The sequence below is a fragment of the Mesoplodon densirostris genome, chromosome 16 (genome assembly GCF_025265405.1).
Source record: "Mesoplodon densirostris isolate mMesDen1 chromosome 16, mMesDen1 primary haplotype, whole genome shotgun sequence".
Classification (NCBI taxonomy): Eukaryota; Metazoa; Chordata; class Mammalia; order Artiodactyla; family Ziphiidae; genus Mesoplodon; species Mesoplodon densirostris.
This window is the reverse complement of record NC_082676.1, coordinates 64869640-64979105: the sequence shown is the minus strand read 5'-3', so window position 1 is coordinate 64979105 and position 109466 is coordinate 64869640. Positions and strand designations below refer to the sequence as shown.

Here is a 109466-nt window from a genome sequence, read left to right as displayed (position 1 = left end):
GAGAGAAAGGATAAAAATAATATATAATGATAAATAAAAAGTACATATAGAACTGGGAAAATCTTTTTTCATTACATTTGCCACTTATTCCAGTTCAATAAGATGTTTGTAAGGGGAAAAAAACAACTTAAGACAGAAAACTAGTTACACTGTTGCAGTTCAGAACTGCTTGAAAACAGAAGAATGAATACCAATCAACTTCCCTGATTTAAACCTAATTGTTTTAAGACATATTTTGTAACCTGAACATCTATGTTATGCCTTGAAAATTCAAAGCAAAAAGTAAATCATATGGAAAGCCAAAAACCAATACATCTAGACAGACGTTTGCTTGTAGTTTTTGGTATCCAAATTTTTTTCCCCACACAGTGCAGATGCCCTTTTTGTACGCACAGCACTGGCAATAATGAGAACCCAGTTGGTGCACAGAACTTTTACAAATTCTGCAAGTGGAGGACCTATTCTTTCCATGTGGATCAAGTCTTGCTTTTTTTTTTAGGTCAAAGCTTTATTTTTGTCCAGCTCTCTTCCACCACTTCCTGTGATGTTCCTTGCACCGTCCTTCCATGTATCTAGAGTGATAACAGTACCAAATTTCTTTTTACATTTTTCACACACCATCCTTCCATGACAGAAGGAGTGGTAGCTAGTTCTTTTTTAAATGTTTGGTAGAATTCACCCATGAAGGCTTCTGGTCTTGGGTTTTTCTTTGTTGGTAGGTCTTTGGTTACTGCTTCAATTACCTTACTTGCAATTGGTCCATTCAGATTTTCTATTTCTTTATGATTCAGTCTTGATAGGTTGCATGTTTCTAGGAATTGATCCACTTCTTATAGGTTATATACAATTTGTTGGCGTATAGTTGTTCATAGCAGTCTCTTATGATGTTTTGTATTTCTATAGTATCAGTTGTAATGTCTCCTCCCTTTTTTTCTTTGTTAGTCTAGCTAAAGGTTGTCAGTTTTATCTTTTTAAAAAAACCCAACTATTAGTTTTGTTGATCTTTTTAATTGTCTTTCTAGTGTCTTTGAAATTTATCTCTAATCTTTATTTCCTTACATCTGCTAAATTTGGACTTATTTTTCCTTCTTTTTTCTAATTCCCTGAGGTGTAAAGTTAGATTGTTTATTTGAGATCTTTCTTTTTTCTTAATGTAGGTGTTTACCACTCTCAACTTTCCTCTTAGGATTGTTTTTGATGAATCCCATAAGTTTTGGTATGTTGTGTTTCCATTTTGGTTTGTCTCAAGATAGTTTTTTATTTCCCTCTTGATTTCTTCTTTGACCCATTGGTTGGTTGTACAGGTGTATATCGTTTAATTTCCACATATTTATAAATTTTTCTCCTATTTTTGATTTCTAGTTTCATACCATTGTGGTTAGGAAAGATACTTGATATGACTTCAATCTTATTAAATTTGTTAAGACTTGTTTTGTGACCTAATGTATAATCTCTCCTGAAGAATGTTCCATGTGCCTTGAAAAGAATGTGTCTTCTTCTGGTTTTGGCTGGAATGTTCTGTATATGTCTGCTACGTCCATTGGTCTATAGTGTTATTCAAGTCCACTATCTCCTTATTGTTTTTCTGTCTGAATGATCTATCAGTTGTTGAAAGTAGGATATTGAAGTCCTCTACTATAACTGTATCACTGTCTATTTCTCCTTTTAGTTCTGCTAATATTTATTTTATATATCTAAGTGCTCCAATATTGGGTGCATATATATTTATAATTGTTATATCTTCTTGATATATATATATATAGGGAACTATGTTCCCCAGAATTCCCTTCTATGTTGGTATGGCTTGAAAAGAAATCCGTGTGTGATTGGGAAGGTTTAAATAAAGCAGCAGCAATGAAGCTCTGAGGTCAGTGCAGGGATGAGTCCTCACTAGCTCATGCACATGGTCACTGATCTGCTGAGCCCCTTTGGTCAGCAGCAGGTCCATGGCTCCTGCAGCTTTCACCAGGTCTCTTCCACTAGCTTCTCAGTGTCCTGAGCCAGGCACATTTGCAGATTCAAGGTGAAGGGCACCAGCTCCTTCTGCAAGTCATTATGTTATCAAGGGTAGAGGCAGAGAGAGACAGATGTGGTTCCAGTTTGTCCTCGCTCTCCCTTGCTTCCCCCTTAACTCTTTTTCTGATTTTCTGATTTCTCTGACTTTAGCAGTTGTAGATGAAGAGGCAGCCAGCCTTCCATAGACTTTCCCCCTTACTCCCACAATCATGTAAAACGTGATCTCTACAATTAACTCCTTATTTTATATTGCTCATGGAGGTTCTGCTTCCCTGGTCAAAACTTAACAGATATGTGAATGAATTTTACCCTAACACATATACATAAATGTATCTTATGTCTATGTCACTTCAAATCAGTGGGGAATGAAAAGGTTATTCAGTCAGCATCCTTGAAAAACATTAGCTAATATATTTGGAAAATAGTATATCTGCATTTCATATCATTCATAAAAATGTGATGATATGTTTATAGAAACATATTGGAAGAAAATATAGAATATATTTATAGCCCCAGAACACAGAAACAAAATGCAAACATTGAAAAAATTGAAAATTTTAATGTATCAAACATAAAGCTGTTCAAAGGCAGTTTTATTTTTTGAGTTTGTCCAAAAATTAAAAAAAAAAAGAATCTCAGGGGACTGACTTTGAATCAAGTCAGCCAGCTAGATGATAAAAGTTGTATAAAATTTCCAAAATGAAGTGTGTGTGTGTGTGAGTGAGAGACAGAGAGACAGAGAGATAGATAGATGGAGAGAATATGTGTGTTTGAAGAGAACTTTGGTCATAAGAGCAGCGTGGGCCAGGTATGGAGTCAGGAGCCTTCAGCCATACTGGGAATCAGTATTCCTTCCTGGCTGGATCACAGAAGGAAGATAGGAGATGTGGCTGAAACATCGTGTTGCTGCAGACATGGAGCTCACAACAGGAGAATACACAGAGCATCCCCCATCCCATTCTGTCAGGACTTGCTCTTTGCCTCGACACTAACCATTCCTGCTCAGCCTCAGCAGTGAGAACACCAGTGCTTTTCCAGGTCCATCTCCCATCATCCTCCTCTTAGCCCTCCTGTTCCAGCCAAATCTCCAAGGCCCTCTACAAACCCAGGCCTTTGCCTGGGCAGTTCTCTCAGCCTGGGACCCACCCCTCTTCCTTCTTTTGGAAACTTCCCTCTGCCTACAAGCCCTACTTGTCAGGGCTGGGTCACAGCTTCTTTGCCTCCTCCAGAAAGAATGTCACCCTTTGGCACTTTGAACTGCCTTTTTCAATGCACTTATCACACTCATAGTAATTGTCAGTTTACTATCTCTTGCACCATAAGGTTGAACTCCCTTGGATTGTGATTTACATTCCTCTCCACAGCCTTGCCCCTACACAGGTCCTGAGTGCTGAGCCAAGTCTTGAATGAACAGTCTGGTCTCCTGGTTTCTGTTCCTTCCTCTCTTCAACCTGTCCTGCACACAGGCCTGATTCTCATCCTAAAGCAAAATTTGAATTATATCATCCCCAACTCAAAATCCTTCCTTGGCTGACCTTCACCAGGGAAACTATTTCAATTGTTGGTATTCAAGGCCTTGCACACCATGCAGTGAGGACTGTTAGGTCAACTGGGAAAAGGTCAGGTAAGACGCACAATCAAGGTTAGGTAAGCTGATCTTAAGAAAATTTACAGAGAGCACAGTTTAGCACATAATTTTCTCCCTCCCTCCCTTCCTCATTCATTGAGCACCATGGTCAGGACCTGTGCTGGGCCTTGATAAAGAGAAAACTGATTATGTTCCTGTGCTGCCCCCCCAAAAGACATGGGCCTTGTTCTCTGTGCACCCCACCATTGTCTGACTCAAGTGGTGTGCTGGTGAATGTTTGACCCTGGTGGGAGTTGGGGGTTGGGGGGGTGGGGACTGATTTCTAGAGTTTGCCAATTTCTGTGGTGTAAATACTCCCATTATGGATGATGTCAAGTTACCAGCAGGGTCACTGAATGTGGACTCAGAAATAAATGTACAGTAGCATATCATTGTATGGTATTTCCACCATACGGATATAATAGACACAAAAACCTCAAGAACATAGATAATCGTAAAATAAATAGAAAGCGATGAATTTTGATTATTTGCTACATTTTTAATATAATTTAGTTGTAGGTTTATATAATACAACTTCTAACGATGACTTTTTAAAATATATATATTTATTTATTTGGCTGCACTGGGTCTTAGTTACAGCATGCGGGATCTTTAGTTGTGGCATGCAGGATCTAGTTCCCTGACCAGGGATCGAACCCTGGCCCCCTGCATTGGAGCACGGGGTCTTGACCACCAGGGAAGTCCCCAACAATGACTTTTAAAAGATAAAGAATGTATTGAACATCCAGCTTGCAAAACTCCTGAACACACTGTCTTGCAAAACTCCTGAACACACTGTCTCCTCATTTAAAAAAACTATTTTATTTTATTTATTTATTATTTTTGGCCGCATTGGGTCTTCATTGCTGCGTATGGGCTTTCTCCAGTTGTGGCGAGCGGGGGCTACACTTCGTTGCGGTGTGCGGGCTTCTCATTGCAGTGGCTTGTGGCTAGCGGGCTTCAGTAGTTGTGACTTGCCGGCTCTAGAGCGCAGGCTGTTTGCTCTGCAGAATGTGGGTTCTTCCCGGACCAGGGCTCAAACCCGTCTCCCCTACAATGAGGCGGATTCTTAACCACTGAGCCACGAGGGAAGCCTTGCTCCTCTCTTTTTTTTTTTTTTCTTTTCAGTACGCGGGCCTCTCATTGTCGTGGCCTCTGCCGTTGCGGAGCACAGGCTCCGGACGCGCAGGCTCAGCGGCCATGGCTCACAGGCCCAGCCGCTTTGCGGCATGTGGGATCTTCCCGGACCGGGGCACGAACCCGCGTCCCCTGCATCGGCAGGTGGATTCTCAACCACTGCGCCACCAGGGAAGCCCCTCCTCTCATTTTTGATGGTTCGTATTTTACTTCTTCCAAGGCGCTGGGAAACAAAGGCAGGAGGAGGAATGGGGCTCAGGTGGGGAGCAGCAAGCTCCGGCTCGAGTCCCCGACACGGCCACTGGGGGGCGACAGACACAGTCTGATAGGCAGCCGGGGTTGGAGTCGAAGACCCCTGCGGTCCGCGGCACCTGCTAGGCTCCTGGACCATGAAGACGCTTTACCTTCTATTTCGGGCGCGTCCAGCCCCGGGGGACGCTGGCAGGGGTCTTGGGGCGCGGAAGGGCCGCCCCCAACGCGGCCGCCCTCGGCCCAAAGCCCACACCCGGCAGCCTCTGAGGCCGGAAGTCTGCCCAGCCGCCGCCTTCCCGGCATCCCCCTTGCAGTGATCGTGCTTCCGCCTGCTGAGGTTCCAGAGCGGTTTTAGGTCATTAATTAATCAGTGGACAGTTAGCTTATACTTTCCTGGACTAGTGCGGATTAGTGTGGAGGGACGAGGAACAGGAGCTTCCTCCTGGGTCACCCTGAGGAAGCAGCGCCCGGGAGATCAGGGAAGGAGGCTCCCCAGGCTTCCAGTGTGGGTGCGGATGAGGGCAATGACCTGCTGGCCAGAAGGCCTACGTTTTCCTCCCAGCTCTTATGCCAACAGTCTGCGTGGCCTTGGGCAAGGCATTTAACCCGACTGGCCATGGGTTACTGCAGTAGACACCGTTGTTTGGCTCCCAGACATGTGTTCCCTTTCTTTCTCTTTGGCAGGTAGTGCCCACCCCTCCAGGGAGATTTACTCCAGCGCTGCGTCTGGCCCAGTTGGGCTTGGCCCACCGTGTTGGTCCTGTTTCCCTCGTCAAATGATGGCTCCTTGAAAGTACTATCCAAGCAGCCTGTTGCAAAGACAGAACTGAGTTTGTTGCTTCCCTTGTTCAGGGAGAGTAGCATCTTGAAAGAGTCCTTAGTGGAGAGGAGGTGGGAAGGGCAAAGTTGAGATAGTGAGGTTTTGGGGTCTGGTTTAAGGTGGACCTTAATGAGGATTGGGTAGGAATCATGTTATATAGTTTAAGGTTGTTGGTCACAGTAGTTTAGGATTTGTCGTCTCAGCGAGGTGAGCGTTTCAGAGTCTTGGAGCTTCAACAGTTGTTTGATGTTACCTGTTAAAAAGTGGTGCCATTTTTGATGGATTTTTCTGAAGTCAAGGAGTAAAGTTATTTGCACCTTTTGTCCTCCCGGGCAGGTGTTTCCGGGAATAGTAGACTCACAGTAATAGTCATGTTATTTTGCCTCAGCCAGTGTGAGTCACAGTCCTCTGCTATTTGCACCCAGAGGAATCCTGTATGTGGTTTTCTTGTGCGTGAAATGGGGATTATGCTGGTGGGGGGGCGCGGGGGGCACGGGGGGAGCTGGGCATGCGTGAGAAGACCAAGGTTTCAGCCTGTTGGAGCCTTTCAGTATTACAGCATGGTGGGGCTTACAAAACTGTCTGCATCTTGAAAAATAATTCTTACTCTCAAATCCGAAAAGGGAGCTGCCAAATCGAAATGAATAGATGTTTATTAAATGCCTCCAACATATCACTATGTTCACTTGCCAACTGTGACTGAACGCATATAGTAACAGGGTCATTGCATTTACTCGGTAAAGGGAGGTGCACGTTCACATGTTTGATGCCATGTGGTGGAGGCTTCAAGGTTACAAATGTTCCAGGCTTATCAAGGTCTTAAAATGGCCCTGGGGTGTTTGACTCCTGGCCTTCCTACTTCCCAGTCATGTGAATTGGGGTGAGCTCCTCCCCTCTCTGAGCTCATTTCCTCCTAGGTATGGTGGGGAAGACAATGCTTTGGGCAGGATAAGGAGGCTGAAGTGAGTTCATGTGTTGAGTGCCAGAAGTTGCAACTGAGGTGCAGATGATTTTGGAGCAGCGTCAGCCCTTAGCAGTGTGGGCTGCCCTGTGAACTGTGGGTCTAGGACAGCTGTGAGAGAGAGACTGGTCCCATGGGAAGCAAAGTTGGGAAGGACTCAGAGGATTAATCAGGTTAGGAGAGAAATCAGGAGAAATGAAGATGACAGTAACCACTATCCCAGCTCAGGGAGTCTGGGGCTTGTTCAGGTCAGTTCCTGCACTGCTCCCACTGACCCCCTCCCCATCCCCAGGACAGGTGCAGGGGCAACATAAAAAATATTGAACAACCAGTTCTTTACAGGCAGGAAACAATCAGAAAAGGCTGGCTGGAGACCCTTGGAGGTCCCCTGTCTCAACAGGCATTAACCCCCTCTTTTTTTTTTTCATTTTTTGGCCATGCTGAGTGGCATGTGGGATCTTAGTTCCCCAACCAGGGATCAAACCCATACCCAGTGCATTGGAAGCACAGAGTCTTAACCACTGGACCGCTGGGGAAGTCCCTAGCCTGAACCCTTTAATTACTCCCTTTGGGGGTCTAGGGGAGGGCTGGAGCAACGGCATTAAGGGGCAGTCGGCGGCTTGAGGAAGCAGCTATTTACAGCCTGTAGGTGACATTCATTTGGGCCCCCTCAGAGCGTCCTGGCTGGATATCTGCTTTGCTAGGGAAGCGTGGAGGTGGCAGGTGTGGCACACGTGGAGGTTGGCAGTGCAGCCCAGTGCAGAGCAGCCATGGGTGAGGAGTAAATTCCGATCAGGTGGGTCCTCTCTGGGTACTCCCAGGCCCTGGCACCTGATGGCTGGGGTCTCCCAGTGAAGCCTGAGCTCCTTGGGGCTCCTGAGCCTTTGAGCTGCGCCCTCACACGGAACTTTGCTGGTCTTCCCTTCATTTAGACTGGGGGAATTCCTTCCCCCTTTCTGTTCCTCAGTGAAGCATTTCCTGTCTCCTCTTGTCTTTCCCATCAGACCTGAGGGCAAGGTAAGTCTTGAGACCAAGTCATTAGCACCTGGAAAACTAGTTCTCTTTTCCTCCAGGGCAAGAAAGACGGGATCTTGAAACTCTGCCAGGATATGAGAGAAAAATATTTGCATTTCATCTTTCTATGGTAAAGAAAGGAAAGGATAATAAATCACTATACAATTTCAGAATAGAGAGTAGTTTGATAATACGTGCTAAAAGCTGTATATAAGTTGATAACCTTTGACCTAGCAATATCTCTATTAGGAATATAACTTGTGGAAATAATCAGAGTTGTTTTTCAAAGATTTCTGAATAAGATTGTTTAATGAAGCATTCTGTACAGTAGTAAAAAGAATGAATGTCCAGTGTTAATTTTCATGTTATGAAAATAGTTTACTGGCATGGGAAGATACCAAAATATATTACATTTAGAAAACAGATTAAAATAATGTAGTAGCATGATTCCAATAATATAAAAGGGTAAAAATAGAATCCATAGCCTGTTTTATCAATTAGGAAAAAAGTTTCATACTGTTTCATTTAATTAAATAATCAGTTGACTCAGCAAAAGTGGGAGCTGCTATGTGCCAAGCACTGTGGGTATAACAGTGAGCTGTTAAAAGTGTAATTTTCAAAAAAGGTAAATGCATGACTTTCAAATAAATATAAAAGTGGCATGTATCAAAGATTTTAACTCATTAATGAAGGAGGAAACCATCAAGATGTTAAAACTGGTTTAAAACAGAATCTGAAGAAGAGACATATACATGGGAAATCAGGAATGCTGAAATCAATTTGCTAATAATGGATGCAAGACTGCTCAGTAGCCTAAAGCAAGGAATGTAACGTTTGGAATCATCTCTTCCACAGGATGATGAGAATGCCAACCAGCAATGCTGTCCATCCTCACAGGGTAATCAGTAGCATTGGTGGGATATGACTTGCTTTCTAGGAGCAGGAATTATTGGCATTACTGTCAGTTTTCTGCCAATTAACGTCTGTCTCCACAGAGCTGTCAAATAGCCTCATCAGAGACAAACAAAGGTGCACTCCCCTATGGGATCAGATGATCCCTGGAGGCTCCAGCTTGCCTTGGAAGGCTATCCAGGCATCTCATTTGCCCATTTCAAGTCTTCCACACTTTTCCCAACAGGGATGTGTAAAAGAATAACAGAGGGACTTCCTTGGTGGTCCAGTGGCTAAGACTACGTGTTCCCAATGCAGGGGGCCTGGGTTCTATCCCTGGTCTGGGAACTAGATCCCACACGCCGCAACTAAGAGTTCCCATGCCACAACTAAAGGTCCCGCATATGGCAACGAAGATCTCGCGTGCCACAACTAAGACCCGGCGCAGCCAAGTTTATTAATTAGTTAATTTTTTAAAAAAAGAATAACAGGGTGTCACTTAAACTAAGGCCAAAGAGAAGGTGCCTGCTCTGAAGGTGCAGTCAAGACCTTCCGGTTAGGTGGAGCAGCACGTGCAAAGGGCGAAGAAGAAATAGAGGCCCAGTGGGGCTGGGCGTGAGCCAGGAGTGAGGACAGGAAGGGGGAGAGGTCAGCACGGGTGGACGCTGCAGCACCTGCCGGGAGGAGACGCGAGGATTTGAGATCTCCTAAGTGCAGTGAGCACCGCTAGGGTTTTTAACGGGGAGATGCCATGATCTAGTTGGTGTTTTGTTAAACATCTCTGGTTGCTGCGGGAGAAGATCCTGGAGGGGACCCAGGACCCACCAGGAGGGGGGCTGGCGGGCCTGTGCTGGGGTTGTGGGGTGGGGGAGAAGGCCTGGGCTCTCCCGCTCGCTTGTTCTGGGCTGGAGACACCAGGACGTACCGATGGATTGGTGGGAAGTAAGAAGTATTGCTGTGTTGGGCTCAGCCTATCAGTAGTAGTGCTGCTGGCGAGGGGTGCCTGAGCCCCTCTCCCAGCCCCACGACACTGCAAGGCCTTCACAGACGTGTTGTGGCTGGACTGGCCCTTGTGGCTCTTATTATGATTGCAAGACACACCTTAGAAACAACCCTCAGGAAACTTCGGAAAGAAACCAGATTTATTACTCACAGGTCCTGGAGGGCACACCGCATACCCTAGGGCCACACAGTGAGGTCGAGGGTGCGGGGGGGATGGGGGACGCGGACAGGGGGCTCTGCCTTTATTAGGGTCCAAGGGTGAGGAGGCTGGGGTTTCCCGGCTTCACTCTTTGTCGAATTTAAATTCTAATTCATGGCCGAATTTAAAAGCTGAGAGTTGGGGGAGTTTCTGGTGGTCTGGTGGTTAGGATTCAGCACTTTCACTACCGTGGCCCAGGTTCAATCCCTGGTCGGGAAACTGAGATCCTGCAAGCCTCTCGGGAAGGCCAATAAATAAATAAATAAAACCTAAGAGTGGGAATTTGGGCTCAGGAAAGGAAAAGTGGGGACACTCCAGTGGTCAGTTATCTAGGTCACCCAGGGCTTTCTAAACCTTTCTAATCCTTCATGTGCGGGGCCGCCTGGCTCCTTATCTAGTTGTCAGCTAGTAACTGTGTCGCACAGCTGGCAATGTGTTCATTTGAGATGGATGCCTTGAAATGGATGCCCCAGCAACCAAAAGCTTAATGTCAGACACTTACACTGCAAATATATATATATAGGTATCTGCCCCCCTCACCCCCGTTCCTGAAGCCCTTGGAATTCCTGGGTGATTGGAGCATCTTTTGTTCTAATGAGATAATTCTTGGTGGCCTCTTTGGCTGCTGGATTGGGACTGGTCACCAGAAAGACCAAGCCATGATTAGAAGCTTGAAACTTTAAGCCCCATCTCCCATCTTCTGGGGAGCAGGGAGGGGCTGGAGATTGAGTTAATAATGGATTGTGCCCACGTGATGAGCCTCCATAAAAATCCCTAAAGTACAGGGTTTGGAAGGCGTCCAGGTTGGGGAACACATCCACATGCAAGGCAGGTGGCACACCCCAGATCCATGGGGACAGAAGCTCCTGCAGTTGTGACCCTTCAGGACTTTGCCCCATGCGCCTCTTCACCTGGTTGTCCATCTGTGTCCTTTATTGTATAATAAACTGGTAAATGTAAGTAAGTGTTTCCCTGAGTTCTGTTGAGTTGTTATAGTAAATTATCAAACCTGAGGAGGGTGCTCCTGGGAACTCCCAATTTGTAGCCATGTCAGACAAGTGCAGGTGACCTGAGGACCCACCACTTGTGATTGGCCTCTGAGGTGGGGGGAGTCTTGTGGGACTGAGCCTTTAACCTGTGGGGTCTGCACAGACTCAGTTAGTGTCAGGATTGAGTTAAATCGTAGGACACACAGTTGGTGTCCACAGAGAATTAGAGAATTGCTTGTGGTGGAAAAACCCACACACCTGGTGTCAAAAGTATTCTATGTGTACAGGAAAGGAGTTTTTCCTTTACAATTGGTTATGGGTGGGGAGGAAAAGGCTAAATCAAGGATGACTCGCAGGCATGTGGCTTGAGCAACTGGTTGCACGGTGGTGCCGTTTTCTGAAACATGGTGTCTGGGGAGTGTCTGAATTTGAGGGAACCTCCAGATTCCTAGTTAAAGATGCCTGGTGGGAATCCAGATCCCCAGTACCCATCCTGTGTCTTGGAGGCACAGCTATGGACTGCAAGTGGTGGGTGTCTCTCTGCCTGGGCCCCTAGAACAGGGGTATCCCAATCCCAGCTGCCACCTGACTCCCCCAGAGCTGTCTGTCCTCCTGACAAGAGAAACGTCCACACTCTGACTTACCCAGAAGCCATTCATTAGCAGTAATTAGCACAGTCACTTATTTCCCTGGAGGGTTGATGGGGGAGGAGGAACGCGGCTGGAGGCAGGTGGTTCTCCACCCTGCAGGGGAGGCTGGAGCTGGTTTCTCCACACCTCCTCTCTGGCCAGCATCACGTGGCTGTCCAGCTCATGGCTCAGTAGGTACCCCACAGGCAGACCTGCAGACTCCAGCTCTGTGTCCAGCTTACCTATGGAACTGGGGGCCTCTCATTCTCCACCTACCCCTAGCCGAAGTTAATTCTGTACAGTCACTTCCTCTCCATGAGCCCTTGGCCATGACCTCTGACCTCACAACTCCTAGGTCTGCGAGTCTTTGATGAGTCACCAAGAGTGCTAGAAGTGGCCCAGGCCGGCGATGGGTACCCAGCAAGGCAGTTTGCCCGACATGCCCACTCCCTCTGCCCTTCCCAGATCAACTCTTCCCATCAGGCTCTGTCCGGGCTCAGCCCTTCCCAGCATGGGGCTCCCCTCTCTGTTTCCTGGTGCAGAGGAATTGCAGTCCTTCCAGACTGATTTCTCAGTGTTGCAGTGAGAGTCATTCTAGTTGGTCCTGGGTAGGAGGAAGAGCAGTGTGCTTGACTGGCGAAGGACGATCTTAGTCATGGAGGAAAGGAGACCTTTCCAATGACATTTCTGTAGGATGACTGGCCACCTTCCTCCCTGGTGATTCCCAGCCAGGCTGGTGGGATATTTTTCCAGAACAACAGGAGTCAGTGGGGAAAACGTGCTCTAAGAATTCTGATGTACAGCCAACTCTTCCAAAGAAGGAATAGGTTATGAACAAAACCTAGGAGAATGTTCTAAGCCATGGAAGGAAAACTCTGGAGGAAGCTGACGTGGAGACCTGCCATCGAGAAAGAGATGGACCACTAAGGAATGGAGGAACAGGTATAAGTGCAGTTTTTTAAAAAGTGCTGAAAGTCTTAGTGGACCATGAGAATGAACAATGCTCTATATTCCAGGAAGACATTAACCAGAGTGAAGATACATGGAGTCACACCATTAACACCTGGACCCTGGATGTCCAGCATTCAAAGAGTCAGACAGTGGTGTGGGTCAGGGAGGGGCTCTGTGTTTAGAAAGTATGGGGTTGAGGAAGGGACTGGGGAGGAGGGACCCCTAAGACTACAGAAAAGAAGGCTGGGCAAGGAGGGGGATGCTCAACTTCCATTTTGAGGAAATGTCAAGCGGACAGGCAATGCTGTTACAAGATGGAGAAAATTTTATTTCGCAGAATTTGAGGTGGGGGTGCGGGTGGGGAGTGCCTGGACTACACAGCCCAGGGTCCGAGAACCTGAAGATGAGGAAAGGATTTGGTGTGCACCAATGAAGCTGGGTTTCTCGTGGAAGGGAGAAGAAACAGAACTCTGGGGCTGGGACTAGGGTAAGCAGAACCGAGAGGGCCTTGAGGAGCCTGGGCAGAGGTAGAGGAAATGCGAGGCCTGGGGCCATAGGAGCCATGGCGAGGCTCTGAGGGGGACCCGGGCTCTTGGGATGGGGAGACCTTTCCAAACGTCACTGGAAATGTCTCCTTTTCTCCATGACTAAGAGCGTTCTTCACCCCAGTCTCCAAGAGGCAGGGAGCCCCAAGTGACAGCCGAGTCCCCAGGACAGTTCAGGAGTGGTTAGATGGAAGGACGTCCCATCGGGAAGGTGATGAAATGCCAGCCGGTGAGCAGTGTCCCGGCGGAGACCAGCCAGGCGAGGTTCCTCAAAACCATTAGGGCCCTGGAAAAACTTGCCTGCAGACAGCACAGGCTGGCTGTCGCTCAGCCGCCGCTCAGCCTGGCGCGGCCACCAGCCCTTTGCCTGAGAAGTCATGACAGACATAGCGGGGCTGACAGGCCTCTGCACAGATGCATAAACTGAGGCCAGGTTGGAAGAAGCCGCTGCTATGTCCCTGGCTCCTTCGGAGTCCTCTGCTTGCTCTGGGGACTTACTTGAGTCACCTGGCAGGGATGGAGCATCTGTTCTGTCCCAAGCCCTGCCCTCCGAGCGCAGGAGGTACCCAAAGACACGGTGCCCTGGCTGGCCCAAACCGCAGAGTGCAGGTGGGTGAGTGGGGCTGGACTGGAATCAGGCCTCCCAGCCCAGCGGGGCCCAGTATTGCCACAGCTTCTGAGGTTCATGAAACGGTGGATATTCAGATTTCTTTTTCCGTTTTTTAATTGTAGTGAAATATACATAAGATTTATCATTTTAGCCATTTTTAAGTGTACAGTCCGATGGCATTACATATATTCACAGTGTTGTGCAACCATCACCACCATCCGTCTCCAGAACTTTCATCTTGAGCAAACTCCTTTCCCATTAAACACTAACTCCGATCCCCCCTCCCCCAGTCTCTGGCACCCACCCTCTACTTTCTGTTGCTATGAATTTAACTGCTCTAGGGACCTCATATAGGTGGAATCATACAGTATTTGTCCTTTTGTGTCTGGCTTATTTCACTCAGCATAATGTCCTCAAGGTCCATCCATGTTGTAGCGTGTGTCAGTGCTTCATTCCTTTTCATGCTGAACAGTACATAATGGTCCACCTTTTGTTTATCCATTCATCCATCCATGGACACTGGGTTGTTTCACCTTTGTGTCTGCTGAGAATAATGCTGCTGTGAACATGGGTGTGCAAACATCTGTTTTAGCAGGGACTCAGAAAAACATTTGTACACTTGTGTTCACAACAGCATTAGTCAAAATTCAGATTTTTTTTTTTTTTTTTTTTTTTTGGCCGCGCTGTCTGGCTTGTGGGATCTTCGTTCCCCAACCAGGGATCAGACCCGTGCCCCCTGCATTGGAAGCATGGAGTCTTAACCACTGGACCGACAGGGAAGCCCCCAGATTTTTTCTTTTAATGTGGATTTGCCCAATTTAAAAAACACAGCAGTGCAGGTCCGACCAAACCCACTGGAGGGCTGGATTCCACACCTGGAATGCAGTACTGATCTCAGAGCCAAGTGGCTTGCCTGGAGTTCAGCGTGACCCCCACCCCACCCGGGCTCCCCTCTCCAACTCAGAGATCCAGCCTCTCCTTACAGAAAACAGCTCGCAAACTCCAAGCCAGGGCCAGAACTGCATGAAAACGAGCCTCAGAGGAGAGAGCAGTTCCCGTGGCCAACGCTCTCTGCTGGATTTCTGTCTGCAGGGCTCCTGCCCTAAAGCCAAGGCTCCCTTATATGGTTGGGCCCACAAGGACCCTGGTGGTCTGGTGACCTCTGCCCCGAGTACCCTGTCCCTGTGCCCTGAGCTGGTTGGCCCCTCACCCTGGATGGCTCTCCCTACCTCTTCTCCTAGTGTCCCCAACTCATCCTCTGGAGCCAGGCTCAGTGTCACCTACACAGGGAGGCCGGGTGGCCGGGCCAGGCCCCCTTAGCCCCTGTGCCTCTCTTTTGCCACTGGAATCCTCCATTCCACCCACCGAGCCTTTGAGTTTGCTCTTCCTGCGGCTGGAATGGTCTCTGACCACACCCGCCTCTGCCCCTCTCCTGCAAGTCTCAGCTGAAGGTTTGCACTTCTTCCCTGGGATCCTGATATAAGATTACAAACCCCCAAACCCCACACCCCACCTCCTGTTCCCCCTCCCATCCCCACCCCCACCCCAGAGTCCCTTCCGGCTTTGGTTTTCCCCATAAACTTTATCATCTATTAAACTAAATGATTTACTTATTTATGTTGTTTATTCTGTTTCCCCTGGTGTCCCTGCCGTGAGGGCAGGATTGTCTTTGGTTTGTTCACAGCCGTATCGCAGTAGGTGCTCAGTAGATTTGGTTGGATAATGAACAGATACCCCGATCAGATATCTGCCAGACTCCGGTGCCCATGTCTGAGATGCTGAGAGAAGGGGGGCAGTGAGTCACTTCTCTGGATTGAGCATTGCTGGCTCCAGCTGCTATGCCCTCTGAGGCCTCTGCAGCCCTATCTGTCACCCCCAGCTCCCTGCAAAATCATCAGTGGTCCTGAGACAGCCTGGCAGGGACACGGAGAGTGGGTGGGCAGCCCATCTCCTGCCCTGACGAAGAGATGCCCAGCCATGATGCCTGGCATAAGTCTGGCATACCGTGGGCACAATGAATATTCTGTTTGAATGAATGTTGAATCATGCCAACGTCTCCACTCCTTGGGAACTGGGGAGCCGGTCTGTGGGGCCCTTTTCCAGGACTTGTGACAGGAAGCCTTCACTGGCTTTTCTGGACTTCCCCTGGTACTTCCTGGGCCCTCCCCCTTGGGGCTATCTTCCTGGCCACCCCATCTCGAGGACAGCAACATTTTGGGGCACATGCCTGCCCCTTGGATCACCTGGGAAGTGATCCAGGTGGCATGAATGGCACGAAGAGCTGGAACAGAGAGGAACTGGAGAGGCAGGAGGCTGGAGCAGTCGGTCCCCAGTGGAATTCTCCAGACTCACTTCTTCCTCACTTGTTTATTCATTCAACAAACATCCATCGAGACCCAGTGTGCACCAGGTACCAACCTAGATCCCAAGGATCCATGGGGAACCTCCTCACCGTCCCTCCCCTCTGAGAGTCACAGCACACAGCACCCACCCTCAGGAGGCCCTCCAGGGTCCACGCCTACAGCCCCCTCCTTCCCCAACACTCCTACCCCAGTCCCAGGCCTCTGTGCCCATCCCCCCATGACCCCTTGCGGTCATTACTTGCTCACTGCCTCCCACCCCTGGGGAGATGTGTGCTGTCTAAGGATAGGACATGTGTCTTATTCATTATCGTGTCCCGGTGCCCAGCACAGGACCTGGCATACAGCAGGTGCCCAATAAGTGCTTGTGGGGTGAGCTGGGGAGGCCAACCGCCTTAGATTCAGGAAGGGAGTGGGTGGGAAGAGCATGAGGGGCAAGGTCAGCCACGGGGCACAGAGGTGGACCCAGGACAGAGAGCAGGTCGGGGAGGGCAGTGGCAGGGAGCCCCCTTCCCCCACCCTGCTGGCATTTCTGCTCGACTGCTGCTGGGGCCCCACTGGAGGTGCCCCTCACCTTAGCCACTCTGCTTCCCTGCAGTCTCCCCACCCCCAGTCCTGGGACAGAGGTGAACGTGTCAGCTAGGGGCTGTTCAGGCTCCTGCGCCCCGCCCTTGCCTTGTCTTTGGGTGGAGTGGGGCAGGGGCCTCCACGCAGCTGGGGGGCACCTCTGGCCTGCGGTTTAATCCTGAGTTGCCTCCTGCCCCTCCAGCCCAAGCAGGGGCCAGTAAAACACACCGATGATCCTTTTTGGTACCGACGATCTCCAGGTGAGTCTCACAGACTCTTGGAACCCCTAACAGCCTGAGGAGGTGGACAGCAGGAGGGGAGTCCACCCCTGGGCAGGCTCTGGGGGCAGAACGTGTGTTGGCTAAGCTGTGGGGTTTAGGAGAAGCTGTGGTAGGCGGTCTGCCCACAAAGGACAGGGGCTGTGGTGGCAGCCCCTCCCAACGCCCCAAGCCACCCACCGGGCCCTCACTCCCTCTCTCTGACCTCGGGCTTCCCCCGCAACTGGTCCCCATCCCCAGCCTCTGTAGGGTTAACTCCAGCGTTTACCTCAGCCTCCCTTTCAAGGTCCTCCTTTCTGGGCAGCCCTCACTGGCTGCCCCCACCCCCTGCCAGCATCAGGTGCCTCCCCTGGGCTCCCACCCACCCAGCACTTCTGACTCCGGGGGGCGGGTCACCATCCGTCTACTGAACTGGGCTCCCTCAGGGCTCCAAGAGTCCAGTTGCCCCTTCTCTAGAATTGGGGTTCACATCTGGGCTCCTCCCCTCACCAGCTGGGGGACCTTGGGTAAGCCACTAATCTCCCTAAGTGGCTTCAGTTTGCTCATCTGCAGAATAGGAATAATAAGAGCCTTTGCATACTGAATGAGGTGGTGCCTGGCTCACTAAGCACACCGTAACTGCTGTTATGTCCATGCCCCTCCCCAGGCATATCGAGGGTCATCACAAGGTTTGTTGATCAAATGACTGAAGGACAAAGATACACAGTCTCTCTCGGAAGAAGCCTGACTCCTCCTGCTCAGGGCGCGGGTGTCTGGAGTGTGGGGCACTGAGTCACGGAAGACCTGACTGCAGGGTGAGGGTTATAGGATCATGCGGGCAAGATTCCTTGGGGGGGCATTTCGCTTCTCACACCCCCACCTGGGCTCCCCGCTCAAGCATCACCCAGCAGCCGTTTGACCCCAAGGAGGAGTCCAGGGGGGTGGTCCTGGGAGCACAGGGGCTGGGGTGGGGTGTGGGGACTCAGCATCCCAGCCCTCTCCAGGCAGCCGCATCAGTCACAGCCACCTGGGCAACTGGCTGCCCCACCCGGGGTTCCTGGAAGTCCAGGTGAGAGATGAATCCTCAGGCTGCTGAGTGACAGGGTCCACAGGAAGGTTTCCCTGGGACAGGTGGCCACCGGGGGTCTGATTCACACCTTCTGGCAAGTGGGTTAACGGGATCCCCGAGCCCAGGGCTGGATCAGGTCTTCCGCTGAGTCACAGGAGCCGTTACGGAGCCTCTGGGCAGCCCCTTGCCCGCTGTCACCCACCCAAGGCCCCAGGGCCTCCCCAATGGCTCCTGCCATCGCAGACCCAGGCCCCAGGGTCTGAGTGCCTTCCTTCCCCACCTGGACCACCCCCGCTTCAAGCTTAAGGGCCTTTCTCTGCCCTGCCCCTCCAGTCAAGGTCAAGGCCCAGCCTAGACCTGAGGGCCCAGGTTCCCTCGCCTGCCCCTCCAGAGCCCAGATCCTGAGACCTGAGTCCGCGGATGCAGGCCTGAGGTAAAGGTCCCAGCTAGAGCCTTCCCACCCCACCCCCAGCCCCACCCCCGACTTTAACGGCTTATTTCCTCCCCGAAGCCCCACCCCCTCCTTGTGACTGACAGCCCGGGGTGGCGGGACTGAGCCACTCACTCGGGAGACTGGTCCAACAGCATTCTGTCTCACAGGATAAAACCTGGGGTGGCCTGCAGGGAACACAAGCTCTCCTGTCGGCAGTGACCATGGTGGTTCCCAAGACTCTCCCTGCCCTGGGGAGGCACTACGTCAGGATTGTAACCTCCCTGCTGCTTCTCGCTGCTCCAGGTGAGTCCTGAGGAACTGCTGCCCTCTGCACCCCTTCCCCATTGTCCACCCAGCCGCCCTCCCTCTTGGTCCTGCCTGAATCCCTCCTCTCCCTCTCTTCTGTTGCTTTGTTCCCCCAACTCCCTCTCTCCCTCTCTATCATAATTTGCCTGCTCTGAGCCTCAGGTTCCTCCACAGCTGTGAGGAGTACATGAAACACTGCACTACAGGGCCCAGGACAGGGCTTAGCGCAGTCAGTGCTCAGTGTGCTCAGCTCTGCTTGTTATTTACCCTCTTCACGTCCCGTTCCTGTCTCTTGGGTCTGCATGGTCCACTGCTGGGGCAGCGGCATCCAGACCTCCGGCCTGGGAGGGGGGTTCTTACTCTTACCCCAGTGAGACACCCCAGGAGCCGACCCCTCACCCCCAGGTAGGCTGCATGGAGCCTGGGCACAGGCTGGACAGGAAGTTGCAGGGAGGCCAAGGCCGCAGCTCACAGCGAGGGCCTGAGGTTTCTGTCCGTCCTGCCCAGGCTCTAGGAAATGCCCCGCCTGGGGTGGCCTGGAGGGCCCCAGGGACTGAGCCACCGGGAAGGATTGCTGGGCACCAGGGCTCCCCTCCACCGACCTGACCCTTTCTTTCTCTTGCCCTCAGCCACCCTAGCTGCTGCCAAGACAGCTGGTAAGTCAGAGCTGCCCTCAGGGAAGCGGGGAGGGAGGAAGCCTGAAGGGCAGGGTAGTGTCCGTGTGTCTGTTTGTGGGGGACAGGTCAGAAGCAGGCAGTGGGGCAAGAGGGGGTTTGAGCAGGAAAAGAGGTCCAGAGAGTCGGGATGTGGCCCAGAGAGTCGGGATGTGGAGGAGAGAGGCCCAGGACGGGGTGAGCGGCCCGAGAAGGTAAAAGGGCTAGAGGACCAAGTGCTGAGCCAGAGGGGAGGGCAGAGGGTGGAAGGGCCGCGGAAGAGGCAGCAAAGGACGGAGCCAGGGTGGGAGGAGACTGGAGCACAGGCCCAAGTGCTGAAGGCAGGGAAGGGGGGCTGGAAGGGATGAGGATTGTGCCTGAGGGTTTGACATACCGGCCCCTCCTCCGCCAGGCCACCCAGCCTGTGGAAAGCCCCAACACCTGAACCGAATCGTGGGTGGTGAGGACAGCACCGATGCTGAGTGGCCCTGGCTTGTGAGCATCCTGAAGAATGGCACCCACTTCTGTGCAGGCACCCTGCTCACCAACCACTGGGTGCTCACGGCCGCTCACTGCTTCAAAGGGTACATATGCTCAGCCGGTCCCCTCCACTCGATTCCCCAGACCCCAGGCTGCCCACACGGCCCCGGCTTCCAGGCCTCAGTCCAGTCTTGGGTCCCTCAGGAGAGTCCCTGCTTCTCCCCAGAAGCCTCTTTTGCTCACCAGGGGCCTTCATATGCCTGCCATTCCCCCAGAAACCCTTCCCAGATGCTTCCTGACCACCCAGTGGTTCCTGGCTGATGCCACCCCCTCCCTCTCCCTTCCAGCGATCTGAACAAACCAGCCCTGTTCTCTGTGCTGCTGGGGGCCTGGAAGCTGGGGAACCCCGGCCCGAGGTCCCAGGAGGTGGGTATTGCCTGGGTGAAGTCCCACCCTGTGTACTCCTGGAAGGAAGGCGCCCGTGCTGACATCGCCTTGGTGCGCCTGGAGCATGCCATCCAGTTCTCTGAACGCATCCTGCCCATCTGCCTGCCTGATTCCTCCGTCCAGCTCCTTCCGGACACCAACTGCTGGATTGCTGGCTGGGGGAGTATCCACGATGGAGGTGTGGCTTCTTTCCCACCCCGGGGGGTGGGGTGGGGACAGAGGGCGGTGGACACTGGGAGATACAGGTGCCATGGGCAGCAAAGGATAGAGGCCAGAGGCAGAGCATGACACAGATAGAAGAAAGGACAGGCTGTGACCCAGAGGTGTGATGACACAGAAGCCTAGGTGGATAGTTCTAGATCATTTCTAGTTAAAAGGTACCTTTTGCTGTGTGCTGAGGCAAAGATGCCAGATCAACCAACATATTAAGTGATATAGGAACAGCTGAGAGGAGGTGTCTATGGGACCAAGCTGAACCAGGTGAATACGAAAACAGCCCTAAGATTCCAAATCTGGAATAAACGCCCCCTGGTGGCATCATGACACAATTGCAGGCAAAATTCCCAGGAGAAAATGCAGTCTCCATAAATGGTAAAATATAATTGGCAAACCAAGTCTGGAGGTTTGGAAAACCTCATCTAGAAACACAAATTAGATTAGATAAAGTAAGAGGCAGAGAAGCAGTGACATATATATATGGAACTTTAACCAGATTCCAGAAGAATTAAGAGAAATGACACCAGTTTGGGCATCTGGGGACCCCACTGACTCTGAAGTTTCAGCCAGCCTCCCCACGGTCGTTCTTAGGGGCTCCTGTGAAAGGTGGATTTATGAACTGGGGAAGGTCTACAGACCAACCCTAGGGTCAATCCCCCTAGGGGATGGTGGGGGTGTCCCTCAAGTCCCAATAACATTCAACACTGAGTAGCCATTAGTCTGTAGCAGTACCAGTGCTGGATAAAGTAGTGCCTGAGGCGGGACAAGCCTGGACCATTGGTTTGAACCATCTCATTGGCATCAGAGATCTCTTTAAAGATTCAGAGTTTCAGGCTGCACATTAATTTGGGATTCAGTAGGTCCAGAGTGGAGTCCTGGAATTTGGGCTTTCTGCAGGCATTGTGGGAAAGCCTGACAGAGTTGATCCATTTAACCTTTGAGAAATGCTGCTGAGAGAATTGAGGAGGGAATTGAGGAGGCCACCAGGAGAGTCTCCCAAGCCTGACTCTCTCCTCCTTGCTCCCAGTGCCCCTGCCCCACCCTCAGACCCTCAAGAAGCTAAAGGTTCCCATCATCGACTCAGCAGTCTGCAGCCGCCTGTACTGGCGGGGAGCCGGGCAGGGCGCCATTACGGAGGACATGCTATGCGCTGGCTACCTGGAGGGGGAGCGGGATGCCTGTCTGGTGAGCACACCACCTCCTTCCCAACCCTGCCCCACTGAGCTCCATCACCCCTCTGCTCCTGGGCCTCCTCCCAGAATCGGCTGTGACCTGGTAGTCCCCCTAGATAGATGCCTACAGAACCCGGCCCCAGCCTGGCTCAGCCATTCATACATCAAACATTCTGAGCACCTCCGGTGTGCCTGACCCCATTCTCAGGGAGCTGGCACCCTCCTGGCCCCCAGAGCCAGCTCCAGCTCCACCACTGTGGTGGAGCACGGCGGGACGGTGCAATGGTCCACACCCGGGCTGGATCGGTTTTCTTCTTTCTGAGCCTCGGTTTCCTCAACTGTGAAGCAAGTCACAGTCCTCCCTGCCTCCAGGGCTGTGAGGGAGAAGGTCTAGCGCAAAGTGCTTCTTACCGGAAGTGAGCCTGGGAAGTGTGTCCTTCCCCGCCCTCCCGGTCCTGGTGGCGTTGGTTAGGGTGCCGCGGCCCCCAGGTCGGAGAAATGGTCCCCCGCGAAGGGAACTGCCACCCACTGCGGCACGGGTCCTGGGCTCTGCTCACCGCTTGCCCCACGCGGGTCCCTAACTTTCCCTCCTCTCCGCAGGGCGACTCCGGAGGCCCCCTGATGTGCCAGGTCGAGGGCACCTGGCTGCTGGCGGGCATCATCAGCTGGGGCGAGGGCTGTGCGGAGCGCAACCGGCCCGGCGTCTACATCAGCCTGGCCGCCCACCGCTCCTGGGTACAGAAGTTCGTGCAAGGGGTGCAGCTCCGCGGGCACTCGCAGGGTAGCGGGCCCACAGGGCGCCGGGGACGGGCTCTGGGGGCGCGGCGAGCTCGCAGGGCCGCCCGGAGCCGCGGGGTTTAGGGATCTGGGGAGACCACGTGCTGTTTCCTCCGTTGTAAATAAGCGGTCTACCTCGGTTAGTGCCCGAGTGCCGGCACCGTATCTCCTCCGCGGGGAGGCCCCGCCCCGGCCCTGGGCTCAGGCCCCACCCCCGAGGCCCAGAGCGCCTTTGTGTACATACATGTTAATGGTTTTTACAGTTATTTGTAACTCCGCCCACACGTTTTATTTATTCCTCCAATTTCAATAAATTATTTATTCACCAGTTCCTGGTTTTTCCCTCGGGTATGGGAACATTGGGAAGCAGGGTCCAGTCGGGGTTAAAACGGGGGCTGGCAGGTAGGAGTTTGGATGGCGGTCTGGCCAGGGACCCAGGTGTCCTGCCCACCTAGGATTCAACATCCTGACTTCTGACCTTTGCACTGTCCTTTTGTAACCCCTTGCCACCAGGGAGACCAAATGGAGAGGAGACAGGAGGCCCAGCAACCTGGGAGGCCCAGCTCTCCCACGTGAAAGGTGGGTGTTGGGGGCTGCAGGTCCAGGCAGGTCCCCAACCTGCCTGTTGAATTTCCGAAACAGGGCTGGCTAGGAGAACCCCCCAACACACACGAGAGTGGGGTGTCCCCCATCCTCCCTCATCTTAGAGCCGGGTGTCTCAGATTTGGGCTGAGGCAGCCAGGACTCCCCAGGAGCTGACTCAGCCAGTGACTCACTGCCGATTCTGTGACTCCTCCCCCCCGGAACGAAGGAGCAAAACAATGAGACAGCAGGTCTCTGGGGGGGCTTGAGTCACCTCACCTGCCCCCACGGAGTGGGGCTGAGAGCTGAGTCCTAGGCCGCCATGGGGTCTGCCTGGGACCGAGCTAATGCTCCCCTTTTCCAACGCCCACCTTCCTGCAGCCAGGCCTCTGGCCTCCTGGACCAGCCCTGCCCCTCCTCCCAGGGCCCAGGACGCTGTACCCCATCAGCCCCACCTGGGCTTCCCAGAAACAAGCGAACGTGCAGGCAGGGCTGTGTGGTTGGTTTGATGAGTATGTGCGAGAGAGATTTGTTTCTAACAGTCAGAAAGACAAGTAGGTCCAGCTAGGATAGAGCTGAGTGGCTGCCTCAGGGTCTCCAACTACTAACGATCAGTGCAGTGAGCTTGAGAAGGCAGCACAGGTGTGGTTTGGTTGGTTGGTACCCTTTACTGCGAGCACTGTTCTAAAACTTTTGTTCATATTATTTTGATTACCCCCATGTTAATAAGTGCTGTGGGGTTGGTCTTATTAACAAACAAACGTTAACCTGGCCTCCCGCTGGCCTAGGAACCAGCTGGGGGGTGAGCAGGTGGCTCAGGTGAGGCCCCTCCCCTTTGTGACCTGGTCCCGCTTTACCTGTCACTCTGCTTCCCTTGTCCACTTACCCTCCTCTCTGGACTGTCTCCCCCCCCCACCATACCCCTCCACCGGTGCCTCATTCGCTGCCCTCCTTGCTGCCTCCATTTCCCCCTCTGCCCTCTAGGCTCTCCCTCTGTTCCTCGCTCCCCAACGTCCTGTCCCTGTCCCCTCACTCCTTCTCTGTCTCCGTCTCTGGCCACTGGCCTCTGTGGCTCAGTGTCCCCCACGCCCTGTCTCTCACCACCCTCTACCTCTGCTTCCAATGGCCTCCTGACAGAAGCCCCTGAGAAGGCCACACCTAGAAACATCTGCTGGGGGGACTTCCCTGGTGGCGCAGTGGTTAAGAATCTGCCTGCCAATGCAGCAGACACAGGTTCGAGCCCTGGTCCAGGAAGATCCCACATGCCGTGGAGCAGCTAAGCCCGTGTGCCACAACTACTGAGCCTGTGTTCTAGAGCCCGTGAGCCACAACTACTGAGCCCACATGCCACAACTACTGAAGCCTGTGCACTTAGAGCCCATGCTCTGCAACAAGAGAAGCCATCACTATGAGAAGCCCACGCACCACAACAAAGAATAGCCCCCGCTCTCCGCAACTAGAGAAAGCCCACATGCAGCAACAAAGACCCAATGCGCCAAAAAAAATAAAATTAAATAAATAAATTAAATTAAAGAAAACAAAAGAAACATCTGCTGGGGCTGAGAAGTCACCCCGTAAATGTGGGACCCTCAGGTGAGGGTGGGTTTTCTCTGAGCTGGCCATCACCCTCCAGGGAGCCCCAGAGCCGGAGGCACCTTCCCACAGCCCCAAGAAGCCTGACGGGCTGGGCCATGGGGTGGGGAGCCCGCCTCGGCTCCAAAGTGTGACAAGATTTCCAGTGACTCCCTCCCCAGTCGGGTGGGGGGTCCAGGAGGTGGAAATGTGGTCAGTCCAGCCCTGGTGGGGTCCACACCAGCATCGCAGAGAGCTTGTTTGCCCCTTGGTTGGAACCAGGCCAGGAGCAAGCCCCAAATGGGCGGGGGTGGGGGCCATCACTGCTTCGGCTCCGCCGACACCTCCTGCCTCTGGGGGCTGCACACGGAGCCCCTTTGGCCTGTCGGGCTAAGGGGAAGTGCCAGTGGGAGGGGCCGGCACACCAACCTGGGCTCCCAGCAGGTGCCTCCACTCACCTTTAACCCCCCACATGGAGCAGCCCCAGGGAGAGTCCTCCTTACCTCCCCCAGGGCAGGGTGCCGCCATCTGGCCACAGTGACCCATGTCCTTACAATGGAAGTGCCTTAGTCATAGGCTGCAAGGTCTGGCTACTGCTTCTCCACATGCTCCTTCCTCAGATCTTTAATTCTTTAGAAGACTTTCACTCCCACGCCAGGGACCTGCCAATTCGTCTCTACTCTGCAACCAGAACAAGTGTGTAAATCACATCTAACCCCATGAGCTCCCTTGGTGGCCGACTCCTTTGGCTGGCTAAGCCAATAACCCCATTCCAATACCCCTCCCTTCCTTCTTCCACCTTAGAGACTGGAAAAACTAAATGTTCCTTTCCACAGTCTCCCACAAGGTCCCAGTGGAAACAGATGTCTGATGGGTAGTTTCTTGGGAAGACTTTGTTTTGTTCCTGATAACAGGAACATGTTCAGTTGGCATTATCCTTTCCCACCATCTGCCTTCTTCTAGTCTTGGATACAGATGTTATGCCTAATCCTTAGCAGCCATCTTATCACCATGAGGCTACGAGCTGAATAACACCTAAATTGACAGTGAACAAAGATTCAGAAGCTGCGGGTGTGAGGACATGGTTAAGAAGTTGCCTCCATCCTAGACAGCCACCTCCATCCTTCTTGTGTGCTTTCAAGCCACTGTTGGTCGGATCTTCTTTTACTGCAGCTAAATGCCTTTGTAACTGATATAACTGCTTCAGACCCTCTGTCAATCTAAAACTATTCTGAAAAATCGTTTTTTAATTAATTAATTAATTATATTTATTTATTTATTTTTGGCTGCATTGGGTCTTTGTTGCTGCGCTTGGGCTTTCTCTAGTTGCAGCGAGTGGGGGTTACTCTTCGTTGTAGTGTGTGGGCTTCTCAACGTGGTGGCTTCTCTTGTTGCGGAGCATGGGTTCTAGGTGTGTGAGCTTCAGTAATTGTGGCATGTGGGCTCAGTACTTGTGGCTCTCAGGCTCTAGAGCACAGGCTCAGTAGTTGTGGCACACAGGCTTAGTTGCTCCACGGCATGTGGGATCTTCCCGGACCAGGACTCGAAGCTGTGTCTGCTGCATTGGCAGGCGGATTCTTAACCACTGTGCCACCAGGGAAGCCCCCAGAATAGTTTTAGATTGACAGAAAACTTTTTTGCTTTTTTTTTTTTTTTTACAATAAACACTGTTTGTTATCATGGTAACAGTATGTCAGATTTCATCAGTACAATCAAATCACACTTAAATTATCTAAATTATGAAGGCTTTGAGCTCATACCTGTCCACAAGAGCTTTGGACCTTCAGAGGGTGTCCCAGTTAGTTTCATGTTTTCATATCATGCTTACTAAAGAGCAAGTATTTTCTTTCTCTCCCTTTCCTGCTTGAAGTCTCCCAGTCAGTGCTGCTGCCCTGGGAGGCACCTGAAGGAGTCTCACCATGACCCCATTGATGGTGCCCTAATGAGCTCACCAGTCTCCTCACCAAGGGCACAAGCTCCCCAAGCTCCCCAGACTTCCTGGGGAGTGTGGGATTCTACGTGAAGGTGGAGACAATGGATTTCCCAGCTCCAAGCCAAACTTTGCTACCTGTGCCCAGGTCGTTGTGCTCATAGTATCACAAAGTTGCTCATGGGAAAGATGACTGGCCTGTGAGTATGACCTTCAAGGTCTGCAACCTTAGACCTCACATGATGACACTAGGCAGACTGGCAGGCAGCTAGTGAGTAAGAGCATAACCAGGGCATGGGGGAAGGTGGTGTGTGTCAGACTGTGGGGGCTGTGTTCATCTGCATCACCACGTGACCTTGACCCAATGGGCCTGTGGGTCTGATTTCCTGTTGGCAGCTACTAAACAATCACACACAGGCAAACCAGGACAAATACCAGTTTTCAGGGACACAGTTGTCTCAATTCTTACTGAGGGGGGGAATAATCACTTTCACAGAACATAGTCTATTTTGCTGGTTCTTCCTCATTTCCCAAACCTCTATGTGATTGATGCCCCAACATCAGAGCTGGGGCTTCTCTCCTCCTTCACCTACTTGTATCCATGGGTGATAGCATCTGGTGTCATAGCTCTACACACCATCCATAGAGGTGACTCCAGAGTTCTCTCCCTGCATGTCCGCTCAACTAATCAACATCCCCTTGTAAATATCATATAGACATCTCATCCTTAAGGTGACCCCAAATGAATCTCAGTATTCCCTCTCAAACTTGCTCCACTGGCAGAATTTCCATCTCAGCACAAAGCAGCAGTCCTTCCTTCTAACTGCTCAGTTTGGGAAACTTGGAGTATTGACAACACCAAGTGTTGGAGAGGATGCAGAGCTCCTGGAATGCTCACGTGTTGCTGGTGGGAGTGCAAGCTGGTACTGCCCCTGTGGAAAACATGCTGACTGTTTCGTGTAATGTTGAACATCCATGCAGCAATCCTACTCCTAAGACTGATCCAAGAGAGAAGAGAACATATTCTTACAAAATCTGTATGCAGATATTTATAACAGCTTTATTCAGAATTGGCAAAAATTGGAAACAACCCAAATGTTTCTTCAGCTGCTGAATGGATAAGCAAACTGTGGTCAATACATTCAGTAGAATTCTACTCAGCAACAAAAATGAACAAACTATACACAACATGGTGAATCTTTTTTTAAAAAATCTTCATTTATAAATTTATTTGTTTATTTTTAATTAATTAATTTATTTATTTTGGGTTGGGTTGGGTCTTCGTTGCTGCGCATGGGCTTTATCTAGTTGTGGCGAGCGGGGGCTACTTCTCATTGCGGTGGCTTCTCTTGTTGCAGAGCATGGATTCTAGGTGCGCAGGCTTCAGTAGTTGTGGCATGCGGGCTCAGTAGTTGTGGCTCTCAGGCTCTAGAGCCAGGCTCAGTAGTTGTGGCACAAGGGCTTAGTTGCTCTGTGGCATTTGGGATCTTCCCGGACCAGGGATCCAACCCGTGTCCTCTGCATTGGCCGGCGGATTCTTAACCACTGCACCACCAGGGAAATCCCTCTTTTATTTTTGTCTGCGTTGGGTCTTTGTTGCTATGCATGGGCTTTCTCTAGTGGCGAGCAAGGGCTACTCTTCATTGCAGTGTGCGGGCTTCTCATTGCGGTGGCTTCTCTTGCTGCGATGCACGGGCTCTAGGTGAGCAGGCTTCAGTAGTTGTGGCACACAGGCTTAGTTGCTCCGCGGCATGTAGGATCTTCCCGGACCAGGGATCGAACCCGTGTCCCCTGCACTGGCAGGAAGATTCTTAACCACTGTGCCACCAGGGAAGCCCCGCAACATGGTGAACCTTAAGCACATGATGCCGAGGGGAGAAAGCTGAACTCTAAAGGCTCCACACCATGAATCCATTTATACGACACTGTTGAAAAGGCAAATCTATAGGGACAGAGAGCAGACGGGTGGTTGCTAGGGGCTGGGGTGGGGAAAGGATTGCCCCTAAAGGGGCATGGGGGATTTTTTAATAGTGATGGAACTGGCTTTATATCTTTTTTTTTTTTTTTTTTGGCGGTACGCGGGCCTCTCACTGTTGTGGCTCACTCCCATTGCGGAGCACAGGCTCCGAACGCGCAGGCTCAGCGGCCATGGCTCACCGGCCCAGCCGCTCCGCGGCATGTGGGATCTTCCCGGACCGGGGCACGAACCCGTGTCCCCTGCATCAGCAGGCGGACTCTCAACCACTGCGCCACCAGGGAAGCCCTGGCTTTATATCTTGATTGTGGTGATGGTTACATGACTGGATGCATTTATCAAAACTCATAGGGCTATAATTTATTAAAAATGGTGAAATTTACTCTGTGTAAACTATACCTCCATAAAACTGATTTAAAAAACCCCAACAACACAAAACTGTGGCATCTTCCTTACGCCTCTCTTCCTCTCATTCTCTAAATTCAAGCCATCAGCACATCCTGTGAGTTCTATCCTGTCTCCAAAATATGTCCAGATCTGGCCACTTCTTCCCACGCCATCCCAAGCGACTTTCCTCTTTATCCCAGATTTCTGTCATGGCCTCCTAACTGGTCCCACTGCTTTGGCTGTTGTTCCCACCAGGCTGTTCTCAGCCCAGCAGCCAGAGTGGTTCTCTTAAAACCTAAGTCAGATCCTGTCATTCTATTCCAAACCCTACTCAGAGTAAATGATGTCATCTTTCCAGCCTCCCTTCTCATCTCTCTCCTCCTTGTTTGTGGGGCTCCAGTCTCTCTGGCTTCCCAGCTGTGTTTGGGAACACAGCAGGCATGCTCCTGCCTCAGGGCCTTTGCACCTACCGTTTCCTCTTCCCCTGCAGGACTGCATGGCCACTCCCTCTCTTCCTACAAATCTCTACTCAGATGTCACTATGTCATCATCTTGTTTACAATGTTCCTTCCCTCCACTCTTGCTCCTTTCCTTGCTTTCTCTTTTTCCAGCACATTTATTACTATTTAATATATACAATTTATTCCATTTGTTCCTTGTTTATCATCCCCTCCCTAACACACATAACCAGAAGGTAAGCCTCTGTCCCTGCATTTGTCATGTTCTCTTATTACTGTCTGTTTACTTGGTTATCTTTCCCAGGAAATATTCTGAGCTTATGAAAGGTGAGACCTTTACCTTATCCACCATGTTACAGTCAGTGTCCAGAAAAGGGTCCTGGAAAAATAGCAGATGTTAGTAAATGTTTCTTGAGTTAATGGTAATGGTAATGAGTATGGTCTATGTCATCAGTTTGGTGGACAATGTGGACACATCTCTTTTGTTTTTCTAATTATTCACTCAAGCACTGAGTTCTCTCCTTAGCAGAAATCTATTCTCTCTTGAGGCCACCCCATTCTGCCCAGAAATTATCCAAGAATCCTACAGGTTGACTCGGTCCATAAGGAGGAGTCCTGTGAGAACTGGAAAGTCGTGTTATTCCTTCAATTCGGTTCCACTGCTTGGGTCAAGGTCAAGTGGGGACGCAGGTGAACACACCTCCTGCCTGCAGTCTGACTCACACTGCCCTCCCCCTCGCCCTGCTTACACTATACGCAAGCTCACTGCCAGCCCGCCCTGGTTTGCACGTGAGGTCTAAGTTTGCAGGTCTTACAGGTTGCACTCAGAGACCAGTCACCCTTCCCACGAGCAGAGCACCCAGGTGGCTACGTTCAAAGGAGCGTCTAGCCTCAGCCACCTGCTGAGCTCCAACCCTTAGATGCTGCCATTGACGCACATCACTCAGGAGATTTGCCTTTGGGGTCCTTGGGTTTAATTTCTGCTAACTGACCCAGTGGGGACCGTCCCTAATCATCAGAGAAATTCTAATAATGTCAAACTCACTAAATTCAACTTGCCTTGTCCTACTCCACAAATAAAAAGTGAAGGCTTTGTTGTGGACTAACCATGAACTCAGAGATTTCTACTCTCCGTGAGCTGCAGTTTCCTCTGGGAAGAAGGGAGTCAGGAGATGGCCGGTCCACAGGGAGACCTCGCGTGCCCTGGGTGGGACAGGGAGACCAGGTGGCCATCCCTTAGCAGTAAGTGGGGACCCCAGGTCTCCTGGACACAGGGGGTGATGGGCTGCCTGCAGGATGACGTGGCTTTCACGTCTCTGTCTGGGGAGGCCCGACCAGCTCCACCGACCCTGGATCCTAGGAGGGACTGGTCTCAGATGGGCCCTGTGGTCCCCAGCCTCCTCTCAGCTGTCTCCCTGGAAGGGGCAGGACAGGAGTCCGAGAGGACTGCCAGTGAGGAGCGGGCCAGGTCCTGCCCAGCCAGGGCTCCGGGTGACTGCCATCGGTGAGGGACCCACCAACCACCCCTTGGGTGCCATCCAAGGATGCTGACCCTCAAACAGTGTCTGCAGGTGGAGAGTCATGTGGCTGGCCAGGCCTCCGCCTGTTTCTGCGGCTGCATCTGCTGACCGCTGCCCTGCCCCCCACTGGCCCCTCTGCTCTCCTATGGGGTCTGGGTCTTTTGCCTCTGTCATCCTCCGGGGAGCTTTCTGGATGGCTGGGACAGGGCCAAGGGGCAGAGGCCTGGCCCTGGGGGGCCAGCGAGCCTGCTGGGGAGGTGGGAGGAGGAAGAATCAAGGAGGAGACCCAGAAGCTCCTTCCATCTGGGGTGGCCTCCCCCAGACCAGAAGAATTGGGATTCGCCCTGTTCTTGCACTCCTGGTCTAACAGAGGGGGGTGACTTTATGACCAGAATGGTGACCCTGCCTCCCTAGTCTGTCTTTCCTAGGGGCCCTCGGGGACATGCTGCCTCCAGGTTGGCCCAGCCCTGGATGTCCCAGCCAAGGGTCCAGGGCCAGTGGGGTGTGCGTAGGAGGTGCTGGAGTAGAAACTGAGAGGAGGGGACACATGTGATGGCGGAGGCTGGGCCCCGTCCCCACCTGCTGGTCTCTCCCGGGGTGGGGCCTCTCCAGGGATGCTGGGAAGATTGTGGGAGACCAAGGGACCCAGGAAGGACTGTGGCTGCAGCAGGTAAGCTGAGGATGGCCTCAAGGGGCACGTGGGTGGGGGCTCCCTCACCCACCTCAGCTGGGCGCCCTGGGCGTTACTGCTTCTTCGGGTGAGTGGGATGGGGGGAGGACGGCCACGGGCTCCTTAGCTGCAGAGGCAGCACCTGCATCTGTTCCCTGTAGGTCTTTATTGATTGATTGATCGTGTGCTTTGGAACAGCTGCGCTTTACTAAACAGGACGGCGTCTTCAGCGAGAGTGAAGAGGCATCTCTACACCCAGCTCTGGATGCGGGGCTCAGGGTCTGTGTGAGCAGGAAGCTAAACAGATGCCCTGACTCACGTGGTTGTGTGTTGTGTGTTGTGTGTTGTTGTTGTGTGTTGTGGTTGTGTGTTGCTTCTGCTGCTGCTTTTGCTGTGGTCACTGTGGGTGCTGTCACCACTGTCACTGGGTTGTGGTAGTGGTTGTGGCTGCCGTTGCAGACGAGTGAGGGCGGCCCCTCAGCCCTGCTGGGCGGCGGGCACACCCGGAGCTCGGGGCTCCATGGAGGGCATCCCCCACTGCTACTTCCCTGCTGGTCTTGCAGAGTCTCCTGGAGGGCAGGGGCGGCCGAGGCCCACCCGGGGGACACAGACCCTGGTGCCGACACTCACCAGCGCCATCATCCCTGGAAGCTGGCATGTGGGATCATCAGCGCCTCCTGGGTGTTCGGATCCCAGCTCTACTGTGTTGAGGCAGGTGGGTCGCTCCCTCCCTTTCCCATCCCAACTTGGCCTCCGTGTCTGTGAACAGTCTCCTTGTCCACCCTCGACCACGGGCAGGGGTGGCCCAGGGGACAGATTCCTGGTGCAGTTAGACTCCCTGAGCCTTCTCACCACAGGGACCCGCATAGGACTTGGGGGCCTTGGGCCGGTGTCCTGGATTCTGCCCGTGGCGGAGCCAATGCAGTTGAGGCTGAGAGGCTGGGAGATTAGTAGGGCCCTCAGTTCCCAGGCAGATGCCTGGGGCTTGAACTTACTGCCCCAGCCCCTGCCTCCTGGCTCTGGGAGGTGGGAGGAGCTGGGTGGGCAGAGGGGCAGGAGATCCAGTCCTAGCGCGGGTCCTCCCGGCGGTGGCTGGGCCCATCTGGGTTTGGGAGACGTACTAGCGGGTGAGCACCTAGGATAGCCCAGCCTCCCCAGGAAGGGCCTCATCCAGGATGACATGTTCTGTGCCTCTTTGTGATGGGAAAAAAGACTCCTGCCAGGTGACGGCGGCTTCCACCCACCCTCCAGGTTCTTCGTGTCCCCACTCGGTCCCCACCCCCACACCCCAGCGTCCACAGGAAGCAGCATCCTTGCCCAGCCCCTGTGGCCTCAGCAGAGGGTGCGCAGGCCCATGGGCCCTGGGAGGCCTCGTGCTCGGCTCCTGCCCTCCCTGTCCCTGGGGTGACTGGGGGGGCCACTGCTCTGTCCCATCTATGATGCTTGGATCCAGGTTGGGACCGTAAGCTGGGAATCAGGCTGCGCTGGGCCATACCAGCCTGGTGTCTACACCCATGTGCCAACCTATACAGACTGGATGGGGAACACTGGCAAAGTCTCCCTCAAGCACCTCTGGGTTCCACGCTGTGCCCCTGCTCGAGCCGGTGGCCTTACTCTTGCTTGGGGCCCTGTGAACCCTGAGTGATGCAGTCCAGACTCACCCTTCTGATGGGATTTGCAATTCAGGAGGCTTAAAGGTGACAGAAAAAATGGACCTCAAACTGGGGATTTGAAGGTGACAGCCCAGGCGCTTGAGGCCCCAGAGATCAAAGTGACTCTGGTGCATCGTGACTCCTGGAATAGCTGGTCCTTCACTTAAGCAAAACACCTCATGTGTATGTGCACATTTATGTTTCTGTGTGTGTATGTTTGTGTGTGTGTCTGTATTTGTGTATGTGTCTGTGTGTGTGTTTCTGTATATGTCTCTGTGCATCTATATGTTTGTGTACATGTATGTGTGAGTGTTTATGTGTCTGTGTACGTTCTGTACGTGTCTGTTTGGGTGTATCTGTGTGTGTGTCGTGTGTATGTGATCTGTCTGTGTGTGTGTGTTCCTCAGAGCACCCCACATTTGCTGGCAAAAGACAGCAGAAAGGGTTCAGTTCCCCCAGCCAGGGGTGCCTCCTCCCCCCACTCCACCTCCCACTTGTGCTGATGGTGAGTGAGGAGGAAGGAGCCTGAACCAAGAGCAAAACCCACGGAGATCTTGCAGCCTGACCTTGGTTGTGATATACACACCAGCCCCTTTGTCATCTGTTTCCCTGGCCACTTCCAGAGGGTGTTTGCAAAGGATCTGGAAGACTGACACTTGTGCTTATAAAACTCCACCCCAACCCTGGCTTGGTGCAACAGATAGAGAGGGTTCTCTTGGGGCCCCTTGGGGGTGGGGTGGAGTGGAGGGGCTGCCCCACCTCCAGCAGCTCCTCTCAGCATCTGGCTGCCCAACCACCCTGGCTGCACAGCTGAATGTCTCTCAAGGGCCCCCTGATGGCTGGCCGGTGGTCCCTGCACCCTGGTGGGCCTCTGGTGGGCCTGGGACTAGTGACACTGTCCAGGGACAGGTTAGGGGCTGGGAGTTCAGTGCTGTGGAGAGGAAACAATTCACAGCCCCCAAACAAATGACCCTCCATGGCTCAGCCAGGATGTGGATAAGGAAGGGGTTAGAATGTACGCAGATGTTCCAAAGGCTGACAGGCTGACTTCTGACCAAAGGCCAGATGAAGAGCAGGATCCAAGCCCAGGATAAACCGTCCCTCTGTCAGCCTGGACCCCAGGGCTCAGGTTTGACACATGCCTGGTTTCTTAACTTTTGTAGAACCACTGAGAAGGAGATCACACGGGCCAGGCCGACTCTGCCAAAGTCCCGGTAAGTTCTGGGCCCCGAGTTCCCAGAGCAGTGGAAGGAAACCTGCAGGGAGACTGCTTGCTGTGTGAGTTTTGAAGTGTGTGGGGACACTCAGGAAAGGCCATCTCTCCCCCCAGATGGCACCCAGATGGGCACTGGATGGACATCTGAACAGGGGAGCAGGGGGCAGAGAGAGAGATAGTGGGTTTAAATTCCACAACCACTGGGTAAATTACATCAATTCTCTCAGCCTGGGTTCCCTCATCTGTAAAGATAGGATGTTAACACCCACCTGAGAGGTGTTGTGAGGATTAAATGAGAGAACAATTGTGAAACCACCTGGCATTAGGCCCGGCCCCACATGGGTGCAGGATGGATGGTAGTGCTCCTTCAGTCCATCCTTCCATCCTTCCATCCATCCACCCCCGTTGCAGGAATAAATCAAATCACAGGAGAATTACTCACACACGTACACAAAACATTGCAACAGAAAGCAGTTTTCACAAGCAGCAACCAGTTCCTTTCTGTTGCGTAATTAATTCCTTGCCCCTGACTTGCTAAAAGGGAAATGTTTCCAGTACTGAGGAGACTCGACCCCTTTTCTGGGGCCCACCTTTCCTGGGGCTGGCAGCTGGGAGGGGGTCGCCTCCCAGTGCCTCCTGGTTGGCAACAATGAAGGTCAGAATGGGACAGTGTTGAGGGGAAGAGTGACAGCACCGATCCCCACAGCAGTCACTGCCTTAGACTGGGGAAGGTACGAGAAGAGGAGCATTTGGAGGAGAGCAGGAAGAGGAGCGGGTGGGGGGAGGGGAGGGAGGGGGCGGAGCAGGCGTGGCGCCAGCTCAGGGGCTGTTGTGGGGACTAATTGCGAAGCACCGTCCTGGGCACAGTTCATCCTTATTTGGGAGCCGGTTCTTGGGAATTCCTTCATCGTTCCCACTGCAAACACTGAGGTGTCCTCCGGGCCCCACGGAGTCACGCGTGGTGGAGACAGCGTCCTGAGACGCTGTTCTCAGGACCTCCGGTCATCAGGATATAAGGCCCTCGTAGTGCGCGGGGCCAGGGAGCTTGGGGGCGCCTGGAGCCAATCCCCTTGGGGGCAAGAATCGGGCGGGCTCACGTGTGTGCAGAACCTTTCTTCAACACGGGCATTCAGCATCACTCTGGCCTTGCCGATTGGTACCAGCCCGGGGTCACCTGGCCTCTGGTCCTGACCACCTGGCCGCGAGGAAGCAGCCCGAGACCGGCTCAGGACCGCACTGGGCCTCGCTGGGTCCTGCTTCCCCGCGCGGGTCGTCAGCTCTCTGGTCACCGCGGCGGGCCGACTAGGCGGACGGCTTCTCGGGGCCAAATCCCCACTTGAAGCCGATTCCCGAAAGGCAGTGGAGCAGGTGCTGGCCGTTGGCGGACGGGAGTGGCCGCCGGGAGGCGGGAGGGTGGGCGCTGAACCGCAGGCCCGCGCGGTACCCGATGGTGGCCTGGCGCCCCCTGCTGGTGACTCAGCGCAGGTGCCGGATGCAGGCCGCCCGGGTGACCCTCTAGCGCGTCTACCGCAGGGACTCTGGCCCACTACCGCTGGGGGCTCCTTACCGCGGGCTCCAGTGCGCCCTAAACCTCAGCCAGATGCTGGGAGGGAGGCGGACTTTCCGGCCACACAATCCCCGCTCCAGCCCCCCACCCCCACCCCACTCCAGGACTGATGTTTGCTCTGAAACACCCAAGAGGCACAGAGCCCTGCGTACGTGAGGAGGAAGAAATCAGGCAGGTTCTGCCCTAGGTGACCCCCAAGGGGTTGGAGACACAGAAGCAACTGCACGGAACAGAAGGCCGGCTGCAGAGAAAATGGGAGACAGGGCCCCACCCTCCCTCATTTAGGTAGAGTTGCTTGTGCTCTTCTAAGTAAATTAAAAGTCTAATCCCACTGCCCCGCCCAAGGATTTGTGGGATAACACTGCTGGTGGAGCATCACTCGGATCAGGCCTCCAGACTAGTGTCCTGATCCTGGTGACATCACATCACTGCTTTATTCCCACTGTGTCTGAAGAAGCAGCCTCGGAGAGGTTCCTCACCTTGCCTGAGTTCACTAGGGGAGATGGTGGCCAAGGCCTGACAGGACCCCAGTGACAAGTCCTGAGCCAGGCAATCATTGCCACACCCCATTGCCCCTGATCCACGGAGACCCCTGCTGAGCTCCAGGCACCCCTGGCTCCTCGGCCTCTTCCCAGCCAGCGTTCAGCCCTCTTCCCTGTCCCTGGTTCTTGCAAACGTCCCCCAGCTAATGGGCACATGCAGAGCTCAGCACAACCCAATCCCCCTCCCCAGGGGGCCACACAGGAGGACAGGCTGTCACCTATTGGACCCCTTGTGACAAGTGGGGAGCCCACCTGGGGAGGAGGGAATGTAGAAGAGCTGCCAGCCTGCTAAGCCCTCAGCAAAGACCATACTCAGCACAGCGCAGACAAAGAGCTGGAGATTCCCCTTAACCAAGCCTAAGACTGGAAAATCTCCATTGTGAGTTTTACTGCCCTTTCTGGTTCCTTCCTTCTGCCTTCCCCTGACACATTCTAGAAGAAAGGAACGTCCCGCAAAGCAGCTGCAGATACACCTGTTAACACGTGCCTTACAAGTGTCCTATGAACACCTGTGCTTTTATTATTGATTCAGGAAAAGGCAAATCTGAGGGTTCCCTGGTGGCCTAGTGGTTAGGTTTGGTGCTTTTACTGCGGAGGACAGGGTTCTATCCCTGGGGTCGGGGAACCATCCTGCATTGCAAATGGGGCGTGACCAAAATTTTTAAAAAAAGGAAAAAGCAAAACACAAACACCCATAATTTGGAAGCAGTGCTGAGTGTGAATTTCAAGCTATCTGGGACAACTGTGATTGATATGACGAGGGCACAGGCGCTGTTAAAGAGGGGTCCCAGGTCCCTTCTACCGATGGAAACATGAAGTTTCCAGTAGAAGACAATGAAAATATCAGTGATTTTTTCCTGATCCGAGTTCATGGATTCCTGAATTCCCAGACTCCAGGTTAAGAACCAGTAAGTGACTCTCAACCAGCATGTAAAATTAGAACTAGAGAAGAGGAACATGTCAGTGAGTATCACAAAGAGACATGAGGATCTGTTAGGAAACTTTTGCTGGGTCTGCGGTTCTGAGCCCAGACTTTGCAGCCAGACTTCCTCAACCTGAATCCCGACTCTGCCACTTAGTGCTATGTGACAGGCTGAGCCACTGTGCTCTCTGGGCCTCCGTTTCCTCCTTTTGCAAATGGGGACAATAGACGTCCTGTCCTTCTAGGGCTGCTGGGGCAGGGAGCTGAGGTGGGACAGGGCCTGGCGCTTTGCACCATGGCTGAGTGTTTGGCTGTTGCAGTTTGATGGATACATTTGATAGAATGTGAAAGGCCTGGGGTCTGCTTTAGTTTTCCTTTAAGCTATAACAAATGACCACTCTTCAAGGAGTGCTGTGCTTGACTACCCCTGGTTCTGGCCTTTGCCCATGTTGATCTCTTGGTCTGCAATGCCCACCCCCCCTTGTCCCCACCTGGCCAGTTCTCACTCAGCCTTTAGGACTTAGCTCAGATGTTGCCTCCTTCAGAAAGGCTTCCCTGAAGCCCTTTGCACACTCAGAGAAGCCTGGAATTGAGCCTGGGCAGCACAGGCCACCTGGATGAGCTTGCAGCAGGGAGTGGGGGATGGGGCATCCTTGGAGCCAGGAATCCTCATAGATTATGGGATCAGCCTGGGGTCTGCGTGGGCAGACCTAGCATCCTGGGCAAAATCACCGAGGCCTGGGGTGTCAGACCCACCTCCTGCCTTGTCCTGCAGCTCTGCTCAGTGAGCTCCGCCCTGGAGGCCTCATTCTCCACAAGCTCAGAAGGCTGTGTTCTATCCCAGACTCAAGGACCATGCCTGGATGCCCTGTTGCTTCAGAAGCTTGATTTATTGATGGATTCTGATTCAGGGTCTCAACTCAGACTCCCTTGTGCATGAAGCCCACCACAAGCCAGATGGCCTCAGCAGGGTAACCCAGGTCCCAGCCCTGGAGACCAGGAGCGCTCATTTCTTTTAGGTTGTGGTCTATTTGGTGGAACAGAGTTCAAGGCTACTAGAGGATAATCCCACTCAAAGCCGATACTGGAAATGCCCAGGAGCCCGTAATGCCCAAAGAGTCCAGTGAGCACCTCCTTACTGTTACCCGGGGAGTCAAAAAAGGTCCTGCCACCTTCCTCTCCAGATGTGGAGAGTGCTTCCTCTCCAGCACTCAAAGTTGGTGTATATGACCAGGTGCTGGAGGAAAAGCTTATAGGAGCCATAGATTCCTATAATGTGTTAACCTGGCAGCGGGAGGCATTCCTGGGGCTTCGCACCTGAGACTCCATATTTTTCACTCCAGGAGGATCCAAACCTCACCTGGATACTGGGAAGAAGGGGGAGCTTAGAAGGCCCGGGATCCAGGTGACTCACCACCCCCAGGTCCTCTATCTCCTGGTCACCAGCAAGAAGGACAGCCCTGTCACTGCAGCATAAGTCCCTGAGCACGTGACTTTGGGTGCCTGAAACAGCCTTCCTGATCTCAATCCCCTGCTTTGCCACTTTCAAGTTCTGTGATTTTGGGCTTGTTACCTAGCATCTCCAAGCCTCAGTGTGCTTATCTGCAAAATGGGAGTGATTGGGGGAGCAGTCGCTGAGACCTTCCATCAGGAGAGCTCCACAAGGTACCCAGTCACCATGACGCTCAGGAGGTGCCAGCTACTGTCATGACTCAGAGCAGGGAGCTGTCCCTGGACCCAGGTTTCGGAGCCCCAATCACTCCAACAAGTCCAGGTGGCAGGCCTGAGAAGTAGACGACTCTTATCTGTGACCTTCCCCGACCTTGGTGCCTGTCCCAGAGCCTCCCCTCCTCATCTGGCCCCACCCACATTCTGTCCCCTTTAGTGCCTGCAGCTCTGGCCCAGTCCCTCTCCCAGGTCCCTGGGACCCAGTAAATGCAGAGCAAAGATCCACCCCAGACCTTGAGCAATGCCCCCACCCCATCATTAGTGGAGGACCTTGGGCTTGCTGCCTCTATATACTTCTTGTATTCAATCAGTGGTCCACTCTGACCCTCACTTCATTTTCTCTTTGACCCTAAACTGGGCAGACCTTTCTCCTACTTTTCCCATCAGGTATTCTCAAACTGAGAGACCACTTATGGTTGAGTTGAGTTTGAGTTGAAAGGACAAAGTAGGGAGAAGCATCATCTACCCTTCCCTTTAGATCAACCCAGGAAGCAGAGGCCGGACTTGCAGGAAGAGAGAGAAGGGAGTAGAGCTGGTGTGCAGGAGAGGAAGCAGCGGAGGAAAAGGAACAAAAAAAAAAGGTGATGGCTGGTGGCTCCAGGACTCCAAGGACTCAGCTGAACTCATAGAGTCATCAGGAACCCAGTGAGGGTGTTGGGAGAAGGGGCCCTAAGCCCCACTACCCCTGTTCCCAAGACTGGGGCAGCAGTTGGGACACAGTGAGGGGCTCCATGGCCCTGCTCCTACTCACCTCTTAAATATGCCGAGAGCACCTATAAACACTCGAATCCCAGTGATTTCATTTTCATAGTCTTTAAAGGTACTGAAATGCCATCCTCCTCCGGGCCCGTATGTCTCTATTAGATGAAGAACCAGATGGGATAAAAGAAAAAAAACTACACAGGGACATGGTTATTTCTGCCCAGAAGAGGGTGTACCCCCTCCAGACAATGGGACACGCCTGAGACTAGAGTTAGTCTGTGAGAAGGGCTGGGCCCAGACCCCAGGTCCTGGATGGAGGGAGGTGAGGGTGGCCTCCAGGGGGATGGGCTGGAGGGGGGAGACCCAGCCAGACTTACTCCCTGCCCAGCAGGTGGAGCTCCACAGGAGGGTGAGGGTCAGCCACAGCAGCATGGCTTCTGGCTGGCGAGTCAAGGGCTCCTGGAGAGAAGAGAACAGGCTATCTGATTCTCAGAGAGGGGCCCCACCCGATCTCGTTGGCCCATCCATGGCAGGGGGCACCACCTTACCTGGCCTGGAGAGTCTTGTGGTCCAGTCCTGGCACTGGGGAGTCTTGTTGTGCCTGGGCGCCCTCCACCTGGCCCTTTATACCCTCCTGGGCCCTATGGGCCCCCCTCCAGAATGAAGAAACAAAGGGGCCACCAGGGGGACAGAAAGGAGCTGGGCAGTGGGGGCTCTTCCTGGAGGAATCCCCAGAGCCATCCAGGGGGAGGATCCCGGACGTGCTGTGTTTACTGTCTTGGCCCTGTGGCCTACACAAACAAAATGAAACAGTGACAAGCATTTTGCTGTCACCTATGGGTCTCTCTCCTGGGCACCTGCACTTGACCTTGACTTTGGAGGTGGGGGAGGTTTCCTGAGATCCCTTTCCAGCTTGACCAAACGGGGTTCAACCCCACAGGGGTGCTTCAGGGTAGCTGCCCCCCGTAGCTTCATGGGACCCAGGACTCCTACCTCGTGCAGAACCCGGTCCAGGGCCTTATTCATGCTTGGGCAGAGCCCTGGGTACCCTGGCCTTTCCCCTCTGGCCCTCAGAGAGCCAGAGTGGCTTTCCTTTGTGCTGGGTCTGGTGTAGCTGGGGATGAACTGGACTGAATGGGCTATGGGATGACCAGCAGCAATGACACAGGACAGGAGGCGTGGGGTGGGTGGGGACAGGGTGATTCTCCAGGCCAGTTCTCCCCAGAGCTCCTGGGCAAGGCTGAGGGGTCAGACTTGATCTGGGAGGGAATGGGGTGTTTCTTGAGGGCAGGGGATCTGGGGACCCTCTTGGTACAGCAAGCCCAGGCTTTCTGTGACTGGATGGAGCTCAGGCTGTCTGCACGGCCTCCCTGACCTTTGGGAAGAGCCATGGGGTCACAGTCCTCAACATAGGGGTACTGTGGGCGTGGGCTGGAGCCAGATCAGGTCTGAATCTCCACTTCCCTACTTCCTAGGCATGCCCTTTGGGGAGCTCATGTCACCCTCGTGTGCTTCAATTGTCCCCTCTGTTATATGCGGGTAGCAATAGACCCCCCTCACAGGTGTTTCGAGAATTCAGTGAGATCCTTCTCCATCCAGGGGCCTGAACACCAAAAGGTTTACACCTGTGGTCAGGTATGCAGGTTATTCTTTGAGCAGCCTTTGGAATCGCCCAAGATAATACACAACAGACCTGTCCGTCTAGGTGACAGTTTCCATGAATGGTGGTGTCCTCGCTGTGGCGGTAAACTACTCAGGCCTGGAGAAGAAATGGACCCCACAGCTGTGCTGACACGTTGCCACAGGAAACAGGCTGGGTGTAGACTACAGTGTCCTGAACCAACCCCCCCAATGTGGTTACAAGGAGAAGGGGTGCAGAGCACGGTCTGGTGTGTTCACAGCCTCACTCGGAAGTGCTGGCTGCCAGGAACTGGGGACATTGGCTTCATTGAGATGGCTGTGCTGGGCGGCCTGGGGTCAGGGTGGAGGCCCTGTCTAGCTGTCACCTTCCTTACTTACATCCCTAGGGCAGGGGTCAGTACACTATGGTCCAAAGGCCAAATCCAGCCCTCCATTGGTTTTTGCACAATCTGTGAGGTAAGAATAATTTTTATATTTTTAAATGGTTAGAAAAAATTCAGAAGAAGAATGTGACTCGTGGCCAGCTCATGAAATGCCAATGCAATTGTCCACAAACAAGTGTTATTGCCCATTCATTTGCATATCGTCTGGGGCTGCATCCAGGCTGCAAAGGCAGAGCTGGTCAGGTATGACAGAGACTTTATGGCCCAGAAAACCTGAAACTCGTGGCCCTTCACCCACAAAGTCAGGATCCCTGTCTCTACCCTGCAACAGATGCAGCCCTGCCCATGGTCGTGGCTGCAGGGGGCTTGGGGGCTTCATTTGACAGTCAGCCTTTAGTGGGCAGAAGGGAGCAGAGAGCAACTTTGTCCAGAAAGTGGTACCCTTCCTTCTGGCCCTGCATTGGTCTCCCTGGACAGGCTCCTAGGGCCCAGGCTGCCACTGACCACTGGACCACCAGGGAAGTCCCAGTTTTATACACGCACATACACACACACACACGTGTATATATATATTCTTTTTCAGATTCTTTTCCATTATAAGTTGTTACAAGATATTAAGTATAGTTCCCTGTGCTATACAGTAGTTCCTCATTGGTTGTCTATTTTATATACAGTAGTGTGTGTATTTTAATCCCAAAGTCCTAATTTTTCCCTCCCCCCCCTTCCCTCTTTGGTAGCCATAAGTTTGTTTTCTATGTCTGTGAGTCTATTTCTGTTTTATAAATAAGTTCATTTGCATCATATTTTTAGATTCCACATATAAGTGATATCATATGGTATTTGTCTTTCTCCTTCTGACTTACTGCACTTAGTATGATAATCTCCAGGTCCATCCATGTTGCTGCAAATGGCATTACTTCATTCTTTTTTATGGCTGAATAATAGGGATGTCTTTAAATCAGATTTACTATGAAATACACTGGCTCTTACATAATTCTGATAATCTAGGAGCTCTCAAACATAATTTCTGGGACCAAAAAAACCCAATCTCAAGCAGGCAGGATGTGCCTTTATCCCCATAAGGTGTCAGTAAATCATATGAAACTTATGTTTCTTTTGCAATAACAAAAATCCATAATACTGTTAGTGGAGGTACTTTACTATTTTACAAGGATTCCAGCAAGTCTGTTCCAATAAAGGCCAAGCATAAATAGGTTGAGAAATTTAACTTCTTGTAATTTCTTTATAAATGTATTCTTTTTTTTTTTTTTTTTTTTTTTTTTTTGCGGTACGCGGGCCTCTCACTGTTGTGGCCTCTCCCGTTGCGGAGCACAGGCTCCAGACGCGCAGGCTCAGCGGCCATGGCTCACGGGCCCAGCTGCTCCGCGGCATGTGGGATCTTCCCAGACCGGGGCACGAACCCGTGTCCCCTGCATCGGCAGGCAGACCCTCAACCACTGCGCCACCAGGGAAGCCCATAAATGTATTCTTTTAATTTTGTTTTGATTTAAGAATATATATTGGTGGAAAAATTGCAAAAAAGATGAAAGTGGCTGTGGAGTATCACATAGCAGATAACTGCAGATAAAATAGAACCCAAGGCTTGAAGTCTTAAGAATGAGCTATAGGAATATTTTACATTGATAAAAGTTACAAGCCACTGAAAAGATGTAAGAGGCATGAGCCTTTATGCCCCGATAACAGAGCTTTGAAATACATAAAGCAAAAAATGTTCTAAATACTCAATAAACTAATAAATCCACACTTTTAAATCAGAAATCAAGAGATTAGGTAGAGGAAAAAAGCAATAATGCAGTACTGAGTATTCACTGAGCATGATTTTTGTTTAAACCAACCATTTGGGGCTGCTCAGAGACCCAGCGAGCCCCTTCGAGGGGAGTTGCCTGCAGGCTAGGTTGATGCAAGGGTCAACTGAGAAGAATGGGTACTTAAAACAAATTTTTTAAATTGGAGTATAGTTGCTTTACAATGTTGTGTTAGTTTCTGCTGTACAGAAAAGTGAATCAGTTATACGTACACATATATCCCCTCTTTTTTAGATTTCCTTCCCATTTAGGTCACCACAGAGCATTGAGTAGAGTTCCCCGTGCTATACAATAGGTTCTCATTAGTTATCTACTTTATACACAGTAATGTATCTATGTCAATCCCAATCTCCCAATTCATCCCAACCCCACTTTCCCTCCTTGGTAACCATAAGTTTATTCTCTACATTTGTGACTCTATTTCTGCTTTGCAAATAAGTTCATCTGTACCATTTTTCTAGATTCCACATATAAGTGATATTATATGATATTTGTTTTTCTCTTTCTGACTTACTTCACTCTGTATGACAATCTCTATGTCCATCCTTGTCCCTGCAAATGGCGCTATTTCGTTCCTCTTTATGGCTGAGTAATATTCCATTATATATATGTACCACATCTTTATCCATTCCTCTGTCGATGGACATTTAGGTTGCTTCCATTTCCTGGCTATTGTAAATATTGCTTCAATGGACATTGGGGTGCATGCATCTTTTTGAATTATGGTTTTCTCCAGATTTATGCCTAGGAGTGGGATTGCTGGGTCATATGTTAGCTTTTTGAGAAGTGGAAAAAATTTAGGAATCAGAAAAGTCTCCCACATTCCTTCTCCCTGCAGTGCCCAAGGCTGGTCAGCTCTCCTTTCTTGATCATACAGCTCCCTGTTCTGTGACACTGGTCATGTCTGTCACAGGGGTTGTGAGCTGGGGATCCCACTGCGGGCTCCCTAAGAGGCTGGGTGTTTCCACCAACGTCAGCGTCTACACCACATGGGTTGTCAGCACAACCTGGAACTCAGCTCGGGATGTCAGGAACTTCTCTCCAAGCCTTGCTAGGATCTTATCTTTGCCCTGTTGTTGCTTCTGGGACCGCTTGGGGGCACCCCCGTCTCCCTTTGGCTTGCCTTGCCTATCCGGGCAGTCAGCCGGGCAACCTCAGACCCTGCATCCCAAACTCATGCCCTCTCTCTCTGCTCCCTGCCAAGAGTGTAGCAGGCGGTTCCTGCAGGGACCTACTCCCCAAACCCTCCCCAATAGTCACCTTCAACCATCCACCTATCCTCTGTCCTCCAGGGACCTTCTCTGGTTCCGCCCCCACACCCAGCCCCATGACAAGCCCCCTTCCCAATACCCACATCTATCCCTCTTCAGACCTCACAGCCCTGGGCCCAGCATCTGTGTCTCATGTGTCCCCAGGGGGCCCCAAGATGCCCTCTCTCCCTCCTTGCCACCCTGTGGACCCCCAGGGACAGAACCTGCTTCTCACCCACCATTCAAGGCTGAGTCTCAAGGAGCACCCACGTTCAAGGATTCCTTGGGTGGTTTCTGGGACTCTTGGAACTGGGGTTTCCAGCGCCCAGTGCTGGGCTGGTGCCTTTGCAGACGTGTCTGTCTGAGAGGCAGTAAAGCCTAGCTGGCGGAAGGACATTCCTCTGCCTTGGTGATCCTCCCTGTGCCTTGCATCCCCAGAGGGATGCATGAGAAAGTATCTTCCATGTGTAGGAGCTTAACCACAGGGCGTCACCAGATGCTCACAGCAGCCCTGCAAGGTGCACATTACTGTTACCTCCATTTTTCAGACTGGGAATCTGAGGGCTGCAAACCCCGGGGCTTGCCCGAGCCCACTCTCCCCAGAAGCCCTGTCCCTGGCTCAGTGGCCAGCAGAGCAGTAACATATCCTGGGGTTCCTGGCAGGGCTGCGGGGGAATCCACATCACCCTGACGTGGATGGTGAGGGCTCGGGGCCAGGCTGGGCTTGCTCTTTACCTCTTTCCCTCTTTCCCCAGCCCCGGTCTTTCCAGGGGAGCCCAGGAACTGGCTGGAGAAATGTAAGCCGGTAGCTGGAGGAGGGAGCACAGGGCTGGGACCCTGTGTGTGTGAGTGGGGACCCCTGTTAGCCGCTGCGCAGGGCAGAGGAGCAGGAGTGGGGCCCTTTGGGTCCTCCATCAGCCCTTCAATTCCACATTCACTGGGTGTGTCACATGCAGTCCCTGGAGGGAGCCGACAGCTACACACCCAAAGAACCGAACAAGATCATTTTGGGCATTGCTAAGTTCTAGGGAGGAAATACAACAGGTCAGTGAGAAGGACAGTCAGTGGGGGCATATGGGGTTGGCTTTAGATGGGAGGGGGACAGGGAAAGCCTAGCTGAGGAGGTGACATTAGCACTGAGACTTGAAGGCCCAGAAGAAGCCTGCTGCGTGACCATCTGGACGAGGGGTCTGCAGGGAGAGGCCGGCCCAAGGCTGGAGCAGGCATGGCATTCACCAGGAAAGGACAGTAGGGGCAGGAGACAGGCAGGTGGTCAGAGGGAGGAGAGAGCTCTCAAGAGCCGTAGGCAGCCCCGAGGATTGCACAGGACCTGCGGCTTAAGCGATCCTTCAGGCTTCAGGGGAGGAGGAGTTCCTGGGCTGTCCCCACAGCACTGGAAGTTAGGTGATGGCACTGTGTCTCATCTTGTGCAAGGAGCAAAACTTAGCCCTGATCCAGGGAGCTCACAGTGACTGGCCAGTCACAAGCGCTGCGGTGCCAAAGGCCACAGAGGGGGACCTTCTTAGGGGAAAACTCCAGCCCTTGCTGCACGCAGTCTGCCCCTGTGTCCACCAGCCAGAGCCCATGCCCACTGTTCCCTCTGCAGTGTGTGAAGTCCAGGAGGTTTGCTGACAGGCTGGCTTCATCCTCTGCAGAAGTTTCCGTTGTCCCCAAGCATCAGGCGTCTCCCCCTTGTCTCCACCAGTGTGCCCGGGTCAAGGACACCATCTGGGAACCCTCTTTCCCGCTTGGCCAGGCAGGGAACCTGCTCTGCCTGCTCCTGCCTCCAGCGGCTCATTCCCTCGGCAGTCACCACCCAGGCCCTGCTGAGGGTGCTGCCGGGCTGGGCCCAAGACCCAGGGCTCCCGAGGGGGATACACACCTGTGGATATTCCTTCAAGTCTAGACTGGCTCCCCTGCCTGGAGGGACCCCAAGAAGCCAATGCTGGGGGACTCATCACTCCGTGAACACCTCCACATCCCGGGTAGTGTTCAGGACACACAGAGGGGCACCAAGCAGGCACAGCCTTCCCAGGTTCCCAGTTTGTAGAGTCACCGGTCACAGGGACGCTGGGATGAACAACCCAGCGACGTCTCTCTCTCCCTTTCTTTGGCAATTTCCTTCCCCCCAGGACCCAGGGCAAGAAAGTTTGTGAAAGGAAGTTTCAACTTTCAAGACTGAATCCTGAGGAGGATGATAAAAGGGGCCGGGGCCTGCCACCAGGGGGCAGCCTGGGCCGCACGTGGGGACTAGCCTGAGGCCGCACAGGGAGGGACAAGACCCAAGATCATCATTTCCCCAAGAAAGGCTTGTGAGGGATCTTCTCTTCCTGGCTTAGCCCAACAGTGCGAGACCCCCAATGGGGGTCTCAGTGAGGACTTGCTAATGTGCTTTCACGGGAGTCCTGGCTGTGGGGCAGGTCCTTGGTCCTTCCTAGCGGAAGGAATGGGTAGAAAAGAGGGCAGCATTGGGGGCAGCCAGGCCCCCAGGGTCGCAGACAAGTAAGGGATCGTCTGGGTACACTGACTCCTGGGCCATAACAAGGTACGTAGTTGGGGGACCGAGCCCCAGTAGAAGCTCAAAGCCGGGGCACTGTGACGTCCCAGTTTCCCAAACTGCCCTTGGACCAGAGAGGTCAAGCTGAGGGAAGGGGGTGGCCAGGGTTCCCGTGGCTCCCTCTCCCCGAGGGGGCGCCCCAACCGGGCCTTGGAGCTGGCGGAAGCAGAGGGGGCGCCAGGCGGCGGGAAGAAGAGGCCATGGGCGCGCAGGTCGGGGCGCTGCTGCTTGCGCAGCTGTTGGTGCGGGTCGAAATCGAGAGGCAGGGAGAGCTGAGGCGGGGGCTGCCGGCGCAGCTAGGGGTGATGGGGGAAAGGTGGGGCGCGTGGAGACCAAGGGGAGCTCACTTTCTCTCCTACCCGCAGCGTTGCGGGATAGGGACCTGTTGCTTCCAGGTAAGGCGTCCATGGGGCGCGCTTCCCTGCGCAGGGCACCTGAGCCGGAGCGCGAAAGGCGACTCATCTTTTCCTCTCCCCGCCCCAGGTTTCGAGAACTCTTCTATGCTCGCGTGTAACTGATGGGGCCCCCCCGCCTGGGTGTGGGGGAGGGGCGGGCGCCTGTGGACCACGTGGGGCAGGTCCCCAGCGTCCCCTTCTTCCTGGGCGGCAAGACCCCTGGACGCGCGTTTCCCCGGGGCGCCCTTTCCCTTCTCGCACCCGGTGGGTGAGGGTGGACGGGGTGGGCCTGCCTCCCGCAGCTCAGCCTGGTGTCTGTCTGTCCATCCCAGGGCCATGTGGCCAACGGACTGTCCCGACACGCATAGTGGGTGGAAAGGATGCAGAGCTTGGGCACTGGCCGTGGCAGGGCAGCCTGCGCCTATGGGGCTCCTACTACTGCAGGGCAAGCCTGCTGAACCGACGCTGGGTGCTCTCGGCCGCGCACTGCTTCCAAAAGTGAGTCTGGGGGCAGGCAGCCCGCTGACCCCGGGCCCTGGGTCTGCACCAGGACCTGCGCGCATGCCCCACGTGGACACGGCCCTCGTATGCTCCTGAGGCCCAGTCCAGGCTGCAGCCCGTTACGCACCCACGCGAGTCCCCCAGGGCGCTCCGGGAGGAAACCCTGTGCGGTTTCTACCAGAACGTTCTCCCAGAACATTCCCACGCACATTTGTTTGTCTTGTTCTTTTCTTTCTCGCTTCACTTGTCCCCAAATGGCACCACCAACCTCCACCTTCTTCACCCCACCTCCTAGCGGAGGAGACACCCGCCCCCCGCCGGGGGAGGAATGGGCTGAAGTAAGTGCTGGACACAGAGCCTGGCCTGTGGTGACAGTGGCCCCGGAAGCTGTTTTGAGCCCAGCCTGCTGTGACGCCCGTGCACCTGCTCGTTGCCTTTTGAGAAGGGCTCTTGGAGGTGACAGGTGGTTGACTGACTGGCCAGACGAGGTGGCAGGGGAGGCACCCTCCTGCCAACCCCCCCAAGTCCCCAGGTGTGGGACTTTGTTTGGGGCTGTCTGGGCTCTCCCCGTTTTTACCCTGGCCTCTTTGGTCAAAGAAAGACCTGCTAATGGTGTCTGGGGTGGGCCCCGCAGCAGCCCGGGGGTCTCAGCTCAGGGAGCAGCCCCAGGTGTGCTCAGGTGGCCCACCCTCCCTCTGAGGACCCCTGACGGCTTTCTCCTCCCCTGCCAGCAACAGAGATCCCTATGAATGGTCGGTCCAGTTTGGCAAGCTGTCTGCCACACCGTCCATTTGGAACCTGCAAGCCTACTACAACCGTTACAACGTGGAGTAGATCTTTTTGAACCCCAATTATCTGGGGGCTGCATCGTATGACATCGGCCTGCTGAAGCTGTCCTCCTCCGTTACCTACACCAAGTACATCCAGCCCATCTGTCTCATGGCTTCCTCCTCTGAGTTTGAGAACCAGACTGACTGCTGGGTGACCAGCTGGGCAGACATTGAAGAAGATCAGGGTGAGGCTGGGGACAGATGGGTCTGGGGAGGGGGAGGGCAGCAATGTCATGTCCACTCATTCTAGCTGCACCAGCCTCAGTGGCCCCCACCTTGGCAGCATCACCTCTTTGGCCTGCTCAGCATCCTCTCCACACTGGCTCTCCACTCTTTTTTTTTAATATAAATGTATTTATTTTTGGCTGCGTTGGGTCTTGCACGGGTTTTCTTTGGTTGTGTCCAGCGGGGGCTACTCTTTGTTACAGTGCGCGGGCTTCTCATTGCGGTGGCTTCTCCTGTTGCGGAGCATGGGCTCTAGGCACGTGGGCTTCAGTAGTTGCAGCACGCGGGCTCAGTAGTTGTAGCTCACGGGCTCCAGAGTGCAGGCTCAATAGTTGTGGCACACGGGCTTAGTTGCTCCGTGGCATGTGGGATCTTCCCGGACTAGGGCTCAAACCCGTGTCCTCTGCATTGGAAGGTGGATTCTTAACCACTGCGTCACCAGGGAAGTCCTCTTTTTTTTTTTTTTTAATTTTAGATTTTTTTTTGATGTGGACCATTTTTTAAAAGTCTTTATTGAATTTGGTTACAATATTGCTTCTGTTTTTTTATGTTTTGGTTTTTTCGGCCACGAGGCATGTGGGATCTTACCTCCTGGACCAGGGATGGAACCCACACCCCCTGCACTGGAAGGCGAAGTCTTAACCACTGGACCACCAGGGAAGTCCGTGGCTCTCCACTCTTGCTCCCCTCTAAAGAGCAGTGCTTTCTGTATACACACCCAGCTCCCCCTCCCTTCCGGATACTGTGAGCCAGAAGCCAGAGAGGGTGGCTCGCCAGAAGCCAGAGAGGGTGGCTCGCTGGCCCAGGCCCGAAGCCCCAGCCTGCAGGGGTGGGGCTGGGGAGGGCTGTTTCAGGAAGGCCGCCTTTCCACCCCAGCAGGGTGCTCACCACCACCCCCACCGCCAGCCAGCCTCCCACTCTGGCTTCTTCATCCCTTCTGCACCTGCCAGAGTGGCCTCCTGTCCTGGAGTGCCAGCTCTTTTTCTCTCCTTGAAATGTCAAGCCATGCTCCAGCCTTGGCCCCCCACTGAATCTCTGTGGGGCTCCTTGCGCTGTCATGAGCTGCCACCTGCTTCTCTCTCACCACAATCCTCTGAAACCGCTGGACACAGGCCCCCCAGAGGGGCTCCGGGGGCTCTAGCCTGATGGACTGGACGGCGCCTCATACTGCTCCCTGGTCCAGCGTGGCCCTGCCTCACCCTTAACCACAGCAACCATATAGATAAAGCTCCTCTCATGTGCTCTGTGTCCCTGGCACTGTTCTGTGTTCCAGGGACTATCTTCCTTCTGGAGCCTACCTGCCAATGAGGCTGGGAACATTTTTATACCTACTTTACAGATGAGCAAGCTTGGAGAGGTATGGAAATTGCCCAAGGCCCCAGGGCTCAATGGAGAAGCCAGGGCTCACTGGCCCGGAGAGGGTAGCACACCTGGAATTGGCAGGGGGCAGATAGAGGAGTCGACAGGAGACCTGCCCTGTCCTTTCCCTTCACCTGAAGGGGCTGGAGAAAGTGCCCCTGTGCAGACTGCCTGGGCCCAAAGGGCTGAACGGGTGTGAGCCAAGGAGCCTAGCCAGGCAGACTCTGCTCCCTCCCCACGGCTGACAGGTGGTAACACCCAGCCCCAGCCTGAACCCTCACTCTCACAGGTAGAAGGTGACTTCTTGTCCCCCACCCCCCAGCCCTGATATACTCTGTACTAGCTGGGAAACCTTGGGCAAGGCACTTCATCTCACTGTGCCTCAGCTTCCTCATCTGTAAAAATGGCATAATAATAGCTCCCACCTGAGAGGGTAGTTCTGAGGCTTAAAAGCGTTCATACATGAGGGCTTAGCAGAGCGCCCGGCAGCCAGGAAGCTCTATTTACAGACCAGCTTTCAGTGTTACTGTGGTCACCATCCTCTGCAGGATAAGGAGGTGATTCGGCCCCAGACTTAGGAACTGGACAGATCTGGGATCATATCAGGCTCTGGCAGTTCCCTGATACTTTGCTGGGGGTGGGGGAGGGCAATCTTGCTCCTGAATCTTTCTTTACCTGAGAATGGGGCTTGATCGAACTGCATCCTGGGGGGCCGGGCATGCGCAAATGCACGGGGAGAGAGTGCACCAGGGCTGCCCCACCTCCTCAGGCACCTGGGCGCTGGACTGTGTTAATCCTAAACCATCTCAGCTGCACTAGCCCTGCCCTCAGGAGTGCTACGGTCTCTCCCCTGTCTCTCCCCGGGGCCTGTTATCTGCAGGCTACAGAGAGGGAAACCTATAACAGTTTGTCCATCCATTGGTTCTTTTTTTTTTTTTTTTTTTTTTGCGGTACACAGGCCTCTCACTGTTGTGGCCTCTCCCGTTGCTGAGCACAGGCTCCGGACGCGCAGGCTCAGCAGCCATGGCTCACGGGCCTAGCCGCTCCGCGGCATGTGGGATCTTCCCGGACCGGGGCACGAATCCGAGTCCCCTGCATCGGCAGGCGGACTCTCAACCACTGCGCCATCAGGGAAGCCCCCCAACCCATTTTTAAACTGAGTTGCCTTTGTTGTGACGTTGTAATCGTTTTTATATATTCTGAATACTAGACCCTCTTTAGATATATGATTTGCAAATATTTTTTCCTATTCTGTGGGGTTTTTTTTTCCTTTTTTCTTCTTTTTTTTTTTTTTTAAACTGGTTCCTGGGTCTCACTCCATGGATTTAATTGGTCTGGGATGTGGCACAGACATTGGGATATTTTAAAGCATCCCGGGTGAATCTAATATGTAGCTAAGGGTAAGACCAGTTGGCTTAATGGGGTTCATGATGCTTAGAGAGCCAAGTGATGCCAGGAAAGAGGCAATAATCTCCAGGAAAAGGATGAAGAGCTAAAGGTTTGAGAGTTGAAATGAAGACCTAGCTGAGGTTCTGCAGAACAGGTAGGCTTTAGTGTCAGAAGGTTGTGTTTTGAATCCTCTTACTTAAATCTTCAGTTTCTTCGAAAGAGGCATCATAGCTCCTTCCTTCCAGGTTGTTCCATGTTGTCAGTCCCTGGTGTTGATGGGGGAAGAGCACTTCAGATGCAGGGCTGAGCCAAGACTCGTGGACCACACCTCTTTTCAAGTTCATGATAGTATCTATTGATGCACAGAATATTTTAATTTTGATGAAGTTCAGATTATTTTTTCTCTGGCGCTTTTGCTTTTGGTGTCATGTCGAAGAAATCATTGCCAAATTCAAGGTCATGAAGATTTACCCTCATGTTTTCTTGAAGAGTTTTATAGTTTTAGCTGTTATATGTATATCTTTGATTCTTTTTTTTTTTTTTTTTTTTCCGGTACGCAGGCCTCTCACTGTTGTGGCCTCTCCCGTTGCGGAGCACAGGCTCCGGACGCGCAGGCTCAGCGGCCATGGCTCAGGGGCCCAGCTGCTCCGCGGCATGTGGGATCTTCCAGGACCAGGGCACGAACCCATGTCCCCTGCATCGGCAGGCGGACTCTCAACTACTGTGCCACCAGGGAAGCCCTCTTTGATTTATTTTGACTTGATCTTTGTTTATGGTGCGAAATAGTGGGTCCAACTTCATTTTTTGCATTTGGATATCTAGTTGTCCCAGCACCATTTGTTAAAGAGACTATTCTCTACTCCACTGAATTATCTTGGCACCCTTGTCAAAAATCAGTTGACCAAAGAAGGATGGGTTTATTTTCTAGACTCACAATTCTATTCCGTTTGTCTGTATGTTTATCCATTTGCTAGGACCCCATTGTTTGATTCCTGTAGCTTCCAAGTATGTTTTGAAATTGGGAAGTGTGTATTCTCCAACTTTGTTTACTTTTTCAAATATTGGTTTTGTTATTTGGGGTCTCTTGATAGTCCCTCTAAATGTGAGGATGAGCTTGTCAATTTCCACTAAAAAGGCCATTGGAATTTGGATAGGGGTTGCATTGAATCTGTGGATTGCTTTGGGGGAGTATTGTCTTCTAAATAATATTGTCTCCAGTCCATAAACAGAAGATACGTTTCCATTTATTTATGTCTTCTTTAATTTCTTTCAGCAATGTTTTGTAGTTTTTTGTGTACAGGTCCTCAATTAAATCTAACTATTTTATTCTTTTTTTTTTTTTCTTTTTGCGGTATGCGGGCCTCTCACTGTTGTGGCCCCTCCCGTTGCGGAGCACAGGCTCCGGATGCGCAGGCCCAGCGGCCATGGCTCACGGGCCCAGCCGCTCCGCGGCATATGGGATCCTCCCAGACCGGGGCACGAACCCGTATCCCCTGCATCGGCAGGCGGACTCTCAACCACTGCGCCACCAGGGAGGCCCTATTTTATTCTTTTTGATGCTATCGTAAAATGAAATTTCTTTTCTAATATCCTTTTGAAATTGTTCATTGGTAGTGTATAGAAATATAACTGACTTTTATGTCTTGATTTTAGATCCTGCAAATTTGCTGAATTCATTTATTAATTATAGTCCTTCTTTGTATACTCTTCATTATTTTCTATATGTAAGATCATGTCATCTGTGAATAGACCTAGTTTTACTTCTTCCTTTCCAACTTGGACGTGTTTTATTTCCTTTTCTTGCCTAATTGCTCTGACTAGAACTTCCAACATTCTAAAATGTTAGATAGAAGTGACAAAAAACTGACATCATTGTCTTTTTCCTGATCTTAGGGGGAAAGCTTTCAGTCTTTCACAATTCTGTAGCTGTGGGTTTTTCACATATGATCTCTATCATGTTAAGGAAGTTCTCTCTATCCTTAGTTTATTTAGTGTTTTTATAATGAAAGTGTTGGATTTTCCTGCATCAATTAGGATAACCATGTGGGGTTTTTTCTTTCCTTCATTCTATTACTGTAGTCTGTAGTATGTTATATTGATTGATTTTCGTATGTTGAACCCACCTTGCACTCTGGATAAATCTCGCTCGGTTGTGGTGTAGAATTCTTTTAATATGCTGCTGGATTCAGTTTGCTGGTATTTTGTTGACCATTTTTGCCATATATGTTGGTCTGTAGTTTCTTTTTGTGTGTGATAACTTACTTGGGCTTTGGTGTCACAGTAATGCCAGTCTCATGGAATGAGTTAGGAAGTGTTCCTTCCTCTTCTGTTTTTTGGAAGAAGGATTGATGTTAATTTCTTCCTGTGTTTGATGGAAGTCACCATTTAAGCCATCTGGCCCAAGGCTTTTCTTCATTGGGAGGTTTCTGACTAGTGACTAAATCTTTTTACTTGTTATGTGTCTGTTCAGATTTTCTATTTCTTCTTGAGTCTGTTTTAGTATTTTGTGTGTTCCTAGGAATTTGTCCATTTCCTCTAGGTTATATAATTTGTTGGAATACAATTGTTCATAGTATTCACTTATAGTCCTTAATTTTTCTTTAAGGCCAGTAATAATGTCCCCACTTTCATCGTCAATTTTGTTGATCTTTCAAAGAACCAACTTTTGGTTTTGTTGATTTTCGCTATTGTTTTTCTGTTCCCTAGTTTGATTTTTTTCCATTCCTCTCTTTATTATTTCCTTTCTTCTACCCTTGGGTTTAATTTGCTCTTTTTTTTTCTAGTTCCTTAAGTTAGATTGTTGATTTGAGATTTTTCTCATTTATTAACATAGGCATTTCCAGCTATAAATTTCCTTGTGAGAATTGCTTTTGCTGCATCCCATAAGTTTTGGTATGTTGTGCTTTTATTTCCATTCATCTCAAAGTACTTTCTAATTTTCCTTGTGATTTCTTCTTTGACCCATTGGTTAGGAGTATGTTGTTTAATTTCCACATATTTGTGAATTTTTCAGTTTTCCTTCTGTTATTGATTTCTAGCCTCAATCCACTGTTTTCTATGATGTCAATCTTTTCTAATTTATTGCAACTTATTTTGTGGCCTGACATGTCATCTATCTTGGAGAATGTTTTGCATCCACTTGAAAGGAATGTGTATTCTGCTCTTTTTTGGGTGGATTGTTCTGTATATGTCTTTTAGGTCTAGCTGCTTTATAATGCTGTTCAAGTCCTCTGTTATCTTACTGATCTTCTCTCTGGTTGTTCTATCCATTAATAAAAGTGGGGCATTGAAGTTTCCAACTGTTCTTGTAGAACTGTCTATTTCTCCCACCAGTTACATCAATTTTGCTTCATGTATTTTGGGGCTCAGTTGTTAGATGTGTAGATATTTATAATTATTATATCTTGAGGACTTGCCACTTTTATCAACATATAATGTCCTTCTTTGACTCTTTTTTAAAATATTTATTTATTATTTATTTTGGCTGCGCTGGGTCTTAGTTGCGGCATGCATGATCTTCATTGCGGCATGCGGGATACTTAGTTGCGGCATGTGGGATTTCTTAGTTGTGGCATGCAGACTTCTTAGTTGCAACATGCAGACTCTTAAGTTGCAGCATGCATGTGGGATCTAGTTCCCTGACCAGGGATCAAACCCAGGCCCCCTGCATTGGGAGCACAGAGTTTTACCTGCTGGACCACCAGGGAAGTCCCCCTCCTTTGACTCTTGTAACATGTTTTGACTGAAAATCCATTTTCTCTGACATTAGTATACCAACCTCAGCTCTTTTTGGTTACTGTTTGCATGGAATCTCTTTTTCCAACCTTTCACTTTAAACCTATATTTACCTTTGGATCTAAAATTATTGTTGGGCTTCACTGGTGGTGCAGTGGTTAAGAATCTGCCTGCCAATGCATGGGACACAGGTTCGAGCCCCAGTCTGGGAAGATCCCACATGCCACGGAGCAACTAAGCCCATGCGCCACGACTACTGAGCCTGCACTCTAGAGCCCACGAGCCACAACTGCTGAGCCCATGTGCCACAACTACTGAAGACCGCGCACCTAGAGCCTGTGCTCCGCAGCAAGAGAAAGCACCACAATGAGAAGCCTGTGCATCGCAACAGAGTGGCCCCTACTTGCCACAACTAGAGAAAGCTCACCCAATGCGGCCAAAAATAATAAATAAATAAATTTTTAAAAATAAAAAAATTTAAAAATAATAAAATTATTGTCTTGTAGACAGGATATAGTTGGATCTCTGTTTTTAATCCATTCTGCCAATCTCTGCCTTTTAATTGGAGTGTTTAATAGTTACATTAAAATTAATTACTGATAGGGAAGGATTTAATTCCACCATTATTCAATTTGTTTTCTATATTTTGTCAGGTGTAGAAGATATAGATATCTTATATCTATATCATATCTATATCTATACCTAAGTCTTATATCTTTTTTGTTCCTTATTTCCTCCTTTTTGTGTTTGATTTTTATTAGTGTACTGTATTGATTTCCTTCTCATTTCCTGTTCTGTATATTTTTTAGTTATTTTCTCAGCAGTTTCCCTGGAGATTACAGTTAATAACTTAAACTTATAACAGTCTATTTTGAATTAATATCAACTTAGGTTCAATAGCATACAAAAGTTCTGTTCCTATACAACTCTATTCTTCTCAAGTTGTTATTGTCACAGTTTACATCTTTATATATTGTGTAACCGTATCTTTATATATTGTGTAACCAATCTCTGTGTAACAGATTTACAATTATTGTCTTTTAAATTGCATTTGTCTTTTTTTTTTTTTTTTTTTTCAGTACGTGGGCCTCTCACCGTTGTGGCCTCTCCCATTGCGGAGCACAGGCCCCGGACGCGCAGGCTCAGCGGCCATGGCTCACGGGCCCAGCCGCTGCGCGGCATGTGGGATCCTCCCAGACCGGGGCACGAACCCAGGTCCCCTGCATCGGCAGGCGGACTCCCAACCACTGCGCCACCAGGGAAGCCCTGCATTTGTCTTTTAAATTGTATAGCAAAAAAAGGTATGAACCAAAACTATAATACTGGCTTGTATGTTTACCTGTGTAGTTACATTTACCAGTGTTTTCTATTTCTTCCTATGGGTTTAAGTTACTGGCTACTGCCCTTTCATTTCATCCTGAAGGGCTCCCTTTTCCATTTCTTGTAGGGCAGGCCTACTAATGATGAGCACTCTCAGCATTTGCTTATCTGGGAATATCTTAATCTCACCTTCATTTTTTTTGAAGGATAGTTTTGCCTGATCTAGAATTCTTGATTGACTGTTTTAGTCTCTTAGCACTTTACATATGTCATTGCACTGCCTTTTGGCCTCCAGGGTGTCTGAAAAGGATGTGGCTGTCAATCTTGTTGAACGTCCTTATACTTGATGTGTAGCTTCTCTCTCACTGTTTACAAGATTCTCCCTTTGTCTTTGTGTTTTGATATTTTGATGAAAATGTATCTCAGTGTGGATCTCCTTGTGTTTATCCTACTTGGAATTTGTTCACCTTCTTGAATGTGTAGATTCATATCTTTCATCAAATTTGGGAAAACTTCAGCCTGGATCCTGCAGCTATACTAATTATAAACAAGGTCAGCTGCATCAGCCCCTCCCCCTGTGTATGCTTCAGCCATGGTCTCTCCCCACTGGCTCAGGCAGGGCCTGTCATCTGCAGGCTACAGGGAGGGAAACCAAGCCTCAGGGAGGTACTGTGACAGCCTGTCCATCCATTGGGTCCTTCTGTGATATTGTTCATCACCCACCACATGCTGGGTGCTGGACTAGAACAGAGGAATCCAGGGCAATGTCCCAGGTACTGTGGGTACTCCAGGAAGTCCACTCCCCTTCATACCCCCTTTCCCCAGATGGCAGAGGAGAGGCTAAGGTTGTTGTCTTTCTCTCTCCCACTCTCAACCCCTGACAGACCTGCTACCTCCCTACAATCTTCAGGAAGTGCGAGTCTCCATCAAAAACAAATCCCGGTGTTCCTACCCGTTCCATCAGCCTGCTTACCGCAGTCACAGCAGTAATAATATGATTTGTGCTGGCTCTGAGGACGGCAACACTGACACCTGCAAAGTGAGTACCCCTGCCCCAGTGAGGGCCATACTGAAACTGGGTACCACCCCTCCCAATCTTGGGCCTGAGAGCAACCACCTTGACCCCTACCAATCCACCCTTAGAGTTTATTCATGAGAAAATCATTGTAGACCTCATTTATCCAGCCTATAAAACAAGCTTCCCGTTTTACATTAAGTGTTCCTCCTTTGATCCTTATGTGAAATTGAGTGGATAGACTATTGCCCCCCTTTGCAGATGCAGAAACTGAGGTTTGTTTGCTTCCAGGGGAGGAGTGGGATTTGCAGCCAGTCTGCCCAGCTCCACAGCCCCTCCTGCTCTATCAGCGTCTCCACTGGCCCCTCCTGCCCCACCCCAGGTCTTGCTCACCCACACTGCTTCCCAGGGTGACCCAGGCGGACCCTTGGTCTGTGAAAAGAATGGGCTGTGGATTCCGATTGGAATCATGAGCGGGGGAGTGGGCTGTGGTAGGCGCAACCGGGCCAGCATCTACACCAATGTCAGTAGTTACTTCAACTGGATTCAGATGCTCGTGGGCCGCAGCACACCCAGGCCAGAACTCTCTCAGTTGCTGCTGCCCCTCGCTCTGCTCTGGGCTCCCTGACTCCTGTAGCTGGCCTGTGCACACATAAGCCCATGAGGGTGCAGTAGTTACTGCAGCTCCAGACACATTCGCCAAGGGCTGGGGGCACGCCAGTGGCAGGACTGCCTGCTGGACCAGGCCCAGTCCCCTTCTGTCCCCTTTGCTAATAAACGTGTGCATGTTCATGTTGATGCCTTGCACCACGTTCTATGGCCCTGGGTGGATTCCTGGACACCCTCACTGTTACCCATGTCCCATCTACCCTAAGACCGCTCCTGAACTCCTAAACCATCGTCACCCATCTGTGCTATACAGGCTTTGGTTGCAAACAACAGAACCCTCTCAGGTTAGTTCAATCAGAAAGATAATTTACAGGGATTTCTCTGGTGGTCCGGTGGTTAAGACTCTGTGCTCCCAATGTAGGGGCCCAGGTTCAATCCCTGGTCAGGGAACTAGAACACTCATGCCGCAACTAAAGATATCCTGCAACAAAGATCCCGTGTGCTGCAACTAAGACCTGGTGCAGCCAAAAAATAAATATTTTTAAAAAAGAAGATAATTTACAGGAGGACATAAGTAGCAACAGGGTCCCTGGGGGCTAGGAAGGCTGGAGTGGGGTGCAGTGGAGGAAACGCCTCCAAACACCCCCAGCGCTCATGCCGTGTTCCCCACCACACAGACGCCAGATGCCCCTGGTCTCACCACGGTCCCCCAAAGGCTGACCCGGGACCAGGACAAGGGTGCAGGTAATTTATTTGGGAGGCGATACCAAGAAGCCTCAGTGAAGAGTGGGGAAACTGAGGCAGGAGGGGTGAGAGCCAATGACCTTTGCCCAGATGAGGTTACCCTTGTGGGCAGCTGAGGCACTGCCTGGCCGGGATCCCCTGAGAAATCACGGGGACACACCTCAGCATTGCCTGTGGGGGACAAGGACCTGGCATGGCCCCTTCTCTCCTGACTCCCTGTGGTTGAGGCTTGTCCTGGGGGCATGGGGGCTCCAAGCTCCATAGGTGGCCTGGGTGGAGGGGCAGCATCAAGCGTGTCACCTCCCCCCCACCCCAGTGCTGGGGTCCCAGAACCCAGCCTCAGCATGGCCAAGGGACCAGGCCAGCGGGGCCGGCTTGGGCTGCTTGGAACTGCTCGGGCAGATCTTGTTTTCATGAGATCCAGAGGTGCTATGAGAGCAGAAGGTATGAGAAGTTCTGGTTGATTGAGAGCTGGTCTCTGTGAAGAGGCAGGTGGAGGAGTCTTGGGAGGGTGCCCTCCTCGCCTCTGCCCACCTGGACAGCCACACAGGCTGTAGGACACCACGCTCAGGCTTCATGCCCCTTGGCAGCCCTACAAGGCTGGAGCTTCTCTTCCCCCTCATCACAGTGAGGAAACTGAGGCCCAGCAAGGTGAGAGAACCATTCAAGTCACTCAGCTCACAAGGGCCTGTGTCCACCTCTCACTGCATGGCCTGACTCAGGGGCCAGCAGGTACCAGGCGGGTGGGGTCTCCCAGGTCTCCTGTAAGACTCACCTGCATTGAGATTTCCACTCCCCCCATCTGCCCTCCCCAACAGCCAAAACCTGAGGGTGCCCCCACTCACCTCCCCCAAAGGCCCTCTGAGTTGACCCCAAGCAGAACACTCACTGTCCTGGTGTCCCATGTGTTACTGGAGGACGGTGTGATTTAATGCCTATTAAGCGCTTGGCCCCAGACCGGCCACACTGTGACGCTGCCCTGCAGGCCTGCCTGGACATTGCCCCTCCTCCAGCGCAGGCAGAGTAGCCTCTGGTGGCCCAGTGCCCATGTGACAGACTCATCCACAGAAATACCTTCAAGCCCGCCCAGGCGCACGTCCACCCATAGGGTCCTGTTCAGGGCCACCTACCCAGAGGCTCAAGAGGACTCCAGCCAGGTGCCACGGCATGCCCCTCCCCCTGGCCTGGCTCCCCCCATACCTTTGTCCCCCTTCAGGCTGCTTTGGATGACCCCTGGTTGTTGAGTCAGCATGGTGTGGGGTCTGGCTGTGGCCGTCCCAAAGGGCCCAGCTTCTGCTGGGACATCAGTGAGCACACCACCTGGATCCTGGTAAGGCCACCCCCTCCCACCTCCTCCTGCTGCCAGGTCTACAGGGTGCCCCTGGGATCTGGCCAAGGGCAGGGCTGGGCACTTGTCAGAGATGAGTTCTGTGCTGCAGATGGTGGGCTGGGCACCGCCATACTGAAACACACTGACAGGGCAGCCAGCTCAGGGCGCACCTCCCCTCCACCTTTATTGAACTGTTATTTTGTTTTCATCCTTGGCATTTAAAGACTTTGGTTGTAAGCAAAAGAATCCCCTAGTACCAGCATGAGTGAAGGAGAGTTGCTTTAGAAGGGTAAAGGACAGCCCACCAAGAGCGAGGATGACTGGAATGAGGAGCTCCAGCTCCACAGGACACTCTTTCTCAGCCTGGAAGGTTGCAGGCTCTCAGGCCAGCTGAGAGTCCTCGCCAGTGGCTGCAGCTGTGGCTGCCCCCTGCCTGGGCCCCAAGGGGTCCTCTCTCCTTCCTCCAGGGTAAAAATCCAGGGAAGGATTCTGATTGGCTGGTCTGGGGTCATGTGTCACCTCTTGATCAATCACTGTGACCTGGAGGACATGGTGGGCTGATGCCCCCGTTTGGGTCATTTGCCCTCCCCTGGGAGTGGGGACAGGTCCAGCACCAGAAAAAGGTGGGGATGACTCAGCTGTGGCCCTGAGAAGGATAGCTGTGAGAAGGGCAAGTAGATGACATTTGTCGAGGGGCCATTTCTGCAGTGTGACTCAAGGGTGGGACTGAAGGGCATGTGGGCCCAGCAGGGGTCTGTGCCTCAGTTTCTCAATCTGAGACAGGGGCTGGGTTGGGGTGAGCCCCTGGAAAGAGGTTCCTTTCCTACTCCTCTCAGGTTTGATTGTCCAATATTCAATCAGTTCCAGATCCTCCCACCATAAGCCAGTTTCTCAGTGGGAATTTGTTTCCTGGTCCCTGCACCCAGGTGTCTGTCCTCCAGGCTTCCCGCCTCACCTAAATTGCAACAGGCAGACACGCAGCTCCTTCCATCCCGCCTTCCAGTGAACTCCCCTCTCAAGGTTTGGCCCATATCCCCAGAGATAGCTGTGTGTTCCCAGGGTCCCTGGTCACTCTTGCTCCCACCTGCCTCTCCAGCTGCCGCAACTCTGCACCAAGGGGAACACTGCCCACCTGGCTCCATTCCTGCCAAGCCCTCTAATGGCAGCTGAATCCAGGGTAACGAAAGGTCAGGAGCCTTGGGGAAGGTGCTTCTTTTATTCTTGTGGCACTTCTATAGCATTTACATCAGCCAGGCACTATTCCAAGCTCTGCGTGGGCTAACCCACTTAATCTTCACAACCACCTGGGAGGCGGGTTTTACAGAAGAGGAAACTCTCCCAAGGTCTCAGGGCTGGAGGGAGGGCATTCCACAAGCTGACTCCAGAGTCCTTGAGCGTGGGCTTGAGCCTGCTCCTAGAGCGTGGACAGCAGAGGTCAGGCCTGAGGCTGCCCTCCCTCACTTCGAGTGGAGGGGCTGGGGCTGGGGCTGGTTCGCCTCTGGGTCCCCTCGTTCAAATCCTTCACCCTCACTCCCAGCATGTTGCCCTGCTGGCCCCTTTCACTTCCAAATACTCAGTGCCCACTCTGTGCTGGGCACTGTTCAGGCCATGGGGGACTGGTATGCACTGAATGTCTGTGTCCTCTACAAAATTTATATGTTGAAGCCTTAACCCCCAATGTGACTGTTTGTGGAAGTAATTAAGGTTAAATGAAGTCATAAGGGTGGGCTCTGATCCGATAAGATTAATGTCCTTCTTCTAAAAACAGACACCAGCACCACCCCCATGCCCAGCAGACATAAAGAGGAGGCCGTGTGATCACACAGTGACATGCCAGCCACCTACAAGCCGAGAGAAGAGGCCTCAGAGGGAAACCCATCTTGCCAGTTCCTTGTTCTTGGACTTCCAGCCTCCAGAATGGTGAGAAATAAGCTGTGTTTAAGGCCCCCAGTCTGTGGTGTTCTGTTCTGGCAGCCTGAGCTAAGACAGGGACAGAGACCCAGACCCTGCCTCATGGAGGGAGGACAAACAAATCAAACCTCCTCTATCGCACATCAACTCCCACTGTGACGTGGCAGAGGAGGTGTGCTGGGCAGGGAGGCCCCCAGGAGGAAGAACCAAGTGGAGGGCTGCTGGCTGACTTGGTAGAAGGAGGTTCCAGAGCCTTCTGGGAGGTGGGCACAGTCCAGGCCTAGCCCGCCAACTGAGCCCTGTCCCTAGCATCTCCCAGCCTCACCCGAGACCGGCAGCCTTGCTGTCCTGGCCACCCCAAATTGAAGAGGAGACTGTTTCCCAAGGTCAAGTCTGCTCCTGCCTCTAGGGTTAAGCGAGGAGAGCTGCCAGGTTTAAACAAGATATTCATAAGACATTCATTACCCTCCCCCCACAAAAAAAACTGTGCAGAGCTGGGGCTCGGGGGGGCTATGCAAGGCCTGGAGCCTGGGCTCTGTATGAGGCTGTCCCGGCCAGGATTTCTGGACAGAACAATGCCGCTCAGAAGCCCCAGGGACTGAGCACTGCAAGGAGCCAGGAGGTAGGATCAGGTTCAGAGATGAGCGGTCAAGGAGCCTCTGGAGCTTCATGGCCTGTCCGAAACAACCCCCGCCCCCGTTCATCCCCACCCCACATCGCCACCCCCCCATGCCTGGCTGGGCACAGGCTCCCGCCCCCAGTTCTGTGCACCTTGGCCCAAGCCAGGTTTCCTTTGAGAAACCCAGGTGTCCCTTTCCTGCCACCTCAAAAGCACTGTTCAAAGGATCTTTGTTCAAGGCTGGGCTGATGAAGCCACAGCCCCGCCCTGAACTCCTTAATTACCTCCTGGCCAGGCCCCCACCCCCTCCTGGGTCTTTAAGCCCCCAGGTCATCCCCCAGCCCAGTTAGCAAGGACACCAGCTGCAAGAGTGAGAACAGAATCCAGGGGCTGCGGGGTCTAGGGGTGGGGGGCACGCAGGAGCAGCTGTCAGGCAATGGAAATACAAGATGGGGGAGGGGCTGGGCTCCAGGGCTTGTATGGAGACCTAAGGTGGCCAAATCTCACAGCGGGTGGGGGGCAGGGGTGGTCTCTGGGGCCTGGGCATAGGGCATAGAGCCTGGGCCACAGGGCTAGGTCTGGGACCAACCAGGGTCTAAAGGAAGACAAAAGGGCCTCTGGGGGGGCTAGATCGTCCTCCTCTCTCTGAAGGCTCCAACCAGAGGGCACCCTCATTCCTAATCTCTGACCTCCCTCCCCTCACCCTGTTACCTGACACCAAACCCATAATCCAGTCCCTTCCCTGCTTCCTCCTCCAGTGTGCCAACCCCCCCCAACCTTAGCCCTGTGTCTCCCTGCCCCCATCCTCCTCCCAGTTCCCCGCTCCTCTGCTCGCCCTTGAGTTCCCCTTGTCCTCTCACAGCCTGCGGGCAGCCTCACGTGTCAAGTCTCATCGTGGGGGGGCCGAGACACCCAGGACGGAGAGTGGCCGAGGTAGGCGAGCATCCAGCACCACGGGGCACATGTGTGTGTGGGCTCGCTTACCGCCCCCCAGTGGGTGCTGACGGCAGCACACTGCTTCCTGAGGTGAGCAGGCAGCCCAGGCTTGGACAAGGAGCATTCCCCTACTCTGAGGGCTCAACGTCGAGGCGGGCAGGGGCGGGTGGAGCAAGACCCACGGAAGGGGGCGCTCCACTTGGCGGAAGCATGGTCCCCAGGCTCTGAGTGAGAGGGTGGCGGGGACGGGGGCCCTACTGGGGGTGGAGAAGGAGCTGCTTTAACTAGACCCTCTGCTGTCATGCCGGAGGGCGGAGGGCGCTGCCATCTGAGTACCGCGTGCGCCTCGGGGCACTGCACCTGGGTCCCGCCTCGCCCCATGTTCTCTTGGTGCCCATGCGGAGGGTGCTGCTGCCCCCGGACTACTCAGAGGACAGGGCCCGAGGAGACCTGGCGTTGCTGCAGCTTTGCCGCCCAGTGCCCTTGAGCACATGAGTCCAGCCCATCTGCCTGCCTGAGCCTGGGCCTTGCCCACCACCAGGCACACCATGCTGGGTCACTGGCTAGGGCAGCCTCCACTCAGGAGGTGAGGCAGAGGGCGGGGCACTGGGGCATTGGGGTGGGACAGACGATCTCTCTCCACCTCTCTCTGACCAGGAATCCCAGCCCCTCACTGCCCCAATCCAGGACCCAGCATGACCTCCAGGGACCCAAACATCCTCACAGTTTTTCCACCTCACTGTCTCCCAGCTCTTAGAAGTCCCCCTTCTTCTCCAGTGCCACTCACAGAGTGGCAACCTCTGCAGGGAGTACAGGTGCCACTGCTGGATACTCGCACCTGTGACCTCCTCTACCACACGGGCACCAGTGTTCCTCGTGCCGAGCACATCGTGCTGCCAGGGAACCTGTGCACCGGCTATGTCGAGGGCCAGAAGGATGCCTGCCAGGTGTGAGAAGCTGCCTGGAAACTCTGGAGTCCATGCTCCTATGGCCAGCACCCTACCTCCTTAGAACCCAGGACCTAAGAGGTACCACCTCCAGGGCTCAGTGTCCTGGACCCCAACCCAGAGGCACCACCTGGGGGACTGCAGCCCTGGGACCCAAAGTCCCTGGAGGGCTGGGACCTAAGCTCTTCTTTCTCCTGCAGTGTGACTCTGGAGGACCCCTGACCTGCATGAGGTCTGGGCGCTGGGTCCTAGTGGGTGTGGTGAGCTGGGGCAAGGGCTGTGCCCTGCCCAACCGTCCAGGTGTCTATACCAGTGTGGCCACTTACAGCCCTTGGATTCAGGCTCGCCTCAGCCTCTGATGCAGTGAAACTGACCTGAAGCCAGACTCTGGGGTCCCTCAGCTGCCTGGTCTGTGTGGGGATCTACACATGCCCCCACCCTGCCCCTTCTGACTTAGGGCTTAGAGGCCTAATAAAGTTAAGGGGCCATCCACCCATCCATTCATCTGTCTTTCCCCTGCCTCCTCCTTGGGGCTCACCAAACCCAAGCTGCCAACCCTCCTCCAGGAGCCTCCCGAGTATCCCGGGGTCTCACACTCCCTCCCTTCCCTTCCTGCTCATATTTAACCCCCTGAGCTCCAGTTAGAGCACCCAAAGACAGGCAAGTGAGTCAGTGCTAGGTCTGGTCTGTGTGCCCTTCTTTTCTGGAAGAAGTCAGAGAAACTCAAATATGAGTGGGATTCAACGCCAAGGAAATGACTGTCCATTGCTAGCTTTGAAGATGGAGGGGCCACATGGCAAGGAGCTGAAGAAAGCCCCTGTCTGACAGCCAGCAGGGAAAGGGACACCTCAGCACTACAACTGCAAAGAACCGAATTTGGCTGATAACCTGAACAAGCTTGGAAGCCAACTCTTCCAGCCTCCAGATGAGAGCCCTAACAGGCCAAGCCCTTGATTTCAGCCCGGTGAGATCCTAAGCAGAGAACCTAGTTTAGCCCACCCGCAGAGTTGTGATTTAATAAATTAGTGTTTAAGCTGCTGTTTGTAGTCATCTGCTACACAGCAATAGGAAACTCATATAGACTTTGCCCCACTGCAGTGAAAGTGCCCCAGGAGGCAGACGGCCAGCCACCAGGCCTGGCCTTCCCATGAATTCTAAGGTCTTAGGAGTTTGGGGCACCTGACATCATGCCCTCTGCCAAGAGGAGACAGGAGCCCCCAGATAGGCCTGCCCATAGCTTCTGATATCCTTGTTTTTGCTGCCACTGCCCCCATCCATGCCCTGGATGAGTCTGAGGCTGTGTCCTAGCCTTGGCCAGGCCCCCAGGCCCAGGACCGCCCCCTTCCCCCACCTGCATCTGGAGACCGGCCTAGGCCCTTCCAGCTCCCTGACCACCCTCATGTGCTGGGACCTGGTGTCCTATCCCCTCTCTGCTGTCTCCTCATCCCCAGGCCAAGGATCATCCATCCCTATAGACAGAGCTCAATTTCTAGAACAGCAGAAAGAACAAGAACCGGAACAAAACCTGGAAACTCCGAAGCCCCCCTTTGGAGCTGACGGGGCAGTGGTGAAGGGGGGACAGGGGAGGCTATCACTGAAGGGGCAGCCTGGCTGGGCAGGACCAGGTGCACCTGCTGCCACACAGGCCTGAGCCTCGTCTCCCTCCCTTCTTTCCTCCCAGGAGAAATAGTGGCTGCAGCACGTGGTCACTGCTGGGCCAAGCCAGGCTGGGAGGGTGGGGCTGTGGACTGGGCAGTGAGGGAGCTCCGGGCTGCTGTCTGCCCTAGGCTGAGGGCCGTCTACTGGCTGCCCCTGGTGGGGTCACTGGGGACCAGGGTACCCAGAACAGGGCATGGCTGTGGCAGGCCAGGCAAAAGGCTGTGGGCACATCTGCGGTGGGACCCTGGCTGCCCCTGCTGGGTGATGCTGGCCATCCTTCCATCCCGCCCTCAGCCGGGGGCCAGCCCAGAGAACTTCCTCAAGATGCCTCCCAATGTACTGAGACCAGAACAAGCCAGGGCCTGAAAGCCAGGATGCCTCAGTCTTGGACCTGCCGTGATTAGAGTAATGGTTCCCCTTCAGAGCCCAGTGTTTCTTTTCTTTCTTTCTTTGGCTGCTCTGGTTCTTAGTTAAGGCTCACGGGATATTCTTTGCAGCATGCGGGATCTTTAGTTGCAGCATGCAGGATCTAGTTCCCTGACCGGGGATCGAACCCGGGTCCTCTGCATTGGGAGTGTGGAGTCTTAACTGCTGGACCACCAGAGAAGTCCCAGAGCCAAGTGTTTCTGAAGCGTAAGGTGAGAGCTAAGCAGGGGTGTCCTAGAAGTGGAGGGGGTGGACTGCCCACGGAAGGGAATGAGCAGAAATCTGCTGCTCCTCGTTAAACCCTCACCAGACACGGTGCAGAGAGCTCTACTGCACCATCTCGTGAGATTCTCACTAGACACTCTGTGGGGGGGGTTCCCCATTTGTCAGATGGGAAAACAGACCCAAAGGCATACAGCTGGTAGACGGTAGACTGGGATTTGAACCCAGGTGGTCTGATTCTGGAGGCAGCTGGGGGTGGTAAAGAGGGTATTACCGCCTTGGTTCTCTCCACTTCCTCCCACTCCAACAGTGTGGCCTCCAGGCCCGCCTCCTCTCTGCTCGTTCCTGTTGTGGCAGCCTCACAGGGCTGGACAAGCTACAGCTCTTCTCTGTCCAGCAGGCTCAGTGGCACGGCACCCTGTGCTGCTGCATCCCGCCTGTCAGCAAGGTCTTTGGGCCTGGAGCTGGGGCGGGGTATGGACCCGGCCCTGCATCAGTAGCATCCTGCCCCTGGCCTCACAACGGCTGCCTGACCTGCCAGGAGGGAGCCCCTGGGGCGGCGAGGATAGTCCTCGGAACCCACCGGGGACAGGACGTCAGGCTCCTGTCCAAGCAAGCATTCTCTAGCTGCCCACCTGCTCCAGTTGGTAGAGCTGCACCCAGATGGCCCAGCCTCTCCCAGGAGTACTGACTCAACCTCAGTTTCCCCATCTACAATCTGAACTGGTAACACCAACCCTATCATGGCTGTTGGGAGTCAAAATGACTCAGTTCTGCCCAGTGAGCACGCAGTCTGTGCCAGGCACTGGTGGGCTCTCAGCTGATCTCTGAACACCCGAGAGGTGTTCCCATTTCACGAGTGGGGAAACAGGCCCAGAAAGGCTAGGTAATATGCCCTAAGACCCACAGCGGCCAAGAGGTGGAACCAGATTTGAATCTGGGCGACTGACTCTAATTCCACACTGAATTGTCACTTCTCTCATAGAAATGAAACCAGTTGTATGACCCAACTAGAGGCACACTAGTAACGAGTGATGATTGACAATTACTGTTTATTAATCAACACTTTAAAAAGTTTAAGTAGACCAAAGGAGAAGGCCCACCAGGCTGATACCCTACAGGCTTAGTTTGGAGGCCAGGGAGGGTCTCTATTGTGAGCGCTGGGTGGTTGAGGCCACAGGGGCAGAAAGGGCCCAGGAGGACTTCCTGTGCAGAGAAGCAAGAGCAGCTGGCCAGCTGGCTCACCCACCATCTTGAGACTCCCATTTTGTCTGTCATGGCCCCCAGGAAGGAGGAGGGCCTGCACCCAGCTAGACCACAGAACTGGGGGCTGGGGGCTCAGCCCCTGCTCCTCCCTCAAACTTCTCCTGACCCCATTCCCACTGCAGGAGGTGTCACTGTACTCACTGACACGAGGACTGCAGTTACCTCCTGCAACCGACCCACCCACCATAGCACAATGTGGTGCACAGAGATCCCATCTGAGGGAAAGGGCTGCCTTGAGGCACAGGTGTGGAGTCCCAGGAAGGAAAGGGACTTCAAAGGACTCCTGAGGAGCCAGAGGCCAGAAGTCAAAAGTGATAACTATAGCTATAGTTTAGGAAACATCTACTGAGTGCTAACTCTTGGTGATGTTACCTGCAAACTGGGTTTGCCTCTTGGTGAGTGCCAAGCAAAAAGACACAACCAAGACAAAGATCGGGAGAAGGAAGGACTTATTATTACTTGCAGCAAGTGAAGAGAACACCAGGGATCTTTCCCAAAGCAGTGTCTCCCCGAACAGCAAAACTGGGGGAATTTTAGGCTAAGGGTACATGCATATTCATAAAAGGGCTTGCAATGAGGCCAGGCTTAGATCACAAAGTGGCTTAGGCCAAAAATGGCTTCTCTTCTGTCAAAACCATGCTGGGTTCTCTCTCCAGGGACCCCCACCACCACCCTATCTGCTTACAGCAAGGCTCCTCAAACTTTACAAACAGTTATTCTCCAATCTCTGAGAGGGGGAAACTGGGCCTTGGTGAGGTTAACTGCCCAAGGCTGCACACTCAGTGCCAGAGCAAGGATATGAATCCCAGCAGGTCTGAGCCCAGAGCCTGCGTGGCTAGCCACCAGCTTGATTCAGGGCCAAGGCAGCAGCATCTTCAGATTCCACCCACTCCAAAGAATCCTCAAATTGTGGCCTCAACAACTGCTGAGCTGTTCAGCATCCAGGGTCACCACTGGCTCATCTCTCATTGGGTGCCACGGCATGCCTTCTCTGGCACATGCCAGCAATGACTCAGCTGAGGTTCTCCCTCTCCCTGGGAGAGCTTGAAAGAAAAGCCTCCTTCTCTTGCTCTAGTATAACTGCAATTTGGGGCAACACAGGAGAGCATCCAACTACCAAGGAGGGAGGCCTAGGCTGTCAGTAGGTACGAAGGGCAGCCAGAGAGGGAAACCAAGTCCATAGGCCCTTCTGGAGCCTGAGTGGACCTGGGCAGAAAGGCGGGCAGTTGCCCAGGGCACCCTCCTCCTGGGAAGCGTGAACACCAACTTTGGCCATGCATGCTGCTTCTTCCGAGGATGTTTGCCAGGCCTTGTTATCAAATGGGGGTCCTGCTGCTTGCTGCTCACAATCAATTGCATACTCACAAATGTTGGTGGGAAAGGAAAGGTGCTTTTAATCAGAATGCCAACAATCTGGGGAGATGGTGGACTCAGCGTCCCCCAAAAACCACCTCCACAGATTGTGCTCGGCCATGAAACTTTTAAAGGGCAGAAGGGAAATAATCTCAGTTAATTTTTGAGATAGTGGGTCAGAATTATTGCCATCCCTCCACTGAATGCAGGCTCGTCAACTTCTTGGGCTCTTCCTCTAGATGTTACCTTGTTCACACAGTTTGGTCACACAGTTTGTTCAGGTTACTGAAGGGAAAGCTAGGGAAGAGATCTGGTCATCTGTTAAATACTTGCTCACTTCTCTAAAGAACCAACTAGTTTGGCAAGGTATTGTGTAATTAAAAGATCTGAAAGGTGTGCTTGGGCCAGAGATGGGTAGAACATGGGGTGGGTGGGGGGCAGTGCCTGGTTTAAAAGTTAGTTACAGGGACTTCCCTGGTGGGCCAGTGGTTAAGAATCCACCTTCCAACGCAGGGGGGCAGGGGATTGGATCCCTAGTCAGGGGAATTAAAGTTCCACGTGGTGAGCAGTATGCCCCCCCACCCCCCAAAAAAGTTAGTTACAATATAGCTTTGCTAAAGTGACAAGAAAAGGGGCTTCCTGCTGAGGGCGGTTTCCTGCAAAGAACTGCTTACACACTCCCTAACCCCAAAAGCAGCTTCCAAGGATCCTTACAGGCCCTAAAGCCTCGGTAAACTGGTTTAAATAATCCTTACAACCAAGGCTAGAGCAGGGACATGGGGCTGTTTCCTGATACGGCGGCCGAAAGATCCAGAATTTAACATCTCCTCAAAACAGGTGCCAGGAAGCCCCATAATCATGAGTCACACTCCCAAACCTGGCAGCCCAGGTCTCGCTGAGATGTGAATGTCTTGCCGCCCTGATGACCGAGACACATCATTCATTCACTCTCATTAGGCTGTGAAGCACCCTAGGCTTGCGAAGTTAGTCCCTGACATTCCCACAAGAAGGACGAGAGTCCCCTAAACTGCATCAACATGGGGAACTCGGTTTGCCACACCCAAGATGGCGCCACTGCGCCCTGCGTCCCTCCCATGCTCGGTCCCTGTCGGCCTCCCACTACCTCCGCCACTCCGCCAACCGGCCCCGCCCCGCGCCACGGCGCCCAGTCCGCAGTCGGAGGCTCCGCCGTAGCGCCCCCTTTGCGGATTACTTAAAATGGCGGCCATGGGGCGGGGCCGCGGGACGCGGGGCACGCTGGGGCCAGCGCGCGGGCTGCCGGGAACGGGGCGGAGCGCGGCCGCGCCGGCGCGTCGAGGGGGAGAGGCAGCCGCCGCGATGGTGAGCGGGCGCTGGGGGAGGGGCGCTTGGCCGGGGCCGGGGCCGGGGCCGGGGCCGGGGCCGGGGGCGGCGAGGGCGGTGGGCCGTGCGGGGGGGCCCGGGCTCCGCGCTCACCCCGGCCCGCCGCCCCCAGGACGTGTTCCTCATGATCCGGCGCCACAAGACCACCATCTTCACGGACGCCAAGGAGTCGAGCACTGTGTTCGAGCTAAAGCGCATCGTCGAGGGCATCCTCAAGCGGCCGCCGGACGAGCAGCGGCTGTACAAGGTGCGGTCCCGTCGGTTCCGGGCGGCCGGGGGCTGGGGGAGCGTGCTGCTCGGAACCGCCGCCCGAGCCTGGCCGTGGGCGCAAGGCGGCCCCGTCGTTGATGTAAACATCAGCGACCGGCTGCCGCGGGCCGGAACTCTCCCGCGTGGGGCCGTTGCTCGAACTCGGGGAGATGAAGCCCCGATAGTGCTCGCTACACCGGGGGTCTCCGTTCGGATGGCTTGAAAGTCGCGCGCCAGGCCCTATGCTGAGCGCCGAGGGTCAGCGTCACATCTGATCCCTACAGCGGTCCCACCCGCGACGTGCTGGCCCTTGACTTCCCTGCTCTGCGGTTAAGGAAACTGAGGCTCGGAGGTGGCCACTTAACGAGGCCAAGGTTGTTGGCAGAGTCAGGATTTGAACCCCGATGCTCAATCGTGTGCAGGCCTCTCACACGCCCCCCGCCCCAGACACGCCTTAATACAAAAAAATGGAGAAATGGAGGGTGTTGAGATGAGTCAGGTCCCACCAGTTCTTCACCCAACAACTGTTTATTACTCCCCAACTTACTGCTGATGTTCCAAAAGCCCCCGCCCCTTTCCCCCTTACAAACCAATTGCAATTATCCAGCAAGGATGTCGTGGGATTTGGGGTTTTCATTGGGGAGTCCTGTTTGTTGGCCCCTCATTTCAAGTTTCTGGCACGTGAGGTCCCTCACCTAAGTTCCTTGATCTGATTCTGGGTGGAAACTGGGAAACTGATCTTTTGCTCCAGGCTGAGCCTTCACCCACTTTGTCTCTAAAGGCCTTTTCTTCTTGTTACCTGCTGGGGCTTCTGTAATAAGGACCCTTCCTACTGCCTGAGCTTGTTTCACTTGCTGTGCTCTGTGCTTTCTGTTTGTCCTTTGCTCATTGAAGCCTCTGGCTGCCCTATGAGTTGGGAATTCCAATAACTCCCATTTTACAGATAAGGAAACTTCACATCAAAAAGATCAGCCACCTTGTGCAAGGTGGTAGAGCTGGGATTCAACCAGGTCTGCCTGTGGCCAGATGGGGGTCACTGACACTTGAAATTAGATTCACCTGGAGTTGCAGGGGTGTAGATTCCAGATCTCTACCCTACCCTGGGAGGTTCTGATTTGGAAAGTCTTGGGTGTAGTCCTGGAAACTGTTTGATATACTCGGGTGGTTCTGGGCCCTACTTGGGGCTGTTTCTTTTCCATCTTCTGACTTTCAGTGTAGTTGCTGACCAGAGAAGTCTTTGGGACTTGCCCCTCCTGGGGCCTCTTCTGAGACCCTGCCTGCCTCTCTCCTCAGGACGACCAGCTTCTGGACGACGGAAAGACATTGGGCGAGTGTGGCTTCACCAGCCAGACAGCACGGCCTCAGGCCCCAGCCACTGTGGGGCTAGCCTTCAGGGCAGGTGAGAGGGGCAGCGACAGGGTGGAAATGGCCAAAGAAAGGGGGTTGGTCAGGGAGCCTGCAGTTGTTCCTCCAAGCCTCCTGGACCATGTCTCCCAGTTCACCAAATGCAGGCAATATCCTATAATAGTGTGTTTGCTTCCCCATTAAAAACAATGAGAAGCACATGAGATACTTGTAGAAACTGAAGCCCATTTCATGGAGGATTCAAAGATTCTTAGTCACAGTACCAGCTTACATTTACAGAGAACTCACTATGCACCTGGCCCTGCACTCTGCATTTTATTTCTGTTGTCCCGTCTAATCCTCTTGATAGCCCTGAGGGGTAAGCACTGCCATCCCCATTTGGGACACATGGACGCCGAGGCTTGCTGGCAGTCATGTGGGAGGCCACAGTTCAGATGCAGGCTGCCAGGACCTTGTCTGAGCTGGGCACCATGCCAGCCAGTGTCTCCGTGGTACATCGCTTACTCCCCCAGCATCTCTGTACAGGCCAGAGTTGTATTGTGATCATTTTAAGGATGAGTAAACTAAGCCTGGGGAGGTTAGATCAGGTTCAGCCCTTTCTTGCCCCAGAGCCTGTACTCTCCTTAACCATATTCCACCCTGACCAAAGTTTAGAAACCTGAGGGGTGGGGGTGGTTTATGTTGCTCCTTTTGCCAAGAAAAGGATTTAAATTTTATCTTTTGTCTCTGGAAATTTAAACAGGGGTTATAGGGTGTTTTCACAGCTGTAGACAGACCCAGGGGCTGTGTGAATGACTGGGTAAATCTGGATGAAGTTACAGGGAGTTATTTTTCTAGCTTCTTGTAAGAAAATGTAGCAAGGACCCAGGAGGGAGCATATAGCCTTAGCTGCACTTCTCAGTTTCATAAGGATAAACTATGTGAGGCCTCAGCAGCTGTGTCTTCGGGCAGCTACTTCACGCCCCACCCCTCCCAGCCTGGAGTTTGTCTCCATAAAGGAGTATGACACTGGGACCAGCCTCACAGCAAGGCAGTGTGAGCCTCCGTGCACCCCAGGCCCTGCAAGTGCTCAGGAAAAGGCAGTCTTACAGGCCTTTGTGTGGGTTCCCTCAACTCTCACAGTGACAGTGAGACAGGTGAGGGGCTGGTGCAGACTTTGTACAGGGTGGGTACTATACAAGGCTGTTCCCTGAGGCAGGTAAGGGAGGGCTGAAAGCACATCTGTTCTTCCTAAGCCAGGGCCAGGCTGCATTCTTCCAGAAAAAGTATCTCTTCCTCTAATTTGAACAAAGGCATGCTGTAGACTTGCAGCTACTCAACCATCTTGCAGGTGAAGAAAATCACAGCACAGTGAGGTGATGTTTTTCCCCATGACCCCCACTTATGGCATAGATTGTGGACCCTTGGTGGCATCACCTCAGGTGTGTCATTGCTGTTTTGATAGGGGCTGTGGTGTGGACTGTAGTCCGTCTGCTTCCACTTGCAAAAACGCACTTATGGGTGGGTAGTTGTTTCCTTGTGCAGAGAGACGAGTCTCTCCCCACCCCCAAAGTGGTTTGCTTAGTTAGGGAGATATGATAGTGTCTGGTGTTAAATAGCATCTTCCAGACTTTATTTCCAAAGAATGGGGAGAGGTGATGAAGGCAAGAATTGTCACTCAGATTTGTGGCTTGGAAGATGAATTCGTTATTAAGCTGGGCCATGTGTCTTCACCTCACCGCTGTTGACATTTGGGGCTGGATGATTCTGGGTGAGGTTGTCTCGTGCATTGCAGGATGTTTAGCATCTCTGGCTTTTACGAAAGATGGCCTCTCCCCACTAGAGGCCAGTTGCAGCCCCTCAACCCCCAAAGTTAAAACTTTTCAGACGTGACTGACTTCCCCTGGGGAGCCTAATTGGTTGAGATGAGCCAGGTGGAGAGAAGTTTCCCACGTAGAAGAAAAAGTTGTGTTCATTTGATCTGTGCTGTAGTAACAGCAGGAATGAGACAGGGAAAATCTTCCTGAGGCTGCTGTTCTAGTAGGAAAGCAGCTGGTCAAGAGAAAAACAGGGCATTCGCACTAGCGGTTAAATGTTCCCAGGGCAATGCACAGGGCATTGGGCATGTACAGTGGTTGTACAGGGCAGACAGCCATTCTAAGTGTCAAGCTAGGGAGTGGCAAATGCAGAGGCCTTGAGGCAAGAAAGAGGTTGACCTGGGAACATGGGGACCACAAGGAGACATGTGGAGAGACATAATGACACGATGAGATTTTATTCAAAGTATGATGAGAAGCGAGAGGAGGTATGAAGGGAACAAGGCGATGGGGGAGATTGTAGGTGGATGCAATCCCAGAGGCTGAGGGATGCAGAGGGTGAGGAAAAGGGCCCTAGCATGGCCAGGCTGGGGGAGGGGAGCAGGGTCAGGTTGGTTCTGTAAGGGTGGGAGACTCACTTTGCAGTGGCCACCCCCTCTCCACCAGATGAGGCCTTTGAGGCCCTGCGCATCGAGCCCTTCTCCAGCCCACCTGAGCTGCCGGATGTGATGAAGCCACAGGACTCAGGAAGCAGCGCCAATGAACAAGCTGTGCAGTGAGAGGCCCCCCCAACCGCCCTACCCCCCCAATAAAAGATTTGGGTGTCCACCTGGTTGCTGCCTCTTTCTACACACCTTCTCCTGACTCAGGCATCACCTCACTGGTGCGCCCCACCTCGGCCCACCCTCAGCCTCTTCCAGGCCAGCCTGCTGCATCCCAAGCTTTCTGAGTCCAGCTACCAACCCCCAGCCCAGCCTACCCCTCAAAAAGCCATAATGGGGAGAGGAACCCAGGGCCCCCAGGCCAGCCTTCTGCTCAGCCTGGGGACAAAAGATTTAGAGGCTTTGTTTCTTCAGAGTGGCCGGCCCCCTCCTAGCATGAGCATGCTGGCTCCCAGCTGGAATGAGCATGTTGGTTTGAGAGTGGGTTCTGTGGGGGATCCACAGCCTAGAGCCACCCCATGAGGCTCCTCCAAGGTATGCCCCTTGCAAGGGGGATGCAGCCACAGAGTAAGGGCAGCTCCTCTCCTAAGTAACTCTTCCCACCCATAATAAACAATCTATAGACCCAATTCCTGCATTTCTCATTTTTATTTGACAGAAAAAGTTGCTCTTGCTGTACAGATTTTAAAAAACCAAAATGCCTTTAAGAAACGTGAAGAAAAGTTGGGGGGGAGGGGGCCACAACCTCACTGGGAGGCCAGGAGGAGCCAACTAATTTCAACTGCCCCTTTTTTCCGGGTATACCTCACACAGGTCCGCAAGTACCAAACCATCATCCCCCCAAGAACTCGGGGCTAAAAGGGGGGCAGTGCCTCCCAGATCCTTGCTGAGTCAAGACCTGGGAGTACCAAGCTGTATGCTCCCCTCCCGCAACTCCCATTCTCATTCCCACCCACCCCAAACCCCCCAAAACACGTGAACCAGGAAAAACTCACAGAGATTAACATTTTACAGAAGAAAAAAAAAAAAAGGAAGAGGGAGGGAAAGAAGGGAGCCCTCCCCCCAGGATGCTGCCAGGGTTGGGGGGGGAGGGCAGACGAAGACCCCCTCCCACGGCTCTGTTGGGGAGAAAGGGGGCACGTCCTGTGGCTCCAGAACTTGGGGTATGGTGGAATTCCCCAAAAAAGATTCACGGAGACCTGAAATGGAAGAGAATAATCAATGCAGAGGCCCCAGCCAGCCCTGGAGCTCTCAGAAGTGAGCCCAGCCCTAGAGTGTGACAAAGACACATACCTGGAGGAACGGTGCCGCACGGAGCGGGGGCTGGGTGTTTCCCTCCTGCGCTTGTGGCCCGGGGAGTGGCTGTCCCCACGCTGGCTTCTCCGGGAACCTCGTTCACTGCTGCTACAATGAAGGACAGGCGTGAGACCACACACAGGACACCACCAACCCTTGGTGCCTTGGAGCCTTAGAACTTATTTTGCAGAACTCGGTGGCGGCCAGACTGGGCTACTGGCAGGACAGCACTGGCAACCCTACCTCTGCTGGTCCCGCGGTGAGGGCTGGGGTGAGGGGCGGCGGCGCTCCGCAGGCGAGTAGCTGAGGGACCGGGAGTCCCGGAGGGAGTCTATTGGCTTCCGGGGGCTGCGGGACCTGGGGATCAGAGTAGGTCCCCATAGTGCCACACTCTTTCAAACCCACAAACCAGCACTCAGGACCACCCCCACCCCGCCCCAGGTCCTGACCACCAAACCTCATACCACGCAGGGCCAACCTCAGACCCACCTTCATCCGCTCACTCACCCATCCGCCCGCACACCATCCACCGAGTACCCCAACAGGCGGGGCACGGGGTGCAGCGGGGGAGGCAAAGATAAAGACAGTCCCTGCCCTTGGAGGGGCTCAGTCTGATGGTGAAGCAAGGCCAAGGGAGGCTCGCTTGGCCCCACGTGTGGGACGCAGCCCCGCAGGACGGATGTACATGGGGTCTGGGGACCCAGGGGAGGGAGACATGGGGCAGGGCAGGGAAGGGGCAGGGTAGTCTTCTTGAAGGTGCTGTTTGAGCGGAGTCTTGCAGAACGAGGAGTTCACCAGGCGGACAAGGGAATTCCAGGCAGGAGGAACAGCATGTCCAAAGGCATGGGGTTCTCCTTAGACTGCAAGGCGCTGCTGAGTGTGGCTGGAGCACAGGGCATGTGTGGGGGCGGGCAGGAGAGGAGAACACAGGGCAGGCAAGGCCAGTTGGTGAAGAGCCTCACACGCCATTCCCGCAGAGGTGGGGCTTTATCCTGCAGGCCACAGGGCGTCCCGGAAGGAATTGTGGAGTGAAGGGAGTAACCAGATGTGCGTTTTAGAAAGATCCCTCTGGCTACGTGTGGAAGAGAATGGCGTGGAGGCAGGGAGACAGGGAAGAGGCTGTGGATAGAGTCGGGAGAAGATGACGGTGGCCAGACCCTGGCAGTAGCAACGGGGAGACTTAAAAGCTAGAATCCCTGGAACCTGGGACCAGGCTGCATGTCAGGGGCAAGGAGAGGAAGGAACCTAGGACTCCCCAATTCTGGCTTGAGCACCCACTTGGATGACAGCCCTCTGCCAGAACAGGGCACAACCGAGTAAGCAGGGAGAGGAGAGCCCAACTCCTACTGTACAAGCAGACACCACAGTCCAGCAGGGATCTCACAACCCAGGGTCACACCCCACCCCTTTCTTCTCAAGCAAGGCAGCACTCACCTCCGCTCGCCAGCGGGTGGCTTCTTGGGGCTTGCAGGTTTGGGCAAGGCCTGAGGGCCAGGCTTAGCAGGGGAGGGGGAGGAAGAAGTAGAGGAAGAAGAGGAAGACGAAGAAGAGGAAGAAGAGGAGGAGGAGGAAGAAGAGGAGGAAGAAGAGGACGATGAAGAAGAGGAGGAGCTGCTGGAACTGGAGCTGCTAGAACGCCTCTTCCGCTTGGCTGGGGTCGGTTCCTGAGGACGGCCCTCTCGAACAGCCTCCTTTGGGGCTGGGGCGGGGCTGGGGACCCTGTGGGAGAAGAGGGCGTCACAAGGAGACAAGCTGCCCCAGCCCCAACCCTACCTTCCTTGGCCTGGAGGAACGGCAGTGGGGGAGGGGTGCCTGAGAAAGGTCCTGGGAGCTCTCCAAGCCGAGAGCCAGTGAGTGCATTCTCTGGAGAGCAGTGGCCCCAACTGACCCAACCTCTGCTAACACAAGCAACAGGCTGGGGCCCGCAGCAAAAGGGATCAAGGTTAAACCTCAAGAATGTCCCTGACGGAGGAATAAGGTCCCTGGGCTCAGGTGTGGAAGCCAGGCTGGGTGGTCTCCGTCCTCTCCGTCCTCAGAGAGGAGAGCCACAGCGTGGGGAGGCCTCTGTGTGTGTGGGTTGGCTGGGGGGAGGGGCCGTCCTGCCTGGAGGCAGGGAGAGGGATAGGATGACCTCTGAAGATCCTTCCAGCCCAGGGAGTTCCTCTTGAGGTCTAACTGCCATCCCTCCTGCTGTAAAATTAAGTCCATTTCCTCTAGTTCTGTCCTCTGTAGAGACGGAAAACTTATCATTATCCTCTAGAGAATTAACCTTCGGAGACTTTTACCTGTCCCATTCCTCCCCCCAGTTAACCCCCACCCCGGCATTTTCTTCTACCCCCAGCTTAAGGATCATGGTCCCCATACCTCCTCAAAGAGCCAAGAACCTCTGGATAGGGCTTCTCCCTCCCCACCCCCACCAACCATCCCCAAAACCTTCCCCGTAGAAGAGTTCTAAAAGTCCCCTCACCTCTTCAGTGCTACCTCAGGTTGAGTGGGAAGGCTAGAGCCCTCCGAGTCGCTAGAACTGGAGCCAGAGGAGGAGGAGGATGACGACGATGACGACGACGATGACGAGGAGGAGCTAGAGGAGGACGAGGACGACGAACTCCGCCGCTCCTTTGCTGGCTGCAGGGCAGCCAAAGCAGAAGGCTGCTGGGCCTCCATAGAGGCAGTTGGTTCCCCACCCTCTGGGTGGAACACCCCAGGGACGGGGCCAGAGAGCATGCCATCGTGGTCACCAGCAGAGGATGTGGTCTTTGCCACCGTTCCAGAGGAAAGGGACTGAGACCCTGCTACAGGGGTGGTCTGGGCAAGCAAAGATCGGGACTGGTCAGAAAAAGCAGATGGCACAGGGGACCTAGGCCGATCCTGAGCTGGAGGAAGAACTGACTGTGAAGGAGCCTGTACCATTCTAGAGGCAGGAGAGGGAGCCCGCTCAGATGTCATTCTAGACTGGCTTGGGGCAGATGGTGGGGTTCTGGAGCCTGGGCCTCCTGGTGGGGTTCTGGACCTGGCTCGGTCAAGAAGCGGTGGTGAGGTTCTGCCACTAACGCGCTCATAGGCAGAGAGGGGCACCCTAGGGCTGGTGAGGTTTGCACCAGACAAGGCTGGAGCCATTCTAGCACTAGTGAGATTTGCAGGGGCCAAGGCTGGAGGAGTTCTCGAGCTGGCGATATTCACAGGAGCTGTGGCATGTGTAGATCTAGGACCCACCAGGTTTGCAGGGGCTGGAGCCTGGGGTGTTCTGGAGCTGGACGGATAGTTTGCAGCAGTCGGGGCTGTGCCAGAACCCGTGAGACTCAAAGCTGCCAAAGCAGCTGGGGTTCTGGCTCCTGCCAGGTTCACAGCTGGTGCTGTGGGGGTACGAGGGTCAGCAAGGTTCACGGCCGAAGGTGCCACTGCTGTTCTGGGGCTGGCCAAGTTCATGGCTGCTGCTGCAGCTGGCGTTCTTGAGTCAGCCAGGTTTACTGCTGTTGGGATGGCAGGTGTCCTGGCGCTGGCCAGGTTCATGGCTGCTGCAGAGGCTGCAGGAATCCTGCTGGCAAGGCTGGCAGCTGGGGCTGTTCTGAGACTCATGAGAGGCACTGGAGCTGGAACCTGGGACATTCTTGCAGCAAGGCCAGCTGCAGACATGGACGGAGGAGGCCGAGCGGTGCCAAGACTGATAGCCGTCAGGGCAAGTGCAATTCTGGACTGAGCATGGTTTTCTGGCACAGACGTTCTCGGATGATCAGGAATTCGGGGACCTGGACCATCCATCATGGAACCACCAGCTTGCTGCAGGACAGACATGGGTGTTCTAGAGCTGCCAAGGGGCTCAAGCATTCCAGGTGATCTACAGCGGTCAAGAGGAGTTGGTGACATGCTAGGACGACTGAAGCAGCTCATTCTGGAGCTATTGAGCGCTACCGGGGGTGTCCGAGAACCAGAATGATTTCTTGTTGCTGGAGGAGTAGCAGAACGTGAACGATCAGAACTGCTTCCGGATGCAGAACGCCTGCGGATAGCTGGAGGAGATCTTGTTAAGGACCGTTTGCCCCGAGTTGTTCGTGGAGTACGGGACCTAGAACGGCGGCGAATAGCAAGTGGTGAGCGACTTCGAGAACGCTTCCGTGCTAACAATGGGGTCCGAGACCTAGAGCGGCGCCGAATAGCTAGAGGAGTTCGGGACCTAGATCGGCGGCGTGTCATTGGAGAGGTTCGAGAGCGAGACCTCCTTCGAGTTACCGGAGATGTGCGAGATCTTGACCTCCTTCGGGTGACTGGCGATGTTCTGGATCTTGATCTTCTGCGAGTGATAGGGGAGGTTCTGCTTCGAGATCGCCTTCTGGTTACTGGTGGGGTCCTAGATCTGGACCTTCTCCGAGTCACTGGTGGAGTCCTAGAACGGGAGCGTCGGCGAGTCGGTGTTCTGGACCTTGAACGACGGCGGGTTACTGGTGGTGTTCTGGACCTAGATCGCCTTCGACTCACTGGGGAAGCTCTTGATCGAGATCTTCGTCTAGTCACTGAAGTCCTGGACCTTGATCGCCTCCGGCTGACTGGTGAAGTTCGAGACCTGGACCTCCGTCGGCTAACCAGGGGTGTTCTGGACCTGGATCGCCGGTGAGTGGCTGGAGAGGCCCGAGACCTGGAGCGTTTCCACGGGGCTGGTGATGTGCGTGAGCGGGAACGCTTCCGACTGGTTGGGGGTGTCCGAGAGCGGCCTCTTCGGCGTCTAGAGGAGGTTCTGGAACTCTCCTGTCGGGCAGGAGACCTTGAACGGTAACCGGAGCCTCCCCTGCGACGCCGAGTAACCCGAGACCTTGACCGGCTCCGCTGTCTTCTCCGAGAGGTTGACTGAGAAGATCCAGACCTATCTCGACGACGGGTTGTTCTGGTTTTCTCCCTCCTCGAGCGGGAACGGGACCTCTGCAGCCCACGAGGCTTTGGTGAAGGAGAACGGCCTCTCCTTGAAGTTGTCTTAGTACGTGGAGATGAAGGTGAACGCCGCCGGCGTGAGGATCTTGACTTTTCGGCTGGCTCTGGGGAAGATACTGAGGGACTTCTTCGGCGTCTTAGGGGAGTTCTAGAGCGGGTCTCTGGTGAGGATGATGCAGAACGGCTTCTACGTGAGAGCCTAGCCTTCCTAGTCAGCTCAGGAGATGATCGAGAGCTGCGACGGCGAGGCGGAGTACGAGACTTGGTCTTGGGCTCTGGTGATGACCTAGAACTTCTTCTAGTAGTTCTGGATTTGGGTGGGTGTTCTGGAGAGGACTCAGAACTGCTGCTTCCTTCAGGCGAAGGGCCTCTGCCTTTGCTTGATGAACCTGATCTGCTTCGTCTTGGAAGGACCCGAGGGACAGGAGCCTTGGGTTCAGGAGAGGAATCAGAACCACTCTGTGCCCTGGGTACTGCTCTTGGCTTATCTTTAACTTCAGGGGATGAGCCAGACCTACTACGCCGAGGAGAAGGCCGGGATTTGCTGTCAACCTCTGGAGATGATCCAGAGTGACTCCTTTGTCTAAGTGGCATTCGTGTCTTAGCTTTAGAATCTGGAGAAGAGTCTGACTCACTTCTCTCCTGAGGCGATGAACTGGGTTTCCCATCAAGCTCTTGAGAAGATCCAGACCGACGTCTCTGCCCGAGAGGAGTCCTAGTCACGGTCTTCTGTTCAACTGATGACTCTGACCCACTTCTTTCTCTCTGGGGGGTAAGACACTTATTGTTGAGCTCTGGGGATGATGGAGAATGACTCCTTGGCCTAGGAGTCTGAGGCAAAACTTTTGCTTCTGGAGAGGAATCACATTCACTCCTTCCCCTGGATGGTGTTCTAGGTATATCTTTCATTCCAGGAGACGACCCAGATAGGCTGTGCCTTGAGGGAGTCCCAGACCCATCTCTAAGTCCTGGGGAAGACCCAGACCTGCTTCTCCTTGAGGGGGTTCTGGGTAAACCATCTTTCATTTCAGAAGATGCAGAACTACTTCTTTCCCTTGAGGGTGTTCTAGGTATAGCATCAAGTACTGGCGAAGAGACACTCTGATTTGAAGACATTCCTGCTTTTTCCACCGCATCTGGGGATAACTCAGAACTGCTGTGTCTAGAGGACCTTGTTGATTGTTCTTTCACATCTAGAGATGGATCTGTCTCCAGCTGATTAGGAAAAGGTCCATTCAAATCTTTAACCTCAGGAGAAAATCCAGTATTCATTTCTGCAAGAGAGCCAGAGTTTCTAAATTCTAAAGGTGATCCAAAGCTATTCTCTCTGGGAGGAGAGTCAGACAGTTCTTTACGTTCTGGAGAAAAGTGTGGCCCACTCCAAGCTGAGGCCACTGCAGGGACTTCTTCCAAAGAAGCCTGTGACTGGCTTTGGTCAAGAGTCAAAGACATGGCAGGTCTTTCTTCTATTTCAGGAGATGATTCAAAGTTACTTCCAGCCATTTCTTTAAGTTCTGGAGACAAATGGGGCAGGACCTGGTTTAAGGGTTCTTCAGATTTCTCTACCACCTCCATTAATTCCTCATTTTGGCTTGGCTTAGCTAATGCACTACTTCGGTCTTTTGTATCTGGGGATGACTCAACACCACCTCTTTCCCTTGATGGAGTTCTAGGGGTGTCTCTGAGTACTGGTGAGGACTCAGGCCTATCCTGCACAGGAGGAGGACTCAATTTGTCTCTTGGTCTTGGAGATGATGCAGTAACATCCTCCTGAAGGAGTAAGCCCGTTTTTTCTTTTGATTCAGAAGGCTCCAGTCTACTCTGCCCCAGAAGAGGTTTAGAGTCCATTGCAGGATACAGGGAAGAGTCAGACTGGGACCCGCTCTGCTCAGGAGACATTCCAGATTTCAGCCTAGGACCTGCTGACAATTCACTTCTATCTTGTCTGGTTGGAGATATGGGTGCCAGCTCAGTGATTGGAGATGAGGACCTGGACTGGCCACCCTTAGGAGGTGTCTGAGATTTGGTCTGCAGATATGGAGAGTCAGAATGACTCTGTCTCATTTCTGGACTTGAAGTACCAGATGTGGAGTCTGGTGAAGTTGGAGATTGTCCTTTCTGTTGCAGAGATGAGGGTGGTGTGCAGGACTTTACTCCTGGACAGAGGGAGAAAGATCCAGAGCAACTTTGTGCTGATGAATCTTTAGATTTCTCTTGGGAACATGGTGACTTTGATTCAGGAAGATTATGCCCTGGTGGAGTTTGGGGCTTTGCTTTGGGGCATGGCGAAGTAGACCCTGAGTGACTCTGTCTTAGTGGTGTTCCAGGTTTCACTTTGGTTTCTGGAGAAGAGGATCTAGAATGGCTGCGTCTTTGCAACAATCTAGATTCTGTCTTGGAGCATGGAGACTCTGATCTGCTTTGCCTTGAAGGTGTTTTAGATGTCACTCTACTAGGACTTGGAGAAGAGAAGCCAGAATGGCTTTGGATTGGTGACGTTACTGCTTTCATTTTGGGTTGTGGAGATGACGACCCAGATCGGCTCCGTCTTGGAGGTGTGCTAGATTTCACTCTAGAAGGAGAAGACCCAGAGCAGCTATGTCTCGAAGGGGTCCTAGACTTCACCTCAGGGTCAGGTGATGATTCAGAACGGCTCTGTCTTTGTGGTGTTGCAGATTGTTCATTTACCTGGGGACTTGTTACAGACTCTTGCCTTGGCGTTCCAGATTTCATGTTAGGTTGAGGAGATGAACTGGAATGACTTTGTCTTGATGGTGTTTTAGATTTCTGATTAGGAGGTGGAAAAGAACCAGAGCGACTTCGCCTTAGTGGTGTTCTAGATTTAGCTTTAGGTTGGGATGATCCAGAGCGACTGCGCCTTGGTGGTGTCTGAGACTTTTGTTTAGGGCGTGGAGAGGACCCCGAAAGGCTTCGCCTCAAAGACAAGTGGGATTTTACTTTGGACCTTGGTGAAGAGGGAGACCTGCTCCGCCTCGAAGAAACTCGACATTTCTTCATTTCTGGGCTTGAGTTGGACCTGCTCCTTCTCTGTGATGTTCTGGATTTGTTCTTCCGTTCTGATGATGAGCCAGACCTGCCCCTTCTTTGTGGTGTTCTAGAGTGAGATCTTCCCCGTCTAACTAGACTTCTACTACGAGATCTTCCTCGTCTTGCTGGTGTCCTAGACTGAGATCTCCCTCTCCTGGTTGGTGTTCTAGAGCGTGACCGGCCACTTCGTCTAGCTGGGGTTCTGGAGCGTGACCGCCCACGCCTGGCTGGGGTTCTGGAACGTGACCGCCCACGTCTGGCTGGGGTTCTAGAGCGTGACCTGCCACTTCTCCTGGCTAGTGATCTACTATGAGACCTCCGTCGTACTGGTGATCGGGTCCTAGATCTGCGCCTAGCAGGTGTTCTAGACCGAGACCTGCCCCTCCGGGCTGGTGTTCTAGACCGAGACCTGCGCCTAGTGGGTGTTCTAGATCGTGACCTCCGCCTGGCAGGTGTCCTAGACCGAGATCTGCCCCTCCGGGCGGGTGTTCGCGAACGAGATCTGCCCCTAGTTGCAGGGGATCTAGAGTGTGACCTGCCTCGTCTTGCTGACCTAGACCTGCCTCTTCTCTGTGTATTTCTGCTCCTGGACCAGCCTGGTCGCTGAGGAGACCTAGAGCGGCCACGTCGCTGGGGGCTCCTAGATCGTCCCCACCTCTGTGCAGACCGGGACCTACGCCACTGAGGTGACCGGGACCGAGAATGACCTCTCTTGGTAGGGGTTCGAGACCGAGACCGCCCCCTCTTAGTGATAGGACTACGGGACCTCCCCACTCTACGAGAAGGAGTATGAGAATGTGACTTATCCCGTTTTGCTCGGCCATGTGAGCGACTTTTGGAAGCAGGAGAAGAAGAAATATCTCGGCGGGACCCAGGAGCTGGTGTAGGTTTAGGACTTTCAGGGGAAGAGCTGGCATGCCGAGAAACTTTGGTAGGTTGAGGGGAGGGCGGGCAGCTCTCTGAAGAAGATTGGGGAGGTTTCTCAGGAGACTTAGGTGGTGAATGGCCCTGGGCTGGAGAAGCCTCAGAAGGGGGGTTCACTGGCTCCTGACTTAAGGGGGTTGTTGCAAGGGGTTGTGGGGAGCCGCCATATTGCTCAGCAAGGAGCGGAGTGGGAGCAGGTAGTTCTGGCCCTGTGCTGCTCCTTTCCGGAGAGGGGCTAGGTTGAACTGCAGATTTCTAAGAGTGGAAAAGAGAGTAAGGATACAGGTATGTAAGCACCAAAACTTCCTATCACCTGTAAGATCCCAACACCCTTTCCTATGAAACTTTTCCTCTATGCACCCCATTATACCAACTGGTCCTTTTCCTCACCACAGGCAGTCACATTCATTCAATAACAAGAAATCACATCATATAAAACACAGTGAGAAACATACAAAAACAGATTCTACAATCGAGTCTTCTATCTAGAGAAAAAACACAATGCAAACTAATGTACTATATTTCACAACAGACAACCATTACAAAATGCTGAATGCAGAAAAAAAGGTATTTTTAAATGGAAAGATAAAGCAGTTTCCCAAAATGACTGACTTCACCTTTAAAAAATAACTATATTAAAGTAATAGAAAAAAAGACAAAGATTTGAATACATGACTTATGAATAAAAAACACCAGGATGAAGTACAGGGAAATACAGAAAGAGACCAAGTTATAAAAGCTTTAAACATTAAAGTCAAAAGCAATAGGAAGTAAATTAAGTTTCTGAGATGATCCAACTTGCAGTTTGGAAAAGCAACTCTGGGTACCATGGAAAACAAACAGGAGAGCTACAAATTTAGCAAAGAGCAACTAAAATTATACTCTAATTGTTGAAGAAAACATTATTAGCCCTTGAATTTTAACAGCAAGTATAAAAGAACAGGTACTGAAAAGATCTTTCCAAAGTAGTGTTTTCAGACTGCAAGCAGCAACCCAGTGGGTTGAAAAGTTTTAATGAGCCACAACCAGCATTTAATGAAACTGATACTAGAGACACTGTTTAGTAAGGTTAGGTGTAGTTCAAAAAAATTTTTTTGTTCCAGTTCTATTGACTTGTAAGTACAAAGAAAATAGTCATGTAAAACCTATTAACACCCAGTAAAGTTTGAAGCCCACAATTCTAAAGGATTTGCAAATGGAAAAGAGAACTTTATGAATAACTGAGAGGAATGCAGAAAACAAAACCGGACCTTACTTCTCCCTTAACTTCACACACCTATCCTGAATCCACAGCCCTGCAAACCAAAGAGTATCCATTAACTCAGGAACATACCTCCTTCTTGTCTTTATCTTTGTCTTCATAAGGGCTGCTAGGCTGCTTTGTAGAAGGCTCCGGGCTACTAGGCTGCCCTATGTTGGTGATACCTGGTTCCCTGGATGGTGCATTTCCCTCCCCTCGACGCCCCGAAGCAGGGGAAGGACTTCGCCTAGTCAAGGTAGTTGTATGGGTTTTAGCTGCAGCACTTCGAGACCTGAAGGAGGTAATTAAGGATGGGAAAAGAAGAAGAAAATCAGTTCAGGGGAGAACAGAAAACCCCCTCCCCAGCTCCCATCCACCTTTCTTCAATATAACCCTCTTCCAAAGAACCTTCTCTTACTCACAAGATTCAAGTATCTCATATTGAAATTCAAGTCCAGTTCACTTTGCTCCTTCTCTTCTCAACATCAATCCCCAAAAATGTTCTCCCTCTACCCCTTTATATTTACCTCCCCCAAACCTCCCGAAACCCTCCACCCAGTCCATTCCCTACCCGCTTCATTCACAACTCACCTCTGAGCCCACCTCCTTCAGGAAGCCTTCCCCGATTAAGGAAGCCAGGGTAAGGATTCCTTCCTCCCCCAGACACCACGAACAAACCACCACCCTCCCTATTCTGGCAGTCCATATATATCAGAACAAAACAAAAAAATCACAAACAAAAGAAAACAAAAAATAAAAAACAAAAAAAAAAAGAGAAGGGGAAATGTATATGTCTGTCCATCCTGTTGCTTTAGCCTGTCAGCTCCTAGAGGGCAGGGACCGTGTCTTCCGAATGGTCTGTGCAGCGCCTAGCACACCGTGGGCGCTCAATAAATATTAAATTGATTAACCCACAAGTCCCTCTCCCTCCCTTCCTCCTGGACCACCCCTTACCGACTGCGGGAAGTATCTGAAGAGGAAGCAGAGTCTGCAGAAGTTGAACGGTGCACCCGTCGGCTCTTGGGGGCTGGTGTTGTACTTCGAGACCTGAAGGAAGACCACCACCACAGTTCAGGGTGCTGTCACACCTGCACTGGGTTCCCCTTATCCACCCTTCAACCTTTTACCAGTCAGGGACGTGACCGATTCTGCCCTATCCCCAAGTGGCACTCATCTACTCGCTAAGCAAATTCCCCTCTAATTCACTCACCGCTTCCGCTTCTTGTCCTTAGATTTACGTTTGCTCTTTGGAGTAGGAGACCTGAGAAATAAGGCAAAATTATTTAAAATAAAAATCACTTTTAAAGAAACAAATAAAATGAAAAGTAAAATGGAAAGAACTGAGTTACTGACAGTAGGAGATCAAGGAACTGAGCTTTACTCCAAGAAAAAAAAAAACACCCCAAAGAGCCAGCAAGGCCATCAAGCAACGGCTCACCGCTCCATGTGCCACTATGTTCCCTATGCCACAAAGAGCTCTTACCTATGCTTCCTTTTCTTAGATTCAGATTCTGACCTGTTGGTAAAAAGTAAGTAAAACTATTATTTTTTATCTAGGCCTGGACTCACCAAACCTCTCCAATTATTCCATATATTCCCACCTCGTACCTGTGCTTCTTTTTCTTAGAGCTCTTCTTCCTCTCTCGTCGAGGAGAGCTGCTCTCTGACCTGCTAAACATGGGTTCAGAAACAGGTCATTCAGCCTGCCTCCTTCCCTGGCCCACCCACTTATAATCCATCCCCAAAAAGGCTTCTAAAGCACAGAACAACTCCAATAGCACCAATGTGCCGATCTAAGCCCAGAACTTATTTACTCTCCAAAAAGCGTAGGTACCTCCCTATTATATAGCAACAAACCCCAAAATGGAAAAAACAACGTAACTCCAAAATGCTGCTGATTGGTTCTGCAGAGGTGCAGAATCAACCCTTCCCCACTGAAGCAGCACACATTATTTCTTCTACCAGCTGAGACCTGAATGGTAACTCCCTCTTCCCTGACTTTTCTGGCAACTCTCTCCTACTTCCTAGAGATAAGAATACTCTATTTCCAGAGAGAGAGAAAAAACATGACAGGTTTGGTCCTCTGGCTACTAGAATAGCTTTCCAACTAACTTACCGTCCTCTATCTTTCTTCTTTTTCTTCTTCTTTTGCTTTGGGGTTGGTGAGCGAGAACTGCTAGACTCCCGGACAAGGCTGAGGAAAGATGAAAAACGGCAGAGATGGGTGCTAAGACAAACTTTCTTAGACATTTCAACTTCTGAAGAACAAAATCTCAAGAATTTGAAAAGACAGTCCACACACAAAAAATGGAGCAGAGTGCTTAGAATTAGGAAGAGAAACTGACACTGGCTTCTTGGTCTTGTGTACCTGTAAGGTTTGGGTGGCTCAGGAACTGGTTGTTTAGCTTCTCGAGCACGACGCTGAGGATCAAAAGAGCTGCCATCCACATAGGAATCACTGATGCCAAAGGCAGCTCGGAGTCGCTCATTCTTCTTCTCATTCAATTCTGCCAACTGGTGAGTCTCAGTTACCCTAGAGGAGAAAAGGTCAAAGGTCTAAAGGAGATAGAGAACAAAATGCAGAGTCATATTCACACAAACAGCCATGAGAAAATGAAGACAAGAGCAGGAAGAAAGTCCAAACTAAACAGAGAGAACAGCAAAAGCAGAATAGGGTCCAGAGAAAATCGAGAGAGAAACACTCACGCTGGCCTCTGCCCTGGGGTCTCCTCCTTGCCCCCAGGGTTCACATCCTTCTCCAGCAACATGAGTCGAAAGGTCGCCACTTTTTCCTGAATTTGCTGTTCCTCGTACCTGGAGAACAAAAGCCTTCAGGGTTAGAGCTTGACTAGACACTCTCCCCAATCCCAGGTTTACAGTTCCCTCGTTCCCAGCAGGATCCCTTCCCTTTCCATGCACACAAACAATTTTTCACTCACTGTCACCCAAAGGGCCCTTCTATTAAATCCTGCTCTTTTCCTGTCATCTTTCTTCCCCCTACTGACTACACCCTCTAGAACAGTGGATTTTAAACATGCTACACTCCAGGGGCCAAGAGAGGAAAGTTAAGCAGGCAGAGTTCCAGGTGTTCCTCCCCAAATCCAATCAACAAGAACAGGTCTTTCATTTCCTGGGATTCCAAAGTTAACATGCATTATATGAAACGGGCGCCACTGCTGAAGTTTGAAAACCACTGCTCTAAAAGGTTTTCTGCCTTAATATGTTCCTTTTCCAAAATCTCAATTCCCTATCCAATCCATGATCCCTTTTATCTGGGTATTTTTCCAATTCCTGTTTTCCTGCCTTTGCTACTGTCCAAGGCCTCAATCCTTAAATCCATTTACCTTCCTTTTCTCTACCAATGACAACACATATCAGCTTACCTAGCTAGCTCTTGTCTCTTCCCTGGTCTGCTTCCCCACCCCTCCCTTAAAGCACATATTTGCTTCTCAATGGCCCCCCTCTTTCCCCATGTGCCTCCATCTAAATAACTCATAAAAGCCTCCCTTTTATACCCCAGACACAGGTTCCTCATCTCTCACTTTGAACTGTCCCTTAACTCCTTTCAATCCACTAGCTCCTTTACCTCCTCCCCTCCTACAAGTCCTCTCCAGGCCTCTTTCAACCAGCCCTAAGCTCCCTACATCCCACCTAACTCCCCCAGCTCTGCACTCACTCAGTGCTTGGCTCTCCCCCAGCCCTCCCTCACCCCTGCTCTTCCATCATCTCCTCCAGCTCGAGGCATCGCAGCTCCACGCGCCGCTTGCGCTCGTGGTCCAGGATGTCAGGATTAGGCCGCTTCACCAGGGCAGCCTCCAGGCGCCGCAGTTCCTCCTCTCCCTTGTAGTCAGGCCGCTCACCCCGGCGGCCCCGCACCAGGGACAGGTTGCGCTGGACGTAGCCGTTGGTGCCGCTGCCCCGGGGCGTCGGCAGCCCGATCCCGTTGTACATGGCCCCGTGCCCGGGGTGGGGCACCACCGCTCCTGAAGGGGAGCGGGGAGACACGGGTCAGGCCCCTGGCCCCAAACTAGCCACTTACCACCACCCAAATCCCTGCTCTTCTTCAACCCTACTTCAACATGTCTCTCCACACTAAACCTCCTTTAGCTACATAATCCTCCAGGTTTCCTAAAAAAACCTGTTCTTCATCCTTCCAACACTGCTTTCTTTCCACCAAATCACAGCCCAGCTCTTACAGCCTTTCCCCACAATGTGCAAGAGCCACTCTTGTTTTCACCTAGCTTTCCTGTTTCCACCCAAAACAAAGATCCCATTTCTCCCAAATTTCTCCACACTATCTCTTTATTCTCCTTTAGCCCCAATATACACAACTGGTATCTTCACCAACTACTCTAATTCCTAACCCCTGGCAACTGACTAAGGCCTCCAAACAGGGCACAACAAACACCAAAGGAAGATCTGTGGCACCCAAAGGCCTGCAGTCCAAGTCTAGTTCTCTTCAAGAACTGACCTAAGCATTTCAGGCTACCCTGAAAGTAGCCAGAAATTATGAATACAATCTGACTGAACAGCCCCTAGATATCCAAAAGGTGGCCCAGGCTAAAGGCCAGCATGCATATCAGAAACACATGAACTTTGGATATGTAATCCTCTTACACTTCACCTCTCAAGTAAGGGGCCATTTCCAATCAACTATCCTGATAATATATTCCTTCAATTTCCTTCCCAATAGGATTTCTCACATGGTTTGTGGCTCACCGAACTCTCACTAGCTCCTGTAAAATATTACATTTTCAACTCAGTGCTCTAAATACACCAAACCAGCCTTCTCTGTTCCAACTGTCCCCACAGCTTCTCTACACTCCTTCCCCTACACTTACAAAACCCCCACTCTTCATACCTCACTTTCATTAATGTCAAACTGTCAGCTTTCCCTAACAGTCCCGTTATCTCATTTCCAGGTTTTTCTCTTCCAGCCCATCCTTAACCCTCTCACGTGTTACCACGTGCCTCCTACCAGGTTCTATCCTCTCAATCTGTCCCAACCCCAGCATGACTCTGAAGAGCCCTCTAACGCTAGTTTTACTGATTAGATTTCTTGGCTACGTACACAGCTATTCCTTTCTCCAGCTATATGTACTCTGTTTTTTTCTCCAACTCATCCTGTCCGAGATAGTTTCACATGGGGAAATGTGTGAGGGAAATTGATCCCAGGAAAGAACCCAAGGAACAAAGCGGAGAGATTAGTGAAAGTAAAGGGGAAAAACATAGAACTGGATAAAAGAAAAGGCTTCATTTTAAAAATTCTGAAAGAAACATCATACAAATACCTGGAAGAATGTACTAAAGCCCCCCCCACCCCATACAGGGAGATGTTGAATGAAAGGGAGCTAGGCCAACTCTAGAACAGTTTGGAGCCCCTTACCCCCCCCCCCAACTCTAAGGCTGGGTCCCTGCCCAATCCCAGTTGCAGACTCTAGAGATCTGAAAGCAAAACAAAACGAAATAACAATACTGGGTTAAAGGAGTGACAAATGATGCTAAATCTATGAAAGGCAAGTGGAACTATGCAAAGAAATGAAAAATTTCTTTACAGCACAAGAAATCTTCCAACCCTCACTTTTATTTTCTCAAATTTTCTCCTCCCTATTCTAAAGCTAGGCCTCCTTTGGCTCTCTATACCCTACCCAGTTTCTGCTTCCCTTGCAGAATGCTTCTGACCTGCAATCAATTCTTCAGCTTAACCATTCACCCACACTTCCATACCACCTCACACAATAATCCTCCCACTCCCTGGAAAAGGATAACCAGCAGCTGCTAAGCAAAGGATATTAAATCACAACAGACTGGAGAACTTTTACGGAATGAGCCAAAAAAGAAGGAAAAAAAAAAAAAAAACCCAAACAAACAGAAATACCACAGCATCTAAGACAGTGCTCAGAACACTAAAAGGATGGATGGACCAAGGAGTGTATTAACACCACAAACACAAATCACCAAAACCTAAATAAGGACACTTAAACTGGGGTCCACGGACTGTGGGTATGCAAAAATCACCCAAGCTAAAGGCTGACAGTAAAAGCTGCAAAAAAAAAAAAAAAAAAAAAAAGAGAAAAAGGAGTTTTTTCTGTTGGAAAATTATCACGATGCCCAGCTAACCAGGCAGAAGGGGGTCTTGAAATTCAGTAGTATGGTATTCAAGAAAAAAAAAACGCACCAAAAAGGGAGGAGAGTGTGCAAGAAAATGGACAAAAATAAAAATAGTAAGCACAACAAGCTCAGCACTGGGGCACTGTAGTAGCTAAGGGGACACTATGAAACCCCAGAAGCTAAACTAGCTCAGGAAGAGACCTAGACTCACACTCAAGAGAAAACACAACACTTGTTCAATTTTTGACCCAGAAGATATCTTAGAAAAGCGTCTGAGTGAAAACCAAGGCCTAGAAAAGTTGTGTGCCAAATAATGACAAAGTCCAGCGCTTTCTCCTCAAGGAAGGAAGGGCTGGCAGTCTCCTCCCCAGCCGTAACACAACTTTGGGGAAGACGATGAAAAAGTGCAAGAAAAAAAGGAGCATGTGATCTGCCTTTACATACCTAGACTAAATACGTAAATTTTTTTAAAACGTTTAGAATGCTTCTCTTCCTAATACCTCATGACAGACAGTAACGAATCCAAACTGCCTAACTCTCCCGGGCACCTAGTTCAAGGCCTTCTCTGCACTGGCTGAGCGGCTAAGGCCTATTTTCAGCCTTGAGAAATGGGGGAGGGGGCTGCGCGGCGCCCCATAGTATGGGAGGCTCCGGGCCCGACCCCAGGCCCCCGGGAGGGACTGGTAGGCCGGACGCCGGAGAAGAGCGGGGGAAAGGAGCCGGCAGCGGGCCCCGGCCGCCGCAGCCCCCTCCTCGCCGAGAAAATGTCGGCTCGGCAAAGACAGCTGCAGGAGGGCCTCCTCGCCGCACGCGTCGGGGAGGCGAGAAGCCGAGTCGCGCGCTCCCCCCTCGAGAGCGCGCGCGAGCCCGAGTGCAGTCGGCGGCGCGCGCCGTTGCCATGGGGGAGGGGAGAATAAAAGCCCGCGCGCGACAGGAACCGCGAGAAGGGGGGAGGGGAGGAAGACAAGCAAGGACGTCCGCGCGCGAGCTAGGGGCGGCGAGCGCGCGTGCGCGCGGCGGCCTGAGCGGTTCTCCGCGCGCTTTGGCCTTGCGCCGGGGCCGCCGCCCCTCCCCCACCCGGCTCGCGCGCTCTCTCACCGGCCGCCGCCGCCTCCGCCTCCGCCCGCCGCCTCCGAGGGGGAGAGGTGCTGCCGCGGCCGCTGCTCGAGCTCCTGAGTCCCTCGGGGCCTGGAGCCGCCGCCTTGCCTCGCCGGTCCGCCCGCCTCAGCCGACACCGCCGACTCCTCGCTTCCTCCGGGGCCGCAGCGGACTCCGACTGCGCCACTCGCACCCCGCCTGGGCCGCGCTGCACGTCAGCACGACCAATTATGTGCGTCAGCACGCAGCTGCGCGTGTCGCAGGGCCTGCCGGGAACCGTAGTACGCCCCGCGGCCTTGTGCGCAGGCGCCGAAACCGCACCGGGTAGTGTAGTTTTGTAAGGCCCGAAGGAGGTTCAACTCTGTCGTCGAAGAACTACCATTCCCGTCGGCCAGTTGCGAGGAAGGTCTGGGGGGCGGACTGGAGCAAACGACCCATTCCAGAGACTTTCCACTAGGGGGCGGGAGGACACAGGGCCTAGCGACGATAGCGCTCTCCTCGGCCTCCCGCCTTCGACCCAGACCATCCTGGGAGTTGTAGTTCTAGCGTGGCATGGAACCCGTACATATCTTCGCCCTCCCTGCCCCCACACGACCGCCATTTTGTCTCCCCGTGTTGGGAGGCGATGAGCCCGAGCCCACTGATACCGCTGCTTGCAAGTGATCGCAGGCTTCCTGGGGCGAGCCCGGGGCCGCGCCGCACCCGTCCTTCTGCACCCAGGAGGACCCGCCCCCCAGACCCCGGCCAGCGGACACCCCCGGAACCCCAGAGCCCAGCTACAGGCCCAGGGCCTGAGCCAAAGGCTGAGACAGGAGGCCGTGGTGTTTGCAGCTTCTAGCAGCTGAACCCGGCCGGCTGCCCCTGGGGAATGATTTTTTTTATGATCTCCGAGTAAGGCGGCCAGGCAGCGATGTGATTTTCTCCTACAGAACCTGGGACATGTTATATACGTCGTGGCCGGGCAAAAACGTTACAAACACCCTTAAGTTTTTCACCCTTCTGCAGAATGTCTTAGGTTAATGGTTTTAAGTCCGTTTTCTTTGAGCCTGAGAACCAGCCAGTCTCCCTCAGAGCAGACTTGGAAGAAGCTGGGCTTCGCAGGCAGGCCAACATTTTAACCTGAGCTTGGGCTCGTGCTCAGCCGTCCCGGTTATCTTGAGGGTCTTGCATCCTCAACAGGACCCAGCAAGTGGCAGACACATAATGAACTGTGGTCCGTTTGACTTTGATTGTGTTTAATGTTAGTTTTCTTTGTAACCAGAGAAGGATAAAGTCATCTCAGACGCTGTAACTGGGCCACCCACCACTTGGCGTAGGAACTGTAGCTTCGGTGTATGGTGCTCCGGATGTTGTAATCTCGCCTCCTTGAACTGGGGCAAGTGCTTCCATGAGCTGGATGCACCTTTGGAGTAATTTATGGCAAAGTGGCAAAGCCTGTGTCTTTTCTGGGCCTAAGCTGGTGTTTCTGAGGTTGAGGGTGAAGGTGGTGGTTTCTTAAAACCCACCACCTTCAGTGAGACCCTTCCCTGTAATCAAATTCCCAATGATATTATTTCCTGTATTTACTGAATATTTTGTGCTAAATTCTGTACATGAATCACTGCAGTTAATGCTCGTGACAATCTCCTTTTCCTATGGGGAGAACTATGAATTCCTCTACATATCCACAGCACAGTTTTCAAAATATGAAAAGCAACATGGAAATAATACTATAATCTACAAACCTTATATAGAGGTGTTATCAATTGTTCTGATAATATCCTTAATAGCAAAAGAAAATTCAAAATCATGCATGTTGCATTCTTAGACGCCTTTAACATACTATAAATACTCTTTTGCACTTTACTTTTTTCACTTAGCAATATATCCTGGAAATCATTGCATATCAGTTCATAGAAATGTATGGATGGACTTTTATTTAACCACTCTTTTATATATGAGCATCTAAATTGTTTCCAATATTTTCTAATTACAAACCATGCTGCAATGAGTAACCAGGAGCTTATGTATTTTCATATTGCTGGGGGGTATATCTTCAAGATAAATTCCTAGAAGTGGGATTGCTAGGGCAAAAGGTAAAGACAAATGTAGCTTTGTTAGTAAGGACAGAGTCCTCTCAGTAAGGGTTATACCAGTTTGCATTGGCAAAATATGGGAGGGCCTGCTTTCCCACCACCTCACCAACAGAGTACATTTCTGTGCTTTTCCATTTTTGCTAACCTGATAGGTGAGAAATGGTATTCTAGTGCAGTTGTTTTGTGTATGGTAAAATGCACATAAACATAAAATTTACCATTTAAACTATTTCTGAGTGTACAATTCAGTGGCATTAAATACATTCACAGGGACTTCCCTGGTGGTCCAGTGGCTAAGACTCCTCGCTCACATTGCAGGGGGCCTGGGTTCAATCCCTGGTCTGGAAACTTGATTCCGCATGCATGCCACAGCTAAGACTTCACATGCTGCAACTAAAGATCTGGCTCAGCCAGAATAAATAAATAAATAAATATTTTTAAAAAAATAAATATTTAAATACATTCACAATGTTGTGCAACCATCACCACCATCCATTTCCAGAAGTTTTTCATCCCCCAAACTGAAACTCTGGACTCATTAAAGACCAGCTCCTCACTCCCCGCTCCCCCCAGCCCCTGGTAACCTCTATTCTATCTTCTATCTCTATGAATTTGCCTATTCTAGGTACCTCATTGTATGGTCAGGCCACTCGAGATGGCTGTTCTCTTCCTCTCTGTATATTCCCCTGCCCGACCAGTGCCTGCTTCACCTATATCTTAAGCACATGACTGACCTTCCTACGTACTTGCCCCAGGCCCCAGCTAGTGATTGTTCTTTTTTTTTTTTTTCTTTTTGCGGTATGTGGGCTTCTCACTGTTGTGGCCTCTCCCATTGCGGAGCACAGGCTCCGGATGCGCAGGCCCAGCGGCCATGGCTCACGGGCCCAGCCGCTCCGCGGCATATGGGATCCTCCCAGACCAGGGCACGAACCCGTATCCCCTGCATCGGCAGGCGGACTCTTAACCACTGCGCCACCAGGGAGGCCCTTAGTGATTGTTCTTATCAAAGGGGCAGTGAGGGGCGTGCCCCTATAACTGGTAATCAGAAACCCCCCACCCCTCCCCACAGAGAAGACTGCCATTATGTCCTGCCCACCGTCAGCTGCACACAGTGGGGAGCTGCTCCGGGGCCTTGCTTCAGACATGTAAGATCCTCCCTATCCATTATTATTATTATTTGTGTGTGTGTGTGTGTGTGTAAGCCAGCTTTGTTTTTTGAATTTTATTTAATTTTTTATACAGCAGGTTCTTATTAGTTGGTGGTGTGATGAATTAGGAGATTGGGATTGACATATATACACTAATATGTATAAAATGGATAACTATAAGAACACCCTATCCATTAAACCATTGATGTCTGTGTTGATGACTCCGGGCTCTTTCTTCGTTCTTAAAGCTAGGCAAGTGCAGGCCTTGTAGGCCTGTTGTATGCAGCCCAACACTCATAGGGTGGAATCCCAAAATATCTGTCCTTTGGTATCTGGCTTATTGTACTTAGCATAATGTCTTTAAGGTTTATATTGTAGCATGTATACCACTGAATGTATATATACCACATTTTGTTTACCCATGCATTCACTGATGGACATTTGAGTTGTTTCCACGTTTTGGCTATTGTGAACAGTGCTGCTATGAACGTTACTATGCAAGTTTCTGTGTGGACAAATGTTTTCATTTCTAGACTCTAAAGATGGACTCTTCTCCAGGCTCCCAGCCTCTGGGCTTCCCCTCCAACCTTCATAGGACCTCCAAAAAGATTTTCTAATTTTCCTTTGAAACTTTATTTGTATCCTACAGTGTAGTAGGTTGACTAGTGGCCCCCCAAACTTCATGTCCATCCAGAACCTCAGAATGTGACCTTACTTGGAATAAAGGGCTTTGCATAGGGAACCAGTTAAGGATCTCCAGAAGAAATCACCATAAGTTTGGAGTGGGTCTGCAATCCAGTGACTGATGTCCTTAAAGGAAGAGGAGACGCAGAGATGCACAGGAGAGAAGGCCATGGGAAGATGGAGGCAGAGATTAGAGTGGTGCAGCCACAAACCTAGGAATGCCAGCAGCTACCAGAAGTTGGAGGGTGGGAGGCTCTGCAACACCTCAATTTAGGACTTCTGGCCTCCAGATTGTGACAGACAAATTCCTATTGTTTTGTGCCATGCCGTTTGTGACATTTGTTATGGCAGCCCCATGAAACCTCATCCATACAGGTAAGCCATAGTCATTGTAGAAAACGAGAAAATACACATAAGCTAAAAGTCAAACCGCACAGAGGCAATTCCCTGCCCCCAGAAACAACCACAGTTAACACTTTAGCGTCTATCTCATCAGAGTAAGATTTCTAAAATGCAACCTTCTGAAATGCTTAAAGTTCTCCCAAATGCCTTCAGGATAAACTCTCAAACTCCTTAATAGGGCCTCAGAACCAGGCCTTTTTGTAGCCTCTTTTCCTTCTACTTGAAGAAGAATCAACATGCACACCTGCCTCTGCTTGTTCCCCCAGGCGGACAGACCTTGCCAGTGCCTTCAACCTCTGATTCCCTGGCCTCCTCGCAACACCCTAGTGGAAGCACTCCTCCTTCTGGAACTTAAGCTGCTGGACCATGGGAGCCTGAGGTGCTGGTGACCCCTGGGGCAGGGGTGAGTGGAGCCTCTCCCACCTCCACCTCTTGATTTCTGGACCCAGGAATCCTGGAGCTGCCGTTCCATCCAAGGCAATACAGACCATAAACAAACAAATAATAGGCAATTACCAATCATGGGGACAGCAAGGAGGGTGTAAATGGGGTGGGAGGGCAGGAGGTCTAGAAAAGGATCTCACCCTCCCTTCCAGAGGGAGACCAGGCCCCGGCAGTAGGGCAGCTCCCAGGGCTGATGTTGAGGCACACTGGGCCACCTGTGAGGGTTTCCAACATGGTCTTTTGATCTGGAGGCCCCCAGCCCCAGCTCGCCCCCTCCCACAGGCCTGTAAGCATGGTCCTGGCCAGGCCTGGTAGCTTCCAGGCCCTGTGTGGGCTCGATGGCCTGGCTGGGACCAGGTAGCCTCAGCTCAGGTTGAGGGGGGCACACACCAGTCACAGTGTCTGCCTGAGCAGCCTCCCAGCAGCACTTGGCCCCCGAAGAAACCTCGGATCTGAGGCCCTGTAAGATGCCCCTGATCTTGTGCCCAGGACAGGACCCTGATAAGGGAAGCCCTTCCATGGACAACAAGGGTGGTCCTGGTCCCGAACCTTCACAGGCACTGCCTCCTTCCCTGTGGCCGGCAGTCCTTGTGCAACGCACCCTGGCCCAGGGCAGCACCGTGCTCCCCATCCCTTCCTTCTCGGGGTGGATGCTCTCCGTAATTTGGGGGTTTCTAGAGCTTTTAAAGCACTAACTTTATTTTCTTAGGACTGCATATTTAGTCTCTTTGGAGAGGTTAGCAGTTGAGGCTTTATGAAAATTCAGATGAATTATGACTGCCAGACGTGGCACCTTTTTTTTTTTTTTTTTTTTTTTTTTTGGCCATGCTGCATGGCATGTGGGATCTTAGTTCCCCAACCAAGGGTCAAATTGACATCCCCTACAGTGGAAGCATGGAGTCTTAACCATTGGACCACCAGGGAATTCCCCGCCACTTTTTTATTTTAAAAAATACTGAGAAAAAAACCCCAAACACTGTAAAGTAAAAGATCAACCAACCAAAATCCCATCACTTAAAAATTATAAAATATAGGGCCTCCCTGGTGGCGCAGTGGTTAAGAGTCCGGCTGCCGATGCAGGGGATACAGGTTCGTGCCCCGGTCTGGGAGGATCCCATATGCCGCGGAGCGGCTGGGCCCGTGAGCCATGGCCGCTGGGCCTGCGCATCCGGAGCCTGTGCTCCGCAACGGGAGAGGCCACAACAGTGAGAGGCCCGCATATCGCAAAAAGAAAAAAAAAAAAAAAAAAAAAAAATTATAAAATATAAACATATTTTATAAAAATATAAAGTGGTACTCCCCCAACTGGTACCCTCACACTGCAGAGCCCCCAGAGCCTTGGTGGGAGCCGCTCCCTGGAGGGGTCACAGAGTGCCGTGCCGGCTGAAGGTCAGAAGGCGACATCCATGCATGCATAGTGTTGGCACAAGTTCATAATATGAAAAAAAATGGGAAAAAGCTAAATACCCATCTATAGGATATTAGTTAAAGTAACTGTGAAACAACCTCATGTTAAGAGAGGGACTCTATTCTCCTGGTTGTCAAGGCACACGTATCAGGCAGGCTGCATTCTCCACAAAGGTAGGTAGTTAGATGCAGAGATACAGGGATGGTGGGTGGTGGACGGCAGATGGTAAGATGAGCGGCATTTTGTATGTGTCAGGGACCCTGGGCCTCCCCCTGCAGGACCTGTCCCCAGGAAGCCTCAGTCTCCCTCCTGCTAGCCCTCCCCAGGACACCCCTTGGTCACTGCCCTCCCAAGCCCAAGTATCACCTCCTCCAGAAGTCTCCCAGGACTGAAGGCTCCCAGCTGCGAGCTCCCAGGGTAAGCATCTCCTGCCAAAAATGTTGGCTCCAGGGATTCTAATGAATATGAGCTGGGGGCTACAGACTGAGAGGGCAGGGATTGGACATAGGGGCTGCACTTAAAGCTGTGCTTACACAAGGAGCTCAACCTCCTCTCCAAAGGGCTCAGAACAGTGGAGTCTTTGGCCCCACTTCCTGCAGCTAGTGGCCCAGTGCCTCTACATTCCTCCTCTACCAGCCACATGGGAAGCCTGCCCAGGCGCTGGGCACTCCCTCTCCCCCTTACCTGCACCCACGGTGCCCTTAGTTGTCCCACAATTAGGTACATCTTAAATGCTTTTATTGTAGAGCAGGTGAAAGAGAAAATGAAATGAACCATGATAGCCTCAGAAAAATGTCACATGGTTTCAGTGAAGCCACTGTTTTTCTAAGAAGCCATGATGGGGGCACAGGAGGGAAGAGCGAGGAAATAGCACACCCAAGTCCATTTCCTGTCCTGGCCTAGCTAGAGGCTAAGAGCCAGAGAGGAAAGAGCTTGGCTCCCTTCAGAGGGTGAGGACCCGGTGCCGGGCAGGGGACCAGGGTGGGAGAGCTGCTCCACCAGGATGTGGGGGTAACTTTGAACTGGCTAGGGGGTGGGGGGAATTGGGCAGGGAGTATGAGTGGGGCAGGGGAGGGAGGGTGCCAAGCTGCTCCTTCCTCTGCACCCAGCAATCCCTGGGGTCCCCCACCCCACTGTCATCTGCCAGAGGACCATCCCCCTCAGGTCAGCTCCAGGCTTGTCCCATGGCATGTTCTCAGGACCAGAGGATCCTGCTGGGAGCAGTGAGATGGGGGAGGGGGGCATCAGGATCCTGAGCAGGAACAAAATTTCAAAATTGCCTGGTGGACATGAAAGGGGGCAGAGTGGGGGGGGGGGTCAGGGGGCTGCTGGTGAGTGTTCCCAGATGACATGGGAAGCAGAAGAGAGGGGCCCAGTGGCCAAGCCTGGGGCTGCAAGTTGGAGGGGGCAGCTGGAGGAGGCTGAGGAGGATGGGCAAGAGGAGAGGGCAGCAGGGAGGGGGCCGGACCAGCGGCTGCAGGAGCTCCCTCAGGAGACAGTTTCCTGAAGTGGGTCAGGATACAGGTAGCCATGAGGGCTGATCCCAGGGGAAGCTGTCACCAACCATAGGCCCGAAGGGGCCCTGGGAGGAGTCCAGCCAGAGCTGTAGCCTGGAAGGAGTGAGGCCAGGAGCAGGAGAGCCACTGGCCGAGTGGGGCGAGGCAGGACATGTGACCCTCCTCCTCTCAGCTCCAGCCTTCTGCCCCTGCCTCCCCTGTTGAAACCAGAAACCAGAACTGCAGAGACCCAAGGCCCCTGGCAGAGCTGGGATGTGGGGTGGGTGGAGGGAGCAGGCGCTGTGACGGCCCCTGGGGTGTGTTCCCTTTGCGGCTGGGGAAGGTGGCTCTGCAGGGCTGGGGGGAGCCCAGGAGGCAATGGGCCCCCAGCCCAGAGTCCTGAGGGGGATGTGAGCATCCCCAGGCCTGTGGAGGGACTCCTGAGCCCAAGGCCCAGCAGGCTCTGGGACCTCCCCAGACCCCCAGGGAGAAGGTGCCTGGGGCAGCCCCATAGACTCCAGGACAAAGAGCACTTGGGTCTTTGAGGTTAGGACCTGGCCTCAGCCTCTGGGGAGGGGATCCCGGGGGTCTTGGGGGAATCAGAGTGTGTGGGAAGGAAGATGACTAGGCATGTCCCCGCCCCACACACAGGGGTGAGCTCTGATACCTTGAGAAGGTGGTGGCAGGAGAGATGCCCATGGCAGTGGCCATCAACATGGTGAGAGACATGTCCCCCCTCGCAATCAGCCATGCCTGACCAGGCCCAGCCGCCAGCTACCAGGACAAGAACAGGACCCTGGTTGCTTCCAGGACAAATAAAGTCTCCAGGGATGGGGGTGGGGGAGGGGGCTGCTTCCCCTGGACTGAGACCCCAAGACATCCCCAGCTACAGGCCAGGAGCTTCAGGGGACCTGAGGGACCCCTCAGCCTCCATCCCCTGCCAGGGGTCTAGGCATGTCTGGAGCCGCGCTTGAGGAGCCAGAGGGACCCCCTCCCCCCAGAACCTGGAGCCTGTACCTGGCTCACCTGGAAGCACTCCCTGCAGCCAGCCCTGTCCCAGGTGCCGCCATATGTCCACCTGCTTCCTCCCACCAGCCCAGGGGGTGGAGGGTGCCATCTCCATGAGCTGTGAGGAGACAGAGCTCCGAGGGGCCAAGTCACTGCCCCGAGGTCACCAGATTGTCACTACAGAGGGTGGGGCAAGGCTGGCATCTACCTTGGAGCCCATTCTTTCTGCTCAGCTGGGGAGGGGGCATCTGGAGTGTGCCTGTCTTTTCTCTGGTTCCTGCCCCCGTGTCAGCCTGGGACTCTGAGCCCTACAGTCCCCTTACTGTCTCCATCCTGTGGGGTCACCCTGCCCGTTTCCCCCCATATAGAGAGTGGTTCCTCTGGCCCTGAAATTAATGGCCTCCGGGTGGGCAGTGTGGTCCACTGCGATAATAATGATTGCCGGGATGGCTTTGTACAGCTGGATGAAGAGCAGAGTAAGCCGGAGCTTGCACCGTGGGAGGTCCCAGGGTGGCCGGAGGTAGGGGTCAGGGAGTGCCTGAGTAAGAGGAAGGCCTGGGCATGGTTTGGGGGAGGCACAGGTGAGGTGGTGAGAGGGTAGTGGGACCCCCTGCCTTGGCCTGGCGGCCCCACCCAACTGGCCACCATTGTCCTCCTCCCACGGTCAGTTCTGGGCCCTGCCTGACCCCACCCCCTTCTCTTGCAGATAAAAATGAACAAGAACAAGAACCCTAAAATGTATTGACAAGAATCCTCTCCAAGCCCCCTACAGACAGGAGAGCCCACCTTCCTAGGGATGGAAATGATGTGAGGCAACATTTTACCATTGAGGTATGAACAAAGTCAACTTGTGGGCAAAAATAAAAATTCACTGAATGCACATGTATTCAGTGCCTACTGTGTGTGCCTGACTCTTTTCCAGAAGTGGGCTCCAAATCCCAGGATTCTGGGTCCTTTGAGGCCCAGCTCCAACCCTAGCAGCCCCGGGCCCTCCCCATCCCCAACCAGCCCCGACCTGGCCCTTCACCAGGGCTGTCTGGCCTGGGCCACCTCTCAGCACCAGGAAGGCTCTATGGAGCCTCTGTGCCCTGAGGTCCTGAAAAGGGAAAAACACCCTGCTTTTCCTCTCATACACTCACAGTCACACACCAACACTTCTCACACCAGATGTGTGGGATTTTCCACACCCGCCAATTTTCCAATTTCCTGTGGACACCACCTAAGATTTCTATGACTTAATTCTGACACTGACAGAACTTAGCACAGACCCCACATGTTAAAGGCTCAGTCCTATAACACTGCTCCCACTTCAGATGCCAATCCCAGGTAGTGGGTCCCCAGGTTACCCACAAACTTCTGTCTGACTTGGCTACAGATCATGTGTTCCCATGACCCCCTTCTTGGGTTTAATAATTTGCCAGAAGGGCTCACAGAACCCAGGAAAACAGTTTCCTTACTAAGATACGGGTTTAGGGAGTTCCCTCGTGGTCTAGTGGTTAGGATTCGGCGCTTTCACTGCCGTGGCCGGGGTTCAATTCCTGGTTGGGGAACTGAGATCCTGCCAGCCCCGAGGTGTGGCCGAAAAATAAACAAATAAAACAAAATTGTTGGGACTTCCCTGGTGGTGCAGTGGTTAAGAATCTGCCTGCCAATGCAGGGGACACGGGTTCAAGCCCTGGTCCTGGAATATTCCCACATGCTGCGGAACAATGAAGCCTGTGTGCCACAACTACTGAGCCTGCACTCTAGAAGCTGCGAGACACAGCTACTGAGCCCACGTGCCACAACTACTGAAGCCCGCGCGCCTAGAGCCCATGCTCCGCAACAAAGAGAAGCCACTGCAATGAGAAGCCCACGCGCCACAACGAAGAGTAGCCCCCACTTGCTGCAACTAGAGAAAGCCTGCGCGCAGCAACGAAGACCCAACTCAGCCATAAATAAATAAATAAATAAATTTATATTAAAAAAAAAAAAAGAGAATCCGCCTTCCATTGCAGGGGACACAGGTTTGATCTCTGGTCAGGGAACTAAGATCCCATATGCTGTGGGACAACTAAGTCTGTGCGCTGCAACTACTGAGCCCGCGTGCTGCAACTAAGACCCGATGCAGCCAAAAAATTAATTAATTAATTAATTTTTTAAAAGACTGCTCCTTTAAAAAAATAAATAAGTAAAATTGTTTAAAGGAAAAACATGGTGGGGGCTTCCCTGGTGGCACAGTGGTTGAGAGTCCGCCTGCCGATGCCGGGGATACGGGTTCGTGCCCCAGTCCGGGAGGATCCCACATGCCGCGGAGCGGCTGGGCCCGTGAGTCATGGCCGCTGAGCCTGTGCGTCCAGAGCCGGTGCTCCGCAACGGGAGAGGCCACAACAGTGAGAGGCCCGTGTACCGCAAGAAAAACCAAAACAAACAAAAAAAAAACATGGTGGATATTATGGCATGTGAATTAAATCTCAATTAAAAAAGAAAAAAATGTGGGAGTTTGGGATTAGCAGATGCAAACTATTACATATGGAATGGATAAACAACAAGGTCCTACTGTATAGCACAGAGAACTATATTTAATACCCTGTGATAAACCATAACGTAAAAAAATATGAAAAAGAATATATATGTATAACTGAATCACTTTGCTGTACAGCAGAAATTAACACAGCATTGTAAATCAAATATATTTCAATAAAACAAATTTTTTAACAATGGAAGGGAATTCCCTGGAGGTCCAGTGGTTAGGACTCCATGCTTTCACTGCCGAGAGCCCGGGTTCAATCCCTGGTTGGGGAATTAAAATCCCAAAAGGGGCACAGCGTGGCTAAAAAAAAAAAAAAAAAAATGGTTACAGGTTTATCATGAAGGACATGGCTGAGGAACAGCCAGATGGAAGAGATGCACTAGACAAGGTATGAGGGAAGGGGCGAGAAGCTTCCATGCCCTCTCTGGGTGCACCACCCTCCCAGCACCTCTGGGTGTTCACCAACCCAGAAGCTCTCCAAATCCCATAGTTCAGGGATGTGTATGGAGGGTTCATCACATGGGCATGACTGATCATTAACTCAATCTCCAGCCCCTGTTCCTTCCTCAGAGGATGGGGCTGAAAGTTCTAAGTTTCTAATCAAGCCTTGGTCTTTCTGGTGGCAGCCCCCATCCTGAACCTAACCACCCAGAGCCACCACATTAGAACAAACGACACTCCTGTCACCCAGGAAATTTCAAGGGATTTGGGAGCTCTGTGTCCGGAACCACAGGCAGAGATCAAATATACTGTATAATTCTTTTTTAAAAAAATAAATTTATTTTATTATTTTATTTTATTTATTTATTGTTTCTGGCTGCATTGGGTCTTCATTGCTGCGTGTGGGCTTTTCTCTGGTTGCTGTGAGTGGGGGCTACTCTTCGCTGTGGTTCGTGGGCTTCTCATTGCAGTGGTTCCTCTTGTTGCGGAGCATGGGCTCTAGGTGCGCGGGCTTCAGTAGTTGTGGTACGTGGGCTCAGTAGTTCTGGCTCGCGGGCTCTAGAGAGCAGGCTCAGTAGTCGTGGCACACAGGCTTAGTTGCTCCGTGGTGTGCAGGATCTTCCCGGACCAGGGATCGAACCCGTGTCCACTGCACTGGCAGGCAGATTCTCAACCATTGCAGCACCAGGGAAGCCCTACTGTATATTTCTTGTTATGTCACAGGACCTCATACTCCTGGGCCCCCTCTACCTGGAAAACCAGCCACTAGGTAGGTCCCTGAGGTTTCCCCTTCCTGTGGTCCTTGACCCAAAAGGGGACAGTGGGACCTCCAGCATCACCTTCCCCTGGTGACCTCTTTTCCAGCCTTCACTGCCTCAGTCATTTTCAGTTCATAAGACCGTCCACACAGAAGAGAAAATTTTACAAAGTAAACGTCAAGTAAAAGTACAGTCTTTCCGTCCCATTGCCCCCAATTACAGTTCTCATTTCTGGTGGATTGGACCTTGTCCCTCTGGATGTTTTGGTACAAAGACAATCCGAAGTAGGTGTATCTGTTCTCTGGGGCTGCCACAATAAACTACCACGAACTGTGTGTCTTTTCTTTTCTTTTTTTTTTTTTTGGAACAAGGAATAAAAATTTGAATCAGAAAGCTAGCAGACCCAGAAGATGGCAGACTAGCATCTCAAAAAACAAAAAACAAAAAAGAACCCCATTTTACCTCAGTCCAAATTCCGACTCCTTTTATAGAGAAGAGAGGAAGAGGAGAGGCCCACTGTGGCGCCCACCAGTGGCTGAGTGGGACCACTACCTGTGGCTCATTGACAGTTTCTCGCTTTGGGGAGGGGTCCGCTGCTGCGCCCACCAATGGCTGAGCGGGGGCTGCTATAGCCGGCGCCTGCCCCGCCCCTATTACAATAATTCTCCCTCTCCCTCTTCCACGCTGTTAGATACCTTTTCCCCAGGGGCTCAGACTCACCCTCCTGGAATTCAGGCTTCAGGTCATGCTTCGGAGCCATTTACAAGCGATTCGCTGCCGCCTCCTCCTTCGCCTACCACCCCCGACTCCTGCCCGTTACTCTCTATCCCACCCAACTCCGCGTCAGGCTCGCCGTCAGGCACGGCCAGCTCTACATCCTGGGCCCGATTTGCCAGCTCTACATCCTGGGCCCGATTTACCAGCGCCCGCAGATCTCACAGCATAGCGACCCGCGCAGCCGCCGCTCCAGCCAATGAACTGTGTGTCTAAAAACAACAGAATTTTATTCTCTCTCAGTTCTGGAGTTCAGAAGTCCAAAATCTGGTTGTCACTCCCTCTGAAGGTTCTAGGGGAGGATCCTTCCTTGCCTCTTCCAGCTTCTGGTGGGTCCAGCATTCCTTGGCTTATGGACACGTCACTCCAATCTCTGCCTCCATCTTCACATGGCCTTCTTGCCTGTGTCTCTCTGTGTGTCTGTGTCCCCATCCCCTTTCTTTGCTCTTAGAAAGACACCAGTCATTGGATTTAGAGCCCACCCTAAATCCATGATTATTTCCGCTTGATATCCTTAACTTATTACGTCTGCAAAGACCGTATTTCCAGATAAGGTCACATTCACAACTACTGGGGGTTAAGACTTGAATGCATCTTTCGGGGGACACAATTGTACATTTTTTTAATACACAAGTGAGATCATATAACAAATGTGTATATTTCTATAATAAAGTGTGGAGAAGACACATTTCTCTAACCACAAACTAGAATTTTTAAAACTTTGTCTTTTGAAATAATCTTATATTTAAAGAAAAGCTGAAAAAAATTATATAGTTTTCCCATATATCCTCCACCCAGCTTTCCCTAATGTTATCATCTTACATAACCATAGTAATCAACCATAGAAAAGAACATTGATACAATCCCATTAACTAAACCCCTCAAATTTCACCAGATTTTCCACTAATGTCCTTCTCGGGTCCAGGATCTAATCCAGGATTCCAAATGTATTTCTCTGTCATGTCTCCTTAGCCTCCTCCAATCAGTGACAACCATCTAGAATATTTGTACAGCCATTAGTAATTTAAAATGTATGTATGATGCAAATTTTCATTAGTTCTACTTTATTTTAAAAATATGAACCATGGAGGGACTTCCCTGGTGTCCCAGTGGTTAAGAATCATCCTGCCAATGCAGGGGACACAGATTCGAGCCCTGGTCCAGGAAGATCTCACATGCCATGGAGCAACTAAGCCCATGTGCCACAACTACTGAAGCCTGTGCGCCTGGAGCCTGTGTTCCACAAGAGAAGCCACTGCAATGAGAAGCCTGCACTGCAACGAAGAGTAGCCCCTGCTCGCCACAACTACAGGAAAGCCCGCGCGCAGCAACGAAGACCCAACACAGTCCCAACGCAGCCAAAAATAAATTAATTAATTTAAAAAAATTTTTTAATTTTCAAGCTACTAAAAAAAAAAGAGAGGGCCTCCCTGGTGGCGCAGTGGTTGAGAGTCCGCCTGCCGATGCAGGGGACGCGGGTTCGTGCCCCGATCCCGGAGGATCCCACGTGCCGCGGAGCGGCTGGGCCCGCGAGCCATGGCCGCGGAGCCTGTGTGTCCGGAGCCTGTGCTCCGCAACGGGAGGGGCCACAGCGGTGAGAGGCCCGCGTACAGCAGAAAAAAAAAAAAAAAAAAAAGAGATAAAGTTTCAAGATATATTTATCCCAGGATTGAAACTGAAACTGCATACTTTAGAAATAAGAACCACCATCTCCTGTGGATACATGTGCCTAAGCATAGGGCACATTTGTAATTTGATTCCAATAGTACACTCGCTGGAGTACACATCCCTTCCTCACCTATATAAAGGCCACTTCAACACTTACACCATCTGATTGAAAAATGTACAGACAGTGAAGCCAGTATCCACTAATGCCAATGAGGGCAGGATCAGTACAAAACATATCAGTGATCTTTGCAAGTACTGTTTAAACAATGATTTTAATGTGAAAGAGGTTATGAAAATAGGCAGAGAATGCGTGTCTAGAATCAAGG

At 52.3% G+C, this 109466-nt stretch overlaps 6 protein-coding genes and 1 pseudogene across 11 annotated transcripts; 4 read left to right on the top strand and 3 right to left on the bottom strand.

Annotated features, from left to right (window-relative positions):
- Window positions 1–315: 315 nt before the first annotated feature.
- Window positions 316–621, bottom strand: LOC132477107 (cysteine-rich PDZ-binding protein-like; annotated as a pseudogene).
- Window positions 622–18550: 17929 nt separating this feature from the next.
- Window positions 18551–22464, top strand: PRSS22 (serine protease 22). The gene is made up of 6 exons (XM_060079005.1): window positions 18551–18632; window positions 19265–19291; window positions 19701–19872; window positions 20116–20393; window positions 21459–21616; window positions 22204–22464. Exons 1-6 carry the CDS (start codon window positions 18551–18553, stop codon window positions 22462–22464), a joined length of 978 nt encoding a protein of 325 aa, XP_059934988.1.
- A 13180-nt stretch (window positions 22465–35644) lies between these two features.
- On the bottom strand, window positions 35645–40235 carry ZG16B (zymogen granule protein 16B). Its single transcript, XM_060079239.1, is given in 6 exon segments — window positions 35645–35807; window positions 36062–36150; window positions 38430–38564; window positions 38566–38740; window positions 39853–39958; window positions 40181–40235. Coding segments are annotated over 6 exon segments (723 nt in total).
- Window positions 40236–47977: 7742 nt separating this feature from the next.
- Window positions 47978–58857, top strand: LOC132476984 (testisin-like). Its single transcript, XM_060079238.1, is given in 5 exon segments — window positions 47978–48119; window positions 48188–48353; window positions 49088–49371; window positions 58099–58253; window positions 58639–58857. Coding segments are annotated over 5 exon segments (966 nt in total).
- A 3663-nt stretch (window positions 58858–62520) lies between these two features.
- On the top strand, window positions 62521–65684 carry PRSS33 (serine protease 33). The gene is given in 7 exon segments (XM_060079237.1): window positions 62521–62531; window positions 63772–63875; window positions 64305–64339; window positions 64341–64468; window positions 64696–64964; window positions 65156–65325; window positions 65526–65684. Coding segments are annotated over 7 exon segments (876 nt in total).
- Window positions 65685–71469: 5785 nt separating this feature from the next.
- Window positions 71470–76314, top strand: ELOB (elongin B). Its single transcript, XM_060078562.1, has 4 exons — window positions 71470–71592; window positions 71726–71860; window positions 73156–73261; window positions 75690–76314. The coding sequence occupies exons 1-4, from the start codon at window positions 71470–71472 to the stop codon at window positions 75800–75802; spliced, it is 477 nt and encodes a 158-aa protein (XP_059934545.1). The 3' UTR covers window positions 75803–76314.
- Window positions 76315–94531, bottom strand: SRRM2 (serine/arginine repetitive matrix 2). Of its 6 annotated transcripts, none has more exons than XM_060078556.1 (15): window positions 94323–94404; window positions 90823–91096; window positions 89820–89927; window positions 89482–89646; window positions 89230–89307; window positions 88722–88784; window positions 88597–88629; window positions 88324–88374; window positions 88068–88160; window positions 87207–87405; window positions 79449–86128; window positions 78416–78700; window positions 77225–77338; window positions 76979–77089; window positions 76315–76884 (listed from the first exon to the last, which is right to left on the bottom strand). In XM_060078556.1, the coding sequence occupies exons 2-15, from the start codon at window positions 91062–91064 to the stop codon at window positions 76875–76877; spliced, it is 8232 nt and encodes a 2743-aa protein (XP_059934539.1). In that variant the 5' UTR covers window positions 91065–91096; window positions 94323–94404; the 3' UTR covers window positions 76315–76874. The 6 variants fall into 6 exon arrangements, with proteins under 6 accessions (XP_059934539.1, XP_059934540.1, XP_059934541.1 ...); XM_060078557.1 differs by having other exon boundaries at window positions 76979–77086; XM_060078558.1 differs by having other exon boundaries at window positions 88722–88781.
- Window positions 94532–109466: the final 14935 nt, after the last annotated feature.

Bases quoted from the DNA above. Each gene is read 5' to 3' on its own strand.
- PRSS22 (XM_060079005.1), top strand. From the start codon at position 18,551: ATGGTGGTTCCCAAGACTCTCCCTGCCCTGGGGAGGCACTACGTCAGG. The intron at 18,633-19,264 runs GTGAGTCCTGAG...TCTTGCCCTCAG, and splicing joins GCTGCTTCTCGCTGCTCCAG to CCACCCTAGCTGCTGCCAAG. The intron at 19,292-19,700 runs GTAAGTCAGAGC...CTCCTCCGCCAG, and splicing joins AGCTGCTGCCAAGACAGCTG to GCCACCCAGCCTGTGGAAAG.
- ELOB (XM_060078562.1), top strand. From the start codon at position 71,470: ATGGCGGCCATGGGGCGGGGCCGCGGGACGCGGGGCACGCTGGGGCCA. The intron at 71,593-71,725 runs GTGAGCGGGCGC...CGCCGCCCCCAG, and splicing joins GAGAGGCAGCCGCCGCGATG to GACGTGTTCCTCATGATCCG. The intron at 71,861-73,155 runs GTGCGGTCCCGT...CTCTCTCCTCAG, and splicing joins ACGAGCAGCGGCTGTACAAG to GACGACCAGCTTCTGGACGA.
- SRRM2 (XM_060078556.1), bottom strand. From the start codon at position 91,064: ATGTACAACGGGATCGGGCTGCCGACGCCCCGGGGCAGCGGCACCAAC. The intron at 89,647-89,819 runs GTGAGTGTTTCT...TTTCTCCTCTAG, and splicing joins ACCCCAGGGCAGAGGCCAGC to GGTAACTGAGACTCACCAGT. The intron at 88,161-88,323 runs GTGAGTGAATTA...GTCTTCCTTCAG, and splicing joins AAGGACAAGAAGCGGAAGCG to GTCTCGAAGTACAACACCAG.